Source organism: Xenopus laevis, chromosome 4L (assembly GCF_017654675.1).
Source record: "Xenopus laevis strain J_2021 chromosome 4L, Xenopus_laevis_v10.1, whole genome shotgun sequence".
Classification (NCBI taxonomy): Eukaryota; Metazoa; Chordata; class Amphibia; order Anura; family Pipidae; genus Xenopus; species Xenopus laevis.
Window position 1 is genome coordinate 539,952 of NC_054377.1, and position 120,096 is coordinate 660,047.

Sequence of the window (120,096 nt, forward strand, 5' to 3'; positions counted from 1 at the left end):
ATCTCTAAGGCTGAGCTCTATCTGCCCCAAGGGGGAGTCACAGGATGGGCAAATGCTCATTATATATTGGAGATTTAACCCAATAATTCCTTGCCCTACTGTCTCCATCTTGTCCTACTGTCTCCATCTTGTCCTACTGTCTCCATCTTGTACTACTGTCTCCATCTTGCCCTACTGTCTCCATCTTGTCCTACTGTCTCCATCTTGTCCTACTGTCTCCATCTTGTCCTACTGTCTCCATCTTGTCCTACTGTCTCCATCTTGTTCTACTGTCTCCATCTTGTCCTAATGTCTCCATCTTGTCCTACTGTCTCCATCTTGTCCTACTGTCTCCATCCTGCCCTACTGTCTCCATCTTGTCCTACTGTCTCCATCTTGCCCTACTGTCTCCATCTTGTTCTACTGTCTCCATCTTGTCCTACTGTCTCCATCTTGTCCTACTGTCTCCATCCTGCCCTACTGTCTCCATCTTGTCCTACTGTCTCCATCTTGTCCTACTGTTTCCATCTTGTCCTACTGTCTCCATCTTGCCCTACTGTCTCCATCTTGCCCTACTGTCTCCATCTTGTCCTACTGTCTCCATCTTGCCCTACTGTCTCCATCTTGTTCTACTGTCTCCATCTTGTCCTACTGTCTCCATCTTGTCCTACTGTCTCCATTTTGTCCTACTGTCTCCATCCTGCCCTACTGTCTCCATCTTGTCCTACTGTCTCCATCTTGTCCTACTGTTTCCATCTTGTCCTACTGTCTCCATCTTGCCCTACTGTCTCCATCTTGTCCTACTGTCTCCATCTTGTCCTACTGTCTCCATCTTGTCCTACTGTCTCCATCTTGTCCTTCTGTCTCCATCTTGTCCTACGTTTCCATCTTGTCCTTCTGTCTCCATCTTGTCCTACTGTCTCCATCTTGCCCTACTGTCTCCATCTTGTCCTACTGTCTCCATCTTGTCCTACTGTCTCCATCTTGTCCTACTGTCTCCATCTTGTCCTACTGTCTCCATCTTTTCCTACTGTCTCCATGTTGCCTACTGTCTCCATCTTGCCTTACTGTCTCCATCTTGTCCTACTGTCTCCATCTTGCCTTACTGTCTCCATCTTGCCCTACTGTCTCCATCTTGCCCTACTGTCTCCATCTTGTCCTACTGTCTCCATCTTGTCCTACTGTCTCCATCTTGTCCTACTGTCTCCATCTTGTCCTTCTGTCTCCATCTTGTCCTACTGTCTCCATCTTGTCCTACTGTCTCCATCTTGTCCTACTGTCTCTATCTTGTCCTACTGTCTCCATCTTGTCCTACTGTCTCCATCTTGCCCTATTGCCTCCATCTTGCCCTACTGTCTCCATCTTGTCCTACTGTCTCCATCTTGCCCTATTGCCTCCATCTTGCCCTACTGTCTCCATCTTGTCCTACTGTCTCCATCTTGTCCTACTGTCTCCATCTTGCCCTATTGCCTCCATCTTGCCCTACTGTCTCCATCTTGTCCTACTGTCTCCATCTTGTCCTTCTGTCTCCATCTTGTCCTACTGTCTCCATCTTGTCCTACTGTCTCCACCTTGTCCTACTGTCTCCATCTTGTCCTTCTGTCTCCATCTTGTCCTACTGTCTCCATCTTGTCCTACTGTCTCCATCTTGCCCTACTGTCTCCATCTTGTCCTACTGTCTCCATCTTGCCCTACTGTCTCCATCTTGTCCTACGTCTCCATCTTGTCCTACGTTTCCATGTTTTCCTTATGTTTCCCTTTTGTCTTTCACCTTTATGTTTCTTTCCCATTGTTGTGAGACTTTTTTATTTATGGGGTCCCAGGACAGTCACCCCATTACCTGTATTGTCTGTGCCAGGAGTGAGTGTGTTGGAAGAACAGAAGATAATCCCTCGCAGCAGTGCTGTAAATAAACAGAGGACACATTTATTATTGATGAGTTGGATGAAGTCTCGTTACTAATGAGTAATGAGGTCGGTGTTGGGCTCAGGAGTCGGCCGGTAGCACAAGGCCAGTGCGGCGCTGGGGAAATGATTTGGTTTGTGAGTCTGAGACTTTCTGTCTGTGTCTGACATGGAAATTGTATTTGCTGCAGAGCCCAGAGAGTGTGAGGGGGGCAGAATTTATTGGGGGGCAGAATTTATTGGGGGGCAGAATTTATTGGGGGGCAGATCCTCACATGACCCTGGGACTGTCTGGCTCAAGGTTCTCTGGTGCTTTATTAGATATTTAATAGAGTCTATTTATACTGGATGTCTGGAGAAGGTGTTTGGGGGAGCTTTATATTTTGGTGAATGGGGGACATTATGGGGGGGGGTCGATGCTGCACGAAGAAAAGGAGGGTGCACCTGTCGTGCCCATTAGTTACTGTGAAACAATCTTCACCTTCTTGGATAACAGGGGGGGGGTAATAATAAAAGTTGTAAAGTCAGTCTAGTAACCCATAGCAACAATCAGCACTTCCTGAGCACCTGTTTGACATCAAATATCCGATTTGTTGTTGTGGGTTAACTAATTGCTCACCCCTTCCCCCCCCCCATTCTCGTCTGCTCTGGGGGATGTTGAAATTATAGGGAATATTTCTGGGGCTTCCAGATCCCGGGGTACAGCAGTTATTTGTGTGAGATCATGTGACGCGTCAGTTATAGTCACATAAATAACAAATAAGTTACTGTAGTTGCACCAGAGCCGATTGAGCTGTTTCACTGCAGAGAATAGTGTTTCACTCTAATCAATGAGTTTTTACATATGTTTCTCCCATTCTAGGATTATGGACTCATTTATGTAGATCACTGATTTAACATCCCAATAAAATCCTTTTTATTTTCACTTTATTGTATATGGGAAAATCCTCATGTTCTCTGTTTCCATCAGCCAATTTACCTTCCTTCGATACCGACCCTAAAACTAACTGGTCCCTTATAACTAATAACCAGCAGGAACAACCTGAGTTGAACATTTTACCTGCCAGTCGCAACTTTCTGTTAATCCAGGAGGCTTTGCTTTATGGCAGGAGGAACAAATACCATATGAGGGGCCAAACGTCTTGTGTTCACCTTTTTGTTCTGTTTGTTCTGACCAACAAATAAAATGATCAAACCTTGGGAAGTGAAGCCTGTGACTCCTCTTACTCATCTGCTGGTGATCCACTCACTGACCAACACTCACTGACCAACACTCACTGACCAACACTCACTGACCGACACTCACTGACCAACACTCACTGACCGACACTCACTGACCAACACTCACTGACCAACACTCACTGACCAACACTCACTGACCGACACTCACTGACCGACACTCACTGACCGACACTCACTGATCAACACTCACTGACCAACACTCACTGACCGACACTCACTGACCGACACTCACTGACCGACACTCACTGACCAACACTCACTGACCAACACTCACTAACCAACACTCACTGACCAACACTCACTGACCAACACTCACTGACCAACACTCACTGACCGACACTCACTGACCGACACTCACTGATCAACACTCACTGACCAACACTCACTGACCGACACTCACTGACCGACACTCACTGACCGACACTCACTGACCAACACTCACTGACCAACACTCACTAACCAACACTCACTGACCAACACTCACTGACCAACACTCACTGACCAACACTCACTGACCGACACTCACTAACCAACACTCACTGACCAACACTCACTGACCAACACTCACTGACCGACACTCACTGACCAACACTCACTGACCAACACTCACTGACCAACACTCACTGACCGACACTCACTGACCGACACTCACTGACCGACACTCACTGATCAACACTCACTGACCAACACTCACTGACCGACACTCACTGACCGACACTCACTGACCGACACTCACTGACCGACACTCACTGACCGACACTCACTGACCGACACTCACTGATCAACACTCACTGACCGACACTCACTGACCAACACTCACTGACCAACACTCACTAACCAACACTCACTGACCAACACTCACTGACCAACACTCACTGACCAACACTCACTGACCGACACTCACTGACCAACACTCACTGACCAACACTCACTGACCGACACTCACTGACCAACACTCACTGACCAACACTCACTGACCAACACTCACTGACCGACACTCACTGACCGACACTCACTGACCGACACTCACTGATCGACACTCACTGACCGACACTCACTGACCGACACTCACTGACCGACACTCACTGACCGACACTCACTGACCGACACTCACTGACCGACACTCACTGACCGACACTCACTGATCAACACTCACTGACCGACACTCACTGACCAACACTCACTGACCAACACTCACTAACCAACACTCACTGACCAACACTCACTGACCAACACTCACTGACCAACACTCACTGACCGACACTCACTGACCAACACTCACTGACCAACACTCACTGACCGACACTCACTGACCGACACTCACCGACCGACACTCGCCGACCGACACTCACTGATCAACACTCACTGACCGACACTCACTGACCAACACTCACTGACCAACCAACACTCACTGACCGACACTCACTGACCGACACTCACTGACCAACACTCACTGACCAACACTCACTGACCGACACTCACTGACCGACACTCACCGACCGACACTCGCCGACCGACACTCACTGATCAACACTCGCTGACTGACACTCACTGACCAACACTCACTGACCAACCAACACTCACTGACCGACACTCACTGACCGACACTCACTGATCAACACTCGCTGACTGACACTCACTGACCAACACTCACTGACTGACACTCACTGACCAACACTCACTGACCAACACTCACTGACCAACCAACACTCACTGACCGACACTCACTGACCGACACTCACTGACCGACACTCACTGACCAACACTCACTGACCGACACTCACTGACCAACACTCAGTGAGTCACATACCAGTTTGGCAGGTCCCATATACAGAACAATAAGCAACTGACTCAATACGGAGGAGCAAAATCATCATCTTATTATGGTGGATATTTGGGTGATCCCTTATCCATTCTGTGCAACATAATCTCAGAGGAGCCCAAATTATTGTCACTGTTCCCTAAACGACCCCCCACACAAACTATTACTTTATTACTGAAGGGGTTAAGTACCAGGTCCAGCATTTAAGGGAGATTATAGCAGTGCAGGGGTTAAGAGCCAGGTTCCAGCAGTGTAGGAGTTTTAGAGCTTTTATTACAGCAGTTCAGGGGTTAATAATCACCAGGTCCCTGCAATGCAAGGGGTATGAGTCAGGTTCCAGTTCCAGGTCCTGGAAATGCAGGGGTTAATTACCATGTTTTAGCACTTCATGGGTTAATTCCCAGGTTGTGGCATTGCAGGGGTTAAACACACTCACCCCCATTAAGACAAGAGGTTTATGTGTTAACACAGGGAATATCGAAATGTTGGGCTAACTGTCAGGCTGGGGACAGATGACAGTTGACAAACACTGGGGGGCTCTGCGTTGCTGCCGATAGTGAGCACTGACTGTACAATGACAGGGAGGTTACTGTGCCTTTAAGAGCAGATCAGCTGCTCCAGCACAAAAGCAGCTCCGGAGCCTCCTCGAGCTGAGAGTAAGAGCAGGAGCCGCAGAGCTGAGACCCTCACAGTCCCCCAGATCTGACACAAGGACATCACTGCTGACCCCTGCGTCCCTCCTGCCTGACCCCTGCGTCCCTCCTGCCCCTCCTCCTGCTGCTCAAGGTCCCTCTTCTGTCCCCACCTGGGGGTAATGAAAGTGCTGCTCCTGGAAGTGTCTCTCCTGTGCCCTCCTGCTTGTGCTCAAAGAGGCCCCCCTTTCCCCTGCTGGGGGTGCTGACTGGCCCCCCTCTCCTGCCTGAGTCACGGTGCTTGAGGGGTGCATGGAGTGTGGCCCTTTGTGAGTGGGGATGGATCTACCCCCAGCCCTTGTCTATTTATTGGATGTTCCCAAGGGGGACCCCCCCAGCTGTGCCGTCCCAAGGTCTGTGGCCCCTCGTGCCCCCCTGTGAGCCGGTCCCAGTGGCACCATGTCCCTGGCTTTCTGTGGCAACGAGAACGACTCTCAGGCTTATAATGTGGATAAGGGGGTCCTGAACAACGGCTGCTTTGTAGATGCCCTCAATGTGGTCCCCCACGTATTCCTGCTCTTCATCACCTTCCCCATCCTCTTCATTGGTAAGTGACTGTGGCTACTACTTACCTTCATGTGGCTAATGACTGGCATTTGTACTGCACCATTGTGTCCTGTAATGCAACTCACTGCACCTACTCACTGCTCCTCCTGATGGATCCCAGGGACCCCCCAAACTTCAGTCATTCCCATGTGTCTGTGCTGAAGAGCTTGCAGCTCAAACATGTTGTCTTGTTGGAAATGATGTGATTCCAGGAAAATGTGTCTGTGCCGGGCATTAAACCTACAGTATTTACCCATACGGGCACCACTTTATAGGGGCATCAGAAACTTCTCCAACTTCATCCTGCTCTGGAAAGTGGGCTCCCTGGTGGGTCCCATTGGGTTGTTCTGATCTATAGTAGGGTGGGAGTTTCTGGAGGACTAGGTGGGTTCTCTGCTGGGTCCCATTAGAAGGCTGTGAGTTTCTGGAGGACATGGTGGACTCCCTGGTGGGTCCCATTGGGTTGGACTGATTTATATCAAGGTGGAAATATCTAAAGGACATTGTGGGTTCTCTGGTGGGTCCCATTGGGTTGGACTGATCTATTGTAGGCTGGGAGTTTCTGGAGGACATGGTGGGCTCTCTGGTGGGTCCCATTGGGTTGACTTGTTCTATTTCAGGGTGGAAGTATCTAAAGGACATGGTGGGTTCTCTGGTGGGTCCCATTGGGTTGGACTGATCTATTGTAGGCAGGGAGTTTCTGGAGGACATGGTGGGCTCTCTGGTGGGTCCAATTTGGTTGACCTGATCTATTATAGGCTGAGAGTTTCTAAAGGACATGATGGGCTCCCTGGTGGGTCCCATTGGGTTGACTTGATCTATATCAGGGTGGGAGTATATAAAGGACATGGTGGGCTCTCAATTGGGAATGTAGAGGAGAAGGTGACTAACTCCCAGTTTGCAGCACATGGATCTGACGTGCCGGGAGTTTCAGTGATTCCTGGGCTCCGGCCACTAATAAGCCAATAATTCCTTTCCCTGGAGGTTCCTCTCGTGTCCCAATAAATCTGTCACATTTTTGGCTCATAGTCACTTAGCAGCCGCCTCGCTTGGCAGCCACATGGGTTTCAGAGACATTCCAGTTGTGCCCAGAATAGAAGGAGCCTGGGAGTGAGGGGGTAACAGGGCACCTTTATGGGAATTCTCACTGATTAAACAGTAAATCTGGGGGGAATGTTACTCATGTGGGTCCTCCGCCCCCCGACACAAGGGGAAACGTCCAGATGTAAAACTAAAATATTTACATTATGGCCACTCCATGTCAATGTCTGTATCTTGTGGTGCTTAGGAAGTGACATGTAAGGGTTAATACGTGAGTATCACTTTAAATTAACCTGTACATGCGTGATACTCAGAGTTCCCTGTATAACTCAGCCTGCAGCCTTGTGCCTTTATATGGTCACAGAACAACCCCTCAGTGACTTCTAATATCCTTATCATTTACAGTAGGGGGTACATTATTCCTTATACGAGTACTAATATATCAGTGATATGTTTATCTTAACTTAGTGATTCATATGAAAGAAATCAGAAATCATATCAAGCCCCTGTATAATGCTCTATATTGCACAGCCCAGTGGAAGGAGGAGTTTGTTTATACAGAGGCTGCTGATTTGTGCTGTCAGGGATCAGGAAGTAGAATGATGGGATTTCTAGTTGTACCGGTACCTACTGTACATAAAGCTGCTCGTTGCTTGGATGAATGGTAGAGACGAGGGTGCTCCCAGCTTGTAATGGGATATTGTGTTAGGCAACAGAAGCTGCTGGGAGATGTAGTTCACTGTAGGACTGTGAGTATATCCCCTCCCCATTAACATTTCCATTAATGTTCCCCCCCTCCCCCAGCAGGTCTGATAGTAACAGAAATGACAGTAAAGACAAAGGGCACAGGATCAATATCCAGAGAGACCCATTAGCACCAGTAAGTGGTTTCATCAGGCCCAGGTGCCTCTGTCTGGCAGTGCAAGGGTTAATCCTGGTTTAATTCCGTAGGAAAGAAACACAGACAGGGATTGGTTTAGATGGTCCAGCTCCTCCCTGCTTATAATAAATAATAGTGACCCCACAATTTGTAGCTGATAATAGTGACACCCCTAAAATTTCCTCAATGTACAATGGTCCTGCCCTTCTGCTTCCTGTGGCTCCTCATGGGCAGGGCCTGGCAGTGCATTCTGGGTATTCTCTGCTCAAGCCCTGTCTCTCCGTGTCTCTGATTGGTTAGTGTGTAACAGGGAGTCATGGAGCTGCTGGGAGTCTTTATATTATGGGGGTGCAATGTATTACTATGGGGGGGCAGCAGTTGCCACGTCTTCCTTTAAACTGTGCCACGAGGTACAGGGAGTCCCACAATCTCCGACTGCTGTTCCCACTCAAGTAATCCCACCACTGGGTAACCATGGCAACTGTCAGTCAGAAACGGGGGGCCTGTAATTTACACCGTTACTTCTTTCATATTCTGTAAGTAATTAAAGCAAAATAATTATGCGCCAGTTACTGACTCATTGGAGCTGGTACTGGTCTCCTGCAGATCTAATGGGCTCAATGTATCAATGTAATGGCACCGGGGCCCAATGGAACCACAGTCTGATGCCCACTCAGTAACAAGCTGCAACTGTCATATTTACTATGATATGATTGGCTGGGACCTCAGTGACCCGCAGAACCAGACACAATGGGTAAAGTGGAATCAATAAATGATTAACCTGTTATTCCGTGGCTTCTGCACCTTATTCCCAGGGGCCCATATCCATGTCTTGGAGACAGATTTAGGGCCCGAGAACTGGATTAGAACTAATTCTGCTGCTCGTTGGCCAGAGAAAATTTATAGTGATCCCCCTAAACAGCACCCACTCTTAGTGCCGGAGCCACAGATACAGCAATCCTGTGTTGTTTTATAAATAAACTTCAAGGTTCTGATCCATTTCAGTGATTTTCAGGGAAGGAGGAGTTTCCTGGAAGTGATACTTAGTTACAAAGAGAGAGAGAAGTTCTGCAAATGAGGGAAGTTCAGACACCCCCATATTTATGTAGTCACTTCCAACTCAAACTGGGGCCCCTGGCGATGTAGGAGGCTTCTGTGTGGCCCTATGTTTGAGCTGATTTGTATTCAGGGGCCCCGGGGCCTCAGACACTGTATTGGTTTGTCGCTCACACTTGGACTTTGATTGTTGCAGTCGCAGCAGTGAGAACGACATCTGCTACAATTGCTACTGAGTCGATTTCATACCTCCCAATATTTTGGAAGTAAAAAGAGGGACAAAAATTTTTTTCGCAAGTAGTGCGCCGAAATTTTTTGATCACGCCCCTTTCTGTGGTCACACCCCCTGATTACCATGTTAATTTTACAAAATTTGGCAGGTTATGAAAGTTTGAAAATATTTCTCCTTATCTAAACTGTTTTTTTGTGTCTCAAAATTGTTACAAAGTATCTTATTTGCACCTGTTAGCTGTTCTGGGCTCTCTGCTAAAAGCCAATTAAGTGAGAAACTTAGTTTCTTTTTCTGGTTGTTCAGTGCAGAGAAAAGAGGGACTTTCCAGTACAAATGAGGGACTGCGGGTTGAGCTGTCAAAAGAGGGACTGTCCCTCCGAAAAAGGGACAGTTGGGAGGTATGCGATTTCACTAGGGCTGACGGATTGTACCAGAATTGTTCTGCAACTTCTCCCCTTTATCAAATCGTTTCCACAAAATCTGCTCCGTTCCCCCCTAATTCCTATTGGTCTTTTGCTTTCGGACTCTGATTGGGAAATGATAAACTGTCAGCAGGTACAGGCCTGGCACCCAGAAAATTCACTCTCATCTTCGTTATAGAATGTGGGTTCCCCCTTAAAGGGCTGCACCTGTCACCTTGATGAACAGGAGTCGCCCCATTATTTTGCCCAAATTCCACATTCATGTAGAACCTTAACCCCCCATGAGTCCCCCATGTTTATTATAAGACCTTGTAATACTGAGCTCATTGCACTGGGAGGGAGAGTGAGACTAAATCATACTGAGAATTGTTATTAACCTCTTGTGCCCCAGTCTGATGTGTCTTTTGTGCCCTCACAGGATGGGGGAGCCAGAGCTCCAAAGTGCACATCCATCACAGCACGTGGCTGCACTTCCCGGGGCACAACCTGCGCTGGATTCTCACCTTCATCCTCCTCTTCGTCCTCGTGTGTGAAATTGCTGAAGGGATCGTGTCTGATGGGTAACAACCAAAACCACCAAACAGCCAACGTCCCCCCAACCCGGGAACCCCAGCACGTGGGACCCTCATTAATGGGCTCAGGGGTCTGGGAAGGGTTAATGGGCACATCCAATCAGCAGCTTTATATGAGTGACCCCCCAAAGAGCCAATAGAATCAGTGCAGAACCTTTGGTCGCTGGGAACAAGGAGTGACCCAAGAATCAGTGTTGTGACTCGGGAGAAGGGAATTCGGGGGGATTAGGGTGATGCTCTGACCTGCGACCTCCCCATATAAACATTTACTTTAAGTCCAATAATATTATTTAATGGGGAATGTTTGTGCGCAAATCTGACGGGGGCTGCGGGTCACTGGGAGTCCGGAGGTTCAGGGAGTTCAGCAGAGGGAAGGGAGTTGGGGATTTACTGGGGAAAACAATAAACACACTGAGTGATCACAATAAAAACTCAAGGGAAAGTAAAACATCAGTCTGGGACAGTGAGAGTGAAATTCACTGATGAGTGTGAGAGTGAAAATGGGAATAATGGTGTTGCGAAGAGCAGGTTTAGGGGGAATGTTTAGATGGGGCCCCTGGAGAGTTTCTTTCCCATATACCCCGGCTGTTCCCCAGTGCTGGAGTTCTTCCCCCTTTATACAAGGTTTAGGGGGATGGGAGTCTCTCTATGAGGGGCCCCTATAAAACACAAGGATAATGTTATTGTTATGGATGAAATACACAATGTGTGGGTGACTGTGAGTGGAGACCTCATACCAAGGCCCATTATTCTGCACTAACCCAGGGGCCACATGTATATACAGACCTGAGTGCCACTAACCCAGGGGCCACTTGTATATACAGACCTGATTCCTTCTTACCCAGGGACCACATGTATATACAGACCTGAGTGCCACTAACCCAGGGGCCACTTGTATATACAGACCTGAGTGCCACTAACCCAGGGACCACATGTATATACAGACCTGAGTGCCACTAACCCAGGGGCCACATGTATATACAGACCTGAGTGCCACTAACCCAGGGGCCACATGTATATACAGACCTGAGTGCCACTAATCTAATTTTTTGTATTTCTCAGATTTTCCAAGTCGCGTCACTTGCACCTGTACATGCCGGCGGTGATGGCATTCCTGGCGGCTGTCACTTCCATTGTCTATTACCACAACATCGAGACGTCCAACTTCCCCAAGTTATTAATAGGTTTGTTCCATGTTCCATTCCTTCGTTATCTGCCCGGGTGTCTCGGAGACCTGTCCCTGCAGTTAAAGGAACACACACAATATATTGAGAGAGGAGACTGAGCTGGGACAGAGGAAACAAAACCATGGAAATCAGCAGCGCTATTAACCCTTACATGCAATGGATTGTGGGAAGGGGAGGGGGAGGGGATCGTGTTGGGAATGTAATAAACATGTAGGAGACACATCTCTGCTCAATTCCTGCCCCTCCCCCTCACCAGACCAATTCATTCTCATTTATTACTGAGAGAAAATTGAATCTGTAAGAACGAGAGCGAGACGGGGGGGGGGATTCCCATATCAACACTCTCATTTACATATAGAAATGAACAATAATATTATTAGTGCAGGAATAGAGGCCATTACCATCCCAGGCACATTATTCAATTACTGCCCATCTGTCTCTCCATCTCACCGGCCCTGAAGCACCCGCATCAACTGCAATACACAGGCAAGAGACAGTGGGGCAAGATGGAGACAGTGGGATAAGATGGAGACAGACAGTAGTGCAACATGAGAACAGTAGGGTAAGATGGAGACAGTAGAGGAAGATGGAGACAGTAGGACAAGATGGAGACAGTAGGACAAGAGGGAGACATTAGGACAATATGGAGACATTAGGACAAGATGGAGACAGTAGGACAAGATGGAGACAGTAGGACAAGATGGAGACATTAGGACAAGATGGAGACAGTAGGGTAAGATGGAGACAGTAGAACAAGATGAAGACAGTAGGACAAGATGGAGACAGTAGGGTAAGATGGAGACAGTAGGACAAGATGGAGACAGTAGGGCAAGATGGAGACAGTAGGGCAAGATGGAGACAGTAGGACAAGATGGAGACAGTAGGACAAGATGGAGACAGTAGGACAAGATGGAGACAGTAGAGGAAGATGGAGACAGTAGGACAAGATGGAGACAGTAGGACAAGAGGGAGACATTAGGACAATATGGAGACATTAGGACAAGATTGAGACAGTAGGACAATATGGAGACATTAGGACAAGATGGAGACAGTAGGACAAGATGGAGACAGTAGGACAAGATGGAGACATTAGGACAAGATGGAGACAGTAGGGTAAGATGGAGACAGTAGAACAAGATGAAGACAGTAGGACAAGATGGAGACAGTAGGACAAGATGGAGACAGTAGGACAAGATGGAGACATTAGGACAAGATGGAGACAGTAGGGTAAGATGGAGACAGTAGGACAAGATGGAGACAGTAGGGCAAGATGGAGACAGTAGGGCAAGATGGAGACAGTAGGACAAGATGGAGACAGTAGGACAAGATGGAGACAGTAGGACAAGATGGAGACAGTAGAGGAAGATGGAGACAGTAGGACAAGATGGAGACAGTAGGACAAGAGGGAGACATTAGGACAATATGGAGACATTAGGACAAGATTGAGACAGTAGGACAAGATGGAGACATTAGGACAAGATGGAGACAGTAGGGTAAGATGGAGACAGTAGGACAAGATGGAGACAGTAGGGCAAGATGGAGACAGTAGGGCAAGATGGAGACAGTAGGACAAGATGGAGACAGTAGGACAAGATGGAGACAGTAGGGCAAGATGGAGACAGTAGGACAAGATGGAGATAGTAGGGCAAGAGGGAGACAGTAGGACAAGATGGAGACAGTAGGGCAAGATGGAGACAGTAGGACAAGATGGAGACAGTAGGGCAAGATGGAGACAGTAGGGCAAGATGGAGACAGTAGGGCAAGATGGAGACAGTAGGGCAAGATGGAGACAGTAGGACAAGATGGAGACAGTAGGACAAGATGGAGGCAGTAGGACAAGATGGAGACAGTAGGACAAGATGGAGACAGTAGGGCAAAATGGAGACAGTAGGACAAGATGGAGACAGTAGGACAAGATGAAGACAGTAGGACAAGATGGAGACAGTAGGGCAAGATGGAGTCAGTATGGCAAGATGGAGACAGTAGGACAAGATGGAGACAGTAGGACAAGATGGAGACAGTAGGACAAGGTGGAGACAGTAGGGCAAAATGGAGACAGTAGGGCAAGATGGAGACAGTAGGACAAGGTGGAGACAGTAGGGCAAAATGGAGACAGTAGGACAAGATGGAGACAGTAGGACAAGATGGAGACAGTAGGACAAGATGGAGACAGTAGGACAAGGTGGAGACAGTAGGACAAGATGGAGACAGTAGGACAAGATGGAGACAGTAGGGCAAGATGGAGTCAGTATGGCAAGATGGAGACAGTAGGACAAGATGGAGACAGTAGGACAAGATGGAGACAGTAGGACAAGGTGGAGACAGTAGGGCAAAATGGAGACAGTAGGACAAGATGGAGACAGTAGGACAAGATGGAGACAGTAGGACAAGATGGAGACAGTAGGACAAGATGGAGACAGTAGGACAAGATGGAGACAGTAGGACAAGATGGAGACAGTAGGACAAGATGGAGACAGTAATATCGTATATAAGTGATGTCCAAGCTGAGGCCCCACATTTGTTGTCACAGTGAGAGACAAGAGCTGCAGGTTGGACACATGTGACAGTTCATCACTAACTGTCATGTCGGTACAGACAGAAACAACTAATCCCCTAAAACCCTCCCAAGCTCACATCCAGTTGTTCCTGGATTTAATACCCCCCTTTCATCTCTCTGACTTGGGGTCAATCTCATTGGAATCCCCAGTAGACAAGTCTCTCAGTAGTTGAGTGGGGGCATTAGCACGGCTGGGGGGTTTGGAGATCAATTTCCATTTAAAGTCTAGTGATTGGCGAGTGATTGCTGGAGGGACGTGAGTCAGATCAATGGTTCCCGGGGGCTCTCGTTTTACTCCCTGTGATACCCAACCTGTTGTTGTTGAACTACACTTTGCCACTGCAGCTTGAACCTCCCTAATTAAGTACCGACAATAAAGATCTGTATATTGGGGGGGGGGAGCTGCTTGTAATTGTCACCCCTTAGATATAAACTGCCCCATTCCCTCCTCTATACAGCGCTGCTAGTCTATTGGACGTTGGCCTTCATCACCAAAACCATCAAGTTTGTCAAGTTCTGTGATAATGGCGTCGGTTTCCTCCAACTTCGCTTCTGCCTCACGGGGCTCCTCGCCATTTTCTACGGGATGTTATTGGCTGTCGAGATAAATGTCATCCGGGTAAGGGTAAGTCTCTCTCTTAATTCTCTTTTTCTTCCCCTTTTCCCCCTTAAGTCAAATCCCCGTATTTCCAATTCTTTGAGTGGGGGCTGCCATACTGCTTATTCTGCTCAGCTGCAATATGTTTCTTAGACTTCAGTGAGTCCCTGCTGTCATTAAAATGTCATAAAATGATTGGAATTTGGTCAGGTTAATGTTGCCTTTAATTCAGAGAATATCTCATGACTGGAGCAATATGGACACGTTTGGGGTCGGGGAGGCAAGTTACAGAGTTATGTTGGAAAAAGTCCAATGTTTATCAAGTACTCAGTCTCTTTGTGTCAATACTCAGTACCCCATATTCACCCCAAAAGCTTGGGACGTGCCTCACCCCATGTCCAGACAATCATTAGCCCAACACAAAATGGGGAGAAGAAAGTTGGAGAGAAAGTTAATGAGGGGAAGAGAAAAAAAGGGAGAACACAAGTGAGAGGGGAGAACAGGGAAATAAGGGGGTGAGAAATGATACTTGGGGGTAACAGGAGAGGTGAAGCTTGAGTGATGGGGTGAGACAGGACATTGGGGGGAAAGGGAATAATTAGGGGAACAGGAGAAGGGAAAGTAGAGAGGAGGGGACACAAGGAGACAATGGAAGGAAAAGCGAGAGGAGGAGAGAAACTGAAGGGGAGAAGCTACAGAGATCAGATTCCCTTGGGCAAAGCTAAGAGTCATTAGATGCTGAGGGACAAGGTGGATACTCGGCCCTCAGATATAGTTGCAGCTGTCTGTACTCACTCCTAATGGCTGTACGGGCTGCGGCAGAGACATTGGTCACATGACTGTAACACAATGCGGCTCAGGAAGACAATGGTGAGGTTTCTGCCCCTGAAATGAGATCCGGAGTGGTGCTAGGGATTGGCTGTCACTCCCCGTACAACTCCCTGCTGCCTCTTGTCACTGAGTCTGACTGGGGGAATCAGGGGCACCATCCAGGGCATCTCAGTGCCAGTGTCAGGGCATAAATCTGATATATCACAAGCTGTCTGCTGATTTATGGAATAGGCTTGTCTGCATGGAGGTGGTTAGTATTATTACTGATCCTCTGGGTCCTGCATTCACTCCCAGCCTGGAGACTCTCTACAAGTTTATTCTCCCCATGTCTGCGGAGGTCCCGCCACACCCCAAATACTTACAGGCAGGTTAATTGGCTCCTGAGAAAAACTGCCTGATGGATATCTGTCAATTTTCACTAGATCTCAGGCAGGCTGCCACATTTAGATTGTAAGCCCACTGGGGCGGGGGCTGATGGGAATATTATACAGATCTTAAACTGTAAGTTTCCCATCAGGGACTCATGGCAGTGAATAATGGTAATGTGCTAGGGACTTTAAATTGTAAGCTCACTGGGACAGGGACTGATGGGAATATGACAGGGACCTTAGATTGTAAACTCATTGGGTCAGGGACTGATGGGAATGTGATAGGGACCTTAGATTGTAAGCTCACTGGGGCAGGGACTGATGGGAGTGTGATTGGGACCTTTGATTGTAAGCTCACTGGGGCAGGGACTGATGGGAGGATGATCGGGACTTTAGATTGTAAGCTCACTGGGGCAGGGACTGATGGCAGTGTGATAGGGCCTTAGATTGTAAGCTCACTGGGGTAGGGACTGATGGGAATGTGATAGGGACCTTAGATTGTAAGTTCACTGGGGCAGGAACTGATGGCAGTGTGATAGGGACATTAGATTGTAAGCTCACTGGGGCAGGGACTGATGGGAGTGTGGTAGGGACCTTAGAGTGTAAGCTCACTGGGGCAGGGACTGATGGGAGTGTGATAGGGACCTTAGATTGTAAGCTCACTGGGGTAGGGACTGATGGAAATGTGATAGGGACCTTAGATTGTAAGTTTACTGGGGAAGGGACTGATGGGAATGTGATAGGGACCTTAGATTGTAAGCTCACTGGGGCAGGGACTGATGGGAATGTGATAGTGACCTTAGATTGTAAGCTCACTGGGGCAGGGACTGATGGGAATGTGATAGGGACCTTAGATTGTAAACTCACTGGGGCAGGGACTGATGTGAACCAGTATAATCCTTGTACAAGGCTACAGAATATGTTGGTGCTACAGTATATAAATAAAAAATAATAATGTGACTTAAGGGGGAGACAGATATTTGATGGGTGCAGGTTGTAAATGGAGGGGTTGGGTCCCTCCTGCAGGTAAAATATCAGTCACTGATTAAACTGCCCCTGCCCTGCTGTTTGGCACAGAGGAGTGAATATCATATATCAGTAATGAGTACACAGGAAGCATCTGGTACGTGAGTGAGACGGAGCTGCCATGTAACAAACACCTCAGATATTGGGTTATCAGCGGCCCCTTCTTTTCATTTGTGCCAAGGACACAGGCTGGTAGAGGCGGGTACTGAGAAGTCTTTCCCTCATTTGCTTTTATTATTAATAACATTATGTTCCCCAGATGTCACCCCATGGCACCCACTTCTCTAATATGTTCCCCTCCAGCCATATCTATATCTCTATATACAGTAAATATGTTCCCCTCCAGCCATATCTATATCTCTATATACAGTAAATATGTTCCCCTCCAGTCATATCTATATCTCTATATACAGTATATATGTTCCCCTCCAGTCATATCTATATCTCTATATACAGTATATATGTTCCCCTCCAGTCATATCTATATCTCTATATACAGTAAATATGTTCCCCTCCAGTCATATCTATATCTCTATATACAGTATATATGTTCCCCTCCAGTCATATCTATATCTCTATATACAGTATATATGTTCCCCTCCAGTCATATCTATATCTCTATATACAGTAAATATGTTCCCCTCCAGTCATATCTATATCTCTATATACAGTATATATGTTCCCCTCCAGTCATATCTATATCTCTATATACAGTAAATATGTTCCCCTCCAGCACTGTGACAATCCCTCCTGCTTTTAACTTGCCCTTTACACCGCTGCCATTTTTCCCTTGAACCTTTCACCTGGTTTATTACAGAGATATGTCTTCTATAAACACCCCAAAGAGGTGAAACCCCCGGAGGACCTGCAGGATTTGGGGGTGCGCTTCCAGCAGCCGTTTGTTAATCTCCTGTCCAAGGGAACCTACTGGTGGATGAATTCCTTCATTAAAACTGCCCACAAGAAGCCCATCGACCTGAAAGCAATAGGGAAACTCCCCATCGCTATGAGAGCCCTCACCAATTACCTGCTGCTCAACAAGGCCTTCCAGTGCCAGAAGGTGAGTGGGGACTCAGACTGTGAGTGGAGACTCAGACTGTGAGAGGGGACTCAGACTGTGAGTGGGGACTCAGACTGTGAGTGGAGACTCAGACTGTGAGTGGGGACTCAGACTGTGAGTGGAGACTCAGACTGTGAGTGGGGACTCAGACTGTGAGTGGAGACTCAGACTGTGAGAGGGGACTCAGACTGTGAGTGGGGACTCAGACTGTGAGTGGAGACTCGGACTGAGTGGAGACTCAGACCGTGAGTGGGGACTCAGACTGTGAGTGGAGACTCCGACTGTGAGTGGGGACTTAGACTGTGAGTGGAGACTCAGACTGTGAGTGGGGACTTAGACTGTGAGTGGAGACTCAGACTGTGAGTGGGGACTCCGACTGTGAGAGGGGACTCCAACTGTGAGAGGGGACTCAGACTGTGAGTGGAGACTCAGACTGTGAGTGGAGACTCAGACTGTGAGTGGAGACTCAGACTGTGAGTGGGGATTCAGACTGTGAGAGGGGACTCAGAATGTGAGTGGAGACTTAGACTGTGAGTGGAGACTCATACTGTGAGTGGGGACTCAGACTGTGAGTGGGGACTCAGAATGTGAGTGGGGATTCAGACTGTGAGAGGGGACTCAGACTGTGAGTGGAGAATCAGACTGTGAGTGGAGACTCAGACTGTGAGTGGGGACTCAGACTGTGAGTAGAGACTCAGACTGTGAGTGGAGACTCAGACTGTGAGTAGGGACTCAGACTGTGAGTGGAGAGTAACATTGAGTTTTTTCCTCTGATCATCAGAAATATAATTTGCTCCTAATCTCAAGGTTACGTGATTGGCTGACTGTGTTCCTATTTATAATACTAATGATAACACTGAGAGATGGAGGCAAATGACCGTCTGTTACTCAGCCCCCCCCCCATTTATATGGAAATGTGATTGGCCGTTGGATTAGGGGTCTGGTTAATGCGAAGTCATTGGAGAAAAGATTCATCAGAAATCAGAATGAAACCAATAAAGGTCGTTATGTAATTATGTAATTAGTTCATCTGCCTGCGATTCTCTGATCTGGGAATAGAATTAAATGGGGTACAGGAGCGTGGGGGGCAGAATCAGGTTCAGGGTTCGTTTTTCCTTTGCACGGGGGGGAGTGTATTTCCTGGTACTCGTGTGACTGTCTCTACTTCCTTCACACGGGGGAGTGTATTTCCTGATGGGCTTAGGGTTAGGGGATCACAGTATAAAGGAGGGTGTTTTCTTTACCCATATATCTGGCCTATAGAGTGTAGCAAATGAAACTGCACCATCTATAGGTTGGCAGTAGAATAGCAGCAGATGTGGGACCTGCACTCACAGTACTGGGGGGTCTCGAGTCTCAGTGTATTTAATTACAGTTTGGCTGGGAGTGATCATTATAGTCTCTCTGACAACTCCCGGGAGCCTCTGCTTTATGGGTCTATTTGCGCAATGTATTTATTTGTGGGTCAAGAGACATTGGCCACAGTTGCCCTGAGGTTCATCACCCTAAGAGCCAATCACCTGACCCTCTTTCTTACCCAGAATTCTCTGTGTCCCTGCCCAGAGCAAGAGCTCGGTGAGTCCGGCTGGTCCGAGGCCCATCTGGTGTTCCCTGTGCCAAGCGTTTGGGAGGCCCCTCATCCTGAGCAGCATCTTCCGTATTCTGGCCGACATGTTGGGCTTTGCGGGGCCCCTCTGTATCTCTGGGATTGTCCATCACCTGAGCCAGGAGAACAAGACCTTCCACCCGCAGGTACCCCCCTACCCTACTGGGGCTTCATACTCCCATGGTGGGTTTGATAAATACACACTCATCTCTTGGGTTGTCCCCTGGGGAAGGTAAGTCTTACTGGTGACTTACTGGTGACCTACTGATGACTTACTGGTGTAGCTCCAGGGGGGATTCAGATGAGACCAGTGGGGCCCCTAATAGACACAAATACTGAGCCCCAAATGCAGGGGGAGAGTGATCTGAGAGTAGAGGCCGGAGGGGGTGCAGTGGAGGGGGCGGCACGGGGGACCCCAGGCCAAATCTCAGCTCTTTATGGACAAACTGAGGGTGGGGACGTGACTGGGGGCAGCGTAATAAGGTGCTGAGTGGGGGTTATTCATCTACACGCATTTATTCTGGTTCTCATTCCTCTTAGCAAAACCCAGAGCCTCCTGGGCTGAACTGTAGGGACTGAATCTCCCACGAGCTCCTCAGGGGCGGGTTTTAATTCTCTTGTCTCAACACTAGTGGCCCTATGATTTGGGGCCATTTTCTGATGACATTTTCACTCTGTTTCGCAGCCGATTTTCCTTGGCGTTTTCTTCATTTCCTCCCAAGAGTTTCTGGCCAACGCCTACGTCCTCGCCGTCCTCCTCTTCTTCGCTCTCCTCTTACAGAGAACCTTCCTGCAGGCCTCCTACTTTGTCGCCATAGAGACGGGCATCAACCTGCGCGGGGCCATACAGGTAAGTGAGAGCACTGCATTGTGGGAATGCCCTGTACAGCTATGGTACACTGACACCCCGTTATTCACTGGCACCCCATTAGTCACTGGCACCCATTAGTTAATGTGCCCCATTATTCACTGGTGCCAATATATTATATGATGTTAATTATACTTTAGAAATCAAAGGCTGCTATATCAGATTGAGTTGAACTACAGCTCCCAGAATGCCCTGCAAGCAGGAGGCTATAGGAGAATTCATTGCTCTGTAAACTGTCACAAGTCATTTGTCCCCCACCCATTGACTCAGTGATTGTGGTGCCTGGAAACGATTCCCCGGGAGGGATCAGTGTTTGCTCTGTGTGTCCCATAACTCTGTGCATTTAGCTCTCAGCTGCACTTGCCTCCTAAAATGCTGAGCAAACAGCTGCCCAGAACACTGCATCCCATAACCTGACTGCCCTTACAGTAAAGAACCCCTTCCTATACTGATGGTGAAATCTCCTTTCCTCCCCACCAATGAATCACTAATTCCCCCTCTCTTGGTAGGGAATCCCATAACCTGACTGCCCTTACAGTAAAGAACCCCTTCCTATACTGATGGTGAAATCTCCTTTCCTCCCCACCAATGAATCACTAATTCCCCCTCTCTTGGTAGGGAATCCCATAACCTGACTGTCCTTACAGTAAAGAACCCCCTTCCTATGCTGATGGTGAGATCTCCTTTCCTCCCCACCAATGAATCACTCATTCCCCCTCTCTTGGTAGGGAATCCCATAACCTGACTGTCCTTACAGTAAAGAACCCCTTCCTATACTGATGGTGGGATCTCCTTTCCTCCCCACCAATGAATTACTCATTCCCCCTCTCTTGGTAGGGAATCCCATAACCTGACTGTCCTTACAGTAAAGAACCCCTTCCTATGCTGATGGTGAGATCTCCTTTCCTCCCCACCAATGAATCACTCATTCCCCCTCTCTTGGTAGGGAATCCCATAACCTGACTGTCCTTACAGTAAAGAACCCCTTCCTATGCTGATGGTGAGATCTCCTTTCCTCCCCACCAATGAATTACTCATTCCCCCTCTCTTGGTAGGGAATCCCATAACCTGACTGCCCTTACAGTAAAGAACCCCTTCCTATGCTGATGGTGAGATCTCCTTTCCTCCCCACCAATGAATCACTCATTCCCCCTCTCTTGGTAGGGAATCCCATAACCTGACTGTCCTTACAGTAAAGAACCCCTTCCTATGCTGATGGTGAGATCTCCTTTCCTCCCCACCAATGAATCACTCATTCCCCCTCTCTTGGTAGGGAATCCCATAACCTGACTGTCCTTACAGTAAAGAACCCCTTCCTATGCTGATGGTGAGATCTCCTTTCCTCCCCACCAATGAATTACTCATTCCCCCTCTCTTGGTAGGGAATCCCATAACCTGACTGCCCTTACAGTAAAGAACCCCTTCCTATGCTGATGGTGAGATCTCCTTTCCTCCCCACCAATGAATCACTCATTCCCCTCTCTTGGTAGGGAATCCCATAACCTGACTGTCCTTACAGTAAAGAACCCCTTCCTATGCTGATGGTGAGATCTCCTTTCCTCCCCACCAATGAATCACTCATTCCCCTCTCTTGGTAGGGAATCCCATAACCTGACTGTCCTTACAGTAAAGAACCCCTTCCTATGCTGATGGTGAGATCTCCTTTCCTCCCCACCAATGAATCACTCATTCCCCTCTCTTGGTAGGGAATCCCATAACCTGACTGTCCTTACAGTAAAGAACCCCTTCCTATGCTGATGGTGAGATCTCCTTTCCTCTCCACCATTGAATAACTCCCCGTGTTATAGTAGTGAGACCTAAAACCTGTAGCAGGTGGATTTACAAGGCCAAGCTCAGTTGAGCCCTGGTCTCATTACAGAGTCTAATTAAATGCTAAATGGATGAAGATCTGAGAGTTGGGATTAAGGGACATTTTCACACCTAAAGGGGAATTTCCTTCTCATTTAAGGGAATAAAGGGACAATTAATTCGGGGGCAAGTGTGTAACTGACACGGAGCAACGTCGGGTTCAGTAGGAACATTTGGGAAATGAAGGAGAACTTTACATAAACCTTTAGTTCTTTGCAGAGAGACATGGTCAGCTTTGCAATTGGTCCTCATTTTATATTTATCTTTTCTGTGTTGTTTAATTCCGATGGGACACAGACTTGACGCCTAACGGATTATTTCCTGGGCTGTCGCCTATTTACATAGATATTGGGAACATACAATATTTATTAGCACTTCCTTGTTCCATTTGTTTTCTCATAAATAGTTATTCTATTCTATTGATATGTATAATTATGTGCCCATTAGGCCGGGAGCTGCCATATTGTCCGGGTGCAGCCTATTCAAGTGCCCACTAATAATATTAATAATAATGATGATGATGATGATGATGTGTGTCCCCACTGCAGACCAAGATCTACAACAAGATCATGCACCTCTCCACCTCTAACATGTCCATGGGGGAAATGAGTTCGGGGCAGATCTGTAACTTGGTGGCCATCGATACCAACCAGCTCATGTGGTTCTTCTTCTTGTGCCCCAATCTGTGGGCGATGCCAGTGCAGGTGAGACCAACCCATCATTGACTTGTGATTGCAGCATTTTTATGCCACAGCGGGTCAGACTCACTTTCTGTCTGGGGGTGGAGCTGCTTAGGAAATACTTGCAGCCTATTCCCAACTGTCAGTTCTTTGACTCCAGTATAGAATGGGACCAATGAGATCAGTGACTGGAGCCTGACAAGGTGATGTCACAGGTTGGGTTACCAAGGTTACACAGAAGGGCGCAGGGGGTTGCAGCAGGGAGTGTAGAATGGTCACATGTCTGTTTGCTCTTCTTGCCCCCAGATCATAGTGGGGGTCATTCTCCTGTACTACATACTGGGAATCAGCGCCTTGATTGGGGCCGTTGTGATTATCGTCCTGGCCCCCATCCAGTATTTTGTGGCTACGAAGCTCTCGCAGGCCCAGCGCAGCACCCTGGTGAGTGGGGGCAGCAATGTCTATAATGTGGGGCCCCCAGGGGCCCGGTGATCTGAGGGGGGGTGTTGTGGGTACAAAGACTAAGATCTGTCAGTATTAAAGTTTGTAATAGAAAGGGGGTCTGGGTGTCATTTGGGGGCACTGGCGTCTAGTAGCAAATATATCAGTAGGGGCCCCCCAATGGCATGTGAGCCCTCTATATCTGACTGTACATTCCAGGCTGGCGGGGGATTCATTATTTAGGGGTACCGGGGGGCATACTTATTGGTACCCCCCCAGCACTGTATTAACAACTAGAAGCAGTGGGAGGGCTGAGATTTACTGCTCCCCCCCCGGCAGACTCATATTCCCTGTATAAATAATGCGACTTGTTATTCCGGACCAATAATGCGACTTCATTAACACCGAATATTTCCCACTCGTTCCTCTGCCAAAGTCAATCTGCTCTAATCCCAGAATATTGTTCCTCTCCGGCCACCAATAACATTCACTGAGAACATTAATTGCACATTAAATCCACCCCTCTGTCGGCTCTGGGATAAAGGGCAACTTCACCTCTCACTGCGGCTGTTTTACAGGAAATAGTGGCTGTAGCACAAATGGTGAATAGGGGGCCCTGGGATTATTCTAAGGCTCTGATTGGCTACAGCTTGGTCAGTTAGTTCTCATGTGGAGCCCAAAGTCGGTTCCCTATGGGTACGTTGAGCAAAAGCAATTGCATAAGGTGCTCACAACACTGTTGGGCCATTTATGAAATGTTTGCCCCTTTTCTTTAAACCAACATAAGTTCAAAAGTCAGTTCCAATATATTGATCCATTGCAGGAATATTCTAATGAGCGTCTGAAGAAGACCAATGAGATGCTCCGGGGCATAAAGCTGCTGAAACTCTATTCCTGGGAGAACATATTCCACAGCAGCGTGGAGGAGACCAGACAGAAGGAGATGACCAGCCTGAAGGCCTTTGCCCTCTACACGTCTATATCAAGTACGGTCCTTTCTGCTTCTGTAGGAAAAGATGGAGACAGTTGGGCAAGATGGAGACAGTAGGACAAGACAGAGACAGTAGGACAATATGGAGACAGTAGAATAAGATGGAGACATTAGGGCAAGATGGAGACAGTAGGGCAAGATGGAGACAGTAGGGCAAGATGGAGACAGTAGGACAAGATGGAGACAGTAGGACAAGACGGAGACAGTAGGACAATATGGAGACAGTAGGACAAAATGGAGACAGTAGGGTAAGATGGAGGCAGTAGAATAAGATGGAGACATTAGGGCAAGATGGAGACAGTAGGGCAAGATGGAGACAGTAGGGCAAGATGGAGACAGTAGGACAAGATGGAGACAGTAGGACAATACGGAGACAGTAGGACAATATGGAGACAGTAGGACAAAATGGAGACAGTAGGGTAAGATGGAGACAGTAGGGCAAGATGGAGACAGTAGGGCAAGATGGAGACAGTAGGGCAAGATGGAGACAGTAGGGCAAGATGGAGACAGTAGGACAAGATGGAGACAGTATGACAAGATGGAGACAATTGGATAAGATGGAGACAGTAGGGCAAGATGGAGACAGTAGGGCAAGATGGAGACAGTAGGGCAAGATGGAGACAGTAGGGCAAGATGGAGACAGTAGGGCAAGATGGAGACAGTAGGGCAAGATGGAGACAGTAGGACAAGATGGAGACAGTAGGACAAGATGGAGACAGTAGGGCAAGATGGAGACAGTAGGGCAAGATGGAGACAGTAGGACAAGATGGAGACAGTAGGGCAAGATGGAGACAGTAGGGCAAGATGGAGACAGTAGGGTAGGGTGGAGACAAGATGGAGCTATTGGACATGGCCACTCAGGTTTAATATATAAGATGTGTAGAATATCACAGGGGTGAAATACTCTCCTAATATGAAATAGGACATTTGGTGCCAGGGGATGGTTTGTAGGCTCTGAATTAACAGACACAAATATAAAATGTGTAAAGCTATTCTAACTCGACTGTGTTACTGGCCCTTAAATAAATGAAACAGATGGAAGGTGAGTGCTGGGAAATGGCACTTAGTGATCATGTGATCCCCACTCTCAGAGCATTGAAGGGCAGAGCAATTAAGTGTTTCACTAATTAAAGTCTGCAACCAATGTGCTCATTATTCTTTTCTGTAAATAGGGCTAAATCCTTGTATCTGGCAGCTGTATGGAGAGCAAGGGGGCAGGTCCCAGTGTGAGTGCCAGTGTGAGTGTCAGTGTGAGTACCAGTGTTAGTGTCAGTGTGAGTGCCAGTGTTAGTGCCAGTGTGAGTGTCAGTGTGAGTGTCAGTGTGAGTGTCAGTGTGAGTCAGTGTGAGTGTCAGTGTGAGTGTCAGTGTGAGTGTCAGTGTGAGTGTCAGTGTGAGTGTGAGTGTCAGTGTGAGTCAGTGTGAGTGTCAGTGTGAGTGCCAGTGTGAGTGCCAGTGTGAGTGTCAGTGTGAGTGTCAGTGTGAGTCAGTGTGAGTGTCAGTGTGAGTGTCAGTGTGAGTGTCAGTGTGAGTCAGTGTGAGTGTCAGTGTGAGTGCCAGTGTGAGTGCCAGTGTGAGTGCCAGTGTGAGTGTCAGTGTGAGTCAGTGTGAGTGTCAGTGTGAGTGCCAGTGTTAGTGCCAGTGTGAGTGTCAGTGTGAGTGTCAGTGTGAGTGTCAGTGTGAGTCAGTGTGAGTGTCAGTGTGAGTGTCAGTGTGAGTCAGTGTGAGTGCCAGTGTTAGTGCCAGTGTTAGTGCCAGTTGAGTGTCAGTGTGAGTGTCAGTGTGAGTGTCAGTGTGAGTGTCAGTGTGAGTGTCAGTGTGAGTGTCAGTGTGAGTGTCAGTGTGAGTGCCAGTGTGAGTGTCAGTGTGAGTGCCAGTGTGAGTGTCAGTGTGAGTCAGTGTGAGTCAGTGTGAGTGTCAGTGTGAGTGCCAGTGTGAGTGCCAGTGTGAGTGCCAGTGTGTGAGTGTCAGTGTGAGTACCAGTGTGAGTACCAGTGTGAGTGCCAATGTGTGAGTGTCAGTGTGAGTGTCAGTGTGAGTGTCAGTGTGAGTGTCAGTATGAGTGTCAGTGTGAGTGTCAGTGTGAGTGCCAGGGTGAGTGTCAGTGTGAGTGCCAGTGTGAGTGTCAGTGTGAGTGTCAGTGTGAGTGTCAGTGTGAGTGTCAGTGTGAGTGTCAGTATGAGTGTCAGTGTGAGTGTCAGTGTGAGTGCCAGGGTGAGTGTCAGTGTGAGTGCCAGTGTGAGTGTCAGTGTGAGTGTCAGTGTGAGTGTCAGTGTGAGTGTCAGTGTGAGTGTCAGTGTGAGTGCCAGTGTGAGTACCAGGGATTCTAGAGAAGAGCCTCTGTGTCCAAATGTCAGTAAATCAGAGGGAGATGATTCTCTCTAATATTCTTTACCATAAGGCGAATTCATCTTGGGCTGAAATCTCTGGGGGGGAGACGTCCCCCTCTGTCTGTAGATAGAGGGGCAATTTACACTTATATTTACACTTATATTTACACTTATATTTACACTTATATTTACACTTATATTTACACTTATATTAACACTTCTTTTATTTACACTTATATTAACACTTATATTTACACTTATATTTACACTTATATTTACACTTATATTTACACTTCTTTTATTTACACTTATATTTACACTTATATTTACACTTATATTTACACTTATATTAACACTTATATTTACACTTTTATTTACACTTATATTTACACTTATATCTACACTTATATTTACACTTATATTTACACTTATATTTACACTTCTTTTATTTACACTTATATTTACACTTATATTTACACTTATATTTACACTTACATTAACACTTATATTTACACTTATATTTACACTTATATTATATATATATACTTATACTTATATATCTACACTTATATTTACACTTATATTTACACTTATATTAACACTTATATTTACACTTATATTTACACTTATATTAACACTTCTTTTATTTACACTTATATTTACACTTACATTAACACTTATATTTACACTTATATTTACACTTATATTATATATATATACTTATACTTATATATCTACACTTATATTTACACTTATATTTACACTTATATTAACACTTATATTTACACTTATATTTACACTTATATTAACACTTCTTTTATTTACACTTATATTTACACTTATATTAACACTTATATTTACACTTATATTTACACTTATATTTACACTTATATTTACACTTGTTTTAACACTTCTTTTATTTACACTTATATTTACACTTATATTTACACTTATATTTACACTTATATTAACACTTATATTTACACTTATATTTACACTTATATTTACACTTATATTTACACTTATATTTACACTGATGTTGTGTCTGTGGGGAAGAGATTCCTCCCGTGTTTCTCTGTTACTAAGCCGCGGCCTGGAATAATAGGAGCAGCTTTGCAGTTGCTCTTTGTTGTTTCACTTTGAATAATCTATGGATTGGAGGGTTACAATGTTGTCCCCTATAATAAAGATAAATTTTCTTTGGGTGTCCTTATGTGACGCAGAGGTTCCCTAACTAATCCTGCTGCCTGGCAGCCACTGAATGGATCAGAACTGCAATCAGAACCTTATCATGTTACCGGGAAGTGTGAATTCCACCTCATTTAGCAGATAAGGCCCCACGGATCACAGATTTCTCTGATTTTACCACTTATTGTGCTGGTGCCAAATGGACCATTGAGTGAATATGATCCGGTCACAACACACTCCATTAATTCCATTCATTTGCCTCTTCTCTGGCACCGACAGGTTAAATCTGCAGCCAAAATAACCCCCGAGAGATACAAGGGGCAGATACCATTGTTACACCTGGGGGTGGGGGGTTAATTACAGAAATGTAGTGTAACCTTGTAACCCTGGCAACCATAGAGTCTATATATATATATATATATGTATATAGTCATCTTTATACAGCGCTGCTGGTATACACTGCTCTGTACATCACACCAGTACAATAATAGGAATAAATCTATATACATTGTATTCACACAGTGTATATAGAGAGGAACAACAGGGTGGGATTACTCAGGTGGGCTGGTCACTTACAGGAATGTTCTCTGGGGCATTAACCCCATTGAAAAGAATTAAAGGTGCAGCACAATTACTTCTGGCAGTGGTGTCGGGAGCTGCCATATTGAACAACTGGATGTCCCATTGGTTAGAGAAGCCCCAGAGCAGAATGAGGAGTTGATTGGTGTGTGTGGCCCTGACTTTCCTGCCTGTATTTACTAATTCCTGGCAAATGTCTCATATATCATAATGTATCAGAATAAAGGAGGCTGCCATATTGATTGACCTCGTGACTATTTGCCTCTTGGGGGGACTTGACATTGACACACAGGGAGGGGAACCTTGTTATCCTCTGGGTTAGAAATGAATTCATTTTCTTATGTGACCTTGACTTGATGGCCCATAAATATCCCAATCCTAAATATACAGCAGCCCTGATACCCCCCCAGCAACCCCTCACTGATTTATATGTCAATCAAAAAAGGACCCAGAGCCCCCCCCCAGCTTTCCTTTATAGGGGTCACCACATCTGTGTGTCTTCTACTTCTTACTCTCATAAATATCACTGATGTAAGGGGTTAATCATGCCCCCAACAAGGGCTTCATTGGTGCCTGAGATCAGACTATACCATTTAATAACGGGGGGGGGGGGGTTTAGTTCTTCTATGAGCGACTCAGGGATAATTCACTGCTGGAGGTACAACCTAATAAACTGCAGGAATTGGGGGGGATAAAGGAGAAGTATTTTATGGTATTTCTCAGGGGCTGTTCCTGCTGAATTGTACTTAGTACAAGGGAATAACTAGAGTTACTGTTATTGTAAAATGTGGGTTTAGAAATGAAACAGGTCCATGACCCCTTGTGTACAGACCAATCACAGACCTGTTATACATAATGTACATTTCATACGTTTCCTCACTGTCCCCACATCTGATGTAACAAATATCAGTATATCTGCAACATTTAAAGGTCAAACTAAGACACAAACAACCACATTGTCAGTTACTTTCTGGGCATTTACCCCAGTCAGTGCTTTATTAAAGGATAAGTAAAGATTCAATTACTTTACCCAACCAATGAGAGAAACCCCAATCCTCTGCCCTGGGCTGATGCTCCTCTTCTGTAAGAAATCAAAGTGATTAACACTGGTCCCTTCTCTGAATCTCAGGGGCAAAATGTGATAAAATGTAAATGTGTTCCACAGACCAATGGGGCAGATATCAAAGGGTTAATGGAATAGTCTCAGACTGGGGTGTGTGGCCTTTATACTGTTCCCCAAATCTAATGGATCTCCTGCTTCTCTCTGCAGTTTTCATGAATGCCGCCATACCCATTGCAGCCGTCCTCATTGTAAGTGCAAATATCACTCTCTATAAATTAACTTATATCTCTTCTGCTCTTGTGAGAATTCAGCTTGGGCACTAGAGAGACACATGGGGGAGAGAAGAGAGAGGATGGGGGAGAGTAAGGCCAAACAGTTGGGGGAGAAAAGGAAAGGAGAGGGGATGAGAGACAGAAGGAGAGAAGGGAAAGGGGGTTAGGGAGTAGAGAGACAAATGGGGGAGAGGAGAAATATAGAAGGGGAGAGAAGAGGGAGGATGGGGGAGAGTAAGGCCAAACAGTTGGGGAGAAAAGGAAAGAAGAGGGGATGAGAGACAGAAGGAGAGAAGGGAAAGGGGGTTAGGGAGTAGAGAGACAAATGGGGGAGAGGAGAAATATAGAAGGGGAGAGAAGAGGGAGGATGGGGGAGAGTAAGGCCAAACAGTTGGGGGACAAAAGGAAAGGAGAGGGGGTGAGAGACAGAAGGAGAGAAGGGAAAGGGGGTTAGGGAGTAGAGAGACAAATGGGGGAGAGGAGAAATATAGAAGGGGAGAGAAGAGGGAGGATGGGGGAGAGTAAGGCCAAACAGTTGGGGGAGAAAAGGAAAGGAGAGGGGATGAGAGACAGAAGGAGAGAAGGGAAAGGGGGTTAGGGAGTAGAGAGACAAATGGAGAGAGGAGAAATATAGAAGGGGAGAGAAGAGGGAGGATGGGGGAGAGTAAGGCCAAACAGTTGGGGGAGAAAAGGAAAGGAGAGGGGATGAGAGACAGAAGGAGAGAAGGGAAAGGGGGTTAGGGAGTAGAGAGACAAATGGGGGAGAGGAGAAATATAGAAGGGGAGAGAAGAGGGAGGATGGGGGAGAGTAAGGCCAAACAGTTGGGGGAGAAAAGGAAAGGAGAGGGGATGAGAGACAGAAGGAGAGAAGGGAAAGGGGGTTAGGGAGTAGAGAGACAAATGGGGGAGAGGAGAAATATAGAAGGGGAGAGAAGAGGGAGGATGGGGGAGAGTAAGGCCAAACAGTTGGGGGAGAAAAGGAAAGAAGAGGGGATGAGAGACAGAAGGAGAGAAGGGAAAGGGGGTTAGGGAGTAGAGAGACAAATGGGGGAGAGGAGAAATATAGAAGGGGAGAGAAGAGGGAGGATGGGGGAGAGTAAGGCCAAACAGTTGGGGGACAAAAGGAAAGGAGAGGGGGTGAGAGACAGAAGGAGAGAAGGGAAAGGGGGTTAGGGAGTAGAGAGACAAATGGGGGAGAGGAGAAATATAGAAGGGGAGAGAAGAGGGAGGATGGGGGGAGAGTAAGGCTAAACAGTTGGGGAGAAAAGGAAAGGAGAGGGGATGAGAGACAGAAGGAGAGAAGGGAAAGGGGGTTTGGGAGTAGAGAGACAAATGGGGGAGAGGAGAAATATAGAAGGGGAGAGAAGAGGGAGGATGGGGGAGAGTAAGGCCAAACAGTTGGGGGAGAAAAGGAAAGGAGAGGGGATGAGAGACAGAAGGAGAGAAGGGAAAGGGGGTTAGGGAGTAGAGAGACAAATGGGGAGAGGAGAAATATAGAAGGGGAGAGAAGAGGGAGGATGGGGGAGAGTAAGGCCAAACAGTTGGGGGATAAAAGGAAAGGAGAGGGGATGAGAGACAGAAGGAGAGAAGGGAAAGGGGGTTAGGGAGTAGAGAGACAAATAGGGGAGAGGAGAAATATAGAAGGGGAGAGAAGAGGGAGGATGGGGGAGAGTAAGGCCAAACAGTTGGGGGTGAAAAGGAGAGGAGAGGGGATGAGAGACAGAAGGAGAGAAGGGAAAGGGGGTTAGGGAGTAGAGAGACAAATAGGGGAGAGGAGAAATATAGAAGGGGAGAGAAGAGGGAGGATGGGGGAGAGTAAGGCCAAACAGTTGGGGGAGAAAAGGAAAGGAGAGGGGATGAGAGACAGAAGGAGAGAAGGGAAAGGGGGTTAGGGAGTAGAGAGACAAATAGGGGAGAGGAGAAATATAGAAGGGGAGAGAAGAGGGAGGATGGGGAGAGTAAGGCCAAACAGTTGGGGGTGAAAAGGAAAGGAGAGGGGATGAGAGACAGAAGGAGAGAAGGGAAAGGGGGTTAGGGGGTAGAGAGACAAATGGGGGAGAGGAGAAATATAGAAGGGGAGAGAAGAGGGAGGATGGGGGAGAGTAAGGCAAAACAATTGGGGGAGTATATAATAGCCGGTGCTGCTCTGTTCTTGTTTATCTGAATCTTCTCCCTCGCGTCCTCCTCCTCTCATTGTGTTACACTCAGGTGGGAACATTGCAGAGAGATGGGGTCAAACTCTATTAATAAGAGAAATCACGGGGTGAGGTGGCAGGAGATGAGAGGAAATTGGATTTCAGTGGGGTCGGCAGAAGGGGGTGACAGAGGAGAAGTTTTAAGGAAGGGAAGGAGGAGAGGAATGGGCTGGTAGTTGCAGAACTGTATCTAAATCCATTGAGAAATATGCCTTATGAGAAGTTATGTTGCACTATTAGGGGCAGTTATTATGTTGCACTATCAGGGGCAGTTATTATGTTGCACTATCATGGGCAGTTATTATGTTGCACTATTAGGGGCAGTTATTATGTTGCACTATCAGGGGCAGTTATTATGTTGCACTATCATGGGCAGTTATTATGTTGCACTATTAGGGGCAGTTATTATGTTGCACTATTAGGGGCAGTTATTATGTTGCACTATTAGGGGCAGTTATTATGTTGCACTATTAGGGGCAGTTATTATGTTGCACTATTAGGGGCAGTTATTATGTTGCACTATTAGGGGCAGTTATTATGTTGCACTATCAGGGGCAGTTATTATGTTGCACTATTAGGGGCAGTTATTATGTTGCACTATCAGGGGCAGTTATTTTGTTGCACTATTAGGGGCAGTTATTCTGTTGCACTATTAGGGGCAGTTAATTTGTTGCACTATTAGGGGCAGTTATTCTGTTGCACTATTAGGGGCAGTTAATTTGTTGCACTATTAGGGGCAGTTATTATGTTGCACTATTAGGGGCAGTTATCAGGGGCAGTTATTATGTTGCACTATCAGGGGCAGTTATTATGTTGCACTATTAGGGGCAGTTATTATGTTGCACTATTAGGGGCAGTTATTATGTTGCACTATTAGGGGCAATTATTATGTTGCACTATTAGGGGCAGTTATTTTGTTGCACTGATCATTTCTGTCGGTTTATTTCCGGTTTCTCCTGAAGACGTTTGTTGTCCACGTACACTTGTTACACAGAGAGCAGTTCTCTCCCGCCGTGGCCTTCGCCTCCCTTTCTCTGTTCCACATCCTGGTCACCCCTTTATTCCTCCTCTCCAGTGTGGTCAGATCCACAGTCAAGGCCCTGGTCAGGTGAGTTGGTGCTGAGCAACAGGGGTCCCAGTGACGCTTCTCTCATTCATTCACTGCTCTTTGCCTTTCTGGGGGTTCAATGTATAAAGGTTCCAGCTGTGAATGTGCCAAGTTCTCCTGGTACTTGTGCCCAGTATTGTTCCTATTTACATAATTGGAGAATAATGAGGATTTGGGGGGATCCCCTGCACTATAATTAAATATAAGTTCTCCAATGGGCTCCCCAGTAGATTTGGTGCCGGTCCAGCTCAGACCATTACAGCTCAGACCCAACACTCAGTTTCTTTACTGAGCTCTTTACTTAAACCCTTCATTTGTATTAATGGAAAGTTAGAACAATTAATCTTTCCCTGGGCTCGTTAGGCTAAATTGCTCCCCTGCTGATTGAGTCGTCCCTCTCGCTAGCGATGGAACTAATTAACCCTCATTACTGCTGCTACTGACTGAGGGTTCTGTGGTATCTGCACAAGGGGCACAGACACGGGGTTATTTCATTCCACTGCTCTGTCCCTGTCCAGAGATCATTTCAGAGCCTGCGCCACAGAGCTGACACTCTAATTGATCCCAAAGAGAGAACGTGAGCTGGGTGAGATCAGAGTGATTGTAATGACGGATCATTTGACTCGTCGGCACAATCAGGCCGGACCCTATAATCTGCTTGATTGTGCGTGAGGCTGAAATTAAAGGGCCAGTAGCAGTAAAAGTCAGAGTAAATCAATATGTGATTATGAATGTTAGTTCTGCCGGTGCAAATACAAATACTTATTGGCAGGAGCGGTGTCAATGTGAATGGGAGAGGCTTTTATCCTATAGATGAGTGTGTGACTTCTGACCCCTGTTTATCTTCACGTTAGCACTAAAGCCTTTGTATCCAATCAGATTATCTGTTATTTGCCCCCTGTTCAGCTCAGCTGCCCCCCATGATTACACAGCAAAGCCGTCGGTGCTACTGGCCCTTTAAGAAGGGGTCATTTATTGTGTTGCCAGTGACAAATCCCACAGTGATACAAATACTGAGTATTTCAAGTGATACATTGGGAGGGGAATCATTTAGGAGACATGGGCCCCATTTCCGTGGCTTATTGTGACTCCGTGTCTTTTTTCCGTTCAGTGTTCAGAAACTCAGTGAATTTTTCTCAAGTGAAGAGATTGGGGAAGAGGTGGATCAGTGCCCCCCATCCAACAACTTGTCCCCCCATAACAAGTACCAGGCAGTGGTAAGTCTGACCCCCGAGCCTCAGTTGTCATTAACCCCTTACTAGCTGCCACTTTCACTGTTGTCTCTGTCTCCCCAATATTGCACAGCCCCTCAAAGTTGTTAACCGTAAGAGACCCATCCGGGACGACTGGAACCATTTCAACTGTCAGCAGAGGCGGCCGACTAACCCCACGGAGGGAAATGAGTTTTGTATAAAGGTGAAGCCTCTGCACCTCCTCATCCTCACCCCCCTTTTACTTCTTGGCTTGGCAGAACCAGGGGGCACAGACCTAGATATTGTAGAGCTCAATCTTGTGCCCATCTGTGTTTTACTTGTGCCCCATGTCTGTGTGTGTGACTTAGATTGGCCCCTAGTGGGCCCCAGCCTTGGACATTTCCCATCAGCCCATTCTTTATGGGGGTGGGGAGGCCCAGTCCAATGTTATCAGTATGAATGCCCATGGATGGGTAGGTTCACCCTCTTGGTTACACTGGAGTCTAAATCAATGGGTACCCCCACATCTGCCCCATGTAACCCTAATATACTAATTCCCAAAGTCTGCTCATTTGAGTTCCTTGTGTCCTATGGGGGGAGCAGTGTAACCTCCACTTGCCCTTCCACTGGGGAGACTCTTTATATTTGTCAGTGTGAAAATGACGTTCCCTTTATATTGGTCGTGTTTGTCTGGAACAGGCTTATAATATATCCCAATATAATATGTTCTCTGTGCCCTTATCCAGGTTACCAATGGCTTCTTCACTTGGACACCCGACGGACCCCCAGCATTGTCCAACATCGATATCCGGATCCCCCAAGGTACTGCGGGTTTCTATAGTTTGGGTTGAACTCAAATCTTTTATTAAAGGAGAAGGAAAGGCTAAAATTAAGAAAGCTTTATAAGAAAGGGCTATATAAACACACCACCTCAAAGTAGGGATGCACTAAATCCACTATGTTGGATTCGGCCGAACCCTCGAATCCTTTGTGACAGATTCAGCCGAATCCTAATTTGCATATATGAATGGGAAGTGGGAAGGGGAAAACATTTTTTACTTCCTGGTTTTGGGACAAAAAGTCACGTGATTGCCCTCCCTGACCCTAATTTGCATATGCAAATTAGGATTTGGTTCGGCCAGTCAGAAGGATTCGGCCGAATATGAATCCGAATCCTGCTGAAAATGCCGAATCCTGGCCAAATCCTGAACCGAGTCATGGATTCGGTGCATTCCTAACTCAAAGTAATTCTGCTCTGAGTCCTTTGTCAAAACAAACATCACATTTCTTTCCTTCTATTGTGTACTCATGGGCTTCTGTATCAGACTAACTGTTTTCAGCTTAAACCTCCAGGGCTAGGGCTTGAGCATGCTCAGTTTGTTCCTCTCTCTCTCCCTGCTGTAATCTGAGCCCAGAGCTATGAGTGAGCAGGGAGAGACTCAGGCAGGAAGCGATGTCACACCAAGCTAATATGGCAGCTGCTATCCTAAACAAACAGAGAGCCTCTAGAGCTGGTTACTCAGATATATTAAAGCATTCTGCAGAATAACATAGCATTTTAGCTTGGACTATTGTGACTAATCTATTGGCAATAAACTGTATTGGAACTTTCCTTCTCCTTTTATTAAACCCTTATTTCACTGTCCTTCTGCTGATAAATAAAATCCCCTTTCTGCCCCCCCCCAGGTCAGCTGACTATGATCGTGGGGCAGGTCGGCTGTGGGAAGTCGTCGCTGCTGTTGGCCACCCTCGGGGAAATGCATAAGATTTCGGGGGACGTGTTGTGGAACAGGTGAATATATATATAATAGTGACCCATTGGGTGTTATAGGGTCTTTCATTCTGGATTTCTCTGGGGGCATCTCCCTGGTTCATTAGTACGTCCTCCCCATTATCTTATGAGAGTCTGTCGAGTGTGGGTTTGGTTCCCCTTTAATGCCACTTGGGGTATAATGGAGAGCAGAGAGAGGAGGGGACGGGTCAGTTGTGGGCAGGGAAGGGTTAACAGGATCTGGGCCCATTGCCTGATGAGCTGACACAATGGAGACATGCGCTGGCAGTTGCTATTTCAGGTAAGTGACAGATGCTGCGCTCTATAAACTCCCAGTGATTGGGGTTTGGGGTAATGAGCCCCTGTCCCTGCACCAATCAGAAATTAATATGTTTGCTCAGCACCTGATTGTTCCATTTACTGACATTTGTGTCTCTGATGTGTTTGTTGTTCAGCATCGTGTCCGACAGTGAGACCGGCGAGGATGTCAAGTGAGTTCCCCTTTAATCCAATGCTCTGTGCCCATATTAACCCTCTCACCCCCACCACCCTGCCTCTAACTGCCCCCCAGGTATATCAGGTGCCCCCTGGCAGTTGAAAGCAGCCCTGTGACTATAACTGAACATACATACAGTGTGTATATGGAATATGTAGGTGAGCAACAGATAGGGTTAATATTTCCCAGCAGCCCCTGGCCTTGCCCCTACTGAATACAAGCCATGACATGCAATAGGATAATTCCAGGCAATGATCTCTGGGAAATAGAAAACGTTTCCTTAATAGAATCCCAGGTCTCAGCCAATCAATAAGCTCCTTATTATATATGCACATTCCCTAATTACACTTGTGTTCCACATTCCCATTGATCTGTATTTCCCTTTAATGACTGTTTTGCCCCATCAGCACCTCCTGTAACGACTCCCAAGTTATTGATCTCACTTTAACCCCTGCACTGCTGCTCACTAATCCCCCCTGGTCTCTCCTTCCCACAGCCCAGACAAGGAGACGGCCGTCGACATGGAGACCAGGTAATGAAATCTGCCCCTGGTATATGTCCTGGGGGTAATATTAGGGGTAGTAAGAAGCCAATGGGTTTTGTCATTGAGATTTAACATCCCCAGTGGCTCCCAATATAAATCTATTAATCTCGGCAGGGATCCGGCGCCTGTGACGGATTTCATACAGCCCTGCGTTCGGTTATTCCTGGTGCAGAAACATGGGGACCCCAGTGCGATAGGGACAGGGGCCCAGATGTTCTGTGATGGGACATGTTTAGTCTATTGGGATAATTTATTAAATGATCAGTACCGGCATTATCTAATCAGTTAGTTGTAGCGATCATCTATAGGGAATAAAGGGAATACAAACCCTTACTGATGCTGATAAATAGAAATAGAGGGAAGGTGAATATGAGGTTGATGAAGGTTTTTGGGTAAAGAGAGAAAGAGAAGCACAAGAGGCACCAATGATGTTCATTCCCTGAGACTTTTTAATTGGTATTAACCCCCTGTGTAGTATCCTGATAGTGTAGGGGGAAGACGGGGTTAATAATTATCACATTCTGTTCCTGTCCCTATGATTGCTCTCACCTCTGCCTGGCTAAGCTCCACTGTATCTGTCACTCCTTTAGCTGAAGCTCATAGCAACCCTTTCCCAGTGAGTCTCAGCTGCTGGAATATTAAACATTCCTTATTCCCACATGGAGACACAAGGAACAGAATTGTCCCCCTTGGGGGGCTCCCTGGTAACCCACCCCCACACACACACACTGGTTGCCCTGGGCATTTATGAACATCTGCTTGGGAACAGTTGCCCTTTATATTCCTTTATATTCCGGCTCATTCTGCTCATTCTCCCCAGCAACCGAAATGAATTGAACTGATCATGTGACTTCTTGCAGTTTGCCCTAACATGTGACTTTGCTGCTGCAGTTGCCCCTGTGTTGGGTGCCAGTGGGATTGGGCCGGGGCAGTTACAGACAGGGCCTGTGGGTGCCAATATTAATGATTTAGGGAGCAGGATTCCCAGGTGTTGTTGCTGATCAGGTGACCAGGTAACTTGGCCAGGGAGCCAATCAGAGAGAGAGAATCGCATTCCCAGTGACACCCACCTGCTCCCAGTGAGAGTATTTTGTGTATTTCCCACAATCCCAAAGGGACAGGGGAGCCAATAAGCAGCTAATTCCTTATAAAGAGTCGACTTTACACTGTACAATAAGGGCGGGGGCTGCCCTACTGCTGATCTGCTCTGTCCTCCCCATTATACTGCCCCCCTCCCATGCCCCACTGACAACCCCAATCTCACCCCATAATATATGTCAGTAACAACCAAATAATATTCACTTGATTTGATCGAGTGCAAGTGGCAACTTCCCCTTTAAATCAGAAGTCGTATATTTTATATTGACCCATTAATTATTCTCTTTCCAATGTTCCACCTCTGAACCAAAATCCTCAGGAACCCCAGTAAGTTCCGACTCTCCAGTCTCCTCACGGAGGAACATATTCCCTATTTATATCCTGAGAGACGTCGGGAACAGAATATCCCAGAAAATCCTGTTTTATATCCGCACATTTCTCCCTCCTGATCCCGAATGTTTGTCTGGAGGATCATGTGCCCCCCAATTACTCTCCCTCTGCTCCTGGGAACCCCCACCCTGGGGACTATATACTGTAAATGTGCAGAATCCATTATGCTATGGGCACCTACCTCTCCCCTACTTACCCCCTCACTGCAGTCTCCCAATATCATAGAATTCATTGCTCACAACTTACCCGGTGCAGAGATCTCAGGATAAAGGGGAAGTAACCCGCAGCACATTCTAATGAATATAAATACAGTTATAAACGTATGTTTTGTTCTAAATAATAAATCAGCATCAGGAAATATTTTCCAGAGAATTTACTGCAAAAGGGCAAATGCTGCTGAATTCCACATATAAAATCCCCGTCTCTTAATAATTCCTATGAGGGTAATAATGACTTTGTCACCCCCAGAATATGGAGCAGCTGCCTCTGAAATGACTCTCAGCCAATCACAAACACTCGCCAATGAAATATTCTTCCCCATCTCAACTCATTGCCCCCAGAAGAGAGAATATGCCCCAAATCCACCACCAGACACATTTATATTAAACTCACATATATTATACCCTGTGTCATCAGCTCCATGTAAAGCTCCTCTGCTGTTGTTGAACTTAATCTCTCTGCATACTGTAGTAACCTTTGGCAGGACAGGGTTACAGGGAGTTGCACAAAGTAATGGCTGGAGGACTGAGGGATTCATATTCCCGCTCTGGATTCATTAATGTTATTTGCCCACTGGCCAACTGAGTGTAGCAAATGGAACTGTTCTGATTAAGCAGTGGGGGGTGGATTTTGGGGCAGAAGTTCCAGTATCTACAACCCCTTTAGAGACATGGTTTGACATGAGCACCAGTTCCCTTCCCCCATGTGTGTGTAACTTGTGTGTTTAACGTGTGTGTGTGTTACGTGTGTGTAAGGTGTGTGTAACATGTGTGTGTATGACATGTATGTGTAACGTGTGTGTAGAACGTGTGTGTAAGGTGTGTGTAACGTGTGTGTAACGTGTGTGTAGAACGTGTCTGTGGCAGTTATACATGTGACAATGACTGCGTCTCCTGAATCCCGTGGAAAGAGAATTCCTGTCACTTAAATGTCACTTGTCCCAGTGAGGGGCCCCGGGGGCGGGTGGGTGAGGGGCTCATTTGGGTTTTTATAAGGAAACAGCAGAGGAACAAAGGGAAATGAATGGGAATCCCCAGGAGCTGATAACTCCCTGACTGCTGCTGTTCTTTTACTGTAGGAGGAGAGGGGCCGTGGCCTACGCTTCCCAGAAGCCTTGGCTACTAAATGCCACCGTGGAGGAGAACATTACGTTTGAGAGTCCGTTCAACAAACAGAAGTAAGAGCCAAATCTAGTTGTACCCAATCACCCCCAAATCTGTCTCAGGTTATCCTGATTAAATGCATTGCCTGAATGCTTCATTTCAACTCAACATTCTTATAGATTGTGAGCTTTGAGGGCTCAGTTGGACTATAGCAGGGTTGTGTCCGGCTGGTCATCATTGATCCTGTGCCTGGTGTCCTTGTAGCACTGCCCCCCCCACCTGCACAGTGACCAATGGCAAGTTGCATCATTGATCTAATGCAAATAGAAAGGAAAACTAAAGGTCTGCCATTTCCTCACAAATTAATGGTAACCCTAATCCTAGTCTGACCCCAACCTTAAACCTAGTCCTGACCCCCTAACCCTAGTCCTAACCCCAACCCTAACCCTAATCCTAGTCTGACCCCAACCTTAAAACCTTAAACCTAGTCCTGACCCCCTAACCCTAGTCCTAACCCCAACCCTAACCCTAATCCTAGTCCTAACTCCAAGACTAACCCTAGTCCTAACCACGACCCTAGTCCTAACTCCAACCATTACCCTAATCTTAACCTCAACCATATCCCTAATGCTAATTCTAACTCCATCCCTAACCCTAACTTCAGACCTAACACCAACCCTAAACCCTAACCCCAACCATAACTCTAGTCCTAACCCCTCCCTATCCCGAATCCTAGTCATTGCTCCAGTCATAAACCTTATCCTAGTCCTAACCGCAAACCCTAGCCCTAATCCTAGTCATAACTTCAGTCCATGCCAAAATCCTAACCCAAGCTCCAAGACTAACCCTAGTAATAACCCCAACCCTAACCCTAGTTCTAACCCCACCCTATCCCAAATCCTAGTCATTGCTCCAGTCATAACCCTTATCATAGTCCTAACTGCAACCCTAGCCCTAATCCTAGTCATAACTTCAGTCCTTGCCATAATCCTAGCCCAAGATCCAGACTAACCCTAGTAATAACCCCAACCCTAACCCTAATGCTGGTTCTAACTCCAACCCTAATCCTAACTTCAGTCCTCATGCCAACCCTAATCCTATTCTTAACCCCAACCATAATCCTATTCGTAAACCCCTCCCTTACTTCTCGCTGCTGCTCCCAGTTCCCACCCAGTCTCTACACATGGCCCAGGCCCAGGCCCAGTAACAGGCAGGGAGCCATTGTTATTAAAGGCAATGTCTTTCTTCAGATTCTCTCCTCCTCCCCTGAGCCTTTAATAAAAATGCCCCCATGCTTAGCATCCTCCTTTGTCTACTCTTGTCCAAACCCCATTACCCCAAAAAACCTCCCTAACATTTGGGGTGTCCCAGTCAGGACTCTGCCCCCCTACATAATTGGCTGTGCCTTCTGTTACTCTATTGCTTTTCTCCCCCCAGGTACAAAGCAATTATAGATGCCTGTTCCCTCCAGCCGGATATTGATATTCTGCCCCATGGAGACCAGACACAGATTGGGGAACGGGTCAGTAACCCCATTATTGGTTATTTCATCAACTGGTTATTACATACGGGGCATGAGATCTATTACTCATTATGTAAGATATACACCCCCAATGTCTGCTTCTATATCACTTTATGTTCTTTCTTTATGTTTATTCTCCTGCAGGGGATCAACCTGTCTGGGGGGCAGCGACAGCGAATCAGTGTGGCCCGAGTTCTCTACCAGCAAAGCAGCGTTGTGTTCTTGGTGAGAGACGTTCCCATTCTTATCCAATGTCTCAGCCTTTTATTATTAGGAATATCCTGCAGACAATTCTCCATTCACATTCACTAATGATTTGCTTTGAAATGAATTGACTCCCTGGCCTGGAATTCAATAGCTTCTTTGTTTACTCAGCTCGGCCCATAAAGATACATATTTATTCCTTTTATTTATAAGCGGCTCAGTCGCAGAGCAAATGTGCCCTTTAATTCAACCATTGTGACTCTCATATATTGACTTATTGAGGTTTCTGTGCAGTTTGAGATAAATACAGGGCTAAACCTTAACCCCCCCCAAGATCAGTGATTAATAGTGAGAATAGTGCAACGTGCTGCTCATATTCACCTCTTACCAGACACGGATTTGCCCATCAGTTTTCTCTAATGATGACACTTAATTGGCTCATTTCATTAGAGCGCTGGGTTATTTTCTGCTGCATCTCCCGCTCTCTATCGATTTCCCTAATTGACAACAATGTATCATTGGACTGAGAAGGTTCTTTTATTTGGCCCCCAAATGAACTTTTTCTACTTTCCGCTCTGCGTTGCCATTAGCTCTAATTACTCCCAAGTCAGGGTCGTTGTATCATCAGCAGCGAGAGCTCCAGTAGCAGATCAGGGGGAAAAGCAATGGAGTAGCTGCAAAGTGCTTGGATGAAACTTAACTCAGTATAATGGATTTGGTATAAGTATAAGTGCACTCAGAAAGGAACATCAGCAGGGCATGAGGGTTTATCCCATGGATTCTCTAGTATATCCCATTATTATCTGTATTATTATTCCATTATGTGAGGCTGATGTCTGGTGGTTGCTATGTGGTTGCCGCCATCACTGATCTTATCAAATAGCAAGTTGGAAGGTTAAAAGCATAATGGTCCCAAAGATGTACAAGATATTATTAATAATAATAATACTGATACAAATGTGGCTTCACTTCTCTTCTATTCTGGGGTCACAGATCAGCACAACCAGACATCAAAAACCTCAATTTACACTACAACTCCCAGAATAAGTAGTGAGTGTGAGTTGGGAAATGTAGATTAGACATCATTGATCTGCTGGGTCCCAAGTGAATTAAATGTTGTACTGTAGCCTCATAATTCTGCTGAAGAACCTGAATCCAACTGTGAATTGTGTCTGACAGGACGACCCCTTCTCTGCGCTGGACATTCACCTTAGTGACCATCTCATGCACGAGGGGATCCTACAAATGCTCAGGGACAATAAGAGAACCACAGTCTTAGTTACTCACAAACTGCAGTACCTGCCCCATGCCGACTGGGTGAGTAATGGATGGAGCAGAGAGGAGAAGTATAGAAGGGGAGAGAAGAGGGAGGATGGGGGAGAGTAAGGCCAAACAGTTGGGGGAGAAAAGGAAAGGAGAGGGGATGAGAGACAGAAGGAGAGAAAGGGGGTTAGGGAGTAGAGAGACAAATGGGGGAGAGGAGAAATATAGAAGGGGAGAGAAGAGGGAGGATGGGGGAGAGTAAGGCCAAATAGTTAGAGGAATTCACAGAAATGAAATAAATTTTGAGTGTCTAGTTACCCTTTAATCCTTGCAGATCATTGCAATGAAGGACGGGACAATTCAGAGGGAGGGGACCCTCAAGGACATCCAGAAATCAGACCCCGAACTCTATGAACACTGGAAAACCCTCATGAACCGGCAGGACCAGGAATTAGAGAAAGTACGTTGGGTTGGGAAGGGTTAAATTTCTTTATTCCATAGACAATGTGAGTAAGGTGTTTGGTGGCCAGTAGAGTCTAAACAGAGGATGATGGGAAGGGGTCGTGTTAGTTTTGTCTCTTTCTCAGTAATTCCTTCCTAATTATTTAAATAATAACTGGGAATTGCTTCAATACATATCAGGTGGCAGATCCAACCCAATTCTTTTATTTCCTCTCCCAGGAGATCATTCTAGACTGTAAATCCGGTGGGGAGCGGATGAATTTAAAGAGGACCATTTATCCCAGAGACGCCCTTCTCGGAGATGATGAAGAAGATGAAGGTAAATTAAACTAAAATCCAATGAATGACTTTCCTCCGGAACAGACAGTTGAGCCACAAGGGGGCGCTGTTTATTCTAAGCCTTGTGCATTGAGTCCAATGAGACAGGGGGTGCAGTCAGTGTACCCCAGCTGTGAGTGTTGCAGTGACCTCATTAACCCATTGTATTCCTTGCTGCTGACAGAGGAGATATCTGAGAGTGAGGAAGATGATGACAATTTCCTGCACCAAAGAGCCAAAATGCCCTGGAGGGCTTGTGGCAAGTACCTGAGCTCGGCTGGCATCCTGCTCCTGCCATTACTAGTCCTGTCCCAGCTGCTGAAACATTCTGTCATGGTGGCCATTGACTTCTGGCTAGCAAAGTGGACGTCGGCCGCCATCACCAACCAGTCCGTGGCCAACTGCTCAGGGAAAGAGGTAGGTGGATCCAAACGCTTCATTGTATTTCCTATAATCCGGCACTTGCACAGGGACTAAAGCAAAACTGATATAAGAGTCACTGGAACCAACAGAACTACATTTATTTCTTATATTTCAGCCCATTTTCCTGCCCCTTTTGGTGCTGCACTGAGACTAGAATGGGGCAATAACTTGCAAGGTCACATGACTTGGAGATGAATATGCTGGGGAGAGGAATTGTGGGTACTTTGCTGCCATTAATATATATTTTATTCTTCCCCCCCCCCAGGTTTGCCACTTTGATCACTCGCCCTACTCTATGACCTTCAGCATCTTGTCCTGCGTGGGGATCATTATGTGTCTCGCCACATCTATTGCCGTGGAACGGACTGGCCTGCGGGTGGCCAAAAAACTGCACAGCAGCCTCCTCAATGCCATCATCTTAGCCCCAATGAGGTGAGTGGCCATGTGTAGCCTTATATATATAGCAGCAGCCCTGCACCCATTGTGCCCCTGTTGTGTTACATTGTATCTCTTCTGTATTAGAGTCTCTCCCTGTTATCTCTATAGTCTCTGTATATTTATACTGTGTCTCTGTTACATTGTATCTTTTATTCTTTGTGTTACATTGCATCTAGGGTTGCCACCTTTTCTGGAAAAAAATACCGGCCTTCCTATATATTTATCTTTATTCCCTATTAATAACATTGGGATCACTGACCTTCCTATATATTTATCTTTATTCCCTATTAATAACATTGGGATCACTGACCTTCCTATATATTTATCTTTATTCCCTATTAATAACATTGGGATCACTGACCTTCCTATATATTTATCTTTATTCCCTATTAATAACATTGGGATCACTGACCTTCCTATATATTTATCTTTATTCCCTATTAATAACATTGGGATCACTGACCTTCCTATATATTTATCTTTATTCCCTATTAATAACATTGAGATCAACCATCATTTTTACCGGCCAGGCCAGTAAAATACCGGCCTGGTGGCAACCCTAATTGTATCTCTTCTGTTTTTGCTTCTCTCCGTTATCTCTATAGTCTCTGTATATCTATACTGTGTCTCTTTGTTACATTGTATCTCTGATTCTATGTGTTACATTGTATCTCCTCTGTATTAGCTTCTCTCTCTCTGTATAGTCTCTGTATATCTATACTACACTGTCTCTGTTACATTGTATCTCTACCCTGTCCCTCTATTCCTACCCCAGTGGAGTGGAGCACTATAGTGAATCAGTGAATTAATATACTCAGCACTATAGTGAATCAGTGAATCAGTATACTCAGCACTATAGTGAATCAGTGAATTAATATACTCAGCACTATAGTGAATCAGTGAATCAGTATACTCAGCACTATAGTGAATCAGTGAATTAATATACTCAGCACTATAGTGAATCAGTGAATTAATATACTCAGCACTATAGTGAATCAGTGAATTAATATACTCAGCACTATAGTGAATCAGTGAATTAATATACTCAGCACTATAGTGAATCAGTGAATCAATATACTCAGCACTATAGTGAATCAGTGAATCAATATACTCAGCACTATAGTGAATCAGAAGGTCACACTATAGACCAATATCCAGATTATCTGAGCATAACGGGTACTGAGAAGAGCAACAGAAAATCCATTAACACCTAGAAATGTACCGCAATTATAATTCATTTTATCTCTGTGTCGCTCTGTATCTGCTCCGTGTGTGAGATAATAACAAAGTATTGGGAATTCTATATAATGTGGGAAACAAATGTATTTACTAAGTGACGTCATGTCAGAGAGAATATTTATTTGTAGGAACCATTTCCCCTTTAATCCCCAGCTATAGAATGTACATTTCGGGCTGGGATTGAGTTTATGTGTAATATTTATTTTGCAGGTTCTTTGAGACGACCCCCCTGGGCAGCATTCTCAACCGTTTCTCAGCAGATTTTAATACAATAGATCAGGTAAATGAGAGGATTGGGCTCGGGGGTCTCAGCGAGGGGATTTAGAGAAAGTAGTTTTTATTTAGGGCTTTATTGCCTGCGGCTCACATTAATGGGCCCCGTAACTCAGACCAGGGGCCACTCACTGATGGAATAAAGAGATTTTCTGCTGCCGCCTTGTTATAAATCCCTCTTAGTAATAAATTGCTGCAAAGCTGAATGTAATGATGGGAAATAAATCCCCGACCCCTGGGGAGAGATGTAATAACAGTGTTAGTATGGGGGGGCCGGGGGCTCATGGGATTCGCTGGAGTCAAATTTATATGAACTGCCATGAAATAAATGAATAATAAATGTTACTGACACCCTCTAGTTTTATTATAACCTCTATACCCCCTTCTCCTGACTCCTTCTTGTCTTACTTCAATCACTTTGTATAGAAAATGCCCCTTTTCAAACATGGCTTAATAGCTAACTGTGCCCCTTCTATCTGATTAAAGGAGAACTAAACCCTAAAATTTAATTATTGCGCGAGGCTAAAGTTTGAGCTTGTCAATAGCAGCAATGATCCAGGACTTCAAACTTGTCACAGGGGGTCACCATCTTGGAAAGTGTCTGTGACACTCACATGCTCAGTGGGCTCTGATTGGCTGTTGAGAAGCTAAGCTTAGGGCTCGTCACTAATTATCCAGCAGCAGAAAATGAGCTTCCCTGGCTGTAATATAAACTGATGCTACAGGTTTGCTGATTATTTAATTCTGATGCTAATTGCACTGGTTTCTGTGCTGCCATGTAGTAATTATGTGTATTAATTACTAATCAGCCTTATATTGTGACATTTCTATTCTATGTGTACTGTATATTGTGAGTGGCTCCCTAAGCTCAGTAAGTGACAGCAGCACAGAGCATGTGAATCAGTGAATCAGCAGAAAAGAAGATGGGGAGCTACTGGGGCATCTTTGGAGACACAGATCTTTACTGCTAAAGGGCTGTGGTTGCCTTGGGCTGGTACAGAAGCACAAAACATAAAGTACAACATTTATAGCTACTTCTTTAGTTAGACTTTCCTTGTCCTTTAAAGACAGATCTGGTTATAAAGGGGCATTGATTGGCCGTATGCCCGCACCTGGCACCAGGACCACCAGACATTGGATTATTCTCAGGCTGATGTTGTTTTAGTGTCAGATCCACAGACGTGGGAGTCGCTCCCCACAGTTAGTACATTGGGGATCAGTTGTAATTCCCTGTTGTCATTTCGCTGTTTCTCCAGCACATCCCGGCCACCCTGGAATGTCTGAGCCGCTCCACTTTACTGTGTGTGTCTGCGCTCGCCGTCATCTCCTACGTGACCCCCGTCTTCCTCATCTCCCTGGTGCCCCTCGCCATCGTATGTTACTTTATCCAGAAACACTTCCGCGTGGCATCCAGGTAATTGGCACCAACAGAACCAGCGAGTTTAACTGGAAGTTGGACCAAGTGGGAAAAACTCCAGGATCAGACTCTCCAACCTCAGCCCATGTCCTTGGGCACAAGAGACCCGAACAGAATGTGCAGTTTCAGCTGAGTAAATAGTCACCCACATTGGCACCTGCTTTGCTGCTATTGTGGCACCAGGTAGCCCAATGCACAATTTGGCACAGCTTTTGCAGAGAGACCCCCAACCAGTCACTATACAGGGGGCTCGTTATTTCACATTCCTCACCAGTGGCCCAGGCCCCACAGCAAAGACTTTTGTTAGGCTCCCCTATCAGGATGCAGGGGTACCCCATATGTCTCTAACAATCCCCCCATGGGGTCTGCTTCCCCTATAGTTAAACCACAGTTCCTCACACGCTTGGGCCCAATTACGTTACATAATACGTCTGTGGGGTCCTTAAACAGCCCCTGAATGCTATGGCCTCCCCAGATGGATAAGATTGTATTAGAGGCTGAATTAAATGCTTTAACTATAAAGTAATAGTTTGCCGTTTTTAAAAAAAGACTTTTCTGCCTCTGGTTGCTAGGGACAGTGATGCTTAGAAACAGAAAGCAGATGAACCATTATTATTTTAACTCTTATTTCCCTATTACTGATACACTGCAGTCTATTAGCCGCACCCCATCTAATAATCTAATAATTAAAGCACAATATAATAAGTAGCTTTATTGCCTTTCTTCCCCTGGCATATTGGGGGGAGCATTTTCCTGGCTGCCCCCCATAATCTCTGCTGAGTATAATATCTCTGTACAGAGGAATAAGGGGGCAGCGTGGGGGAAATAAGGGAAATATTCCCAATATTTATTTATAAAGTGTAAAGTTCAACAGAAACAACACAATCACTCTGATTATGGTACAGCAGGGAAAGGGTTAATTGTGTGTAAACCCCCCCTGATCCTGTCCATGTGATACAAAGTAACAGCTGGGGGGGGGCAGAATCCAATTCCTAGTGTAGCCAAGGGAACTGCCCCAAATGTTCTTGTAATGCCCCCACTGTCCTGCAGGGGGAGACATAGTCACATGTACTTTGCTTTCTTGCCTCCGAGGGTTAAAGGGGAAATAACATGTGACTATTGGTAGGGTTTGTTTATATGTGATGTCTCCCACTGTATAGATACCCCACCCTCCACACAATTAACTCTGTGCTGATTATTATTATTATTATTATTGTTATTATTCTTATTATTATTGTTGTTATTATTATTGTTGTTGTTGTTGTTGTTATTATTGTAATTATTATTATTATTATTATTATTGTTATTAACCCCCAGAGACCTACAGCAGCTGGAGGACAGCACACAGCTCCCCCTTCTGTCCCATTTTGCAGAAACAGTTGAAGGACTGACAACCATCCGAGCTTTCAGGTAATTTGCTCTGAGACCCCCTTGGGTAGAGAGAAACAGGGGGGCTTAGCACAGGGATGTACCCCATTAAAGGTTTCCCCCCAGATCCAATACAGTTCTCCCATTTTAGGGCAGCTGGGGAATCTGAGATGATTCAGGGGGTCACACGGGGGTCCCAGACAGTCTGTAGGGAAGGAATTACTGGTGCAACAAAGACTTTGGGGGTTATTCCCGGGGCCCCTTCAGTTTGGGCCCCACAGGGCAGCAGTTATATGTGCAGAGGGATATAATGTAAAATAATGATGCTATAAATTCTATTGTACCATTGATGTACCATGAATGTCTCACTAGGATGTCTCCAGTTGTTGCTGAACTGCAACTCTCTCACTATGGATGCCCCAAGCACAGTGAAAGGGGAGGTGGCTATTTATCATTGCAGAGACTGTTATGTACATTAGAGACTCTCAGTGTGTGGAGGGGTGCATGGGGGGTGCATGGGGGGCCCTAGTAGCCCCACACAGGTCAGAATGTGAGGCAGGACAGACATACAGATATATAAATAGTCACGTGCAGGGGGTGACAGTCTCTTACAACATTCTCTCTGGTTGCTAGGGGCAGTAAGCCTGGTAACTGAATTGCAATTGTTGTTATTCGGTGGAATGTTCCACCAATATCAGTTTGTATAATTTTCCTTGTCCGTCCATAGGTATGAACCACGGTTTCGGCAGAAGCTCCTGGAACACACGGATTCCAACAACATCGCCTCCCTGTTCCTCACCGCTGCCAATCGGTGGTTAGAAGTGAGAATGGCAAGTACAGTGTTTGTTACTGGTGAGAAAATCCCTTCCCAATCTCTAATTCTCTTATATGAAAGGCTTTTGTTCCCCTTTATTTCAGGAATACATTGGGGCCTGTGTTGTTCTAATCGCTGCCGTTGCCTCTATCACCAACTCGCTGCATTATAATCTGTCGTCCGGCCTCGTTGGACTGGGACTCACTTACGCTCTAATGGTAATTACACTGACATTGCACTGGAACCACTATTAGAAGTTATATATATTATTATATTATATAATTATATAATTATATATATATATATAACTGGGTTATATTAGAACTGATTTCTCTTATTATAAGGAATGTGCTTTGATTGGCTCTGCAGTCACCCAATCAGAACCCGGCTCTGGGCTGGAAGGAGGAGGGGCCCCATTGTACAACTCCTCCCACTTCCAGCTGGTTAATTATAATTTATTATAAATAATAAAACAGGTCAATTTGAGATTACGAGATGATAAATATAAATGATGGAGATCAGCCGCCTCGTTAATGATTGATGAGGCTCAGTCAATTAATTCCGTGTATTTAATCTGCATTTTATATGAGTCTGGAATTGATGTTCTGACCCAGAGCCGGGGAAGAGGGAAGAGACAGTAATGGAGAGGAATAAGTAATGGGCCTATTGATTTCTACACAATATTGATTGTCAGCTCTTGGCTCCTAACTGCTGTCATTGCCCAGGTGTCCAACTACCTGAACTGGATGGTGCGGAACTTGTCCGACATGGAGATCCAACTCGGGGCAGTGAAGAGAATCAATGGGCTCCTCAAAACTGAACCAGAGAATTACAAGGGGCTTCTTTGTGAGTGACGGGGGGATTCCTGTTCTATTGGGAAATGAAGAGTCTCTGCCTCTCTGACACCCCCTCTTTGTCTCCCCCTCGGGCACAGCCCCCTCACAGATCCCCCAAAACTGGCCAGAGAATGGGGAGATCCAGATCCAGAACCTGAGCGTTCGCTATGACTCCTCCCTGAAGCCGGTTCTGAAGCACGTCAATGCCCACATCACTCCGGGCCAGAAGGTACTGCTTATGTCTCCCTGCACTGCTTGTTCCGACTCACTCTCAATCTCACTCACACTGTCACTCACACTCTCACTCACACTGGCACTCACACTCTCACTGTTACTCACATACCCAGACTGGAGTTAGGTGCCAGCAGGGCGAGGGGCAGGGAGTTCTCAGGGAGTTGTCACTTGATAAAAGCAACATATTCGTCAGGTCCAACCCTCCCAGTAATTCCTGTGTGGCCTCTGGTTGATCCAATGGCAGGAGAAAGGGGAGTTTTTGGCTGTTATTTGAATGAGAAGAGATGGGGGAGACCCCGGGGTATCAGGGGGTCATTGTTACCCTCTTCCTGAATTTCTCCACCAACCAAATCATCTCATTCTGCTCCTCATTTCCTCAGATTGGGATCTGTGGTCGCACTGGGAGTGGCAAATCCTCCTTCTCGTTGGCCTTTTTCCGGATGGTGGACACGTTCCAGGGTAAGTGGGAAATTACTGAGCGGCTGCCCCCGACCTCTTTATCCTGATAAATCTGCCCAACTGCACCCCCCCCCCCACAGTCACTGGGCCCTTCCTCTAGCACTGGGGCCACTGGAGCAACTGATATTAATACAATACATTCTTTGCAGGGGGTTATGGTTCTTCTTTATTCCCAGAATTCCTTTCTGCTTTCCCAACTGTGATTCCTCAAATCTCCTTGTGTTTGCCCCCCCCCCAGGCAGGATCATCATTGATGGGATAGACATTGCTAAACTGCCTCTGCAGACCCTGAGATCTCGACTGTCAATCATCCTGCAGGACCCCATATTGTTCAGTGGTACAATCCGGTAGGTCTTAGACCGTCAGCTTTATGGTTACTCTACAGACATAGGGACTGTTCCTGCTGAATTGTGCTTAGTACAGGGAATACCTATGTACCATAGTTTTATGGGATCTCTCTGTACAGACTATGAGCAAACTTAGGGGACTGTTCCTGCTGAATTGTGCTTAGTACAGGGAATACCTATGCTGTGATATTAAGAGGGTTAAACAAAGCCATGACTATGGAGAATCAGCCAATAAGATCACATGATGAGTTGGTATAATTGGAGGAATAGTAACACAGGGGGGGAATTTGTGCAGACGACCAGCAGGGGGCAGTGCAGAACTTCATATTATAATGGGGGTAAAGTGAATATAAAAGGGGTCGATATAATTCTATATAATACACAAAAGCCATGAATATCCTGTAAATGATATCCTTATAAACGGTGAGTAGTGATGTCATCAGTTATAAACGGTGAGTTCTGATGTCATTTCTGTCACATGACTCACTGAAACTTGTGTATTATAATAAATAAAGTACCCCCAGTTGTAAAATATGAGGATATTAGAAGTTACCTCGGAGTTCCATGACCTGTATAAAAACACTCGGCCTTCGGCCTCGTACTTTTATATGGTCATGAAACTCCTCGGTAACTAATAATATCCTTATATTTTACAAGAGGGGGTACTTTATTCACTATATATTATATAATCCACTAATAAGTAACACAGAAATGTCTCCTCAGGTTTAATCTGGACCCAGAGAACAAGTGTACGGACGCGATGCTGTGGGAGGCGCTGGAGATTGCGCAACTCAAACACGTAGTGAAGGTTTTGCCGGGGGGTCTGGGTGAGTTTGGGTTCCCGTGTGACATATTGGTGTTTCATACCTCCCAACTGTCCTGGTTTTAGAGGGACAGTCCCTCTTTGACCACTCTATCCGCAGTCCCTTATTTGTACGGGAAAGTCCCGTTTTTCTCTGCACTGAACAGCCAGAAACAGAAACAACGTTTCTAACTTAATTGGCTTTTGGCAGAGAGCCCAGAACAGCCACAGCAGCAGATAAGTTACTTTTGTAACAATTTTGAGATCAGCAAATAAGTAATTGTAACAATATAAGATAACAGGTCCCTTGGGAGAAGTCAGACTCACAGCTTAAAGGGCAATTCACCTTCATTAGCAAAACTGTAATAACTGAAAAAAACACAGAAATGTCTTCAAACTTTTATAACCTGCCAAATTTTGTCAAATTAACATGGTCATTTGGGGGTGTGGCCACAGAAATGGGCGTGGTCAAAAAACACCCGTGCTACACACGCTAGAGTCCTGCAGCGGGTCGGGTACCCACGGGTAACCAACAAAAACCTGCGGTACCCTGCAGGTTGTGGGTAGAAGTTCTGGGTGCGGGTATAGACGCAGGTCGTGGTTCTGTGGGGTCGCGGGTCTTCTCAATAGTGATTTTTACTTCTTTTTTCTGATCACGCCTACTTCTGATAATGTCACTTCCAGTTTACAGTGACATCACTTCCTGATTCTTGATGGTCAGCGGGTAGGGGTCGGGTAGGGGTCGGGTCGGGTTCCCGCGCAGGACTCTAATACGCACCAACTTTTTGTCACTCTTTTTATTTCCAAAATGTTGGGAGGTGTGTGTCATGTGATAGGTACGGCTCTGGCACATAGTGATATGGGGGGACATAGTGATATGGGGGGACATAGTGATATGGGGGGACATAGTGATATGGGGGACATAGTGATATGGGGGGCACATAGTGATATGGGGGCACATAGTGATATGGGGGGACATAGTGATATGGGGGGACATAGTGATATGGGGGCACATAGTGATATAGGTGGACATACTGATATGGGGGACATAGTGATATGGGGGGCACATAGTGATATGGGGGCACATAGTGATATGGGGGGACATAGTGATATGGGGGGACATAGTGATATGGGGGACATAGTGATATAGGTGGACATACTGATATGGGGGGACATAGTGATATAGGTGGACATACTGATATGGGGGACATAGTGATATGGGGGGACATAGTGATATGGGGGACATAGTGATATGGGGGGCACATAGTGATATGGGGGCACATAGTGATATGGGGGGACATAGTGATATGGGGGGACATAGTGATATGGGGGCACATAGTGATATAGGTGGACATACTGATATGGGGGACATAGTGATATGGGGGGCACATAGTGATATGGGGGCACATAGTGATATGGGGGGACATAGTGATATGGGGGGACATAGTGATATGGGGGCACATAGTGATATAGGTGGACATACTGATATGGGGGACATAGTGATATGGGGGGCACATAGTGATATGGGGGGACATAGTGATATGGGGGGACATAGTGATATGGGGGGGACATAGTGATATGGGGGGGGACATAGTGATATGGGGGCAGATTGTGATATGGGGGGCACATAGTGATATGGGGGAGGTGAGACTGTATTTGCCGTGTGGGGTAATTACTGGGGTGTCTGTTGCAGATGCGACGGTGACAGAAGGGGGAGAGAATTTCAGTGTGGGGCAGAGGCAACTGTTCTGTTTGGCTCGAGCCTTCGTGCGTAAGAGCAGCATTCTCATCATGGACGAGGCTACGGCTTCCATCGATATGGCTACGGTATGTATCAGCCCCTCCCCCGGGGGCACGGAATGAACCACTTGTCTTACACTCAGGGGCCCTATTAATAACCCGCAGCTGTCACTTTACATGTCGCTGGCACTCACTCCAGACTGGCACTCACAGCGGCACAGACTCATGGGCACACGGGGATTTTTGTCTTTACGCAGGCTACTTAACCCTTTGCTTGCCAGGACACTTTACTTCTCTGGTGATATATACACAGGGCATGTCATAGAAGAAAGAGCAATTCCTGAGCTGACAGTTAGGTGCCTGACAGTGAGTGCTCTAGAATGTAATATATGTGGCAGTTAGGTGCCTGACAGTGAGTGCTGTAGAATGTAATATGTGTGGCAGTTAGGTGCCTGACAGTGAGTGCTCTAGAATGTAATATATGTGGCAGTTAGGTGGCTGACAGTCAATGCTCTAGAATGTAATATATGTGACAGTTAGGTGCCTGACAGTGAGTGCTGTAGAATGTAATATATGTGACAGGTAGGTGAGTGACAGTTTTTATGATGAGCCTGTTCTAGTAGCCACTAATAAACAAAATGGCAAGCAATTTCTGTGCCAATGGCTAGTGGCCAGATTTAGTTTCCCCTTTTTCTGTCAGTTACGTTTAGTTTGAGCCTCGTTCTTAATTTCTTACATTTTAGCTTTTGTCTCATTGAATATTAAACCTTCACCTGTCCCCAGTGTATTCCTTTTATTAATAATAACTGGGAGACACAGTGGTGAAAAAGCACACGTTTCTAGGCACATTCCACCATAGCAACCAATATGTAACCATGGCAAACAAACAACACGCCCCAATAGCCCTAGTTCACTGATGGGAAATGTCCTTCACAAGGAATTGTGTGAGACACAGGGAATAATAGAAGGGAATATTATATTAGGATATATATATATATAAGGACATGACCATATACAGGTCACACAACTTGAAGGTGACGTCTAATATCCATGGAAAATAACATCTAAACATTGCACTTTGCTCACTCATTTGTGCTTAAGAATTGTCACTTCTATCCGCTTCCCAGTGGCCTCAATGCATGTGATGCCCTGACTACAGCCCAGATTGATGGCCAGACTACTGCCCAGACTAATGCCCAGACTGATGCCCAGACTGATGCCCAGACTAATGCCCCGACTACTGCCCAGACTGATGCCCAGACTAATGCACAGACTAATGCCCAGACTGATGCTCAGACTGATGCCCAGACTGATACCCAGATGAATGCCCAGACTGATGCCCAGACTAATGCCCAGACTACTGCCCAGACTACTGCCCAGACTAATGCCCAGAGTAATGCCCAGACTGATGCCCAGACTAATGCCCGGACTAATGCCCAGACTGATGCCCAGACTGATGCCCAGACTGATGCCCAGACTAATGCCCAGACTACTGCCCAGACTACTGCCCAGACTAATGCCCAGAGTAATGCCCAGACTAATGCCCGGACTAATGCCCAGAGTAATGCCCAGACTAATGCCCGGACTAATGCCCAGACTGATGCCCAGACTGATGCCCAGACTGATGCCCAGACTGATGCCCAGACTAATGCCCAGACTGATGCCCAGACTAATGCCCAGACTGATGCCCAGACTAATGCCCAGACTAATGCCCAGACTGATGCCCAGACTAATGCCCAGACTGATGCCCAGACTAATGCCCAGACTAATGCCCAGACTGATACCCAGACTGATGCCCAGACTAATGCCCAGACTAATGCCCAGACTAATGCCCAGACTAATGCCCAGACTGATACCCAGACTGATGCCCAGACTAATACCCAGACTGATGCCCAGACTGATGCCCAGACTGATGCCCAGACTGATGCCAAGCTCTTGGTATCCCAGAATGAGGAAAACCAGGGAAAGAGCAAGTTGCCCAGAGCAGCACAAAGTACAAGTTGATGGGGGGGAGGCAGTTAATAGGGACCTCCTTGTATCTGAGGCAGAAATAACCCCAAATGTTTCTTTGCTGATTTCTATTCACCTTTCCCCCCAGGAGAACATCTTACAGAAGGTGGTGATGACGGCGTTTGATGATCGCACGGTGGTGACCATTGCTGTAAGTGACGGGTCTGGAGACGGATTTAGGGAACCGCCTGGTTAATGTGGGGGATCCCCAAGTTTGGGATTATGGGGTGGGGGGGCAGTGTTACATTACAGGGGAACATTACAGACTTCACCTATTGGACCATATTAGATGTTGCTGTAATGTCACAGGCCCAATCTCCTGCCTCAATCTGTGTCCCCCCCATCTGTCACCCCTCCCCCCTCAGTCATAGAGAGAATTGGGTCAGTAGCACCGGGACCCCCTGCCTGTTACTTAACCCTTTCTTATCCCACAGCGTCACTGACATTAATCTATATATAAATAGACTGTATATAGTCCCTCCCCTCTGCAGCAGGGGGTTAGGGAAGGGAAAGAGATTTGGGAAGAGAATTGTTGGAAATGGGGTGAGTGTAACGGCAGTGACAGTAGTGGGGGGTTAGGGATTAGTAATGGGGGTGAAGACCCCACATTCTGACCTTTTCTCTCTCCCCCCAGCATCGGGTTCACACCATCCTGAACGCAGACCTGGTGATTGTGATGAAGCGGGGGGCCATCATGGAGTACGAGAAGCCGGGGGCGCTGCTGGAGCAGGAGGGGAGCATGTTCTCTTCTTATGTCCAGGCTGATAAATAAGTGCAATTCCCTTTTATATGAGTGTAAATAAGCTGTAAATACAAATATTCTTGGTTATTTCATAACAACAAACGTTTCCTCTTTATTAATGATGCCCCCGTGCTCCCCGACATACAACGGGGGGACTTCTTTTAATCTGGGCCCCTCATATAATTGTGTAAATACGAATTTGGGAATATTTCAAGTGAAAAAGGGCCTTGGTGCCCGAAACATGTTGTGTGGACGCACAATAAAAATTCTTATATAGAGACTGTTAATAAAAATTCTTATATAGAGACTAATACAAATTCTTATATAGAGACTGTTAATACAAATTCTTATATAGAGACTGTTAATACAAATTCCTATATAGAGACTGTTAATACAAATTCTTATATATAGAGACAGAGACTGTTAATACAAATTCTTATATATAGAGACTGTTAATACAAATTCCTATATAGAGACTGTTAATACAAATTCTTATATATAGAGACAGAGACTGTTAATACAAATTCTTATATATAGAGACTGTTAATACAAATTCCTATATAGAGACTGTTAATACAAATTCCTATATAGAGACTGTTAATACAAATTCCTATATAGAGACTGTTAATACAAATTCTTATATATAGAGACAGAGACTGTTAATACAAATTCTTATATAGAGACTGTTAATACAAATTCCTATATAGAGACTGTTAATACAAATTCTTATATATAGAGACAGAGACTGTTAATACAAATTCTTATATATAGAGACTGTTAATACAAATTCCTATATAGAGACTGTTAATACAAATTCTTATATAGAGACTGTTAATACAAATTCTTATATAGAGACTGTTAATACAAATTCTTATATAGAGACTGTTAACACAAATTCTTATATAGAGACTGTTAATACAAATTCTTATATATAGAGACAAAGACTGTTAATACAAATTCTTATATATAGAGACTGTTAATACAAATTCCTATATAGAGACTGTTAATACAAATTCCTATATAGAGACTGTTAATACAAATTCTTATATATAGAGACAGAGACTGTTAATACAAATTCTTATATAGAGACTGTTAATACAAATTCCTATATAGAGACTGTTAATACAAATTCTTATATATAGAGACAGAGACTGTTAATACAAATTCTTATATATAGAGACTGTTAATACAAATTCCTATATAGAGACTGTTAATACAAATTCTTATATAGAGACTGTTAATACAAATTCTTATATAGAGACTGTTAATACAAATTCTTATATAGAGACTGTTAACACAAATTCTTATATAGAGACTGTTAATACAAATTCCTATATAGAGACTGTTAATACAAATTCCTATATAGAGACTGTTAATACAAATTCTTATATAGAGACTGTTAATACAAATTCTTATATAGAGACTGTTAATACAAATTCCTATATAGAGACTGTTAATACAAATTCCTATATAGAGACTGTTAATACAAATTCTTATATATAGAGACAAAGACTGTTAATACAAATTCTTATATATAGAGACTGTTAATACAAATTCCTATATAGAGACTGTTAATACAAATTCTTATATAGAGACTGTTAATACAAATTCTTATATAGAGACTGTTAATACAAATTCCTATATAGAGACTGTTAATACAAATTCCTATATAGAGACTGTTAATACAAATTCTTATATAGAGACTGTTAATACAAATTCCTATATAGAGACTGTTAATACAAATTCCTATATAGAGACTGTTAATACAAATTCCTATATAGAGACTGTTAATACAAATTCTTATATATAGAGACAGAGACTGTTAATACAAATTCCTATATAGAGACTGTTAATACAAATTCCTATATAGAGACTGTTAATACAAATTCCTATATAGAGACTGTTAATACAAATTCTTATATAGAGACTGTTAATACAAATTCCTATATAGAGACTGTTAATACAAATTCTTATATAGAGACTGTTAATACAAATTCCTATATAGAGACTGTTAATACAAATTCCTATATAGAGACTGTTAATACAAATTCCTATATAGAGACTGTTAATACAAATTCCTATATAGAGACTGTTAATACAAATTCTTATATATAGAGACAGAGACTGTTAATACAAATTCCTATATAGAGACTGTTAATACAAATTCCTATATAGAGACTGTTAATACAAATTCCTATATAGAGACTGTTAATACAAATTCCTATATAGAGACTGTTAATACAAATTCTTATATATAGAGACAGAGACTGTTAATACAAATTCCTATATAGAGACTGTTAATACAAATTCCTATATAGAGACTGTTAATACAAATTCCTATATAGAGACTGTTAATACAAATTCTTATATAGAGACTGTTAATACAAATTCCTATATAGAGACTGTTAATACAAATTCCTATATAGAGACTGTTAATACAAATTCTTATATAGAGACTGTTAATACAAATTCCTATATAGAGACTGTTAATACAAATTCTTATATAGAGACTGTTAATACAAATTCTTATATAGAGACTGTTAATACAAATTCTTATATAGAGACTGTTAATACAAATTCTTATATAGAGACTGTTAATACAAATTCTTATATATAGAGACTGTTAATACAAATTCTTATATAGAGACTGTTAATACAAATTCTTATATAGAGACTGTTAATACAAATTCCTATATAGAGACTGTTAATACAAATTCCTATATAGAGACTGTTAATACAAATTCTTATATAGAGACTGTTAATACAAATTCCTATATAGAGACTGTTAATACAAATTCCTATATAGAGACTGTTAATACAAATTCCTATATAGAGACTGTTAATACAAATTCTTATATAGAGACTGTTAATACAAATTCCTATATAGAGACTGTTAATACAAATTCTTATATAGAGACTGTTAATACAAATTCTTATATAGAGACTGTTAATACAAATTCTTATATAGAGACTGTTAATACAAATTCTTATATAGAGACTGTTAATACAAATTCTTATATAGAGACTGTTAATACAAATTCTTATATAGAGACTGTTAATACAAATTCCTATATAGAGACTGTTAATACAAATTCTTATATAGAGACTGTTAATACAAATTCCTATATAGAGACTGTTAATACAAATTCTTATATAGAGACTGTTAATACAAATTCCTATATAGAGACTGTTAATACAAATTCCTATATAGAGACTGTTAATACAAATTCCTATATAGAGACTGTTAATACAAATTCCTATATAGAGACTGTTAATACAAATTCCTATATAGAGACTGTTAATACAAATTCTTATATAGAGACTGTTAATACAAATTCCTATATAGAGACTGTTAATACAAATTCCTATATAGAGACTGTTAATACAAATTCTTATATAGAGACTGTTAATACAAATTCCTATATAGAGACTGTTAATACAAAGTGCAGGACCGTGTTGGAGCCTCCAGGGAATCATTACTATTGATTAGTAAAGGTTTAACGACTGTGAGTAAATCTACTGTTGGGCCCCTCATATAATTCTATTATAGACACAAGGAACGTACAGAGGCAGATCTATTGTGCGACTAATTCATGTCATTATGGAGAATAGAGAAAATACACAAATCAGGTTTCCTATCTGTGTCATTTACTTCTCCCCACAAACATTAGAGGGGTCGGGGATCAGTAGAGGGTCATTATGGGGATCAAGTGTCACAGTCTCGACTCGTTACTCTGAGCCCAGTGGATATTTCTGGGCAGGACCTGCAGATCCAGGAGAAGCTCCACAATCTGATCCCGGTGCAACTGCTGAATGTGGGAATTGTGACCCCAACGTTACAGTAAAACTGATGCCGATCAGTCATTTATAGGGGGGCAGAGATCAAACTGTCAGCACCCCGAATTGCCTCTACTGCCTCTCAGATCAACTGGCTGCTAATTAACCCTGCAACTGCTGCCACTCACCCTATTGAGGCACCTGAAGGTCTGTGCTTACAGCGGGTGCTTTAGAGTGGGAGATTTAGAGTGTGAGCTTTTGGGTGGGAGCTTCAGGGTAGGAGGTTTACAGTGGGAGCTTTAGGGTGGGAGATATAGGGTGGGAGCTTTACGGTGGGAGCTTTAGAGTGTGAGCTTTAAGGTTGGAGATTTAGGATGGGAGCTTTTGGGTGGGAGCTTTTGGGTGGGAGGTTTAGGGTGGGAGATTTAGGGTGGGAGGTATTGGGGGGCCTTTATAGAAAACACCCCAGTTGTGGAGTGAAATGCTGCTGTGCCTGGGGGTAATATGAAGGGTCAGTGATGGATAATGGGCCCAGTGTGGGTGTTAGAACAAAACAAATTACAAGTTTAGCAGCCCCCACTATAATGCCCCCCCCCCTGCACTTGATGTGTAAATGAGCCCCCAGGTTGTTAATTCTGCACTGACTGATTATTATTGGGAAATATTCCATTTTATTCTTCCTGAAACTGCTCCCTGTTGTCTCTGATGAGGGGCCCCGGGGCCCAGAGTATCAGTTAAATGGATTCGTTCCCGTATGTGCCCCCCCCCCATATTCCAGACACCCCAACTGCTCCGGACTCCCCACTGCTGGGAATGTTGGTCCCTATATTTGGCTGATGGGGGGGGGGGGTACGTGTCAGTTTGTTGACATCCCTGGGGCTGAGACTCATCTGACCCATTTGTAACTGTCAGCGCCGGCTGGTGTCACTGGGAAGGGACCGACTCATGGGGGCTCATGTATTATTAATAGATAAACTCCCAGCAACTCCCATCAGCCTTTCCAATAATCCTACACTAGTGAGTGGGGGGAGGGTTCCATCCTGGTGAATGGGGCACAAATCTATTTTAAACACACAAATAAATAGTGATATTGAGAGACTCTGTCCAGGAACATTAATTAATTAATTAATTAATTAATTAATTAATAGTCCAGAAATGTAGAAAGTATCAGAGGAGCCCCCAGTCCAAGGTTCCCACCCAATTACTGACACAGACACAACACTGGCCTGAGAATGTCCTAATTAAGACTTTTTAACTTAATAAAAACCAGTTACTGATTCACTTGCAAACGACATCACCCGATTTACTTTATTTATATGGAAATCGATTTTGTCTCCTTCATAAATGTTGTCTGACTTGGCACGAAATGTGATGCCCACGTGGTAAATTGGGACAAAAGTATCTGAGTAGAATAATAATAATAATAATAATAATAATAATAATAGTAATATAATAATAATAATAATGATAATAATACTAATAATAATAATAATAATAACAATATAATAATAATAATACTAATAATAATAATAATAATATAAAAATATAAAAATAATATCTTATCCTCTCTTACCCAGTAATTCTGACCCGTAAAATATTTTATTTGCCCCTCTGATTTCCACTCATCTGTTTCCTCCTGTCCCACCTCTATTTCTCTTGTCCCCCAATCCTACCATTGCCCCCCCTGTTCTATTCTATTGTGCCCTCATTTCTTTCCCTCCCCTCCCCCTCACATTCCCTCCTCCCCAGAGCGCAGTCCCTGGAGTCCTATTGTGATGCTCATACAATGAACTGATTCCTTTTGTTTAACAATGAGAAACACAATTCATTTCAATCACAGCCCCCCAATATTTGAGCTCAGTAATGAGGGACCCACAGGGCCGGGAGCTCAGGGACAGATCAGGTCTCGACTGCAGTATTTTTGGCTGAGGGGGGGGGGATCTTGGAATGAGAAGAGAAATGAGCAGCGAGGAAACGACTGTGACTGATCGGAATCTTATTATATCACATAATAATAATAATAATAATAATAATAATAATGCTAATAATAATAATTATAATAATAATAATATTGGTAATAATAGTAATAATAATAATGATTTTCATAATAATAATAATAATAATAATAATAATAATAATAATAATAATAAAAATGATAATAGTAATAATAATAATAATAATAATAATAATAAAGATGATAATAATAATAATAGTAATAACAATAATAATGTTGGTGCAGCTCTAGGTCGCACTTATTTCAGTTGATGAAACTGAGGGTCCCACAGGGATTAATTATAAGACAGGTCAGAGCCGGGGGATCCTGGACGTGTATTTGCCCCAATCACTGACACTTCATGTGTAACTAGAGGTAAGAAATAGCCCAACAGCTGACACTCCTGCCCCCATTCTCTCTATTGAAACTTCCCCCAGATTCTGACTGTTCTGCACACAAAACCCAGAGACCTGGAAAGAGACAAAAAATGAGATTTACTTCCCAAACTGTTATTGTTTCTCCCTGGAAATGATTCACTAAATGAGGATTTTGGCTTCAGAAATAAAAACTGAGGGATTATTGTAACAAGCGACCAAATAAACAGCTGTGATGTGACCCCCGGAATATGATGTGATTCATTGGTGGGGAGGAAAGGAGATCTCACCATCAGCATAGGAAGGGGTTCTTTACTGTAAGGACAGTCAGGTTATGGGATTCCCTACCAAGAGAGGGGGAATGAGTGATTCATTGGTGGAGAGGAAAGGAGATATAATCATCAGTATAGGAGGGGGTCCTTGTGTATTTGTTTAGTCACAGTCACTTGGCAGAAAGTGGTCCCAGTCCCATGAGATTATTATCGGGGGTCAGTGAGGGACAAATTAATGATTTTTATAATAATTAAGAGGAAACGAGCCCCCCAGGCCCCATGGGAAATTGAGTAAATGGGAAGTTCCTGAGAGCAGGGGGGGGTGGCCCAGAATAGAATGAGATCCAGTCAGTAAATGATTTAATCAGTAAATAGAGATAAATGGAGATCAGATACTCAGAGTCGATTCTACTGACCCCCCAGTTGTGTCCCAGAGACTCATCACATTGTGCCCCAGATCTGAGTGTCACCCCCGCAGCCCAGACACCCCCTCCCTTTGTCCCAATCAGTCGCTTTATTGTCTGTTGCCGGGCACCCCCCAGTGGCCCCTGTCGGACGCGCAGTTGCAGCAGAGGAGGCTCCACCCCCAGATCAGCCGACTGTCAGTTGTTGGGATTAAAGTCGCAGGTGACAGACGGAAGGAGAGATCAGTCCCAGTCGGTCCCAGTTGGTCCCAGTCGGTAGGAGTCGCTCACTGGGCTCTTTTAGCATAAGGAGCCCCCCAGCCCTCCCCTCTCTCCCCTGACTGATTGGCGGGGGCAGATGGAGTGTGGGGGCCGGACCCAGCAGGACACAGCTCAGCCACATCTGGTGCCGGACCCGAGTGAACTTGTGGGCTGAGCCCTTCCCTCCGCTGCCCCAGACAAGAGCAAATACTATGGGACGAGATGATGTCTAGGAAGGGAATGATCCTCAAGGAATTTCTTCTGACGACTCGTCTGGCCGAGGACATCACTGAGCCCAAGTTGCAAGCCCAGGAGAGACGGTCTCGCTTTGTGGCCAAGAATGGCACGTGCAATGTGGCCCATACAAACATCAGGGAGCAGGGGCGCTTTCTCATGGACGTGTTCACTACTGTGGTGGACCTCAAGTGGCCCTACACCTTCCTCACCGTCACCATGTCCTACCTCTGCACTTGGCTGCTCTTTGGAATGATCTGGTGGCTCATCGCGTTTGCCCACGGGGACCTGGACATCAACGAGGAGACCTTCGTGCCCTGTGTGACCAGTGTCCAGTCATTCACTGCAGCCTTCTTGTTCTCCATTGAGGTGCAGGTCACCATTGGCTTTGGGGGTCGGATGGTCACAGAAGAGTGCCCCTCTGCCATCCTGGTGCTCATCATCCAGAACATCGTTGGCTTGGTCATCAACGCCATCATGCTGGGCTGTATCTTCATGAAGACAGCCCAAGCCCACCGCAGAGCCGAGACCCTCATCTTCAGCAAACACGCGGTCATTGCCCTGAGGAATGGAAAGCTCTGCTTTATGTTCAGGGTCGGCGACCTCAGGAAGAGTATGATCATCAATGCAACTATCCACATGCAGGTGGTGAGGAAGTCCAGCAGCCAAGAAGGTGAAGTTCTACCTCTCAACCAGATTGATATCCAGATGGAGAACCCAATCAGCACCAACGGGATCTTCCTGGTGTCCCCCCTGATCATCTGTCACACCATCACCAAAGACAGTCCCCTGTATGATGTGTCCCCCAACACCCTCACCCACCACCAAGACTTGGAGATCATTGTCATCCTGGAGGGGGTCGTGGAGACCACAGGTATAACCACCCAAGCCAGGACTTCTTACCTGGCGGATGAGATTCACTGGGGGCAGAGGTTTGTTCCTGTAGTGGCAGAGGAGGATGGAAGATATTGTGTCGATTACTCGAAATTTGGGAACACGGTCAATGCCCCGACCCCCCACTGCACCCCCAGAGAAATGGAGGAGAACCACAGCGCCCAGGACAACATCTGCTTCTCCCCCAGGGGCACAGTCAGAAGGAGGAACAAGTCTATGAGGGTAAAACCAAAGTTCACTCTGTTTGAAGAAACTTCCTGACCCCCCAGGGGGATTTATTCACAGACTTGGACCCCCAATGTTCAGGGACAGGCGATGCTTTATATACAAGTGGGACTGGATCAGGTATTTCATATAATGACTTGTACTTACCCTTTATTTACGTTTATAATCTCAGCCGCTTTGTTGCCCTTCAAATTCCATGTTGAACAACTTCCCCTTTATTCTGCAATCAGTGATGACAGTTTTGCACCTACTGGGGAATTTGCCTCCTAGAGACCCTGTGCTATTTACAGCCCCAACTGTCAGCTCCTAGGAGACACATTGTCCCCACTGCTCTGTTTAACCCCTGGGAGACCTGCAGCTCTACTGCTCTATTTAACCCCTGGGAGTCCTACAGCTCTACTGCTCTATTTAACCCCTGGGAGACCTGCAGCTCTACTGCTCTATTTAACCCCTGCGAGACCTGCAGCTCTACTGTGCTGTTTAACCCCTGGGAGACCTGCAGCTCTACTGCTGTGTTTAACCCCTGGGAGACCTGCAGCTCTACTGCTGTTTTTAACCCCGGGAGACCTGCAGCTCTACTGCTCTATTTAACCCCTGGGAGACCTGCAGCTCTACTGCGCTGTTTAACCCCTGAGAGACCTGCAGCTCTACTGCTGTGTTTAACCCCTGGGAGACCTGCAGCTCTACTGTGCTGTTTAACCTCTAGGAGACCTGCAGCTCTACTGCTCTATTTAACTCCTGGGAGACCTGTAGCTCTACTGTGCTGATTAACTCCTGGGAGACCTGCAGCTCTACTGCTCTATTTAACCCCTGGGAGACCTGCAGCTCTACTGCTGTGCTTAACCCATGGTAGACCTGTAGCTCTACTGCTCTATTTAACCCCTGGGAGACCTGCAGCTCTACTGCGCTGTTTAACCCCTGAGAGACCTGCAGCTCTACTGCTGTGTTTAACCCCTGGGAGACCTGCAGCTCTACTGTGCTGTTTAACCTCTAGGAGACCTGCAGCTCTACTGCTCTATTTAACTCCTGGGAGACCTGTAGCTCTACTGTGCTGATTAACTCCTGGGAGACCTGCAGCTCTACTGCTCTATTTAACCCCTGGGAGACCTGCAGCTCTACTGCTGTGCTTAACCCATGGTAGACCTGTAGCTCTACTGCTCTATTTAACCCCTGGGAGACCTGCAGCTCTACTGTGCTGTTTAACCCCTGGGAGACCTGCAGCTCTACTGCTGTGCTTAACCCATGGGAGACCTGTAGCTCTACTGCTCTGTTTAACCCCTGGGAGACCTGCAGCTCTACTGCTCTGTTTAACCCCTGGGAGACCTGCAGCTCTACTGTGCTGTTTAACCCCTGGGAGACCTGCAGCTCTACTGCTCTGTTTAACCCACGGGAGACCTGCAGCTCTACTGCTCTATTTAACCCCTGCAGCAGACCCCCCCCCTAGAGCTCTATGTACAGGGTTTAGCAATACTGGGTGCAGTTGTGGTGTTTTAAGGGGTCTCCTTTAATGATGCTGTTTCCTGCTGCTCATGTGACCCATTAACAGACCCAGCACTGCTGCCTGGAGAGACCTGAGCTGATTTCAGTAGGAGAGTAAAAGGGATAAGGAAGTTCAGTTCAGGCAGAGGGAACGTCAGGAAATAATTTAATATTAATGTAAATGAAATTGGATTCTAATTAAAGGGGGCGATCATGTGACTGCACCTACTGCCCATTTAAAGGGAAAGTGTTTCATGCTGGTTCAGATGGGCAACATACAATATATGTGGGTCCGACTCTTCAAAGGCAATAGTGTAATATAATAGTATTGAATGAGCCCACTTTGGTATACGCCCACCGGTCACCATCAGCCATGTGTGCAGCACCCTGGGTGGGGGCAGGTTCCAGGGAAAAGGTGGGGGCTAAATATAGAAATTATTACTTCATGTCTTAAAGGAAACAAATCCCCCCCCCCAATCACAGGGAGTTTGGGCAGGAGACGCCGCATGTGACTTTTATATTTTGGGACAGGGACGATTTATATTCAAATCCAACTGCTACAAATAAATTCTGCCTTTTTATAAACATTCCGCTCATTTATTTTATTGGGAATTTGGGGATATTTGGGGCTGTTTGTGGGGGCTGAGATATTTACTAAACAAATAAACAGGTGGTTCCCGTCACCTCCCAAAATGCCGAGAGCGACTCTGGACTTTTATGGAAATTCAAGTGAATCCCAAAGAAATCGCCACTTGGATCTCAGCTGGGAAAGTGTCGCCCACATCTCTCGGACTTTATTTACTTGGGATTTACTGGAGATTCCCAACACTTCACTTTTATTAGTCAGAACAGCAGATACTGACAGCTGGGAGTTGTATTTGCACAAACACTCACACTCACACACATGTTTTTAAACAATACATTTTACTGGTAAATAATTATAATAGTATGTACCCCCTACTGTAAATGATAAGGATATTAGAAGTCACTGAGGGGTTGTTCTGTGACCATATAAAGGCACAAGGCTGCAGGCTGAGTTATACAGGGAACTCTGAGTATCACTCATGTATTATAAGGGATAATGTACCCCCTACTGTAAATGATAAGGATATTAGAAGTCACTGAGGGGTTGTTCTGTGACCATATAAAGGCACAAGGCTGCAGGCTGAGTTATACAGGGAACTCTGAGTATCACTCATGTATTATAAGGGTTAATGTACCCCCTACTGTAAATGATAAGGATATTAGAAGTCACTGAGGGGTTGTTCTGTGACCATATAAAGGCACAAGGCTGCAGGCTGAGTTATACAGGGAACTCTGAGTATCACTCATGTATTATAAGGGATAATGTACCCCCTACTGTAAATGATAAGGATATTAGAAGTCACTGAGGGGTTGTTCTGTGACCATATAAAGGCACAAGGCTGCAGGCTGAGTTATACAGGGAACTCCGAGTATCACTCATGTATTATAAGGGATAATGTACCCCCTACTGTAAATGATAAGGATATTAGAAGTCACTGAGGGGTTGTTCTGTGACCATATAAAGACACAAGGCTGCAGGCTGAGTTATACAGGGAACTCTGAGTATCACTCATGTATTATAAGGGATTATGTACCCCCTACTGTAAATGATAAGGATATTAGAAGTCACTGAGGGGTTGTTCTGTGACCATATAAAGGCACAAGGCTGCAGGCTGAGTTATACAGGGAACTCTGAGTATCACTCAGGTATTATAAGGGATAATGTACCCCCTACTGTAAATGATAAGGATATTAGAAGTCACTAAGGGGTTGTTCTGTATAATCAGTCTTGAATTAAAAGGTGCAGCACACAGATGAATTTATTAGCTGATAACCCTAATGGGGATTAGGAAACTGTTTACTGAAGTCGAATCATTGTACTAAATAACCTGTTGCAGGTAAGTTGCAGCTCTGCAGTCTCTATATCCCTGTTACTTATATCACTACAAAATAAACATTCCCATCTACCTGGCCGGTAATTTGTAAGGGGGGTTAAGGGTTAATGCCCCGCCGTCACCATGGCAACCAACCTTCACTGGAATAATGGATATCCACACCGATGTAAAATCACAAAATGAAGAACTTTTATTGGAAACACTCCACGATATCCATTAACATTGGTACAATCCAAACAGTCCCATGAGTGTCACTTACTCCCTTTCTTGCAGAGCAATAACTTCCTTTAGCGAACCCCTCACACGAAATCACTGGAGACACAGGAACACCCCTTTCCAAGGCGACTTACCACCTTCCTACTTCCATAGTAATGTTACCACGTTACTACATTACTATATTACTATGTTGCTATGTTACTATGTTACTACATTACTACGTTACTATGTTACTATGTTACTATGTTACTATGTTACCACGTTACTACATTACTACATTACTATGTTACTACGTTACTACGTTACTATATTACTATGTTACTACGTTACTATGTTAATACGTTACTACGTTACTATATTACTATGTTACTAAACACAGGGAAACTGCAGGAGCACAAGCACATTCGGGGAATTGGCAACACTGGGGATTGGAGCAAGTAGCTGACTCTTTATATATAATCCCGATGTTCCACCTGATCAGGTTTAACCATTTGATATTAAATACTATGATGTTTGGGGGATCAGTACAATGTCCTTCGCATCTCCCTTCCCCCCAAGTCTGTGTTTTAAAGGTTATAGGTTAATCCGTGAGGGACTGAGCTGACCCACTGGCCAGAAAAGGGTTAAACAGAGCCCTGTGTCTTGTAATTATTATCAATATCCCCTTTAATCTAGAGAGCAGCAGCAGTTTGTATCAGTCCTGTTCTATTATACCCCACTTTCCCGGGGGGACTCACAAGGAGTCGTTGCAGATCCTGGGATGGAATTGAACCTGGACCAGTGGCCTTCCTATATCTGTATATATTGTATATATTGTCCATCTTGTCTACCTGTATATCTTATATATATATTTCTTCCTCATTAGTATCAGGGGCATCATCATCATCCTTTCTACCAGCCAGGTGCTGCTCCTAGGGTTAGTTCTCCTTTAGTTCTCTGCCTGGGCCAGTGGCCTTCCTATATCTGTATATATTGTATATATTGTCCATCTTGTCTACCTGTATATCTTATATATATATTTCTTCCTCATTAGTATCAGGGGCATCATCATCATCATTTCTACCAGCCAGGTGCTGCTCCTAGGGTTAGTTCTCCTTTAGTTCTCTGCCTCTATAGGATTTCACATATAGAAGAAGATTTCTCTGCGTTGAATTAAATCTTTCCACCTCTTGAATCAGCTTCTTTACAAGGCACTTTATAAATAATACAATTTCTCAAGGCCATATTTGTGCCCTTCGCTGTTCCTCCTGTCGGAACATAATGTTCCTTCTTGGGGCCACAGACCTTTCTCTATAATAAAGAAAATATGACATGGCAGGGGCAGGGGCTGGTTACAGAACAGAATGCAGCTCTATGGCACCTCTTGTGAGCCAGAGAAGAGATATATATATATATATTAGGGATGCAACAAATCCACTATTTTGGATTGGGCTGAACTCGCTAAAGATTTGGCCAAATACCAAACCGAATCGGAACCCTAATTTGCATATGCAAATTAGGGGTGGGAAGGGGAAAACATTTTACTTCCTTGTTTTCTGACAAAAGTCACACAATTTCCCTGCCCCTTATTTGCATATGCAAATTAGGATTTGGATTCAGTTCGGCCGGGCAGAAGGATTCGGCTGAATACGAATCGAACTGAATCCTGGATTTGGTGCATGCCTAATATATATGTAGATATATATATATATATATATATATATATATACTGTATAGAGTGAATGTAGAAGCAGCTCCTAATGCATTGAGTCTCCTTCCCACACTCACATGTCTCTGTCTCAGCCGCAGTCCCTTTTTGTCTCTCTCATTTGCAGTAAATCTGCCTCTGTCTAAGCCACAATCTCTGTTTTAAGCCACAGTCTCTCTGGCACAAGCACATTTGGCTACTGCAGTGTTTCCAGTGACTCCCATAGGTTTTCTTTATGGACTCAGTGAAGCACCAATTTAACACCAAAAGCTCTGATTTTTGGGCCAGTTAGTCAGTCTGTGGGCACCGTCCATAATACATCTGATGGGTGCAGGCACCTTCCAAAACTGAAATAAAAACAAAATAATAATAATAATTTACTGTTCCGGGCCAGTACAAACCACAGTGTGACATCACTTGTAATATATCCAGTGGGGGTGATGAGTAGGGGGTGTAGGGGGTCTAGGGGTAAAAATTGAGACTTCTGGGTCAGTGATTTGCAGTAGTGATGGGCAAATTTATTCGCCAGACACAAATTTGCGGCGAATTTGCGCGATTCGCCGCCAGCGGATAAATTCGCGAAAAAAATTCGCCGGCGTCAAAAATTTTTTTACGAACAAGCGGACGCCGCCGTCAAAAACGGGCGCCGGCGTAAAAAAAAACGGGCGCCGGTGTCACTAATTTGCAGTAATTGTACCAATAAGCATTTACTTTATCATATTTCAGTGTAACCTCCTTCCAGTTACAGTGCAGTGGCCACTGATGGTTATTACACTTTCATATTTCTAATTTCTTCTCTTTAGATAACACCCAGTCACTTTGTTACAATTACACATAAATAAAAGGCCAGACTCCAATATTCTGTTTCTTCTGGGCCCAGTCCCATTTCAGCTTCAGACTCAACATCTGCAGATCAGTGGCACCAAAATAAAATGGAAGGGACAGCGGAGAGCAGAAAAGAAAACGTATGTTGTGTTACTCTTGGTTTACTCAAACCTACAAGACAGAGTATGTAAATTGTATGTGCACATGACAAAATGTAGAGATTTATCAGTGAAAGATAAAACTACCCCAAGTGAAGCTCAATACATCATCCAATGAGCAGCTACTTGTGAAAGGATAGAAAACACACAGTTGAAATCCCCATTGGCTGTAGTGTAGATTTATCATGTTGGACTGATATTCAGAACAGGGTCTAAACTGCAACACTCAGGCCCAATATAAAGCAGCAGTCTGTGAGTCGATGTGGCATCTTCCAGCAGCTCTTCCATTGGCTTTAACAGAATTCCCAGTTGGCCAGTCTGAGCCCATTAGCCCTATGTCCCCTTAATCTATAATGTTTGGGTTCAGCAGATTCTTTCCATTAAAAAAAGTGCAACGACAAATGCAGTTAAAAGCCAAGCGGTGACTAAGGTGAAATGCGTTAGCCAAGAAAATACATAGAAATAGAAAGACATAGAGAAGCAGAACAGCCACACCTAGTGGAATACTCAGAAAGCGACACTGATATTGGGATTTACAGAATTCCAGATTTAAAGGGATACTGTCATGGGGAAAATTTTTTTTTTTCAAAATGAATCAGTTAATAGTGCTGCTCCAGCAGAATTCTGCACTGAAATCCATTTCTCAAAAGAGCAAACTGATTTTTTTATATTCAATTTTCTGACATCAAAATCTGACATGGGGCTAGACATTTTGTCAATTTCCCAGCTGCCCCAAATCATGTGACTTGTGCTCTGATAAACTTCAATCACTCTTTACTGCTGTACTGCAAGTTGGACTGATATCACCCCCCCCCAGCAGCCAAACAACAGAACAATGGGAAGGTAACCAGATAGCAGCTCCCTAACACAAGATAACAGCTGCCTGGTAGATCTAAGAACAACACTCAATAGTAAAATCCAGGTCCCACTGAGACACATTCAGTTACATTGAGAAGGAAAAACAGCAGCCTGCCAGAAAGCATTTCTCTCCTAAAGTGCAGGCACAAGGCACAAGACTTGGGGCAGCTGGGAAATTGACAATATGTCTAGCCCCATGTCAGATTTTAAAATTGAATATAAAAAAATTTGTTTGCTCTTTTGAGAAATGGATTTCAGTGCAGAATTCTGCTGGAGCAGCACTATTAACTGATTCATTTTGAAAATAGTTTTTTTTCCCCATGACAGTATCCCTTTAACTATTGCTGGGTTTTTTTCTGTTTTTTTATTGGTTCCTGGCATTGGTCAAGGCTGGTCCAGAAATGATCTTTTTGAGATACACACACACACATATATATATATATATATGATCCCATCAAACATGCTACATTGTTTTGTTTTTTAATGTTGTTTCCTTTGCTCCCCACTGTCCCTTCCGTTGTTTGTTTGGAGCCACATCGGCACATCATGAGATTGGGGTCACTATGCCCCCCCTTTGTACACAGACATGTGACAGAGTGACCCTAGGGTTTCTCCCACTTGCTCGGTCGATTAAAGGGTTAAATTTGCCCCAGTGAGTAGTGAGCAGTGACCCTGATCACTTGATTTAAAGTCAATTGAATCCATTTTTTGCTATAAAATACAGATTTTCCCAAAGATCTCTAAATCAATTATGAATTTACCCCCAATACTTATTCCATCTGTGCAGCTTTATAATAAACGTATCTATAAGGAAAAGTCAACAATTCGGATTTGTACATTTCAGACATTCTTTAACATTATCGATATATCGATGTATTTCATTTCTTATGCTCCTGCCTAGAATCACAACCATTGCGGTTTAATCTTGAGCTCATTTTCTCTGTCTAAACCAAGGGGCTGATTTATCAACATCCGTATTTGAATTTTACCCGCAATATCGGAATTTTTTGGAGCTTAAACTCCTGCACTGGAATTATTCTTCCAAAAACTTGAATGTAGGAGATTTATTCCAGATAAAAAAGCCTTAATGTGAAACGTTGGCATCTAAAAGCCGATGGCAAATTTAAATTTTTTTTTTTTTTTTTTACAAATTTCAACCTATTGAAAACAAAATCAAGGAATTTTTTGAAAAATAAGTGTTTATTTGGAGTAGTAAAAAACTTTTTGTTACACAAATTTAAATGTCGATAAACAAGCCTTTCTGTGGTTCATAATCTGTGTGTCTAATAAACATTCAATATAAATTCAATTCAATGTAAATTATTATATAGATCATTACAAATATAAATCTCTATGGCCAGGAGGACAGAAATGTGGGTGCATTTAAATGCTGGGGTACCCCACACTGCACAGCAATGACTTCTCTTCACTTTTGCCCAACATATAGAAATAGGTGTTTGTACAATTGGGGTTTCTCTTATGTCCCCTTTAACACAAAAGGCTTCACCTCTACAATGAGCAACAGCAAAGCTCATGTTATGTTTTGGGTAGCCGAGGATGAGTAGAGTATAACAGTGCTTTATTAGCAGGCTCATGCAGCCATTACACAACAGTAACTTTCACTTTTAAGCTGACCAGGAAGTATACACAGTATAAGTCTGAGCACAGTGACATCTACAGGCCATTTGTATAAACACCACACCTCACATCACACATTTCCCAAACCCCACTGTAGGCAGAGGCATCAAACACACATTTCTAAAGAATAAAATAACCATTTCATAGGCACAATCAGGCTGCAAAGAGATGGTCTATGGAGTGTAGGAGATGGGAAAGCTACACTCCGCCTCTGCTGGATGAAAATGGTATAACAGCAAATATTCTCTTGTTTAATAAACGTTAGCATATAATACATTGTAACTCCCCATAGCACAGGAGCTCATAATGTAAATTAGCATGGCTAGATTTGTTTATAGGACTTTATAGACTGAGAACATAATCACCTCCCCTCTAATACAGAATTGCTGCATTCCCAGTGGATTATATGGTCATGTGGCTCCTTCAGAATGGACCCTGCTTCTCCTGTCTGCCATGTTTCTTCTTATAGAGACAAATACTGGCACGTGGCACTTGTACTGGCACATGATCTGCTCTGTGTGGAGGCTTCTAGGCTTAGGAGTCCTGACAGTTACAGTATGTATCATCGATATATCCCCAGTAGAACATGACCAATGTCACACCCATGGCAGTTGGTAGGTTCTCTCAGTGGTTACTAAGTTAAATGTGGCCTCAAATCTGATTTCCCCATCATCTTCATCAGGAGTGAAGGTGACCTTGGAGATACAGCCGGAGCCATCAGTGAGGTTGGAGTTGTCTATGAGACTTTCATCAATGGGGAATATTCCGTCACTCCAGGAGAAGTCTCCATGTTCCACATCTTGTCCTTTAATCTTACACTGAAGGGTAAGCGACTGTCCCTTCCTGGGGTTGGGGGTCACACACTCAATGTCTGTTATCTCTTGTCCTCCTCTGTCTGGTGTTGGTTCTGGCTCGTTCCTTCCATCCATTTCAACTTCTGAAATTGGTTCCGGCTGGTTCCTTCCATCCAATTCAACTTCTGAAATTGGTTCTGGCTGGTTCCTTCCATCCAATTCATCTCCTGACGCTACAATGCAGGAAGACAAAGTGTAAGCGTGAAGTAGACTGATACATAACAAATATATCCTAAATATTGTAGACTGATAAGAGAGACTACGGTAAACTCAGCAATGGACCTTTAGTTTTGTTCTTTTAGGTAAGGATTAGCAGCAATGGGATGAGCTGGTATTTAATTCTTATTATCCCCATGGTCATTGACTGATAGACCTTAGGAACAACATAGAGCAGAATTAATGGGACACAGCTAGAAAAGAAATGACACTGTGAGACTTTAACAGACTAGAAGATCCAGGTTGTTGGTGTCCAGCAGAGATAATTCCCAATAGGGAGAAGAAGATCTACATCTCTATGTCACTTTCTCTGGGGGAGACCTGGGTTGGTTGTCAATAGCCAATAGCCACTCCATATACTGTTACATGCCCCACTTATCGGTTCTTTCCCAGTTTCCCCATAAATGTGTACAAACAAATTCTTGGTATGGAGGGGTGTCAAGAACAATGGTTAAGCCTTGCTATGATGACTCCATTATGGATTATTAGACATTTCTGTGTTTAGAAGACAAGGAAAGGTGCCCCAAATGGGCTGGTCTAGTGCTTCTTTATAGAAACCAAGTGCAGGACACATTGTGAGGGGCCATGGAACTGCCATTTTCTCTCTGCTCCTAGTTGACTCTTGCAGACTGGGAGCATGTACAGTGTAGGCTTCGGAATAGAATGGAGGTGCCCATGCCAAGCCACTGATTGGGCATCTGGGAGCAGAAGGAAAATTGCACCTCTATTGTACCTGGCAAAATATCCTTGTGGGGCTCCTACCAAAGTGGATCTTCTCATTATTGCCCAAAAGCATTGAAGGCCATTACCAGCTACTTCTTCTTTTTGCTTCCAATAATCATATCAGTCTCCATACATTAGACCACATGGAGAAGTCTGAGTACATCTCACCTAAAGTGAACTGGAACCTTTTCTCCCGGGTTTCTTTGTTGGCCGTGACTTCACAGCGAATAGACATGCCAATATTTGATTTAGTCGGGGTGTATCTCAGGGTGCTGGTGCAGCAATATAACCGGTCCCCTCCAATCTGTGGTTCTGTGGTCACTATATTGGCAGTGAGGGGCATGAAGGATCGGTACCATTTCACTTTCAGGTTCTTCTGGGAGAAGCTGGAGATGGTGACAGTGAAGGAAGTTTCTCTGTTGATCTGTAGAACCTTTTGGGACACCACGATCTCTGATAGGGTTGGTGCTACATCTGGAAGGGAAGACAGGTACATATATTGGTACTGAACTGGTCTCAACCCAAAACTAAACTGCCAACAGGAGATCACTTACCTGGCAACTTCAGAGAAATATTCTTCTTAATCAGTTGAGGTAGATCCTTGTGTTTTACCAGGCAGGTTAATAATTTCCCATAATGCTCTGCTGTAGGCGTCAGTGTGAGGAGGAATGAGACCGAATCTCCATTTGTTGGGGTTTCTGTTCTCGTTCCCCTTGTTATTGGATTATTTCCCATTTGCCATTCCGCTGTGACATCTCGGCCATTGCATTCACTCACCTCACAGCTTAGGGTTAGGGGTTCCCCATATTTTGGGGACAGATTACTGCAAATGATTTCTTTAGCTTGAGGAAACCCTATAATAAAGAAATTCAATATGAAATACAAAAAAATATATTTTTATTTTGTAATCCTCTTACGAACAACAAAGGGCTCTTTCAATTTAAATTGTGGGTCAGATGATCAAAATCTCCCGTGTGGTTTAGTCTTAACTTTGTGCTGAACTGGATCCGCCCCTTATTACACGTTACACCAATCACAGGCTTCTCTCAAAATAAATACCTTTTAATTCCAAACAAAATTTCTTTTTGTAGATCTTCATGTTGTGAATTATCTCCATGTGGAATTCTTTCCCATGGTCATTGAAAGTTGGGGTGATCTGTATTTCTGTGGTTCTGGAGAAAAGTCCTGATTCTGGGTCTTCCTTGGCACCTTCTGGATCACTTTCTGACTTGATGACTTCCAGCCCCTGATACCATCGGATTTTGAGGTCTTTAGGGTAAAATTTCTCTATAGTACAGGATAATGTTGTAGTTTGGTTGCACCCAGGAACCTCAGGGTCACACTTTATGGCACTTACCCTCGGCTCACTCACTGTAATATAAAAACAAACACCAGGGGTTTTAGGAGTGGCTTAATTTCAGCCAATGGTGACTGTACCCCCTACTGTAATTGATAAGGCTTATATAACTCACTGAGGGGTTGTACTGTGACCATATAAAGGCACAAGGCTGCAGGCTGAGTTATACAGGGAACTCTGAGTATCACTCATGTATTATAAGGGATAATGTACCCCCTACTGTAAATGATAAGGATATTAGAAGTCACTGAGGGGTTGTTCTGTGACCATATAAAGGCACAAGGCTGCAGGCTGAGTTATACAGGGAACTCTGAGTATCACTCATGTATTATAAGGGATAATGTACCCCCTACTGTAAATGATAAGGATATTAGAAGTCACTGAGGGGTTGTTCTGTGACCATATAAAGGCACAAGGCTGCACCAACTCTGGCAGCTGAATATAATTATAAGATACATAGAAAAAGCTGCTACTTACTGAGATGTTTCAGTTCCCAGAAAACACATTTAGGGTTTTGGAGAGTTGGATGAGAGACCTCACACCTGAACTTCTTCCCAATGTCCCTCACACAGGGGCTGTAGGTTGTACGACTGGTACAATAGAACAATCCATGGTTATCAGAATTAATAGTTTCATTGTGTGATTCCAACATCTCATCCTCTTCATACCAGGAAAATCCCAATGTCTGTGGATGGAAGGAATGGATTCTGCAGGACAATGTCATCTCTTCCCCAACATATAGAATCTCTGCTGATTTCTGTATAGGATCCAACTCTGGAACAGCTAAACACAGTAATATAGAATTATTGTTATAGAAAAAAACTAAGACCAGTGTCTTCCCTTAATATTTCCATTTCTTAGTCCTCAGCTATAAATATGCCCCCTGTCCCTCTATACTCCTGTACCCCCAAACCTTGGGATAATGATCTGTATCTCACACATATATTGATATTGTACATCAGTCAGGAACCCCACTGTCCCTCTATACTCCTGCACCCCCAAACCTTGGGATAATGATCTGTATCTCACACATATATTGATATTGTACATCAGTCAGGAACCCCACTGTCCCTCTATACTCCTGCACCCCCAAACCTTGGGATAATGATCTGTATCTCACACATATATTGATATTGTACATCAGTCAGGAACCCCACTGCCCCTCTATACTCCTGCACCCCCAAACCTTGGGATAATGAACTGTATCTCACACATATATTGATATTGTACATCAGTCAGGAACCCCACTGTCCCTCTATACTCCTGCACCCCCAAACCTTGGGATAATGATCTGTATCTCACTCATATATTGATATTGTACATCAGTCAGGAACCCCACTGTTCCTTCTATACTCCTGCACCCCCAAACCTTGGGATAATGATCTGTATCTCACACATATATTGATATTGTACATCAGTCAGGAACCCCACTGCCCCTCTATACTCCTGCACCCCCAAACCTTGGGATAATGATCTGTATCTCACACATATATTCTTATCACCCCCAATAGCTTTAGAGTTAAATGTATGTGGTATAAATACCTGAAACCATCATTTCCATTGATTCCTGTTCCAGGGATTCAGTTGCATAATGATTTGTTCTACAGATATATTTTGCATTTGCATCTTCTTTTACTGTCGGCTTCAACGACAAGAAACTTAAATAGTTGTTGGTACAATCTTCATGCTCAGTATTCTGCAGCTGATGGGAATATTTGGGATCATTGATGTTGATGGTACCTTGATCCCAGCTGAGAAGTTCTGTTTCCTGACCCCTCGGATCCACTTTCAGCCAAGTAACAAGGAGCGGCTTTGGCTTGAACCCATTGATGGGACAGGTCAGAATCAGGGGTTCATCATGGAGGATTCGGAGAGGGGATACAATGGTTGATAATTTGGGGGGAACTAAAAATAGAAACTGTGATGAGTAAGTAAAAAGGATCATAACTGTAAGAATGAATTCAGTCAGAGAAATAATAAATAGACATCAAAATAAGAGGAAGAAGAACAAGATGAAGACGAGGAGGGTAATTATTATAATTAGGATTGTTGGAAGAAACATCAAGTTACACCAGTTACATGAGCCTCATTAGGGTCACAACTTTGCCGATATCATTGACATTACACAAAGTGGACGTTGGAGCCTCTCAAAATTGCTTCCAGCGAAAATAGAAGATAAAACAGAATAAAAAGATCAGGATAAAACCCACTTACCTCCCCTGACTTTCAGCCGACAGGACTCAGAGATGGGGAGTCTCAGGGCAGAGTGAGTGACCCTCACAGTCAGTTCTGCTCCATCATCTTCCTCTATGTCTGGAGTTATATGGATTGTGCACTGACAGTTGGAAAGTCGCTGAGATTTACTTGTTGTTATTATAGGAAACATTTCCACTCGCAGAGGTCTCTGTGCTGGGGGCAGATTAGTCTCCCCATTACTCACTAACTCTTCTTTCTCTTGGTCAATAACCACACGCTGCTCCTCTCTGTGATGTGACACTGGGGCAGAGGAACCCGTTTGTGTCTCCGAATTCCAGGAGTAAATTTCTATCTCTACTTTCTCTTTTCTTTTCAGCCGCAATGTAATTCTGATGGGTTTGGGTCGGAACCCAGAGATCAGGCAGGACAGAGTCGCCATGTTCATATGCACCAAATGTTCTGCTCCGGTAATTGGAGAGAGTTTAGGGGGCTCTGTAACAAATAAAAGTCTTTAATTAGAGAAAGGAACAATTATTTTGTTCTAACAGGTTAAAGGCAAGTAGTGAAATACCCATGGGTGTCCCCTATGTGTGGTGCCCCAGTGAGGAACCTACTTTGTTAGATGTTGTTCCCCTGACCCTAAGTTCTAGGGCTGTAGCCTCACAAGGCAAAGAAGAGTAGAGGGTTGAGGCCGCCAAAAGTTCTAGCCAAATCTGTTATTGTGCCCAGGACCTTATTATATACAATATATATATATATTATACTATATGAGCCAATTGGTCTTTTGGTGCAAACAGAGGGTTTTATTGCATTGGTTTAAGTATGTTTATTTATTGGTATCTGCGTCCAAAGTGTATCTACTATTAGAGGCACAGTTTTCCCTTCTTGCGATGGAAGTACAAGCAAAGTATCTGCCACCTTATATGATATATTCTTGCTGCTCTTTCAATTTATAATTTAATTTATATGCATTATTCTCTTTAACAATATATTCCTATAGTGTTGGACTGGGTTGAAAATTGAATGTATGTATATATGTAAAGCACTGTTTGGGAGCCACAGTGCATTAAGTACAATATATATAAAATGATACAAAGAAGACAAATCACATAATAAATATATACAGAATCATAGGACAAAGTGCTTAAGTGCTATCTGGTAAGAGACGTAGTGGGAAGGAGGTCCCTGCCCCGTAGAGCTTACAGTCTAAGTCAGTGATCCCCAACCAGTAGCTCGTGAGTAACATGTTGCTCCCCAATCCCTTGGATGTTGCTCCCAGTGGCCTCAAAGCAGATGATTATTTTTGAATTCCAGACTTAGAGGCAAGTTTTATTGTATAAAAACCAGTTGTACTGTCAGACAGAGTCTCAATGTAGGTTGACAATCCACATAGGGGCTACTAAATGGCCAATCACAGCCCTTATTTGGCACTCAAGTAATATTTTTCATTCTAGTGTTGCTCCCCAACTCCTTTTACTTCTGAATGTTGCTCACAGGTTCAAAAGGTTGGGGATACCTGGTCTAAGTGGATGGGAGACTAACATACAGGTACAATGTTCTAGTCGTCCAAAAGGTAGACTCTTGGTTTTTTCTTGAAGAGATTGAGAGAAGGTTCCTTATTGAGGAATTCAGGGATGGAATGACAGAGAGAAGGAGCAGCAAGATAGAAGGGTTTGAGACGAGAGGTGAGAGTGGATGTGGATGGTGTGAAGAGAAGGGACTCTGAGAAGAGCAGAGAAGACCACCAGGAACGTAGAGTGAGACAAGAGAAGAAATGTAGTGAGGAGCAGAGGAGTGAGGGATATGAATGTCAGTAGAAGGAGTTTATATGTTGTCCTTTGCTTTACAGGCAGCCACGCTAAGGATTTTAGTTGGGGTTGGACAGGTTCCTTCTTAGTAGGAGATTGCAATAGTCTAAATGGGATAGGATAAGGGCATGGATTAGTGTTTTGGCTGTTGTTTGTGAAAGAAACAGGCATATTTTGGCAATATTGTTAAGGAAGAAACGACAGGTTGTGCAGTACTAATATGATTAGAGAAGGAGAGGGACTGGTCAAAGATGACCCCCAAGCAGCGCGCCGAGTTAAGCAGTTGAATTGCCTTCTCATTTTCTTGCAATTGAGCCTGATTGCTGAAAGTAATATGATTTACTCGCACAATGTCAGACATTTTCAGGATATTTAGATCAAATGTAACTGCAACAAACCCTCCCCTGTGCCATCGCCCAATATTCAGTAAGTGCCTGTGACTCCCATGGGGCTCAGTGTAACTCATTTACCCCCCCCCCCCCACCATAGACTGAGCAGATTCAGGGAACAGTTTACAGAACCCCCAAACTGGAATAGACTTTATTTATCTTACCTTTCTTCAGAAATTTCCAGTAGAGAAAGTAACAGAGAGCTGCAATTATTAGAGTAAAGAATATCCCAACCACAAGTGGAACAGTTGTTTTATCTTCAGATGGGGGCTCTGTAATGACATCAAATAATCCCATTATATTGTCCTGTAACTGCACTCATGTCATTATTGTACCCCGTCATTATCATGTCATACAGAATGTCCCTCCTCCCCCAAATATCAGTCTCCTCTTCACAAACCCGTCTCATCATTTCTGCTGTTTTTTCCTTGTTTCCTTTCCCTTGATCTCCCCATAACAAGTATCACCTCCCTCCTATCAAACAGCTCCCAGTCATGTGAGTGAAGGGGGACCCAGCATGCAAAGTGCAGAAAAGGGTTAAACAACTGGACATTGTGTTTTGGGTGCAGAGACCTGAGACACGGCCATTGGATCCAGCCCTGACTGTGTCCCCTCACCTTCTTCTTCTTCTTCTTCTTATCACTACCAATGAGTCTGCTTCAACCTTATTTGCCAACTGGGTGAGACGTAAATTGTATCTTGATCGCCATTTTTTTTTAACAAAAACAATTTTTTCACATATCATTTGGCTTTTCAAATCTTTTCTATGGGTGTGCAGCAGTAATTTACATCTATACCTTTGCCCTGATTTACACCTACAATTTAGGGCATTCTAGACCTTACTCCTTAATAAATATATATAAATATTAACTGCATATGGGCAAAGTGCTCTCCCTGTGCCTACTGTATATCAGTTGTGTAGCTGGTGCTTAAACTACAAGCTCGGGGTGCCAGAGTGGGGGTTCCAAAGGCAGAAGTCTCAAATAAAAGGTGTCCCAATACAAAACCCTACAGTACCGCACTAAGAACACTACTCTGTACCCAATGCTTTAGCCAGTTTCCTATCCATGTACCAACAACATTACCCAGACCCACAGAACTTGCTTTAGGAAGTAACTGTTTATGCGACACTATATCAAAAAGCTTTGGCACAATCCAAGCAGATCCCATCTACTGCCCCCCAACTGTCCAAATACTGCACCCCACTGTCTGACTTCCTACTGACAATGAACTTACCTTTTACTGAGAGAGTGAAATTGAGTTTCAGTTCATTCTCCAGGGATCTGTGCTTAATGATACACAAATACCTTCTCCCATCATCCTCCAGGGTTGGTGTTATTGTCAGATGACTTGTAACATTGAACGTTCCATCCTCATTCCCGGATGTGTCTCCAGTACAACTGTCCTTATCCAGAGAGATGCAGTTGGTCTCACTGAGCCGTTTCACCCATTGAATTGTTATATCTTTGGGGTAAAACCCATTGGCTGCACATTGAACTGTTTTCTCCGTTCCAAGAAGAACATTGACATCAGGAGGTTCCAACTTGGTAGTTGGTTGCACTGGAAGAAACCAAAGTTTCATGGCTTATTGGTTATGATTTGTTTCTACTGGAATTCAACTGAATCCTGAACTATATCCATAAAATGATCATTATTATACAAACACGTACCCTCCTAAACTGTGGCCTTTTATCCTTGTGTCCCAACATGGCCACCCAAACTAGCAGCTCAATGCCAGTAGGGCTGACACAGTGCTTGTTATTTGCACAAAAATGATTCTTTTACCCAACCAGAGTTCTGGTCCTGATAAGTCTCACCTCCAGTGGGGGGAAAATAGTTCCACTGATGACACTTACCTGACACCTGCAGGGCAGATTTACCCACTACTTTATTAGGGGTATAAAAGACAGTGCAGGTATATTCTCCTTCATCTGTGAACTGAACCCGGGGTAAGTGAAGTCCAGCATTGCCTCTTATAATCTCACTGTCTGATATGTAGGATCCCGGCCGGGTGGGGGTGTGAGTCCCAGACACATACAGATAAACTTGTTTGTCGCTTCCATTCATAGTTTTCATTTTCCACTCAAAAGAGAAAAGCTTCACGTCCAGTTCCCCAGCCCCATAATCAGTTACTGTACATGGGATGAAGGCTTCTTGGTTCCTCAGGAATTTAATAGGAAAGTCACTTGTTTTGACCCCCAAAGTATCTAAAGGGCAAATAAAGGAAATTAAAAAAAAAACAAAGACATAATTTTTACAGATTGGTAAATGTAATTCGGTTTGGAGCTAGAATGGAAGATGGGCACAGGGCAATGTGCAAAATGGGCATCTCTGATGAGATAAATGAATTATGGGGTGACCAGCTTCCCTTCAGCTCCTGTGGAATTCTGGGAGTTGTAGTCCAGGAATGTCGGGAGGGCCACAATATAATAATACATACAAAACAGAGACGAGGGCTTGTACCCATAGTGTAAAAGTGTAAAAGTGTAACAAAACCTGTAAATGATTAACAACAAAGTAAGTATAATGGCGCAATAAAAGTAAATCTAAGATACCCAGCCTCCAAATCCAATAAAACTCATAAAAATCTCTAGCAGAGAGGGCCAGGCTTATAATAAATGTGCAATATACACAACTGCGGCACTTCTGCACTTCATTTTGGAGCATAAAGTTCATCTCCTATATAGTTGGTTACAGTAAATCTATGGCAGTAAATACAATATATGAGACTTTCACCCACAGGTTACCAGGACCTGCTACAAAGATGTTAGAGACTCAACATCATTGATTCATTACAGGAGATAGCCCTGAGTTATTACAGGAGACAGCCCTCACATTATCTAGTCCTACCTTACTGATCTTCTTCTTCTACTGAGACCTTCTGCCTAATCCTATCTGTCACTCCTAGAGTGAGTTATTATAGGATATAGTCCTCACATTAGCTAGTCCTACCTTACTGATCTTCTTCTACTGAGACCTTCTGCCTAATCCTGTCAATCCTAGAGTGAGTTATTCCAGGAGCTAACACTCAAATTAGCTAGTCCTACCTTACTGATCTTCTTCTCCTACTGAGACCTCCTGCCTAATCTTATCTGTCACTACTAGAGTGAGTTATTACAGGAGCTAGCACTCACATTAGCTAGTCCTACCTTACTGATCTTCTTCTACTGAGTCCTCCTGTCTAATGGTATCTGTCACTCCTAGAGTGAGTTATTACAGGATATAGTCCTCACATTAACTAGTCCTACCTTACTGATCTTCTTCTACTACTGAGACCTTCTGCCTAATCCTATCTGTCACTCCTAGAGTGAGTTATTAAAGGAGACAGCACTCACATTAGCTAGTCCTACCTTACTGATCTTCTCCTACTGAGACCTTCTGCCTAATTCTATCTGTCAATCCTAGAGTGAGTTATTACAGGAGCTAGCACTCACATTAGCTAGTCCTACCTTACTGATCTTCTTCTCCTACTGAGACCTCCAGCCTAATCCTATTTGTTACTCCTGGAGTGAGTTATTTCAGGAGCTAATGATTCATCTGGATGACAAGCCTAAGTAATTGTTGGGGAACACCTCCCATATCCGGACTATCATGTCATTCCAAACAAATTATTTGCAGAACCGGGTGAAGAGGTATTTGACCTAAGTCAATTACCACTTGTTTGTATACAACCTACACCTGTCACGTTCCTGCTCTTGGTCCCTTTCAGTAACCAGTAACCCAGGGTGGGAGCAGGAACAGAGAATATGTTGTTTTGAGCAGCCCCACCTTTTCTGCCCACCCCTAGTTCTGCTTCATTTTGTACATGAGACAATGTGGGGGTTTTCAAACTGATAACTGTGAACTGAGAGAAACCACAAAGCAGAAGAAATTAAACGAATGTCTAGACCAGGGATCCCCAACCTTTTGAACCCATGAGCAACATTCAGAAGTAAAAGGAGTTGGGGAGCAACACAAGCATGAAAAATGTTCTTGGGGTGCCAAATAAGGGCTGTGATTGGCCATTTAGTAGCCCCTATGTGGATTGTCAACCTACATTGAGACTCTGTCTGACAGTACAACTGGTTTTTATAGAACCAAAACTTGTCTCCAAGACTGAAATTCAAAAATAATCACCTGCTTTGAGGCCACTGGGAGCAACATCCAAGGGGTTGGAGAGCAACATGTTACTCACAAGCTACTGGTTGGGGATCACTGATGTAGAATAAGTAATAGAATTTCCTCTCTTTGCTCTGTGGCAAATTCCATTTCACCCTTTGATAAAGTGTCTGTTCTTTTAGCGTAAAGAGCGTCAATGTTAAATGATACGGCGAAATCAGTCGGGAAAGAAGAGACAAAGAGACGCAGTGGAAGAAGAACAGAAGAGAGAAGAAAAGAGGAGACTGTGAGTAAAATAGAGAAAATATCACAGTCGGTTCTGTAGGAGGAGAACATGAGACAGAACAGCAGGTAAAGTTATTGCTGAATAGATACTCAGGCCCCAAAAATTAGTGGAACAGGTTATTGCTTTTTAACATAAAAAAATGGAAGTTTGGGGAGTTAATATAATAGAATGATCACTGTGGGATGTACAAGATTGTATCCCATATACACAACATGACTATCATGACCGGCACCCAATAGCAGAACAAGTGCCAAGTACCCTGGTCTCGGCTCGGCTTCACCAGTAGTGGGACCACCGTTGGGCTTCGGGAGGAGCCCTCAGCTTACTTGGGTGCCACCTGGACTTAACGAGGGGTACAAGGCAAGATGTTCTGGCTAGCAGAGGGGCACGGCTGTTAGCAAAGTCTTTTGGGCCGAAGGTCACGGTACAAATGGAGCAGGCAAGAGAATCGTCAGACAGGCTGGGTCGAGGCAGGCGGATATCAGAATCGTCAGGCAGGCAAGGGTCAAACCGGGTTGTCAATCAAGGGGTTAAGCAGGAAGAGTTGTCGTAGGCAGGCAAGGGTCAGGATACAGAATGCAGAGTAGTCAGGAACAGGCAGGGTCAAACACGGGTAATCAGAATACGGGATAACAGGAACAGATGCACAAGGCTCAGAAACCACTAGAAACAAAGTTCTATTAGGGGCACTGGCTGGGAGTATGAATGGGCCTTATATACATTAAAATTTTGCGCCAAAACGTGCGCCAATGCGCGCTGGCGTAATCACACCAATGCGTGCTGGCGTAATCACGCCAGCGCGCCTGTACCTTTAAGGGACGCGCAGGCACGCCCTAAGGATCAAAGATGGCGCAGGCACCGGACTAAGAACCACGCGGCGGGTGTCCCTGCGGCGGGCGACCCCGACGCACAGGTAGTTTTATTACAATGACATTGGCTGGTGGGAGTGAACCTAAACTGCCACATTAAGTTACTAATCACTAGGGGAATCTTCTATAATATTTAATTATAAAATTGTCACCAGCACAGAACCATATAGAAAATCCAATGGGAAAAGTGTGAGGTGGAACCTGGGGAAGAGTTTGAAGAGATACATTTTGCCCCAGTTTGTGGTTCTGACGGAGTTAATTCCCCTTAATAAACTCACCAGGGGTAAAATGAGTATTTGAAGATCTTGTAGCAACCCCAGAGCTGAGAATGAGGGGGGCTACACTGGGAGTTCCCTGGAGAGGTCATTTTGTGCACAACTTTGTGTAGTAGCTCCGCGGGCGATTTCCGCGCCGTCCAATGCACTGCGCAAAAATGCAGGCGTCACGTCGGATGAGACAGAAATAAGGTAAGAGACGGAAATGTCGGATGAAGTTGCAGCGTTGATCCAATGCGACGCGACTGTCAGATGCAGACGCAACGTGCAGCACCTGCATCCAACAGTTGTGTTGTGTTGGATCAACGTTGCAACACCATCCAACAATGCTATTACTTGCAATATTTCTGTCGCATCCGACGTGATGCCTGCGTTTTTGCGCAGCACATCGGATTACGCGTAAATCGCCCGTGGAGCTCCTTCCCTTAGGGTACAACAACACAGACGATTTTCATGCATTTTCGGCGGACGCTCTGTGTTAAAATGCAGGCGTCAAGTCAGATGCAACAGAAATAAGTCAATCATAGCATTGTTGGATGCGAGGAAATACGAGGAATGCGAGGAAATACAAATGTCGGATGGTGTCACATCATTCATCTACCGCGACGCGACTGTCAGATGCAGATGCTGTGACACCATCCGACATTTGTATTTTCTACCTTGTTTTCTGTTGCATCCCACAAGCCTGCGTTTTGGCGCATCGCGTCGGACTCCGGCTGAAAACGAGTGAAAATTGTCCGTGTAGTTGTACCGTAAGGGGCAGGAATTGCACAATTATTTCTGCTGTGAATATTTCATTCTGAGGGACTGTCTGTCCATATGATCCAGTTAGCAGCAGCTGCAGTAGATACAGTATATATTTATATGTTTGGTTTCTGTGGTGTATCTAATGGGGCCAGTCACCAGGGACTAGTGATACTAGTTACTGACAGGGGCTCTGCACAATGAAGTGAGTTGAGAATCTCGCGTCAGGCGGAAGGGCCCCAGTAGGAAGCAGGGGAGGCAAAAATGCAGCTCCTGGCACTTTAAGAGTCGAATTTCCAGTTTTCATACCGGAAATTCGTCATTTCTATCGCAGAGATCGCAATTATGCCCTCTGTGCTAGTGTCCTGGCCCTCTCTGCCTCCCTCGTGGACCCTCTCCGGTGTGAAAAAGGTGAGCGCACGGGGGCGGCAGCAACAGAAAGAGGGGCCAGGATCACCCCTGGTTACTGAGCTCAGAAAAGGAGGTAACAGGTCCCCCCCCCCCTTAATTTCAATGAGATGCTCCCTGGTCCATTGAGATATTTCTGTGCCCAACGGATCGGCCCAAACTATAGGCAATGGGGGCTCCTACAAATGCCCAGTTGTGGCTCTTTGACCTTTAATTCAGTTCAATGGAATCCCCGCGTTACCCCTCAGCCAGAAAATACTGAAACGTCTGTTTTATAAATAAAATCCACTGATGACCAGACGCAGAACAAGAATTCCAATCAACTGAATGACACCGAACGGGCACAACCAGACACCCGTGTGCCATAGGCCTATAATCTCCGGGGCAGATGATATTGTATTTATTTATATTGCACCACCAGGGAACACAGGGGGGCAGCTAATATAAATCAGAATCAGAATAATAAATTCAAGTAGGAGAGACTGAAATCAGGCGCCTGCCCTGAAGAGCTTACAATCTTTGTCATGATATATTCAGCACTTTGATACACATTGATAGTAGAACAAGATGGTGACAGTTTTGCCCAAACTGTGGCTCTTCAGTTGTTGCTGAATAATTTATGGGTAATTATAGTTCAACAGGCAGCGCAGAATCTAAATGACTGAACCCTGGACCCTGACACAATAAAGAGGTCCTGTACTGTGTATACAGAGCTGTGAGTTTAGGCCCCAGATAAAGAAGAATAAATCTTACCTGTTGCTGTGGGTGAGAGTGAGATCAGTAGGAACCAGATGAAGCAGGAGGGCCCCATACTGATTGTCAGTTCCTTCGACAGTCTTGGGGGTCATGTTAAACCGTCCTCCGGGGAAAATGTTTTCTTAGAAAATATCCCACTGTCATGGTGAACTTCCCTGAGCTGAGAGATTAGAAATTGCTTTCAGTTGTGTAAGGGGAGGAGCTAGAGGACAGAAAAACTCCCTGCTAGAAACTCCCATTCTTCTGATATTAACGTAAAACACTCACTCCCAGGAACTGGAACTGTGTTCTATGTCGATACAGGGAGTGGGGAGTGACACCACAATACTGTACAATACACTGCAACTCTCCTGTATCCTCCTTACAGGACAACTAACTGCTCCCCAAACTGTCAGGAAGGGTCCCCAGGGCAGTTTCCTATTCCGCCAACACAGTGACAATCTAGCAGGTTCATTGTTCATTATCTGTCGGAATCTGTTTCTTTTCTAGAAATGACCGTGAAACCCCCCTGTATCTGAGGGAAGGGAAGTTCAATATACACAGAATAGTGACTGGACTCAACAGGAAATACAACTTCCTGTGTGGACTGATTCCTGTAACACAAATAATAACAATGTGTCTTTATCTCTCATTCCCTTCCTTCTTCTCTGTGTCACTCACTCCAACAAGGGGCTGAGATTTAGAGATACAGACTGGCTGGGGGGGCTCATCAATCAGCTCTTGTTATGCCCCTAAATACATAACATTAGAGATTCCCAACCCCAGGGAGTAGTAGAAATATAAAGAGTAAAGTGGAAATATTCTGATTCAGTGACATACGACTAAGTCACACATAGAGGAACATGTGAGTATCAGCGGGATGTGTCACTAGTTACAATGTGTCGCTCAGTAAATATGGAACAGTCATGTGATACAGAGGAACAATGTGACGTGTATAGAGATGACAGTTAGTGTTGTGTATAGTAACAATGAATAACAAATGTGTATAGTAAGAAAGCTGAGTGATAAAGTTACATAGGAGTTCTGCTTGGAATAATCAGATTCAGACTTACCACCCACCCAAACCCCTCACTGATATCACTAATATTCTCTATATAATGTGTGTGTGTGTGTCTGGGGAGAGGAGACGTGTAGTTCTACTGCATTAGTTCTAGTACATTTCTTTTGCTCACTATAAGGGCAGGGGCACCTGAAGCTACTGGGGGAGATTAGTCGCCCGACAATAAATCGCCTTTTCTTCAGGTCGACTAATCTCCCCGAACTGCATCCCGTCTGCTAGAATGGAATTCCCCGGCGGGATGGCAATTGGTTCGCTTCGTTTTCTGAAGTCGCCCAAAGTTTCCTCGTCAAGCAACTTAGGCAGGGGTGCTTCGCCAATGAGGCGAGTTGAGGCTGTCGCCTCAGGCGGCAGCGCCCCACTAGGTACCAGGGGCAGCAAAAATGCTGCTCCTGGTACTTTAAGAGCGAAATTCCGGGGGAGGGGGGGCAGCAGCAACTGCTTCTGCCTCAGGTGGCGGAGGGGCCAGGATCGCCCCTGAACTTAGGGCAACTTCGGAAAACGAAGTGAACCAATTGCCATCGCGTTTTACATTCTAGCCGTCGGGAGGCAGTTCGGGGAGATTAGTCGCCCCGAAGAAGAGGAGATTTGTCGCCGGGTGACTAATCTCCCCAAATCTGACTGTGTGTCTCTGTCCTAAAAGAATATATAGAAAGTTTGATCTGACTGCTCCAGTGTAAATCAGCCACACATAGGGGCAGATATATCAAAGGTCAAAGTGAAATTAAAAAAATTCGAATTTCTGTGTACTTCGGCTATTTTCAATTTGAATTTGAAAAAAATCGAAAAAAAACATTTTCGAAATTTATCATGTACTGCCTCTTTAAAAATTCGACCATACGCCATCTAAAACCTGACGATGTTTTAGCCTATGGGGGACCTCCTAGATCCTTTTTGGAGTCAATTGATGGACTTTGAAAAATTGAATATGATTCAAATTCGATCGAAAACAGACTTATTCAGCCAAAAAAACCTTTGATTTAATTTTGGTTGGTCTTTTTGAATTTGAATTTCAAAGTTCAAAGTTTTCAAAGTTTTTCAAATCAGACCCTTGATAAATCTGCCCCTTAGTAAGATCCATTCAGTTGTAAAAGTTTCTATTTATTCAGAGGCCACCAAAGCCTCGTGGTAGCCCTTGTCTAACCCTAAATTTGTGATTTGTGATGGATATCTCATGCCTATTCTATTATTAAAGGGGAAATATCCCTCCCCTGTGTGACATGAGCTCAGTCAGTTGAGGGGGTATGTAGAAAAGGGGGGACAGATATAAATGTATTATTGTTACACACACAGCTCATTCCTCACATTGATAGGAACCCCAATACTGTGTGTGATATTTTTCTATTCCTGCAGGGGAGAGAGAGGACAGAGCTGCGCTGGAGAGAGCTGGGGGTAGAGAAGAGGTTCAGACCAGGGGTAGGTGAAAGAAGGGGTACATGATTGGCACCCCCACTGTGTTGGTCCCTAGGCACGTGCCTCTTCTGGTTGCCCCTGGTCCGGCCCTGTTGGTTCTATCTCAATAGATTTCATGGCAGTTATTGTCCAGAGATTCACATGCCACATTGTGGCTAATTTGGTGCCTTTTGCAATAATGTCCGGCACAGAAAATGGGTTGGGTTATGACGTAAGGTGAAAGGGCAGAGTCAGGTAAAAGGGGCAGGGCTGTGGCATGTAAGGGTGTATCGGGTTAAGACAGGGCCGCCATCAGGAGCACAGGGGGTACAACTGTACTGGGCCCGGCCCTTAAGGGGTTACTGGCTGTGCTGCACTTTTTGAATTAGCCGACCCCCCTTACCAGCGAGGAAGTGATGTGCAGTCGAAAGAGCCCAAGTCCTAAAGCCGTGAACAAAGCTGAAGCCGAGAAAAACCCCGAAGCCACGAAAAGAGCCAAAGTTGAAGTCCTGAAGCCATGGAAAGACCTGGAGCCAAGTAGCCGAAGAAGCCAGAGAAGAACCTAAGGTAAGTTCCACCAATGTTTTTTTTTAAATATTCTATGACCACCAATGTTTTTTTTTTAGTTGTAGGGGGCCCTGACCATCAATGTTTTTTAACATTTTTTTTTATGGGGCGCCCTGGCGCCATTGTTTTTTTTTTTTTTAACTTATAGGGGGGGGGGCCCTGACCACCAATCGCTTTTTATAACCTTTGAGTGGGGGTTACAGTTTTTAGTCTGTGTGGCCTTTTTACTGTGGGGTGGAGATGGGATCGGGGGGCCGGGCTGGGGTGGGTTCCAGGGGGCCCAGAAAATGTTGCTATAGGGGTCCTGTGATTTCGGCTCTGGGTGAAGATGAAGTCAGAAGGTCAGTGTCTGATTCTTTAGGCACAACTCCAAGAATTGATTTAATGAGATGATAGAGCTCTGGGGCTACTGCTTGGTCAGGAGGGGTCAGTAACTATAGGGGTCACACAGCTCCTGAGTCAATAGGTTCAGCAGCTTCTGATTCAGAAGGGGAAACAGTAAGGAGTTAAGTGCAAAGAGAATTAGACACAAATTCCTTCAATGAAACTGGTTTAACAACAAACTGACTGTGGGAAAAAGGACAAGTTCCCAGTTGTAAGGTGGATAAAAATGGTGGTATGCGAAACGTACAGTGAATGATGGTGTAACTGTAAGAAAATACCTGTTTTGTGTATGTGAGATTTTTGATGTTGAAAAGTTGGTGTTAAAAGTTGTATTTACAGGATCCGGGTTCTCATTAGTTCTATAAGGTTTATATAAGAATGTTATATAAAATGTAATTTCTGCCCCGGCCACTAGAGGGAAGCGGTGGGATAGGGAAAAATGGTATAAAAGGGATGGTTCCACCCAGGGCGTGGTTAGTTGGTTCTGTAGATAGATAGAACTTAAATGGGCACTAGGTGCCATAGCCAGTGAGGGCAAAGTTAGAAAGGGTAGCTGGCACCCCACCCAGGAGTCAGAGGCTTAGTAGCCGTGGATCAGCCACAGATAGGGAAAAGTTATAGTTGCGGACAACCCAGGCCAAGGTGAAAATCCTACCCGGAAAAGCTAGGGGGCGCTGCTGTGGTGGCCCGCTGGCCAAAGGAGGGAGGTGGCACAACGAAAATTCCTACCGGGGCGAGGTGGAGGGCTCGTAGAACGTACGACTGTCTGACCTATAGGTGGTGCGGGAAATGCCTAAAGGCTGGGTTCGCAAGTCCAATGCAATGTGGGGAATGTGAATCACCTGTAAACCTGTAAGAGAAACTATTCTGTACCCTGGTTGGTGAGTAATTTGGGACATCTGTCAAATGAAACGATTATTACATTTTTTAAGAAATTAGTGTACTGTGCCTTTAATGACTGGAGGGCCCCTTACACACTGTGTCGGCAGCTGTAAATGAGCCCCCGTGTGTAACACAAGCTCCATATAGTGACACTCATTCTGACACTTCTGTGTTACATTTATTTTACATTAATAGAAATTAATTCAGGATTTTACTGCCGGTCATTATTTGTGCCAAACATCATGAATGTGAAATATTGAAACTCGAATTTTCGATATTTATTAAGTGCAAAAAAAACCTAAAAATGTTGTAGTAGTAAAATTTCAGCTATTTTTCAGTGGGAGTGTTTGTGATTAATTCTACATTTGGCAGACTGATTAAAACTCTTATTTCACTGTGTTAGAGATAAGGATGCACCGAATCTGCTATTTTGGATTCGGCTGAACTCCTGATTCCTTCTCGAAAGATTTGGCTGAATACCGAACGAATCCTAATTTGCATATGCAAATTAGGATGGGAAGGGGAAAACATTTTTTACTTTCTTGTTTGTGACAAAAAGTCACGCAATTCCCCTCCCGCCCCTAATTTGCATATGTGAATTAGGTTTTGGTTCAGCTGGGCAGAAGAATTTGGCAAAATCCGAATCCTGCTGAAAATGGCAGAATCCCGAACCGAATCCTGGATTTGGTGCATCCCTAGTTAGAGATGTTTTTTTACAGATATTTACACAATTACGTTTTTGAAATGACAGTTTTATAACAAATAAGCACACATTCAAGATTTTGTACCTTTTTCAAAATAGAAATTGGGATTTGGTTAGATCAGTAAACTTTATCCATCTGAGAGGGGGAGGGGGGAATTCACAGGCCTGGGAGAAAATCTCGATTGATTTCTGTACCTTATACCTGCAACAAAAATTCCCCAAATCCTCCCCATTGTTGGCAGTTGGAATCACAAAAAGCAAAATGTATCTAACTGTATAAAAGTACTAGAAACCAAATCATGGGAATGTTTTATTAAAAGGATACTGTCATGGGAAAAAAAAAAAATTCAAAATGAATCAGTTAATAGTGCTGCTCCAGCAGAATTCTGCACTGAAATCCATTTCTCAAAAGAGCAAACAGATTTTTTTATATTCAATTTTGAAATCAGACATGGGGCTAGACATTTTGTCAATTTCCCAGCTGCCCCCAGTCATGTGACTTGTGCTCTGATAAACCTCAGTCACTCTTTACTGCTGTTCTGCAAGTTGGACTGATATCACCCCTCCCCCGCAGCAGCCAAACAACAGAACAATGGGAAGGTAACCAGATAGCAGCTCCCTAACACAAAATAACAGCTGCCTGGTAGATCTAAGAACAACGCTCAATAGTAAAATCCAGGTCCCACTGAGACACATTCAGTTACATTGAGTAGGAGAAATAACAGCCTGCCAGAAAGTAGTTCCATCCTAAAGTGCAGGCACAAGTCACATGACTGGGGAAACTGGGAAACTGACAATATGTCTAGCCCCATGTCAGATTTCAAAATTGAATATAAAAAAATCTGTTTGCTCTTTTGAGAAATGGATTTCAGTGCAGAATTCTGCTGGAGTAGCACTATTAACTGATGTGTTTTGAAAAAAACATGTTTTCCGATGACAGGATCCCTTTTAGTAAGAAGAAGTTCACCCCCATATGCCAGCAAATGCCTTTAACTCTTTTATTGCAGAAAAATGAGGCACAAGCTTTTGGGGGAACAACCCCTTCCTCAGGTGGAACACAAACCCATTTGAAACCATTGACATCATGTGACACTAACATGTCACACTGTGTAACAAAAACATTTTGGGATAGTGTTCACTTTTAGGCATTTCTAGTCCATGGTAGAACATCAAGCATCACATATAAATAGGTTCTTTTAGGTTCAGCATTCTAAATAGGGGCTATTATAGACCCCCTGTTTAAAATCCCCCACCCATGGCAGTTGGAAGGTTCTCTCAGTGGTTACTAAGTTAAATGTGGCCTCAAATCTGATTTCCCCATCATCATCATCATCATCAGGAGTGAAGGTGACCTTGGAGATACAGCCGGAGCCATCAGTGAGGTTGGAGTTGTCTATGAGATTTTCATCAATGGGGAATATTCCATCACTCCAGGAGAAGATGCCATGATTGACATGCACCCCTTTCACAATACACTGAAGAGTAATAGACTCTCCCTTCCTGGGGTTGGGGGCAGGCCCGGACTGGCAATCTGTGGGTTCTGGCAAATGCCAGAGGGGCTGCTATAAGGTCCCATAGAAAGTCACTATTTAATGGGCTGGTGGGGACTGTTTGGGCCTCTGTGTGGGCTGATTGGGCCTCTGTGTACCTGAAATGCCAGGGCCTATTTTAATTCTCAGTCCGGACCTGGTTGGGGGTCACACACTCAATCTCTCCCACTTCTGCTGGAACGATTCTTGGCCCATCCACTTCTTCTGCTTTTTTTGGTGCAACTTCTTTTAGAGCTGTGGGTGGTTACAAACAGGAGAATAAAATGCAAAAACTGCAGATGATTTTCTAATAATTCCCAATTAATATCTTCAAAACTCTACAAAACCATTCATTAGTTTCCCATGCCAAACAACATTTAAAAAAAACAATGATTTTGTTCATGAAAAATGTCCGGCTCTGATTGGACGTGACTACCACTGGTTACCATAGTTATAGACAGAGTCACATTTTTAGTGGCTGGTTTTATATGATTCGAAAATTGTCAAGATACTAAAATGGGCAGTTAATTACATGGAGCAGATATGTAGCCATAGTGCCCCCCATTGTGACCCCAATTCCCCTGCCAGTGCCCTGATCTTTCTATTGTTACTTCCCTGATCTTCTCCCAAAATATCCCACAAACACAGAGCACTCACCCGGGAGCTTCAGAGAAATATTCTTCTCAATCGGTTGAGGTAGCTCCTTGTGTTTTATCAGGCAGGTGAATAATTTCCCAGAATGCTCTGCTGTCGGCAGCCCTGAAAGGGAAAACGTATATATTTATATATGTCATCAGAAATGGAGTCCTTCTTTCTATCTATTAAATTCAGAGAGGCTAAAGCAGCTGAGTGAATGGTCACTGAGGTACAGTGATCAGCTCTCCCCACATCTACAACAACAGAAACTTCTAATTACCTTTACATTTCATGGATGTTTTTTTGTAGATCTTGAAGTTGTGAATTATCTCCATGAGGAATTGTTTCCCGTGGTCATTAATAGTGGGAATGATCTGTATTTCTGTGGTTCTGGAGAAAAGTCCTGATTCTGGGTCTTCCTTGGCACCTTCTGGATCACCTTCTGACTTGATGACTTCCAGCCCCCAATACCATCGGATTTTGAGGTCTTTAGGGTAAAATTTCTCTATATCACAGGATAATGTTGTAGTTTGGTTGCACCCAGGAACCTCAGGGTCACACTTTATGGCACTTACCCTCGGCTCACTTACTGTAATATAAACAGAAGCAGAGGATTATGGGATGTAAGAACTGAATCAGTTCAGTCAATGGGTTACGGGTCAGAGAGAGAAGAAAGAGGGAGTTCAGGACCCAATAACACAGAAATATTTGTTATAATAAAAGAAATGGATTTAATCAGAAATGACCCAAGTTCCTCTCCCATCAAATCCCATCAGTGGGAACATAATAGGAATTAGTAGAACACCCCAATCTCTTTGTACCGACCCTGTAACCCAGGATAGGGAGTGTGTGTGTATAATATTCCTTTAGTGCCAATCTGATAAAACATTTATGAGTTGAAGGAAAATATGATCTTTGGTACTTGATCAGAAACCTATGCAACTGTATAAATATTTGTATAGTTGTGATGTAAAGGGCTTCATTGCCGTGTGTGTGTCTGGGGGGCACTTATAGAAGTAGTTTTAGCCCACTGTTAAATCCATACAAATCTCCAACGATAAGATAAATAGGATCAGGTTCTACTTACTCAGATATTTTAGTTCCCAGGAAACACATTTGGGATTTTGGAGAGTTGGATGAGAGACCTCACACCTGAACTTCTTCCCAATGTCCTTCACACAAGGAGTGTAGGTTGTACGACTGGTGAAATGCAACAACCCACTGGCATTATGGAGTATTGGATCATCGTGTGATGTCAAGATCTCATTCTCTTTGTACCAGGAAACATCCAATGTCCGTGGATGGAAGGAATGGATTCTGCAGGACAACTTCATCTCATCCCCAACATATAGAACCTCTGGTGCGTTCTCTATGGGATCCAGTTCTGGCACGGCTAAACAAAGAAAACATGAATTTAACCCCTTGGGTGCATGAATGGCAAAATCACATTTATTCTTCATGATGAAGGTGCCAGGTAATGACCAAACATCTTGAACCTCATTTTCCAGTTTGCTGCCCAGTTTTCCAGTTTAGACAAATCACTGTGCAAAGTGGCAGCATCCTGCATGGGACCTATAGTTCTGCACAATTTAGTCTCATCTGCACAAATAGAAACAGTACTTTCAATGCCCACCTCCAGGTCATTAATAAACAAGTTGAAAACCACAGACCCCTTGTCCACCACAACCCTGCCAGCGATCTGCCCAGGTCATGTCCCAGTTGTGCTTTCTGCTCTAGCTTCTTCTAAAGATTACGCTAGCGACTTCTATGCTTTTCCATTTAGGGATAAGAAAGGGTTCATACTTTGGGTTACTGGGCTGTTACTACATCAGATGACTGTTTGACATGTCTGCTGAGGAACTGATTGGTGAGATGAATCTGTTGTATAAGGAACTGATGAATAAGATAGATCTGGTGTATGAGTAACTGATTTGTGAGATTGATCTGGTTTATGAGGAACTGATTGGTGAGATGGATCTGGTTTATGAGGAACTGATTGGTGAGATGGATCTGGTGTATGAGGAACTGATTGGTGAGATGGATCTGGTTTATGAGGAACTGATTGGTGAGATGGATCTGGTTTATGAGGAACTGATTGGTGAGATGGATCTGGTTTATGAGGAACTGATTGGTGAGATGGATCTGGTTTATGAGGAACTGATTGGTGAGATGGATCTGGTTTATGAGGAACTGATTGGTGAGATGGATCTGGTTTATGAGGAACTGATTGGTGAGATGGATCTGGTGTATGAGGAACTGATTGGTGAGATGGATCTGGTTTACAAGGAACTGATTGGTGAGATGGATCTGGTTTATGAGGAACTGATTGGTGAGATGGATCTGGTTTATGAGGAACTGATTGGTGAGATGGATCTGGTTTACGAGGAACTGATTGGTGAGATGGATCTGGTTTACAAGGAACTGATTGTGAGATGGATCTGGTTTATGAGGAACTTATTGGTGAGATGGATCTGGTTTACAAGGAACTGATTGGTGAGATGGATCTGGTTTACAAGGAACTGATTGGTGAGATGGATCTGGTTTACAAGGAACTGATTGGTGAGATGGATCTGGTTTATGAGGAACTGATTGGTGAGATGGATCTGGTTTACGAGGAACTGATTGGTGAGATGGATCTGGTTTACAAGGAACTGATTGGTGAGATGGATCTGGTTTATGAGGAACTGATTGGTGAGATGGATCTGTTTTATGAGGAACCGATTGGTGAGATAGATCTGGTGTATGAGGGACTGATTGGTGAGATGGATCTGGTGTATGAGGAACTGATTGGTGAGATGGATCTGGTTTACGAGGAACTGATTGGTGAGATGGATCTGGTTTAGGAGGAACTGATTGGTGAGATGGATCTGGTTTAGGAGGAACTGATTGGTGAGATGGATCTGGTTTATGAGGAACTGATTGGTGAGATAGATCTGGTGTATGAGGGACTGATTGGTGAGATGGATCTTCTGTATAAGGAACTGATTGGTGAGATGGATCTGGTTTACAAGGAACTGATTGGTGAGATGGATCTGGTTTACGAGAAACTGATTGGTGAGATGGATCTGGTTTACGAGGAACTGATTGGTGAGATGGATCTGGTTTACGAGGAACTGATTGGTGAGATGGATCTGGTTTATGAGGAACTGATTGGTGAGATGGATCTGGTTTACGAGGAACTGATTGGTGAGATGGATCTGGTTTATGAGGAACTGATTGGTGAGATAGATCTGGTGTATGAGGGACTGATTGGTGAGATGGATCTGGTGTATAAGGAACTGATTGGTGAGCTGGATCTGGTTTACAAGGAACTGATTGGTGAGATGGATCTGGTTTACGAGGAACTGATTGGTGAGATGGATCTGGTTTATGAGGAACTGATTGGTGAGATGGATCTGGTTTATGATGAACTGATTGGTGAGATGGATCTGGTTTATGAGGAACTGATTGGTGAGATGGATCTGGTTTATGAGGAACTGATTGGTGAGATGGATCTGGTTTATGAGGAACTGATTGGTGAGATGGATCTGGTTTATGAGGAACTGATATGCTAAGTGATGGTGTCACGACCGGCTCCCAAAATCCAGAACAGAGGCTAGGCTCACTGGGCTTGGCTCCACTTCTGCCTTTAACAGCGGTCTTTCAGTTCAGGAGAAACCCTCCGCTAATTGGATGCCGCCAGGTCTTAATAAGAGAGGAGTCAAGCAAGAGTTCTGGATGAGCAAAGGGGCACGGTCGTTATAAAGTCTTTGGACGGAAGGCACAGTACTTGGAATAGACAAAGCGTAGTCAGACAGGCCGGGTGAGTGCAGGCAGAGCTCAAGCAAGGTCAGACAGGCAAGGGTCAATACCGGTAGAATCAGAATAGTCAGGCAGGCAAGGGTCAGGATAATCAGAGTTCAGAGTAGTCAGGCAGGCAAGGGTCAGATTTGGCAGAGTTCAGAATAATCAGGCAGGCAATGGTCAAAACAGGAATCAAAAAAGAGTAGAATCACACCCAGATACTAACAAGTTACACCTAACAACGGGCAATGAGTTTGTGCACAGAGCCCCTTTAAATATTCGAATTTCGTGCCATTGTGATGACATCATGACACTAGCGACACACCAAAACCCAGAAGTGCGTGCCGCATAGCGAAAGAAGAGGATCAACGCGGAGGGCGTCCCTGCCGGCCCGCTAGACCACCAGGGTGAGTCCTCACAGTCGGTACAAAGAAAGATGAAGGTCCCTGCCCAGCAGAGCTGACAATCTAAATGTCTCATGGGTTTAGGTTCTCTTTTTGTGACAGAGGGAGAGGGTGGGCTCATGATATACAACTCATTAACTCTTTACAACTGTAATTTATCACCTTAAGTACTTACATAAAACCTGCATTTCCATACGTTTCTCTGCTGTATGTTCTGTTGTATAATGATGAGTCCTACAGACGTACTGAGTCCCATGATATTCCTTCACTGTGGGCTTCAGGGTCAGATTGCTTACAAAATAGTTCATATCATCTTCTTCTTCTCCCTCTTCTCTCTCATCCTCTGCCAGCTGATGGGAATATTTGGGATCATTAATGTTGGTGGTACCTCGTTTCCAGCTGAGAAGTTCTGTTTCCCGACCCCTCGGATCCACTTTCAGCCAAGTAACAGAGAGAGGCTTTGGCTTGAACCCATAGATGGGACAGGTCAGAGTCAGGGGTTCTCCATGGAGGATGTGGAGGGGGGATATAATCTTTGCTAATTTGGGTTTAACTGAATAATAAAAGAGAGAGAGGTGACAGTCAGACTGGGAATTTCTGTTTGGCTGTGAAATAGGAATTAATGATACAGTTAATTGTACCCTCTACATAAATGAACAGCATTAAGCTTCTTGCTTTTCTTTCCACACATTTCCATAAGAGATTTGATCATGAGACATTTATTTATTTACCTTAGGACAAAAACTGCTATGTTTTGCTCTTACTAGTTTATCTAATGGTGTAACTAGAAAGGAGGAGACCCCCATGAGCACAGTGTGTGTGAAGGTGCTGGAATGTAGGCAGAGGGGGCCAAGTAATGATCATTGACCTCATAGCCCCAGACCCCATGGATAGAGATGGTGGGGGAGCCAGGGAAGGTTGTTGGCAGGGGGGTTGCAGTTGCCAAGTTACACCCACTAGGTCTTTATTATATGCAAATCTCTACTTTTCATGAACAGGTCATGCCCCTTTCTTAAATACTCCTCCTAGTTGGGCCCATGAGAAAGATGGGTGAGCTAAAGAAATGTTGCTATTTAGTTATTGCCATAGTCCCCAGTTAGTTTGGAGCATGGAGTGACTGTCAGTGTTGGAAAGGGGGATCTACACACACGGAAGGGCCCACCCCTGCTCTGAACACTACAGCCAACAGGACCCTCGGCCGTAATTACTAATTTGAATGACTGTAGTCACAGCTGCTGCTTTCATGGGGCATAAAGGAGATATTCTTACTCTTCCGATTTATTATGTATGAACTTGATGGAGTCCTCATTCAAGGGTAACTCACTCATGATAATGAGCATTTCAATAAAATATGTCTGCCAATGGTTATTTTATTAAGTTCTGTGGGGTGCCGAATATTTTTTTTTGGGGAGGGGGGTAAATTGAGTGAACATTTATTTGCCACTTACCTCCCCTGACCTTCAGCCGACAGGACTCAGAGATGGGGAGTCTCAGGGCAGAGTGAGTGACCCTCACTGTCAGTTCTGCTCCATCATCTTCCTCTATGTCTGGAGTTATATGGATTGTGCACTGACAGTTGGAAAGTCGCTGAGATTTACTTGTTGTTATTATAGGAAACATTTCCACTCGCAGAGGTCTCTGTGCTGGGAGCAGATTAGTCCCATTCCCATTACTCATTAACCCTTCTCTCTCTGGGTCAATAACCACACGCTGCTCCTCTCTGTGATGTGACACTGGGGCAGAGGAACCCGTTTGTGTCTCCGAATTCCAGGAGTCAATTTCCATCACTTCTCCCCCTTTTCTTTTCAGCCACAATGTAATTCTGATGGGTTTGGGTCGGAACCCAGAGATCTGGCAGCACAGAGTCGCCCTGTTCATATGCACCAAATGTTCTGCTCCGGTAATGGCAGAGAGTTTTGGCGCCACTAGTAAAAATGAAAAGTCAAAGTATTAGTGAAAAATCTAATAACTCTGGGTATTAATATAATAGTGAGACACACTGGGTCCTTCAATGTCAGGAAGACTGGGGAGTCATTGAAAGGATATTATTAAACTAATACCGAATATTCTGGGCCTCCGTTTATCAGGGTCGGCACCATTAGAGTTTCCTCTAAATCTTCTGGGCCCTGGGGCCACTGCCCGTGTCTCTCATCAGTTGATGTTAATACAAGTTTAGTGGCAGTGTATGAGTTCTACATCTCACCTTTCTTATAGAACATCATGTAGATACAAATGGACAGACCCAGAAAAAGGACTGGAAGTAACACTCCAACCACAGCTCCAATAATTGTGCTTCCCTGGTTGTCTGGCTCTGTAATGACACAAAATACAGTATAAATATTAACTATGCCGAAACTGAGGTTAAGTACTTTTGGGTGAGGGCCCTCTCCTTAGATGCAGTACTGCCTGTTTTTAATAAGGTTTTAATTCACACTATTATGGCATCGTTGGGAATAAATATTGCCTTTTTAATATTATAGTTGGTATTGTTTGTTATAAGACTGTCCAGGAGGAGAAATCTTGGGGGTTAAGTCCCAGTTTCGGCATAGTTACTAGTCACATATTTGATTGAGGAAACCCCAATCCTTCTATACTTCTGGCTATTTTCATTAATTACTTCACTCCGCTTATCCCTAGATATGTCTAAACAGTATAAATATTACAATGAAAGAGACAGAAATGTCGAGAGATGACCACACTCCAGCTCTACAGAACCAGAACAAAATCCGAATCTTCCCCGGAACTTTTCCCCAGAACATCAGACACATATTGAAATAGAACTTGTCTTCAAATTGTTCCCCTTTTTAAAGGGATACTGTCATGGGAAAACATGTTTTTTTCAAAACACATCAGTTAATAGTGCTGCTCCAGCAGAATTCTGCACTGAAATCCATTTCTCAAAAGTGCAAAAAGATTTTTTTATATTTAATTTTGAAATCTGACATGGGACTAGATATATTGTCAGTTTCCCAGCTGCCCCCAGTCATGTGACTTGTGCTCTGATAAACTTCAATCACTCTTTACTGCTGTACTGCAAGTTGGAGTGATATCGTCCCCTCCCTTTCCCCCCCCAGCAGCCAAACAACAGAACAATGGGAAGGTAACCAGATAGCAGCTCCCTAACACAAGATAACAGCTGCCTGGTAGATCTAAGAACAGCACTCAATAGTAAAATCCAGGTCCCACTGAGACACATTCAGTTACATTGAGTAGGAGAAATAACAGCCTGCCAGAAAGTAGTTCCATCCTAAAGTGCAGGCACAAGTCACATGACCAGGGGCAGCTGGGAAATTGACAATATGTCTAGCCCCATGTCAGATTTCAAAATTGAATATAAAAAAATCTGTTTGCTCTTTTGAGAAATGGATTTCAGTGCAGAATTCTGCTGGAGCAGCACTACTAACTGATGTGTTTTGAAAAAAACATGTTTTTCCATGACAGTATCCCTTTAACAAACCCACTTCAGTTTATATGCTACAAGCTGAGACTCTGGGATGTTATGTTCTATCAGTTCACACCAGTGGTTTTTGGACTTTCCATACAAGTTTCACTTGAGACCCAATTAGGGACAAAACTTCAAACTCCACCCCCAAATACATTGTTTTCAGGCCTCCAACCAAGACATCAGAGGAGCATTGGGGGGGACAATTGTACTGGGCCCGTTGGCTTCTATAAGTTCAGTTGTTTTCTTTAACTTAGGGGGGGGGGCTGGCCCCAATGTTTTTTATCAACTTGGGGGGGCGGGCTGGTCACCAATGGTTTTTTTAATTGTAGGGAAACCGATGCTGTTTTTTTAAAGAAAATTGTAGGGAGGCCCTGGCCACCAATGTTTTTGTTTTTACTTGTAGGGACTATGGCCACCAATGGGGTTTTTTTACTTGTAGAGGGGGCCCTGCTCACCAATGTTTTTTTTTTAAACTTGCGGGGGGCTGGCCACCAATGGGTTTTTATTTACTTGAGGGGTCGCTGACCACCAATTAAAATTTGTGTGGGGGCCTAGTCACCAATGTTTTTGTTTACTTGTGGGGGTAACACATATTTTTGTCGTAAGGGGCCCTGCAAATTCTGATGGGAGACCTGCCTCCAACTCACATGAAATCATGGTGACATGCGACGTCCCCCCTGTACAATATAATGTCAGCTCTTCTCACACTGTCACTCCCCCCAGTACAAGTGTCAGCTCTTCTTCTCTGGGCTTATTCACTTTTAGGCAGGATCTTCCTTACTATAAATTACTCCAATTGGTGAATGGGTATTTGGCATCTGGATTCAACCGGAATGTGAATTTGCAGGTTCTGATCCGGCATATCGTTACCTTATAATCCCTGTATTTGGGACACACAGGCGTCCACACCTAAGTAGTAAGTCTTATGAATTAATGTGTGTTTGAAAATTGATAACAAAGACTTTTTCTATTTTGGTATTTGGAATGTGCCTGTCTCAGGGCCTTCTTGTGGAAACCAACATGGCACTTTGGGTTGGTGCTGCACTTGTTCTATATGGTTATAATTTCCTCTTTGTACCTCTTGGCTTACATGGGGGGGGTACTTAGCATTACATTTATTCTCTACTGCCCCTGATTCTTTAAATGTAAGTGTATTATGTCTATTGATACAGGACACAAAGGGAACTGTCTGCTGTCTGGTCTGGAGGTGGTTGTAGCTCCAGGTTTCCCTTCATCAATAGGTGCAGCAGCTCCTGATTTGGAATGGAAGGCAGAAAGGACTAAATGGCACAACTATATGGATGTGTGAAGTGTCTTTGGATGCAAGTACATTTAATGATAGTGGTTATAAGTCACTGGTGGGAATAGTGCAAGTTACCCACTGAGCTTGTGGACGTAAAGGAGCCCTCGTAACTGAGCTTCATTGTGATAGACTTGACTCAGTTTGTAGACTAGACTTTACCTGTCACAGAGAGAGTGAGATTGAAGTGCAGATCAGTTTCCATGGATCTGTGGGACACATTACAGGAATATATATTCCCATTATCTTCTAGTGTTGGGTTAATCCGCAGAAAACTTGTTTGATTGTAGGTTTCATCTTTGTTCTTTTTTGGGTGAGTGTAAGAGACTCCGTCTTCTTGTAACAGACCAACTCTGGAACCAGCGATGTGTTTTATCCAATGGAAAGTTATGTCTTTGGGATAAAACTCATTGGCTTTACATACAACTGTCTTCTCCATTCCAGGCTCCATTGTGATATCAGTAGGTGTCAGACTGGCAGTTGGGGGAGCTGCATAGAAAGAAATAAGTGATCTGTTTTGTACAATAATCTGATACTATAACAGGGGAATGGAAGGAAGGAATGGGACAATGACTGTGCTGAACCCTCATGTTAGACAAAAATGTTTGATTTCTGTGTACAAATAAAATAAGAACATACAATAAACTCTCTGATGCTTTATTCACTAGTAGCTCCTCCCAGCAGACAGGAGGGAGCCAATGAGATTAGAGGAGGGAAAGGGGTGTTACAGGGAGAGCTGGGAAGTGAATCAGTGGTACAGGCTGATACATTAGATAGGTACAAGGAAGGGTCGGATGCTTTATTCACCAGTAGCTCCTCCCAGCAGACAGGAGGGAGCCAATGAGATTAGAGGAGGGAAAGGGGTGTTACAGGGAGAGCTGGGAAGTGAATCAGTGGTACAGGCTGATACATTAGATAGGTACAAGGAAGGGTCGGATGCTTTATTCACCAGTAGCTCCTCCCAGCAGACAGGAGGGAGCCAATGAGATTAGAGGAGGGAAAGGGGTGTTACAGGGAGAGCTGGGAAGTGAATCAGGGGTACAGGCTGATACATTAGATAGGTACAAGGAAGGGTCGGATGCTTTATTCACCAGTAGCTCCTCCCAGCAGACAGGAGGGAGCCAATGAGTTTAGAGGAGGGAAAGGGGTGTTACAGGGAGAGCTGGGAAGTGAATCAGTGGTACAGGCTGATACATTAGATAGGTACAAGGAAGAGTCGGATGCTTTATTCACCAGTAGCTCCTCCCAGCAGACAGGAGGGAGCCAATGAGATCAGAGGAGGGAAAGGGGTGTTACAGGGAGAGCTGGGAAGTGAATCAGTGGTACAGGCTGATACATTAGATAGGTATAAGGAAGGGTCGGATGCTTTATTCACCAGTAGCTCCTCCCAGCAGACAGGAGGGAGCCAATGAGATTAGAGGAGGGAAAGGGGTGTTACAGGGAGAGCTGGGAAGTGAATCAGTGGTACAGGCTGATACATTAGATAGGTACAAGGAAGGGTCGGATGCTTTATTCACCAGTAGCTCCTCCCAGCAGACAGGAGGGAGCCAATGAGATTAGAGGAGGGAAAGGGGTGTTACAGGGAGAGCTGGGAAGTGAATCAGGGGTACAGGCTGATACATTAGATAGGTACAAGGAAGGGTCGGATGCTTTATTCACCAGTAGCTCCTCCCAGCAGACAGGAGGGAGCCAATGAGTTTAGAGGAGGGAAAGGCGTGTTACAGGGAGAGCTGGGAAGTGAATCAGTGGTACAGGCTGATACATTAGATAGGTACAAGGAAGGGTCGGATGCTTTATTCACCAGTAGCTCCTCCCAGCAGACAGGAGGGAGCCAATGAGATTAGAGGAGGGAAAGGCGTGTTACAGGGAGAGCTGGGAAGTGAATCAGTGGTACAGGCTGATACATTAGATAGGTACAAGGAAGGGTCGGATGCTTTATTCACCAGTAGCTCCTCCCAGCAGACAGGAGGGAGCCAATGAGATTAGAGGAGGGAAAGGGGTGTTACAGGGAGAGCTGGGAAGTGAATCAGGGGTACAGGCTGATACATTAGATAGGTACAAGGAAGGGTCGGATGCTTTATTCACCAGTAGCTCCTCCCAGCAGACAGGAGGGAGCCAATGAGATTAGAGGAGGGAAAGGGGTGTTACAGGGAGAGCTGGGAAGTGAATCAGGGGTACAGGCTGATACATTAGATAGGTACAAGGAAGGGTCGGATGCTTTATTCACCAGTAGCTCCTCCCAGCAGACAAGAGGGAGCCAATGAGATTAGAGGAGGGAAAGGGGTGTTACAGGGAGAGCTGGGAAGTGAATCAGGGGTACAGGCTGATACATTAGATAGGTATAAGGAAGGGTCGGATGCTTTATTCACCAGTAGCTCCTCCCAGCAGACAGGAGGGAGCCAATGAGATTAGAGGAGGGAAAGGGGTGTTACAGGGAGAGCTGGGAAGTGAATCAGGGGTACAGGCTGATACATTAGATAGGTATAAGGAAGGGTCGGGTGCCTTTTTAGCAAGGGAGAAAATATAATGTAACTGAAATTAACATTATGTAATTTATTATGTAATAAAGTGCATAAGTTACAACAATTTAAATACAGAAGAAAAAAGAAGACAAATTCCCCAAGTAGTAACATGTTATCATAAATCCTAATGCAAAAACGAATATTTATTGTAAATTAATCAGACCAGAAAAACAGTAAAATACCCTAACTCATAAAAGCAAATAATCTCTTTTGGGGAGGGGCCCCTCATTCTTAAATCAGATGATACAAGGACAGTTCAATAACAATAAACCACATTATAGATCACTGTCGAAAGCAATTGAAATTCACATTTCAAATGTCTCAATAAATATCACAAACGTCACAATAGTTTGAAGGGAAGTCTCCAGTCAAAGCAGTTGTTGCCACTTGCTAAATCTACACAGAGATTTATTTGACTTTTTATATCCAACTGATGTTGCTCAGTCTGTTCAGACCAGACCCCTCTATGTGAATCAGAAGGGTTAAACTCTGTCTCACTTTAGTGTCTCATGTTATAAATTGTCGCTCACAGTTAAATCTACAACAAATCTCCCAAAAATTACTTGAAACTGAATAACATTGAGCAAAAACGTATACCCATGGGGATGTGGCAGGAAAATTAGAAGGGAATGTTGATTTACTGTTTGTCCCAAGTTTGTCACAATATTATTATTATAACGTATTGCTAAATATAATGCTCTATATAAACCGACCATGAGACTTGGGGGAGGATCCTGTATATTTAATATGTGTATTTGTTTGGTGATAAGTAGATCACTAAGAATGACCCTATTGGATGTTATATCTCTGTTAGGATCCAGGAGCATCGCTGGGACAGGTGACCCTCAATTATTCCATTAATGAAAGCAGGAAGCTGATTGGCTGCCTGGAATAAAATGACATCACTGCCAAGATTCCTTTTCCTGAGCAACTGGTGAGTGTCTATTGGATAAAACCTGCCGTGATTGGTTCCAATGTCTCCCACCATGTGCCGCTGAGTAAATATTGTACAATTCTGTCCTCTGACTTTAGGAAAATGAAGATACAGGTGATAAATATCACTTACCTGACACCTGCAGAGTAGAATGTCCCACTACTTTATTAGGGGTATAAAAGACAGTGCAGGTATATTCTCCTTCATCTGTGAACTGAACCCGGGGTAAGTGAAGTGCCACATTGCCTCTTATAATCTCACTGTCTGATATGTAGGATCCCGGCCGGGTGGGGGTGTGAGTCCCAGACACATACAGATAAACTTGTTTGTCGCTTCCATTCAAGGTTTTCATTTTCCACTCAAAAGAGAAAAGCTTCACGTCCAGTTCCCCAGCCCCATAATCAGTTACTGTACATGGGATGAAGGCTTCTTGGTTCCTCAGGAATTTAATAGGAAAGTCACTTGTTTTGACCCCCAAAGTATCTAAAGGGCAAATAAAGGAAATTAAAAAACAAACAAAAAACAAAGACATAATTTTTACAGATTGGTAAATGTAATACGGTTTGGAGCTAGAATGGAAGATGGGCACAGGGCAATGTGCAAAATGGGCATCTCTGATGAGATAAATGAATTATGGGGTGACCAGCTTCCCTTCAGCTGCTGTGGAATTCTGGGAGTTGTAGTCCAGGAATGTCGGGAGGGCCACAATATAATAATATATACAAAACAGAGACGGGGGCTTGTACCCATAGTGTAAAAGTGTAACAAAACCTGTAAATGATTAACAACAAAGTAAGTATAATGGCACAATAAAAGTAAATCTAAGATACCCAGCCTCCAAATCCAATAAAATTCATAAAAATCTCTAGCAGAGAGGGCCAGGCTTATAATAAATGTGCAATATACACAACTGCGGCACTTCTGCACTTCATTTTGGAGCATAAAGTTCATCTCCTATGTAGTTGGTTACAGTAAATCTATGGCAGTAAATACAATATATGAGACTTTCACCCACAGGTTACCAGGACCTGCTACAAAGATGTTACAGTTGGAGACTCAATTCCCCAGAGTACAAGACCCTCATAGTGATGATCCACATGAGATTTCTCTATCTATGAGCTTAACCATTTGAGTCCCCACACTACCAATGACACCCAGGGTACTAACCCTTTCTGCACTACTCATTGGAGTCTTTCATTGCTTTGCTGAAATCCCTAATGGTGGCCATAGACACACAGATCCTATCGCACCAATCGAGGATTCGTACGATTTTCGGATTCTGTGTGGCGTGTGCCGACATCTTTCGTCCGGCGGAGATCGGTCGTTTGGTCGATCAGTCAGGTTTGAATTTGACCCGACCGATCCCGCCGGAGCCCACGGCACATCGTAATCGGATTGCCCCGATATAGCCATGCTCGTTAATGGCATATCGGGGGAAAGATCTGCTCATTTGGTGATGTTGCCAAACAAGCGGATCTATAGCCACTTTTAGCCTGATGTCCGTAGATCAATCGATCTTTTAAATTAACTTGGTAACCAGATTGTTTATGTTTTGCCCTTGTCAACGTTAGAGAGGAAAATTCTATTTCTTTCTCTTTTTTTTCTCGAATAACCTGTTCAAAGTTTGTGTTTAATAATTTTATTCTCATTCGACGGCAGTGTGATGATATTTTCCTTTTATTATGTAAGCTGACAGTCTGTAATGCAAGTTATTACCTTTTTAATTCGTATCACACTGTTTAGGGTACTTTAAAAATGTCAATAAACATAAGTGGGAAAGAAAACCCTAAACCTCTGTCCTAGAGTCAATTGCAACAGGAGATAACGTTTATACTGAGACCTCCTGCCTAATCCTATCTGTCACTTCTAGAGAGATTTATTCAGGGGTGGATTTAGATAGCGAGCGCCCCTATGCCCACTGCCGTTCGTCGCCCCTGTCCCCTCCAGGGGGACAGGAGCAATGGGGATTGGTGCATGGGAAATTTAAAACTTTTTGTATCTCCAGCACATCCCCAGTGTTTTTGAACCAATGTGGGTGTGGTTGGTATTCATGCTGCCCCCCTAAAATCCTGCCGCCCTAGGCCCGGGCCAAGGTGGCCTTTCCACAAATCCAGGCCTGGGTTCATTACAGGAGATAGCCCTGAGTTATTACAGGAGACAGCCCTCACATTAGCTAGTCCTACCTTACTGATCTTCTTCTACTGAGACCTTCTGCCTAATCCTATCTGTCACTCCTAGAGTGAGTTATTACAGGAGATAGCCCTCATATTAGCTAGTCCTACCTTACTGATCTTCTCCTACTGAGACCTTCTGCCTAATTCTATCTGTCAATCCTAGAGTGAGTTATTACAGGAGCTAGCACTCACATTAACTAGTCCTACCTTACTGATCTTCTTCTCCTACTGAGTCCTCCTGCCTAATCCTATCTGTCAATTCTAGAGTGAGTTATTACAGGAGCTAGCACTCACATTAACTAGTCCTACCTTACTGATCTTCTTCTCCTACTGAGTCCTCCTGCCTAATCCTATCTGTCAATTCTAGAGTGAGTTATTACAGGAGCTAGCACTCACATTAACTAGTCCTACCTTACTGATCTTCTTCTCCTACTGAGACCTCCTGCCTAATCCTATCTGTCACTCCTAGAGTGAGTTATTAAAGGAGATAGCCCTCATATTAGCTAGTCCTACCTTACTGATCTTCTTCTACTGAGACCTTCTGCCTAATCCTATCTGTCAATCCTAGAGTGAGTTATTACAGGAGCTAGCACTCACATTAACTAGTCCTACCTTACTGATCTTCTTCTCCTACTGAGTCCTCCTGCCTAATCCTATCTGTCAATTCTAGAGTGAGTTATTACAGGAGCTAGCACTCACATTAACTAGTCCTACCTTACTGATCTTCTTCTCCTACTGAGTCCTCCTGCCTAATCCTATCTGTCAATTCTAGAGTGAGTTATTACAGGAGCTAGCACTCACATTAACTAGTCCTACCTTACTGATCTTCTTCTCCTACTGAGACCTCCTGCCTAATCCTATCTGTCACTCCTAGAGTGAGTTATTAAAGGAGATAGCCCTCATATTAGCTAGTCCTACCTTACTGATCTTCTCCTACTACTGAGACCTTCTGCCTAATCCTATCTGTCAATTCTAGAGTGAGTTATTACAGGAGCTAGCACTCACATTAACTAGTCCTACCTTACTGATCTTCTTCTACTGAGTCCTCCTGTCTAATCCTATCTGTCACTCCTAGAGTGAGTTATTTCAGGAGCTAGCACTCAAATTAGCTAGTCCTACCTTACTGATCTTCTTCTACTGAGTCCTCCTGTCTAATCCTATCTGTCACTCCTAGAGTGAGTTATTTCAGGAGCTAGCACTCAAATTAGCTAGTCCTACCTTACTGATCTTCTCCTACTGAGACCTCCTGTCTAATTCTATCTGTCACTCCTAGAGTGAGTTATTCCAGGAGCTAACACTCACATTAGCTAGTCCTACCTTACTGATCTTCTTCTCCTACTGAGACCTCCTGCCTAATCCTATCTGTCACTCCTAGAGTGAGTTATTACAGGAGCTAACACTCACATTAGCTAGTCCTACCTTACTGATCTTCTTCTACTGAGTCCTCCTGTCTAATCCTATCTGTCACTCCTAGAGTGAGTTATTTCAGGAGCTAGCACTCAAATTAGCTAGTCCTACCTTACTGATCTTCTTCTCCTACTGAGACCTTCTGCCTAATCCTATCTGTCACTCCTAGAGTGAGTTATTACAGGAGCTAACACTCACATTAGCTAGTCCTACCTTACTGATCTTCTTCTACTGAGTCCTCCTGTCTAATCCTATCTGTCACTCCTAGAGTGAGTTATTTCAGGAGCTAGCACTCAAATTAGCTAGTCCTACCTTACTGATCTTCTTCTCCTACTGAGACCTTCTGCCTAATCCTATCTGTCACTCCTAGAGTGAGTTATTACAGGAGCTAACACTCACATTAGCTAGTCCTACCTTACTGATCCTCTCCTACTTCTGAGACCTTCTGCCTAATCCTATCTGTCAATTCTAGAGTGAGTTATTTCAGGAGCTAGCACTCAAATTAGCTAGTCCTACCTTATTGATCTTCTTCTACTACTGAGACCTCCTGCCTAATCCTATTTGTTACTCCTGGAGTGAGTTATTACAGGAGCTAATGATTCATCTGGATGACAAGCCTAAGTAATTGTTGGGGAACAGCTCCCATATCCGGACTATCATGTCATTCCAAACAAATTATTTGCAGAACTGGGTCCCTTTCAGTAACCAGTAACCCAGGGTGGGAGCAGGAACAGAGAATATGTTGTTTTGAGCAGCCCCACCTTTTCTGCCCACCCCTAGTTCTGCTTCATTTTGTACATGAGAAAGAAATGAAAAGAACGTCTAGAATAAGTAATAGAATTTCCTCTCTTTGCTCTGTGGCAAATTCCATTTCACCCTTTGATAAAGTGTCCGTTCTTTTAGCGTAAAGCGCGTCAATGTTAAATGATACGGCGACATCAGTCGGGAAAGAAGAGACAAAGAGACGCAGTGGAAGAAGAACAGAAGAGAGAAGAAAAGAGGGAAAATAGAGAAACAGAGGAAATATCACAGTCGGTTCTGTAGGAGGAGAACATGAGACAGAACAGCAGGTAAAGTTATTGCTGAATAAATACTCAGGCCCCAAAAATCAGTGGAACAGGTAATTGCTTTTTAATATAAAAAAATGGAAGTTTGGGGAGTTAATATAATAGAATGATGAATGATCACTGTGGGATGTACAAGATTGTATCCCATATACACAACATGACATTGGCTGCTGGGAGTGAAGCTAAACTGCCACATTAAGTTACTAATCACTAGGGGAATCTTCTATAATATTTAATTATAAAATTGTCACCAACACAGAACCATATAGAAAATCCAATGGGAAAAGTGTGAGGTGGTACCTGGGGAAGAGTTTGAAGAGATACATTTTGCCCCAGTTTGTGGTTCTGAGTTAATTCCCCTTAATAAACTCACCAGGGGTAAAATGTGGAGATCTTGTGGCAACCCCAGAGCTGAGAGTGAGGGGGGCTACACTGGGAGTTCCCTGGAGAGGTCATTTTGTGCACAACTTTGGGTAGAAGCTCCGCGGGCGATTTCCGCGTGATCCAATGCACTGCGCAAAAACGCAGGCGTCACGTCGGATGCAACAGAAATAAGGTAAGAGACGGAAATGTCAGATGAAGTTGCAACATTGATCCGACGCGACGCGACTGTCAGATGCAGACGCAACGTGCAGCACCTGCATCCAACAGTTGTGTTGCGTTGGATCAACGTTGCAACACCATCCAACAATGCTATTACTTGCATTATTTCTGTTGCATCCGACGTGATGCCTGCGTTTTTGCACAGCACATCGGATTACGCGTAAATCGCCCGTGGAGCTCCTACCCTCAGGGTACAACAACACAGACGATTTTCATGCATTTTCGGCGGACGCTCTGTGTCAAAATGCAGGCGTCAAGTCAGATGCAACAGAAATAAGTCAAGTCATAGCATTGTTGGATGCGAGGAAATACGAGGAAATACAAATGTCGGATGGTGTCACAGCGTTCATCCGCCGCCACGCGACTGTCAGATGCAGATGCTGCGACATCATCCGACATTTGTATTTTCTACCTTGTTTTCTGTTGCATCCGACAAGCCTGCGTTTTGGCGCATCGCGTCGGACTCCGCCTGAAAACGAGTGAAAATTGTCCCTGTAATTGTACCGTAAGGGGCAGGAATTGCACAATTATTTCTGCTGTGAATATTTCATTCTGAGGGACTGTCTGTCCATATGATCCAGTTAGCAGCAGCTGCAGTAGATATATATATATATTTATATGTTTGGTTTCTGTGGTGTATCTAATGGGGCCAGTCACCAGGGACTAGTGATACTAGTTACTGACAGGGGCTCTGCACAATGAAGTGAGTTGAGAATCTCGCGTCAGGCGGAAGGGCCCCAGTAGGAAGCAGGGGAGGCAAAAATGCAGCTCCTGGCACTTTAAGAGTCGAATTTCCAGTTTTCATACCGGAAATTCGTCTTTTCTATCGCAGAGATCGCAATTATGCCGTCTGTGCTAGTGTCCTGGCCCTCTCTGCCTCCCTCGTGGACCCTCTCCGGTGAGAAAAAGGTGAGCGCACGGGGGCGGCAGCAACAGAAAGAGGGGCCAGGATCACCCCTGGTTACTGAGCTCAGAAAAGGAGGTAACAGGCGCCCCCCCCCTTTAATTCAATGAGATGCTTCCTGGTCCATTGAGATATTTCTGTGCCCAACGGATCAGCCCAAACTATAGGCAATGGGGGCTCCTACAAATGCCCAGTTGTGGCTCTTTGACCTTTAATTCAGTTCAATGGAATCCAAGTGTTACCCCTCAGCCAGAAAATACTGAAACGTCTGTTTTATAAATAAAATCCACTGATGACCAGAAGCAGAACAAGAATTCCAATCAACTGAATGACACCGAACGGGCACAACAGACACCCGTGTGCCATAGGCCTATAATCTCCGGGGCAGATGATATTGTATTTATTTATAATACACAAAAGCCATGAATATCCTGTAAATTATATCCTTATAAACGGTGAGTTCTGATGTCATTTCTGTCACATGACTCACTGAAATTTGTGTATTATAATAAATAAAGTACCCCCAATTGTAAAATATGAGGATATTAGAAGTTACCTCGGAGTTCCATGACCTGTATAACTCAGCCTTCGGCCTCGTACTTTTATATGGTCATGAAACTCCTCTGTAACTTATAATATCCTTATATTTTACAAGAGGGGCTACTTTATTCACTATATATTGCACCACCAGGGAACACAGGGGGGCAGTTAATATAAATCAGAATCAGAATAATAAATTCAAGTAGGAGAGACTGAAATCAGGCGCCTGCCCTGAAGAGCTTACAATCTTTGTCATGTTATATTCAGCACTTTGATACACATTGATAGTAGAACAAGATGGTGACAGTTTTGCCCAAACTGTGGCTCTTCAGTTGTTGCTGAATAATTTATGGGTAATTATAGTTCAACAGGCAGCGCAGAATCTAAATGACTAAACCCTGGACCCTGACACAATAAAGAGGTTCTGTACTGTGTATACAGAGCTGTGAGTTTAGGCCCCAGATAAAGAAGAATAAATCTTACCTGTTGCTTTGGGTGAGAGTGAGATCAGTAGGAACCAGATGAAGCAGGAGGGCCCCATACTGATTGTCAGTTCCTTCGACAGTCTTGGGGGTCATGTTAAACCGTCTTCCTGGGAAAATGTTTTCTTAGAAAATATCCTACTGTCATTAGAGACAGAGCTGAGAGATTAGAAATTGCTTTCAGTTGTGTAAGGGGAGGAGCTAGAGGACAGAAAAACTCCCTGCTAGAAACTCCCATTCTTCTGACATTAATGTAAAACACTCACTCCCAGGAACTGAAACTGTGTTCTATGTCGATACAGGGAGTGGGGAGTGACACCACAATACTGTACAATTCACTGCAACTCTCCTGTATCCTCCTTACAGGACAACTAACTGCTCCCCAAACTGTCAGGAAGGGTCCCCAGGGCAGTTTCCTATTCCGCCAACACAGTGACAATCTAGCAGGTTCCTTGTTCATTATCTGTCGGAATCTGTTTCTTTTCTAGAAATGACCGTGAAACCCCCCTGTATCTGAGGGAAGGAAGGTTCAATATACACAGAGTAGTGACTGGACTCAACAGGAAATGCAACTTCCTGTGTGGACTGATTCCTGTAACACAAATAATAACAATGTGTCTTTATCTCTCATTCCCTTCCTTCTTCTCTGTGTCACTCACTCCAACAAGGGGCTGAGATTTAGAGATACAGACTGGCTGGGGGGGCTCATCAATCAGCTCTTGTTATGCCTCTAAATACGTAACATTAGAGATTCCCAACCCCAGGGAGTAGTAGAAATATAAAGAGTAAAGTGGAAATATTCTGATTCAGTGACATACGACTAAGTCACACCTAGAGGAACATGTGAGTATCAGCGGGATGTGTCACTAGTTACAATGTGTCGCTCAGTAAATATGGAACAGTCATGTGATACAGAGGAACAATGTGACGTGTATAGAGATGACAGTTAGTGTTGTGTATAGTAACAATGAATAACAAATGTGTATAGTAAGAAAGCTGAGTGATAAAGCTACATAGGAGTTCTGCTTGGAATAATCAGATTCAGACCCACCCAAACCCCTCACTGATATCACTAATATTCTCTATATAGTGTGCAGGACCGCCATCAGAAATCGCAGGGCCCCATACGACAAAATTTCCTGGGCCCCCCTGGGCTGCGCCCACAGCAAGCCCCACCTACAGGTCCGCCCTCCCCACCCCACAGGTCCGCCCCCCACCACACAGTAAAATAACAAAAAAAATATTGGTGGCTAGGGTTCCCACATGTTTATAAAAATTAAAAAGATATTGGTGGTCAGGGCCCCCCATAAAAAAACATTTGTGGCCAGGGCCCCCCCCATTAAAAATTATTGGTGGCTAGGACCCCACATGAGAAAAAAAAAATTGGTGGCCAGGGCCCCCCCCCACATTATAAGAAAATTGGTGGCCAGGGCCCCTTAAACGTCCATGCCTTCTCGAAGTCAGCAGCTCTCAGAAAGATGGGGGGCCCGGCTAATCAAGTAAGTGTGGCGTGGCCGGGCCCCCCTTACCCTCGGGGCCCCCTACAACTCTCCCCCCTGTCCTCCCCTGATGGCTGCCCTGATAGTGTGTGTGTCTGGGGAGAGAGAGGAGACGTGTAGTTCTACTGCATTAGTTCTAGTACATTTCTTTTGCTCACTATAAGGGCAGGGGCACATGAAGCTACTGGGGGAGATTAGTCGCCCGACAATAAATCGCCTTTTCTTCAGGTCGACTAATCTCCCCGAACGGCATCCCGTCTGCTAGAATGGAAATCACCGGCGGGATGGCAATTGGTTCGCTTCGTTTTCTGAAGTCGCCCAAAGTTTCCTCGTCAAGCAACTTAGGGCAACTTCGGAAAACGAACTGCACCGAGTACAATCGTGTTTTCCATTCTAGCCGGCGGGAGGCAGTTCAGGGAGATTAGTCGCCCACGGGGTGACTAATCTCCCCAAATCTGACCGTGTGTCTCTGCCCTAAGAGAATATATGTTAGAAAGTTTGATCTGACTGCTCCTTTGTAAATCAGCCACACATAGGGGCAGATATATCAAAGGTCAAAGTGAAATTAAAAAAGTTCGAATTTCTGTGTACTTCGGCTATTTTCAATTTGAATTTGAAAAAAAAATCGACAAATAACATTTTCTGAAATTTATCATGTACTGTCTCTTTAAAAATTCGACCATACGCCATCTAAAACTTGACGATGTTTTAGTCTATGGGGGACCTCCTAGCTCCTTTTTGGAGTCAATTGATGGACTTTGAAAAATCGAATAAGATTCAAATTTGATCAAAGATGGACCTATTCAATTGAAAACTGACCTAATAGGCCAAAAAAAAACTTTCATTTAATTTCGGTTGGTCTTTTTGAATTCGAATTTCAAAGTTTTTCAAATTCGAAATTCGACCCTTGATAAATGTGCCCCATAGTAAGATCCATTCAGTTTGAATTTGGCCACCAAAGCCTCATGGTAGCCCTTGTCTAACCCTAAATTTGTGATGGATATCTCATGCCTATTCTATTATTAAAGGGGAAATATCCCTCCTGTGTGACATGAACTCAGTCAGTTGGGGGGGTATGTAGAAAAGGGGGGACAGATATAAATATAAATGTATTATTGTTACACACACAGCTGATTCCTCACATGCCGCCATCAGGGGCACAGGGGGTACAACTGTACTGGGCCCGGCCCTCAAGGGGTTACTGGCTGTGCTGCACTTTTTGAATTAGCCGACCCCCCTTACCAGCGAGGAAGTGATGTGCAGTCGAAAGAGCCGAAGTCCTAAAGCCGTGAACAAACCTGAAGCCCAGAAAACCCCCGAAGCCACGAAAAGAGCCAAAGTTGAAGTCCTGAAGCCATAGAAAGACCTGGAGCCAAGTAGCTGAAGAAGCCAGAGAAGAACCTAAGGCAAGTTCCACCAATGTTTTTTTTAAAATATTCTATGACCACCAATATTTTTTTTTTACTTGTAGGGGGGCCCTGACCATCAATGTTTTTTAACATTTTTTTTATGGGGCGCCCTGGCGCCATTGTTTTTTTTTTTAACTTATAGGGGGGGGCCCTGACCACCAATGGCTTTTTATAACCTTTGAGTGGGGGGTTACCGTTTTTAGTCTGTGTGGCCTTTTTACTGTGGGGTGGAGATGGGATCGGGGGGCCGGGCTGGGGTGGGTGGGTTCCAGGGGGCCCAGAATATGTTGCTATAGGGGTCCTGTGATTTTAGCTCTGGGTGAAGATGAAGTCAGAAGGTCAGTGTCTGAGTCTTTAGGCACAACTCCATGAATTGATTTAATGAGATGATAGAGCTCGGGGGCTACGACTTGGTCAGGAGGGGTCAGTAACTATAGGGGTCACACAGCTCCCTGAGTCAATGGGTTCAGCAGCTTCTGATTCAGAAGGGGAAACAGTAAGGAGTTAAGTGCAAAGAGAATTAGACACAAATTCCTTCAATGAAACTGGTTTAACAACCAACTGACTGTGGGAAAAAGGACAAGTTTAAGTTTTTAAACTGACAAGTTTTATTGAATATCACAGCATCAACATCGCAGTTGAGAGGGTAATCCGCGACATGCGGTATCCCATTCTCAATATTAGCATATTAATACAGGATCAATGGTTGTGAAGGAATAGCAGGATAGAAAGAGGGGGGACAAAAGAAAAAAGAAAGGGACGGGGAATAAAGAGAGTTAAAATAAAAGTATGAGTTACCTGTTAAAGCAGTAGGAATGGCAGGAATAGAAATAAATATGGCGGTGGGGCACTATTTACTGTTCAACCATGTAGAGTATATACAGATTAAATAGTTAAGCAAAAACTAAACCTGACTCCTCATCATGCCTGAAAAGCCGCGTATTAGCCAGGATCAAGTTCGTACGCCAGCCAGGGGAGCCATATTTTATCATATGCTTCCAAATCATTTTTCAAAGTACATGTGAGTTTCTCATTAGTAGCGATGGAGATGATCTTTGCTTTTAGAGAATCTAGGGGTAAATTCGGTTTCTTCCAGTGGTGTATGTGGGATTTTTGATGTTGAAAAGTTGGTGTTAAAAGTTGTATTTACAGGATCCGGGTTCTCATTAGTTCTATAAGGTTTATATAAGAATGTTATGTAAAATGTAATTTCTGCCCCGGCCACTAGAGGGAAGCGGTGGGATAGGGAAAAATGGTATAAAAGGGATGGTTCCACCCAGGGCATGGTTAGTTGGTTCTGTAGATAGATAGAACTTAAATGGGCACTAGGTGCCATAGCCAGTGAGGGCAA

At 44.3% G+C, this 120,096-nt stretch overlaps 4 protein-coding genes across 9 annotated transcripts; 2 read left to right on the top strand and 2 right to left on the bottom strand.

Annotated features, from left to right (window-relative positions):
- The first annotated feature begins 5,560 nt into the window (after positions 1-5,560).
- On the top strand, positions 5,561-57,119 carry LOC108713435 (ATP-binding cassette sub-family C member 8). Of its 5 annotated transcripts, none has more exons than XM_041589638.1 (39): positions 5,562-6,186; positions 10,235-10,376; positions 11,451-11,572; positions 14,591-14,757; positions 17,773-18,015; positions 19,579-19,767; positions 20,307-20,471; positions 22,907-23,062; positions 23,345-23,479; positions 24,303-24,465; positions 29,837-29,877; positions 33,059-33,204; positions 34,316-34,421; positions 34,510-34,620; positions 35,144-35,219; positions 36,084-36,189; positions 36,624-36,659; positions 37,161-37,196; positions 39,994-40,092; positions 41,456-41,540; positions 41,685-41,765; positions 42,924-43,061; positions 43,342-43,467; positions 43,689-43,788; positions 43,972-44,204; positions 44,476-44,642; positions 46,098-46,167; positions 47,417-47,574; positions 48,895-48,987; positions 49,673-49,775; positions 49,864-49,977; positions 50,485-50,605; positions 50,694-50,824; positions 51,210-51,288; positions 51,527-51,635; positions 52,359-52,462; positions 54,131-54,264; positions 56,276-56,338; positions 56,822-57,119. In XM_041589638.1, exons 1-39 carry the CDS (start codon positions 6,039-6,041, stop codon positions 56,957-56,959), a joined length of 4,734 nt encoding a protein of 1,577 aa, XP_041445572.1. In that variant the 5' UTR covers positions 5,562-6,038; the 3' UTR covers positions 56,960-57,119. The 5 variants fall into 5 exon arrangements, with proteins under 5 accessions (XP_041445574.1, XP_041445576.1, XP_041445572.1 ...); XM_041589639.1 differs by having other exon boundaries at positions 14,591-14,751; XM_041589640.1 differs by lacking the exon at positions 37,161-37,196 and having other exon boundaries at positions 5,561-6,186.
- Positions 57,120-63,948: 6,829 nt separating this feature from the next.
- Positions 63,949-66,284, top strand: LOC108713704 (ATP-sensitive inward rectifier potassium channel 11). The gene has a single exon (XM_018257212.2). The coding sequence runs from the start codon at positions 64,233-64,235 to the stop codon at positions 65,397-65,399; it is 1,167 nt and encodes a 388-aa protein (XP_018112701.1). The 5' UTR covers positions 63,949-64,232; the 3' UTR covers positions 65,400-66,284.
- A 7,402-nt stretch (positions 66,285-73,686) lies between these two features.
- Positions 73,687-89,596, bottom strand: LOC108713701. Of its 2 annotated transcripts, XM_041589644.1 has the most exons (12): positions 89,390-89,596; positions 89,120-89,282; positions 83,543-83,893; positions 82,923-83,246; positions 81,851-81,958; positions 79,508-79,981; positions 78,836-79,198; positions 77,771-78,076; positions 76,996-77,307; positions 76,491-76,790; positions 76,105-76,410; positions 73,687-75,170 (listed from the first exon to the last, which is right to left on the bottom strand). In XM_041589644.1, exons 2-12 carry the CDS (start codon positions 89,175-89,177, stop codon positions 74,740-74,742), a joined length of 3,333 nt encoding a protein of 1,110 aa, XP_041445578.1. In that variant the 5' UTR covers positions 89,178-89,282; positions 89,390-89,596; the 3' UTR covers positions 73,687-74,739. The 2 variants fall into 2 exon arrangements, with proteins under 2 accessions (XP_041445578.1, XP_018112698.1); XM_018257209.2 differs by lacking the exon at positions 89,390-89,596 and having other exon boundaries at positions 89,120-89,369.
- Positions 89,597-95,091: 5,495 nt separating this feature from the next.
- XB5969033.L (uncharacterized XB5969033 L homeolog) lies at positions 95,092-115,985 on the bottom strand. Its single transcript, NM_001094903.1, is given in 10 exon segments — positions 95,092-95,891; positions 96,294-96,395; positions 96,553-96,861; positions 97,360-97,665; positions 100,635-101,012; positions 101,908-102,384; positions 102,663-102,770; positions 105,367-105,693; positions 108,793-109,143; positions 115,839-115,985. Coding segments are annotated over 10 exon segments (2,532 nt in total). The 5' UTR covers positions 115,897-115,985; the 3' UTR covers positions 95,092-95,775.
- Between the last annotated feature and the right edge of the window lie 4,111 nt (positions 115,986-120,096).

Coding starts and splice junctions, on each gene's coding strand:
- LOC108713704 (XM_018257212.2), top strand. CDS start 64,233: ATGATGTCTAGGAAGGGAATGATCCTCAAGGAATTTCTTCTGACGACT.
- LOC108713435 (XM_041589638.1), top strand. CDS start 6,039: ATGTCCCTGGCTTTCTGTGGCAACGAGAACGACTCTCAGGCTTATAAT. Junction 29,878..33,058: donor CCATTGCAGCCGTCCTCATT/GTAAGTGCAAAT, acceptor TTTCTCCTGAAG/ACGTTTGTTGTCCACGTACA. Junction 47,575..48,894: donor CACTTCCGCGTGGCATCCAG/GTAATTGGCACC, acceptor ATTAACCCCCAG/AGACCTACAGCAGCTGGAGG.
- LOC108713701 (XM_041589644.1), bottom strand. CDS start 89,177: ATGGGGCCCTCCTGCTTCATCTGGTTCCTACTGATCTCACTCTCACCC. Junction 83,894..89,119: donor ACTCTCACCCACAGCAACAG/GTAAGATTTATT, acceptor TTTGCCCTTTAG/ATACTTTGGGGGTCAAAACA. Junction 77,308..77,770: donor CTGGGAACTGAAACATCTCA/GTAAGTAGCAGC, acceptor TTTATATTACAG/TGAGTGAGCCGAGGGTAAGT.